The sequence below is a fragment of the Heterodontus francisci genome, chromosome 10 (assembly GCF_036365525.1).
Source record: "Heterodontus francisci isolate sHetFra1 chromosome 10, sHetFra1.hap1, whole genome shotgun sequence".
Taxonomy (NCBI): domain Eukaryota; kingdom Metazoa; phylum Chordata; class Chondrichthyes; order Heterodontiformes; family Heterodontidae; genus Heterodontus; species Heterodontus francisci.
In genome coordinates, this window is record NC_090380.1 from 102,094,214 (window position 1) to 102,216,109 (window position 121,896).

Below are 121,896 nucleotides of genomic sequence, written 5' to 3' on the forward strand. Positions count from 1 at the left end.
CATAAATCCCTGAAGGTTGCTACCCAGGTTAATAGGGCTGTTAAGAAGGCATATGGTGTGTTAGCTTTTATTAGTAGGGGGATCGAGTTTCGGAGCCACGAGGTCATGCTGCAGCTGTACAAAACTCTGGTGAGTCCGCACCTGGAGTATTGCGTGCAGTTCTGGTCACCGCATTATAGGAAGAATTTGGAAGCTATGGAAAGGGTGCAGAGGAGATTTACTAGGATGTTGCCTGGTATGGAGGGAAGGTCTTACGAGGAAAGGCTGAGGGACTTGAGGTTGTTTTCGTTGGAGAGAAGGAGGAGGAGAGGTGACTTAATAGAGACATATAAGATAATCAGAGGGTTAGATAGGGTGGATAGTGAGAGTCTTTTTTCTCGGATGGTGATGGCAAACATGAGGGGACATAGCTTTAAGTTGAGGGGTGATAGATATAGGACAGATGTCAGAGGTAGTTTCTTTACTCAGAGAGTAGTTGGGGCGTGGAACGCCCTGCCTGCAACAGTAGTAGACTCGCCAACTTTAAGGGCATTTAAGTGGTCATTGGATAGATATATGGATGAAAATGGAATAATGTAGGTCAGATGGTTTCACAGGTCGGCACAACATCGAGGGCCGAAGGGCCTGTACTGCGCTGTAATGTTCTAATAATGTTCTTCTAAAGAGGGTATTTAAGAGTTGTTGTAGGTCCATAGTAACATGTAGGCCAGTCCAGGTAACGACAGCAGATTTCCTTCCCTAAAGAGCATTAGTGAACCAGATGGGTTTTTATGATAATTGATGATAGTTTCATGGCACCGTTACTGAGATTAGCTTTCAATTAGGGCGGCACAGTGGCGCAGTGGTTAGCACTGCAGCCTCACAGCTCCAGGGACCCGGGTTCGATTCCGGGTACTGCCTGTGTGGAGTTTGCAAGTTCTCCCTGTGTCTGCGTGGGTTTTCTCCGGGTGCTCCGGTTTCCTCCCACAAGTCAAAAGACTTGCAGGTTGATAGGTAAATTGGCCATTATAAATTGTCACTAGTATAGGTAGGTGGTAGGGAAATATAGGGACAGGTGGGGATGTTTGGTAGGAATATGGGATTAGTGTAGGATTAGTATAAATGGGTGGTTGATGTTCCGCACAGACTCGGTGGGCCGAAGGGCCTGTTTCAGTGCTGTATCTCTAATTCAAGATTTTTAATTGAATTTTTATTAATTGCCTTTAAATTCCACCAGCTGCCATGGTAGGATTTGAACCCACGTCCTCAGGGCATGAGCCTCGACCTCTGGTTACTAGCTTAGTGACATTATCACTACACCGCCACTTCCCCCTGTCGCCACAGTGGCAACACAAGAAGGCACTAAGTTCATATAATACATTGTGGGGGTGTGGATGATGCTTCCAAGGCTGACATTTGTTGCCCGCTCCTAGTTGCCCTTGAAAAGGTGGTAGTGAGCCTTCTTCTTGAAACGTTGCAGTGCATGTGGTGAAGGTACTCTCACAATGCTTTTACATAGTGAATTCCAGGATTTTGACACAGCGACAATGATGGAACAGTGATATTTGTCCAAGGCAGGATGCTGTGTGACTTGAAGGGGAAATTGGAAGTTATAATGTCCCCTTGCATCTGCTACCTTGCGCCTTCTGGATGGTGGAGGCACTGGTGATGGCCAGATACTTTTCCAAGGGGAAAATTGGTCCAAAAGTTAGTTTTAGTTGATCTCACACAGATACTGGTGAATGGTTTCAATGGCTGGTCTCCCTCTCAGAGCAGCCTCAATGATAGTCACCTTTTTGGCATTGTCAAGAGGCCTGAAACAAAGGGGAATGAGCAGCCATTCCTTCCAGTCATATTAACAGACAGACAAAACACAGGTGCTTTGAAACTGCACTGACATCCAGAACCTTGTCTCTTCATAAGGAACAGTGTACCTTATTTTCTCTTTATTTGTGCTATTGAGCTGACCGTCTAATGCCTATTATTACCCTGCGGGAAGCCATGGGACAGAGTTAAACTGACCTCCATTTAAAATATTCTGAGGAGTTCCATGCTGCTTAAAATTATACTTCAGAATGATTTTTACAGTGCAGAATCTTAGCATTAGTGATTTTGCAGGGGTAATTGTTAATACAGGGCTCATAGCAATGGAGATGTTGTGACTGGCCTCAGCATCTCTGGGCTTGGAAAAGGAAGAAGTCCAGGACTCCTATTTCCAGTAACCTCTACTGGAAAGTAAGCATGACTGGATGTTAAATGAGCACAGAATGCAGCTAGACGCTGATACCCTCTATAGTTGCACAGCACACCACCCCACCCCCCCTTACCGCCCACTCACTTTCTGGCCTCACACATGACGACCAGCTTACCTGGAGAGTGTATTTCACCTGAAAAATAAATGTTTTAAGTTAGATATATGAACGCTAAGCACCGCTCCTATTTCCTTTCCATCGCCTTCCCAGAGACTGCAATGAATACTAAGTTGCCTCTGTTCAGATCTAATATTAAATAACAGCTTCTGTAGCTAGATCATGCCTCTTGCTTTAATTTTTATTAATGGCTTGACAGATGGACCAGCTACTTGCCTAAAGGGCTGTTTGAGTGACAGAAGATGAAGAGTAAACACATTAATTTCTGCAAAGGTGCAGTAATTATACAATGTCCAAAATGCTACTTGATATATTTCTGCACTATATTTGGTGGTCCTGCAAAGCCCCTGTACATGGGCTGACTGCAGCTGCTGATGTTTAATCACGCGGTTGGTGGCAAACATGGAATGAAGCTTTAAATTCTTCTTGTCAACAGCAGGGGCTTCACAGCACCTGGAGAGCAAATGCAAAAGTTATCCAATGAGTAAGTAGATTTACAGAGCTGAGGCCATTCAGTCCCAAAAGGCTGCTACAAGCAATTGTACCCAGACAAACTGGATATAGATAGAAGCAAAGACAATCATTCTCATATCTATCTGAACCTGGAAGGCTTGATCTTAGTATTCATTTGCGGTAAGGTTATTCTGAGGTTACTGCCAAGGAATATTTTTATTTTATTAAAAATTCTACCTATTAGATTGAATAGGCAGGGGTTGTCTTCTTCAAAACAGAGAACACTGAGGGGAGATTTAATTGAGGTATATAAAATTATGATGGGGTCTAGATAGACTGGATAGGAAGGACCTATTTCCCTTAGCAGAGAGGTCAATAACCAAGGGCATAGACTTGAAGTAATCAGTAGGAGGATTAGAGGGAAGTTGAGGAGTAATTTTTTTTACCGAGAGAGTGATGGGGATCTGGAACTCACTGCCTGAAAGGGAGGTAGAGGCAGAAACCCTCATCCCATTTATAAACACTTGAGGTGCTATTACCTATAGGCTACAGACCAAGAGCTGGAAGGTGGGATTAGGCCAGATAGCTCCTTGTCATCCAGCATGGATATGATGGGCAGAATGGCCTCCTTTCTATACTCTATGTTTCTAAATAAACGTGCTAACATCTATTCTTTTCCACCAATTTTCTTCTCTGCTGTCCCGAAGGCATCAAGTCACAGGGGGTTTTTTTAGGGTCAGGACCCCGACGCTAACATTAAATGTGGGTCCCAACCACGCACCGCGCCAGAAATAGTCACCTGACATGATTTTCCAAGGAATGGCCAATGAATGCCAGAGGGTGTGCTCGCCGTCTAGTTAAAGATGCCAAGCAGGCTCCTGACACTAGAGGACTAATAGGAGGCCCTCCAGCAATGAAAGCGCGGTAGGGAGAGAGAGGGTGCCTCCATCTTCAGCTGCTCCACTGGGTGGCCTGTGGCTTCCTCTAAAGCCATCCTTTTGCACCAGCAGCAGGTGGTTGGGGGGGGTGGTGGGGGGGTTGAATGGGGGGGCTTTAAATTATTTTGGACCGCTGGCAACCCTGGTTTGCCACTGGGAGGTTGCCTCCTATCACTGGCGGTGTTTATGCCACCGCGGGGGCCCGCCTGCTGACTGTAAAGTTCCAGTCAGCACAGGAGATGATTTGCTTCAATTGGTTACCCACTGCTTGCGGACAGGTAGCCATTGTGCCTCCGTTAGCCCGGAGATGGAATATGTGGCAATCCAGCACATCTTCCACAATGATTTTTCTGCCCGGCCACAAGATCCGTGGCCATTGGAAAATCCTTCCCCAGATACAGTACATAGGCAGTGGACAACTATCAGTTATTTCACCCAAGTGGTCATTCTTCAGCGATGAGCTTACATGGTGAATGCCAGGAGGCTACTCTACCATGATGGACATCACATCCAGGCTCGATCCGTCCTCACCTGATGATTGATATGGGAACTGGAAAGAAATGTTACAATGGTTGCAGTACCAAAGATGTTATGAGGTTGTTGCTGAGGCAGGCACATTGTTAGGACTGAATTTCCACACTACTCATTTTGTGGTCTCTTTAACTTTCCGGGTGAAAATGTCAGTTCCGTACTTGCCAGCGCCCACTTCAAACTGAACTGAGATAGACCAGGGATGATCTAATTCAATGCTGGGGCTGGCTTGAGGGACTGAATGACCTACTCCTGTCCTTATGTGCCTAGACTAACTAAAGCCAACTTAAGTAGGATCCATCCAGGCATCAAATAGAGAAGACTTCCTTCCATCATACAGACTGAATTTGAACCAAGGTTCTTGAAGTGAAAAGCCCAATCTTACTGATCTCCCAACTAATACCTAAATTGCTCACCTTATCTGTGTCACCCATGGCTTAATTGGTAGCGCTCTCACCTTTAAATCCCACTCCTGGACTTGAGCACAAAATTCGAGATTGACACTGCAATGTAGGACTAAGGGAGTGCTGCTCTTTTGCAGGTGCTATCATTTGGATGAGCTGTTAAACTGAGGCCCTGTCTGCTCTCACAGGAGGATGTAAAAGATCCTACGGCAATACTTTGAAGAGGAGCAGGGGAGTTATCCCTGATTTTCTGGCCAATATTCACCCCTCAATTGACATCACACAAACATAGTGCCTAGTCATTATCACATTGCTGTTTGTGGGAGCTTGCTGTGCACAAATTAGCATTTCATACATTACTACAGTGACTACACTCAAAAGTAATTCATTGGCTGTAAAGCGCTTCGGGATGTTCTGTGATCATGAAAGGCACTACATAAATTCCAGTCTTTCTAAGCTGTTACTCATGTTCTACTCAGCCAAATCCATCTGCTTGATAAATATTGTTTCCTGTGGAATCATACTATGTATCAGTGTATAGAATACTGAAAATTGACAATGATATGAATCAAGGTCATTCAATGTGTAGAATATGGATCCAGCGCCTTCAGGGTGACAATAATTACCGCACTAATTTGCCAAGGAATTACACAAGAGTCAATTACGCTCATTTCAACTAAAATGAATGACTTGTCTACATATCCATCTATATTAACCTGCATTCTTCAGCCCCAAAGACAGCTCTACCACCCACCCATGACTGCATTAAGACTGTTTTGAAGGCAAGCAAAAGCAGTCCAGCCCCAACAGAAACATCTCCTCAAAAGCCAGAATTAAATTGTAGAAGTCAAAAACATCGACCAAAGAAAACGGCCAGAAGTTGACCAGCAGCCTAACAGGACAAACCAGCAACGAACCTGTATGTAGTGGATGAACTCTTTTAAATAGCACTGCTGAAGGATCCTTGAGATCATCAGCTGGCCAATCAGCTGCTGGGGCAAACTTAATTTCACGAAAGGGAACCACAGCCAGCGTAAGCTGCTTATTTCAATATCAGAATGAGTTTCCTGAATTGTTCTGGCATGCGTTTTGGGCGCCTATGGAGGAGCCTGCACCAATAGGGCAATTGCATTGTCGGCTTCCCCAGGGTGCAATCTTCTGTAGGTTTCACCTACATTGCTTGTGTGCTCCCTAACCATTCCTGGCATCTTGCTGAATACAAATGGTCTCCAATCCCTCAACATCCAGCTTGTTTGTGAGTATAGGCAGTACATAATTCAAGTCTGTGCCCAGTTTCCTGTCAATGGTTATGATTAATTCATCCCGCACCAGTTCTTTGTACTGCCTTTATTCCTACCAGGCCATCAGGTCACAAGCTACATATGGGCAACCAGAGGTAACCCCTCCAGACATGGCTCATAACACTGCTCCGTAACCTGGGCACAGATGCAGAGCTAGCCTACAGTGGGAGCCATACTGGCACCCGAGATATTGGCTGGAATTTTACATTGTGGCGGTGACCCCACTCACTGGCTAAAAAGTTGGGGCTGAGCCCGCCTCCACCTGACCCAGAAGCCATGCTGCAATTTTTCATGGCCCAGGCCCTTAATTGGCATCGGTCAAGATCTCCGCCCCTCTGACGCAGGAAGTTTTACCTCCAAGAGCTGCTGACCAATCAGAGGGCTGGCAGTTCTTCAGTCCCAGTGGTGGCCACTGCTGGGGCTGTACCCAGCAAGAAGAGGTACGATGGACTTTGCCCTTCAAGAAGGTAAGTGGGCTTTGGGCCTCGCTGGGGTCAATTGGCTGGGCCACGGCAAGGGGGTAGGAGTCAGACAACGGGGCAGGGGGGTAGTTTTAGCAGGGCTGGCCTGTGTTGCTGGGGGATGCCCTATGTGGGACACAGGGTGCCTGATCAGGAGGGCCCCTTAGCCCGCAAGGAGGTGGCCAAGTTTTACTGAATGACCTCCTCAGGTCCAGTGGAGGGAGGAGGCTTTTAAATGACAATTAGTTGGCTACATAAGGGCCTCAATTGGCCTGGGACTGGCAGGCATTTGCCACCTCCCCCGCCGCTGGTAAAATAGCAGTGGAGATGGATAGGCGACGGGTATGGCACCCCCCTGCCTCCCACGGTTTTACGCCCCCTCCCTCCCTGCCCACTCCTGGGGTGGGGTGAGAGGGTGTAAAATTCCAGCCATTGTTGATCAGTACAGTTGGTATAGCTCCAGCAAAGCTTCCACTCCCCAGACTAATCGGGAGAGTTGGACATCTTGGGAAGTTGAAGGTTACCAACAAAACCTCCTTGTATCTTGAAGCAAGAGGGTTTCCAAGATCAACAGGATGACTTTGAAGCATCATGAGAAGAAAGCACGGCGAGACTTCTGCTTTTTGTGTATGAATGTTATATACAAGAAATGCTTGTGCAAGGAAATAAGTGACAGTAATGAAGTCAACCATGAGCAATTATTGTGTGACAATGGAACTAGGGTAATAAAGATAGGTAGAGGGGTCTATTAACCATAGTGTAGAAGGATACAGTTAAAAAAGCCTACTCTTCAAAGGATTCGAGAACAGTTCAGTCAGAAAGACCTGTTTGAGAGAAGTAGCTTTTGACTATTCCTATTGGTGGAAGGATCGAAAACCAGAAGACACCATTTTGAAGTGAATGGCAAAAGAACCAAAGGCACCATAAGAAAAACTTTTTTTGCAGCAAGTGGTTAGGATCTGGACTGCATGTGGGAATAGAGTACAAAAGCAAGGAAGTTGTGTTCAACTTGGATAGAACACTGGTTCGGTCTCAACTGGAGTATTGTGTCTAGTTCTGGGTGCCACACTTTAGGAAAAATGTGAAGGACATTAGAGAGAGTGCAGAAAACATTCACGAGAATGGTTCCAGGGATGAGGAACTTCAGTTATGTGAATAGATTGGAGAGGTTGGGACTGTTTCCTTGGAGAAGAGAAGGTTGAGAGGAGATTTGATAGAGGTGTTCAAAATTATGAGGGAACCGGACAGAGTAGATAGGGAAATACTGTTCCCATTGGTGGAAGGATCGAGAACAAGCCGGCACAGATTTAAGGTAATTGGCAAAAGAAACAATGGCACCATGAGGATAAACATTTCACGCAGTGAGTGGTTAGGATCTGGAATGCACTGCCTGAAAGTGTGGTGGGTGGCACATTTAATCTAGACATTCAAGAGGAAATTGGATTGCTATCTGAAAAGGAAGAATGTGCAGGGCTATGGGGAGAAGGTGGGGGAGTTGCACTAGGTAAACTGCTCTTTTGGAGAGCCGATGCAGACACGATGGGTCTTCTGTGCTGTAACAATTCTGTAATTCTGTGACATTGTGTTCAGGACATCTTATTCACACCACATAGTTGTAATATTCTATTTTATTGCACAGATGATATTTTACTTCCATAACTTTTACATTACAATGTGTATGTGTGAGGGAATTTATTGAACCTTTTCTTAAAATAGCCGAAGATGGATCCTACAAAACCAGATTTGCTCCTAATTAATGAGGGACCAGCAAGCCTGTTTGATGTAAAGATGTAAAGAAACATTTGAGTGATCATAATGTTCTTAATTTTAAAGGTTAAAATGAGGACGAAATAGAACTATTATGAAATTGGATTTTAGGAGAGTAGACTTTGAGGTGATTCAAGCACAGGAAGACTAAAAACCAATAAGGGACACAAACAGAGAATATAACTGGACTGTAGCAAAAAATATAATGGACATTTAGCAAGTGTTCTTCAGATATATCAGGAGCAAGAGAAGGAAACCGAAGGGAATTGACCCAGTGGTGACTTGGTATCTGAGGATAGAAAATGGCAGATTTATGAAATCATTATTTTGTGATTGTTGTGAATATTTTAGGGATTGGAGTGGGCAAAGATATCTGAAGTGAGAGTGAAGTATGAGGCAGTGAGCAGACTAGGAACTATTAGTATCACAAGGAAAAGTATAGAACATAGAACAGTACAGCACAGCACAGGCCCTTCGGCCCACGATGTTGTGCCGACCCTTTAACCTACTCTAAGATCAAACTACCTACATACCCTACATTCTACTATCATCCATGTACCTATCCAAGTGTCGCTTAAATGTCCCTAATGTATCTGCTTCTACTACCACCGCTGGCAGTGCATTCCACGCACCCACCACTCTCTGTGTAAAGAACCTACCTCTGACATCTCCCCTAAACCTTCCTCCAATCACCTTAAAATTATGCCCCCTGGTGATAGCCCTTTCCGCCCTGGGAAAAAGTCTCTGGCTATCCACTCTATCTATGCCTCTCATCATCTTGTACACCTCTATCAAGTCACCTCTCATCCTTCTTCACTCCAATGAGAAAAGCCCTAGCTCCCTCAACCTTTCTTCATAAGACATGCCCTCCAGTGCAGGCAACATCCTGGTAAATCTCCTCTGCACCCTCTCTAAAGCTTCCACATCCTTCCTATAATGAGGCGACCAGAACTGAACATAATATTCCAAGTGTGGTCTAACCAGGGCTTTATAGAGCTGCAGCATAACCTCGCGGCTCTTAAACTCAATCCCCCTGTTAATGAAAGCCAACACCCCATACGCCTTCTTAACAACCCTATCAACTTAGGTGGCAACTTTGAGCGATCTATGGACGTGGACCCCAAGATCCCTCTGTTCCTCCACACTGCCAAGAATCCTGTCTTTAAGCCTGTATTCTGCATTCAAATTCGACCTTCCAAAATGAATCACTTCACACTTTTCCAGGTTGAACTCCATCTGCCACTTCTCAGCCCAGCTCTGCATCCTGTCAATGTCCCGTTGCAACCTACAACAGCCCTCCACACTATCCACAACTCCAGCAACCTTTGTGTCATTGGCAAACTTACTAACCCAGCCTTCCACTTCCTCATCCAAGTCATTTATAAAAATCACAAAGAGCAGAGGTCCCAGAACAGATCCCTGCGGAACACCACTGGTCACTGAGCTCCAGGCTGAATACTTTCCATCTACTACCACCCTCTGTCTTCTATGGGCCAGCCAATTCTGTATCCAGACAGCCAACTTTCCCTGTATCCCATGCCTCCTTACTTTCTGAATGAGCCTACCATGGGGAACCTTATCAAACGCCTTGCTAAAATCCATATACACCACATCCACTGCTCTTCCTTCATCAATGTGTTTTGTCACATCCTCAAAGAATTCAATAAGGCTTGTGAGGCATGACCTGCCCCTCACAAAGCCATGCTGACTATCTCTTTTCAAACTATGCTTTTCCAAATAATCATAAATCCTGTATCTCAGAATCCTCTCCAATAATTTGCCCACCACCGACGTAAGACTGACTGGTCTGTAATTCCCAGGGTTATCCCTATTCCCTTTCTTGAACAAGGGAATAACATTTGCCACCCTCCAATCATCTGGTACTACTCCAGTGGACAGTGAGGACGCAAAGATCATCGCCAAAGGCGCGGCAATCTCTTCCCTCGCTTCCCGTATACCCAGTCTGGCCTCGGGGACTTATCTATCCTCATGTCTTTCAAAATTTCCAGCACATCCTCCTTCTCAACATCAATTTGTTCGAGCATATCAGCCTGTTTCACGCTGTCCTCACAAACGTCCAGGTCCCTCTCACTAGTGAATACTGAAGCAAAGTATTCATTAAGGACCTCCCCTACCTCCTCCGACTCCAGGCACAAGTTCCCTCCACTACCCCTGATCGGCCCTACCCTCACTCTGGCCATCCTCTTGTTCCTCACATAAGTGTAGAATGCCTTGGGATTTTCCTTAATCCTACCCGCCAAGACTTTTTCATGTCCCCTTCTAGCTCTCCTAAGTCCATTCTTCAGTTCCTTCCTGGCTACCTTGTAACCCTCTAGAGCCCTGTCTGATCCTTGCTTCTTCAACCTTAAGTAAGCTTCCTTCTTCCTCTTGACTAGCTGTTCCACATCTCTTGTCATCCAAGGTTCCTTCACCCTACCATCCCTTCCTTGCCTCATCGGGACAAACCTATCCAGCAGTCGCAGCAAGTGCTCCCTAAACAACCTCCACATTTCTGTTGTGCATTTCCCTGAGAACATCTGTTCCCAATTTAAGCTCCCCAGTTCCTGCCTAATAGCATTGTAATTCCCCCTCCCCCAATTAAATATTTTCCCATCCCGTCTGCTCCTATCCCTCTCCATGACTATAGTAAAGGTCAGGGAATTGTGATCACTATCACCGAAATGCTCTCCCACCGAGAGATCTGCCACCTGGCCTGGTTCGTTGCCAAGCACCAAATCCAATATAGCCTCTCTTCTAGTCGGCCTATCTACATATTGAGTCAGGAAACCTTCCTGGACACACCTGATAAAATCTGCTCCATCCAAACTATTTGCACTAAGGAGGTTCCAATCAATATCAGGGAAGTTGAAGTCACCCATGACAACAACCCTGTTACTTCTGCACCTTTCCAAAATCTGCCTCCCAATCTGTTCCTCCGTGTCTCTGTTACTATTGGGGGGTCTATAGAAAACTCCCAATAAAGTGACTGCTCCTTTCCTGTTTCTGACTTCCACCCATACTGACTCAGTGGACAAACCCTCCTCGACGACTTCCCTTTCTGCAGCTGTGATACTATCCCTGATTAGCAATGCCACTCCCCCACCTCTTTTACCTCCCTCCCTATTCCTTTTGAAACATCTAAACCCCGGAACATCCAACATCCATTCCTGCCCCTGTGATATCCAAGTCTCCGTAATGGCCACATGCTCTAAGTTCATCACCCTTATTCCTGACACTTCTTGCGTTAAAATAGACACACTTCAACCCATCATACTGGCTGCAACTTTGCCCTGTCAACTGTCTAACCTTCCTCGCAGACTCTCTGCACTCTGTATCTGCCTGTTCAACAGCTACCCCATCCACTGATCCGTAGCTCCGGTTCCCATCCCCCTGCCAAACTAGTTTAAACCCTCCCGAAGAGCTCTTGCAAACCTCCCGTCCAGGATATTGGTGCCCCTCCAGTTCAGATGTAACCCGTCCTTTTTGTACAGATCCCACCTTCCCCAGAAGGTATCCCAATGATCCACATATCTGAAGCCCTCCCTCCTACACCAGCTCTGTAGCCACGTGTTCAGCTGCACTCGCTCTCTGTTTCTAGCCTCACTAGCAAGTGGCATCGGTATCAATCCTGAGATTACTACTCTGCTCGTCCTGCCTTTTAGCTTCCAACCTAACTCCCTATATTCGCTTTTCAGGTCCTCATCCCTTTTCCTAGCTATGTCATTGGTACCGATGTGTACCATGACTTCTGGCTGCCCCCCCCCTCCCCCTTAAGAATCCCGTAGACTCGATCCGAGACATCCCTGACCCTGGCACCCGGGACGCAACATACCATCTGGGAGTCTCGTTCGCGACCACAGAATCTCCTGTCTGTTCCTCTAACCATTGAATCTCCTATTACTATCGCTCTCCTATTCTCCCCCCTTCCCTTCTGAGCCACAGAGCCAGGCTCAGTGCCAGAGACCTGGCCACTGTGGCTTTCCCCTGGTAGATCATCCCCCCCAACAGTATCCAAAACGGTATACTTATTATTGAGGGGAACGGCCACAGGGGATCCCTGCACTGTGCGCCTATTCCCTTTCACTCCCCTGACGGTCACCCAGCTACCTTTATCCTGTAACTAAGGTGTCACTACTTCCCTATAACTGCTCTCTATCACCCCCTCAGCCTCTTGAATGATCCGAAGTTCATCCAGCTCCAGCTCCAGCTCCCTAACGCGGTCTGTGAGGAGCTGGAGTTGGGTGCACTTAGAACATAGAACATAACAGCGCAGTACAGGCCCTTAAGCCCTCGATGTTGCGCCGACCTGTGAAACCATCTGACCTACACTATTCCATTTTCATCCATATGTCACCACTTAAATGCCCTTAAAGTTGGCGAGTCTACTACTGTTGCAGGCAGGGCGTTCCACGCCCCTACTACTCTCTGTGTAAAGAAACTACCTCTGACATCTGTCCTATATCTATCACCCCTCAACTTAAAGCTATGTCCCCTCGTGTTTGCCATCACCATCCGAGGAAAAAGGCTCTCACTGTCCACCCTGTCCAGCCCTCTGATTATCTTATATGTCTCTATTAAGTCACCTCTTCTCCTCCTTCTCTCTAACGAAAACAACCTCAAGTCCCTCAGCCTTTCCTCGTAAGACCTTCCCTCCATACCAGGCAACATCCTAGTAAATCTCCTCTGCACCTTTTCCAAAGCTTCCACATCCTTCCTATAATGCGGTGACCAGAACTGCACGCAATACTCCAGGTGCGGCCGCACCAGAGTTCTGTACAGCTGCAGCATGACCTCGTGGCTCCGAAACTCGATCCCCCTACTAATAAAAGCTAACACACCATATGCCTTCTTAACAGCTCTATTAACCTGGGTGGCAACTTTCAGGGATTTATGTACCTGGACACCAAGATCTCTCTGCTCATCTACACTACCAAGAATCTTCCCATTAGCCCAGTATTCTGCAATCCTGTTACTCCTTCCGAAGTGAATCACCTCACACTTTTCCGCATTAAACTCCATTTGCCATCTCTCAGCCCAGCTCTGGAGCCTATCAATGTCCCTCTGTAACCTACAACATCCTTCGGCACTATCCACAACTCCACCGACCTTCGTGTCATCCGCAAATTTACTAACCCACCCTTCTACACCCTCATCCAGGTCAATTATAAAAATGACAAACAGCAGTGGCCCCAAAACAGATCCTTGCGGTACACCACTAGAAACTATACTCCAGGATGAACATTTACCATCAACCACCACCCTCTGTCTTCTTTCAGCTAGCCAATTTCTGATCCAAAGCACTAATTCACCTTCAATCCCATACTTCTGTATTTTCTGCAATAGCCTACCGTGGGGAACTTTATCAAACGCCTTACTGAAATCCATATAGACCACATCCACGGCTCAGCAGGGACACAAGTGGTGACCCTTACCTCCCACATCCTGCAAGAGGAGCATGCAACTGCCCTAGCTTCCATCCCCTCTGCTCTAAATTGACAACAGAGAAAGAATTCGGAAATTGAAGGTTAACAAGATCCGAGATGCTGACAGTTTCCATCCAAGGGTGTTGGTAAAGTTCGCTGAGGAGATTCCAAATCCCATCCCCTCAAAGATCCTTGAAATTGCATAATATTCCCAAGGTTGGAATGTAGCAAATACGATCCCCATTTTTTTTTTAAAAAGGGCAAAGGATGATGAATCATCAAATTGCAGGCCTGAGAACTGTAACTTGATTGTGGGGAAAATGTTTGACATTTTTTTAAAGAATCATCTAGAATTTGCTGGAATTCTTTGAGGGATGTCTGGTGTATAGGAATGAGGCAATCTATGCTATTGACCTTGATTTCAGAATGATATTTGACACCGTCCTGCATAATCAATGGAAAAGGTAGCAAAGCATTGGGCTAGATAGATGCCTGGTTGAAAGGTAGATAATAAAAGATAGTGGTTTGTAGGAAGGTGTCAATGGTTCAAGGCATCTTTGTTGGGGATGATACCAGTGAGGGCAGTGGTCAGTGGTGCTAATGAATGTATGATAATCCAAAGGAATCTGGTCAGACTGGGTGAATGAGTGGAGAAGTGAGGTAGAGTGCAACATCACAAGATTACCTAGAAGTGAGAATATAGATTGCATATTAAATGGGAATGTGGGAAGCAGCAAAGAAGGGAAGAAATCAGGATGTTTTGATGGTAGGTCCTTAAAACCTATTGGCTCAATGTTTCCAAAAAGTGGAAAAAACAAATAAAATGTTTGGATGTGCAGCAAAATGTATGGCTTATACTTGGTGAGAGTGCAACTAGAGTGCAGTGTTCAGTTTTCCCTTCCATAAAGGAAATATGTAGATATATTGGAGGAAGGCCAGAGGAGGGTTACACCTAATTCATGAATTTAGAGAGCTGAAGAATGTGTAAAGAATATCTAGCAACATAGGAACAGGAGTAGGTCTTCCAGCCCCTCCAGCCTGTTCCATCATTCTATTAGGTTATGGCGGATCTGTACTTCAACCCTATCTGTGTTCCATATCTCTTCATACCATTACATAATGAGAATCTACCCTGGAACATTACTTTCTGGAGAACAGAAGGAAGAAGGGAAACTTGATGGTAGTGTCAAAGATTTTCACAGGTATGGGGAATATGAATCCAAAGAAGTTCTCCTGTTTAGGCACATGATTTGAGAACTAGAGAGTGCTGTTTAAAGTTAAGGTTGGGAAAAGAAGATAGGAAATTCAGACAACATTTTTTAGTAAGAAGGCGATACAATTGTGAAACAAATTATTAGCAGGGATGGCCATGGTAGGTTCTAAAAAGACACTCAATGAATTCCAATTAGGAAAGGGGTTACGGCTCTGTTAGTTTCAGAATCATGTTAAGGAAACTGATGGGAAATAGGCTGGACTGAGAAATGGTCTTCCCTTACTCAAAACATTACTATGTAAATTAGTATACTTTCAAATCGGTAGGAGAGCCTCACAATTCTAAAAACATGTCAGAAACTTGGCAAGGGCTGCTGATACATTTATGGATTTTCGATAACTTGAGGATGCTTGGCACAACCGCCTAAAACTATAACCTTAATTGCATGAATTATATATAACTTGCAAAGAATGTATAGAATATCAAGTGGGTGAACTGATTAGTTGGAGCAAATGGAGCTAGTGAACTAGTTAATAATCTACTTAATATGTCAAATCAGTGTGGAGCAGCAGTCAACAAGGCTAAATAATGTAGCCAAAACAGTAAAGTACAAGTCAGAGAAATTTTTGTTGAAACTGTGCGCAGTAGTCCAGTCAGACCATACTCTGATGGGATCTGATTCAAGGGCCATGCCTCAAATTATGTGTTCCTATATTATTGTCGGATCAAACAGCACAGAAGGAGGCTATTCAGCTCATTGTGCCAGCTCTTTGAAAGAGCTATTCAAATAGTCCGACTCTTTCCCAACTGGCCCTGCTATTTTTTCCTAATAGGGTTCATTTTTAGAGGTTGTAATCCCAACATGATGTGGGGCCTTGCGACAACAACAAAAACTTGTATTTCTATAGCACCTTTAACGTAATAAAATGTCCCAAGGTGCTTCACAGGAGCATTACAAAACAAAATTTGACTCTGAGCCTAAGGCTCAGCCTGAGGGCTTGGTAAAAGAGGTAGGTTTTAAGGAGCGTCTTGAAGGACGAAAGGGAGGAAGAGAGGTGAAGAAGGAGGGAATTCCAGACCTCAGGGTCTTGACAGCTGAAGGCACGGTCACCAATGGTGGAGGGATTAAAATTGTGGATGCTTAAGAAGCCAGAATTAGAAGAGAGGATAGCTTAGAGGTTTGTAGGGCTGGAGGAGATTACAGAGATAGGGAGGAGTGAGGCCATAGAGGGATTTGAAAACAGGAATGAGAATTTTAAGATCAAGGCATAGCTTAACTGAGAGCCAGTGTAGTTCGCGAGCACCAGGGTGGCAGGGGAACAGGACTTGGTGCGAGTGAGGACACGGGCAGCAGAGTTTTGGATGATCTCAATTTACAGAGGGTAGAATGTGGGAGGCCAACCAGGAGTGCATTGGAATAGTCAAGGCAAGAGGTAACAAAGGGATATATGAGAGTTTCAGTGTGATTTGGTAATGAGCTACACTGCCACTGTAACAGTCTGGGCAGAGGAAGTGGTGGAAGGTATAACCAGGCATTGAAGCTTCACATAGGGGGAAGGTTTCAGCGCCCCTCAGCCAGGTTTCCTTCGAAGCCATGGTGTTGATGCAGTCATACACAATGAGCTCATGGATAGCAAGAAAGGACATTATGGAGGAAGATGCAGAGTAATAACTGATCCACTGGCAGAGTCCACATGGTCAGAATTGGTCGGGGAGGAGATTGGCAGGATTAGCCTCCTATGGGCATGCTGGTCAAGAAGATCAGTGAGAGAGTAGGCTGGGGCAGTTGGGTTTGCTGTTCCTACATATGCAGTGATGAGTGCTTTGATGGGCCTTTCAGAGGTTGTCAAGAGAGGCACTGAAATGTAGTCACTGTTGGTTTATCTAAGACGTAGTCAAACCTGGGACAGCAGCAGGAGAGCAGAAAGATCAAGGAATACTGAAAGGTTAGGGTAAGGATTTGAGTACATGATAGGTGTGAAATGAAAAGAGGCATGATGACTGGAGAGAAGGATCTAGGAGGGATAAAGAGAAAAGGAGTAAAAAAGGGTAGAAGAAAAAGTGGAAATAGAAGTAATGAGCTTGGATCTGGAGTGAAAACTAAAATGCACATACAAATGATCAGAGGGAAAACTCAAGTTACAGAGGCTTAGTTACGCAGCACCTAATATGTCACATATATCCTGGCAGTTAACAGGGAATAGAGAGGAGACAATAGGAGGGAATCCAGGATGCGATGTGTTATGAGAGGCTTCTATTTAAAAAAATATGTTTTAAAGACTCATATTTAAATTGTGGAAATGGATTCATTTGGAAGTCTGAAGAAAAGCTGGACTTTATTTTTTCACTGGGGTCATTGAAAGAACACTTGACTGTGTAAACAATTACTGGAAGAATCAAGGAGTGCTAAAAACAACCTTTACTGGAGATCACCTGCCTTAAGATAAATAAACAACAGGAAACTTGGACTAAAGGGAGATGTTTATAGAGAAGACTAATGTCAAGATTTATGGAGGTCACAAGGTTGACTTTCTGTTTTGGGGTTGAGATTGTTTTCAGTTCAGCTGAGGTGTGAACTGTTTTGAAGACTGTTGGTAGTTTGGCCTGCCAAGAAAAAAAGAAACCCCCAGCTCATTTTGCCTGCACCTGTCAAAGAGACCCAGAGAAGTCGGGTGTGTCAGTTCCTCTTTCCTCCTGTCTTCAGAAAAACCCTGGGATTCAAGTGTGTGCTGACTGAAACCCCTTTTCAGAATTAGAATTAGAACATTACAGCGCAGTACAGGCCCTTCGGCCCTCGATGTTGCGCCGACCTGTGAAACCATCTGACCTACACTATTCCATTTTCATCCATATGTCTATCCAATGACCACTTAAATGCCCTTAAAGTTGGCGAGTCTACTACTGCTGCAGGCAGGGCGTTCCACGCCCCTACTACTCTCTGAGTAAAGAAACTACCTCTGACATCTGTCCTATATCTATCACCCCTCAACTTAAAGCTATGTCCCCTCGTGTTTGCCATCACCATCCGAGGAAAAAGACTCTCACTATCCACCCTATCTAACCCTCTGATTAACTTATATGTCTCTATTAAGTCACCTCTCCTCCTCCTTCTCTCCAACGAAAACAACCTCAAGTCCCTCAGCCTTTCCTCGTAAGACCTTCCCTCCATACCAGGCAACATCCTAGTAAATCTCCGCTGCACCCTTTCCATAGCTTCCACATCCTTCCTATAATGTGGTGACCAGAACTGCACGCAATACTCCAGGTGCAGTCTCACCAGAGTTTTGTACAGCTGCAGCATGACCTCGTGGCTCCGAAACTCGATCCCCCTACTAATAAAAGCTAACACATCATATGCCTTCTTAACAGCCCTATTAACCTGGGTAGCAACCTTCAGGGATTTATGTACCTGGACACCAAGATCTCTCTGCTCATCTACACTACCAAGAATCTTCCTATTAGCCCAGTACTCTGCATTCCTGTTACTCCTTCCAAAGTGAATCACCTCACACTTTTCCGCATTAAACTCCATTTGCCATCTCTCAGCCCAGCTCTGCAGCCTATCTATGTCCCTCTGTACCCTACAACATCCTTCGGCACTATCCACAACTCCACCGACCTTAGTGTCATCCACAAATTTACTAACCCACCCTTCTACATCCTCTTCCAGATCATTTATAAAAATGACAAACAGCAGTGGCTCCAAAACAGATCCTTGCGGTACACCACTAGTAACTAAACTCCAGGATGAACATTTGCCATCAACCACCACCCTCTGTCTTCTTTCAGCTAGCCAATTTCTGATCCAAAGCTCTAAATCACCTTCAACCCCATACTTCCGTATTTTCTGCAATAGCCTACCGTGGGGAACCTTATCAAACGCCTTACTGAAATCCATATACACCACAACCACTGCTTTACCCTCATCCACCTGTTTGCTCACCTTCTCGAAAAACTCAATAAGGTTTGTGAGGCACGACCTACCCTTCACAAAACCGTGCTGACTATCGCTAATGAACTTATTCTTTTCAAGATGATTATAAATCCTGTCTCTTATAACCTTTTCCAACATTTTACCCACAACCGAAGTAAGGCTCACAGGTCTATAATTACCAGGGCTGTCTCTACTCCCCTTCTTGAACAAGGGGACAACATTTGCTATCCTCCAGTCTTCCGGCACTATTCCTGTCGACAATGACGACATAAAGATCAAGGACAAAGGCTCTGCAATCTCCTCCCTAGCTTCCCAGAGAATCCTAGGATAAATCCCGTCTGGCCCAGGGGACTTATCTATTTTCACGCTTTCCAAAATTGATAACACCTCCTCCTTGTGAACCTCAATCCCATCTAGCCTTGTAGCCTGAATCTCAGTATTCTCCTCGACAACATTTTCTTTCTCTACTGTAAATACTGACACAAAATATTCATTTAACGCTTCCCCTATCTCCTCTGATTCCACACACAACTTCCCACTACTATCCTTGATTGGCCCTAATCTAACTCTAGTCATTCTTTTATTCCTGATATACCTATAGAAAGCCTTAGGGTTTTCCCTGATCCTATCCGCCAATGACTTCTCGTGTCCTCTCCTTGCTCTTCTTAGCTCTCCCTTGAGATCCTTCCTGGCTAGCTTGTAACTCTCAAGCGCCCTAACTGAGCCTTCACGTCTCATCCTAACATAAGCCTTCTTCTTCCTCTTGACAAGCGCTTCAACTTCTTTAGTAAACCACGGCTCCCTCGCTCAACAACTTCCTCCCTGCCTCACAGGTACATACCTATCAAGGACACGCAGTAGCTGCTCCTTGAATAAGCTTCACATTTCGATTGTTCCCATCCCCTGAAGTTTCCTTCCCCATCCTACGCATCCTAAATCTTGCCTAATCGCATCATAATTTCCTTTCCTCCAGCTGTAATTTTTGCCCTGCAGTATATACCTGTCCCTGCCCATCGCTAAGGTAAACCTAACCAAATTGTGATCACTATCACCAAAGTGCTCACCTACATCTAAATCTAACACCTGGCCGGGTTCATTACCCAGTACCAAATCCAATGTGGCATCGCCCCTGGTTGGCCTGTCTACATACTGTGTCAGAAAACCCTCCTGCACACACTGGACAAAAACTGACCCATCTAAAGTACTCGAACTATAGTATTTCCAGTCGATATTTAGAAAGTTAAAGTCCCCCATAACAACTACCCTGTTACTCTCGCCCCTGTCGAGAATCATCTTTGCTATCCTTTCCTCTACATCTCTGGAACTATTCGGAGGTCTATAAAAGACTCCCAACAGGGTGACCTCACCTCTCCTGTTTCTAACCTCGGCCCATACTACCTCAGTAGACGAGTCCTCAAACGTCCTTTCTGTCACTGTAATACTCTCCTTGATTAACAATGCCACACCCCCCCCCTCTTTTACCATCTTCTCTGTTCTTACTGAAACATCTAAATCCCGGAACCTGCAACATCCATTCCTGCCCCTGCTCTACCCATGTCTCCGAAATGGCCACTACATCGAGATCCCAGATACCAACCCATGCTGCAAGCTCACCCACCTTATTCCGGATGCTCCTGGCGTTGAAGTTGACACACTTTAAACCAGGTTCTTGCTTGCCAGTGCCCTCTTGCATCCTTGTAACTTTATCCCTGCCCTCACTACTCTCAACATCCTGTACACTGGCACTACAATTTAGGTTCCCATTCCCCTGCTGAATTAGTTTAAACCCCCCCGAAGAGCACTAGCAAATCTCCCCCCCAGGATATTGGTACCCCTCTGGTTCAGGTGAAGACCATCCTGTTTGTAGAGGTCCCACCTACCCCAGAAAGAGCCCCAATTATCCAGGAAACCAAAACCCTCCCTCCTGCACCATCCCTGCAGCCACGTGTTCAACTCCTCTCTCTCCCTATTCCTCGCTTCGCTATCACGTGGCACGGGCAACAACCCAGAGATAACAACTCTGTTTGTTCTCGCTCTAAGCTTCCACCCTAGCTCCCTGAATTTCTGTCTTAAATCCCCATCTCTCGTCCTACATATGTCGTTGGTGCCTATGTGGACCGCGACTTGGGGCTGCTCCCCCTCCCCCTTAAGGATCCCAAAAACACGATCCGAGACATCACGAACCCTGGCACCTGGGAGGCAACACACCAACCGTGAGTCTCTCTCGTTCCCACAGAACCTCCTATCTGTTCCCCTAACTATGGAGTCCCCAATGACTAATGCTCTGCTCCTCTTCCCCCTTCCCTTCTGAGCAACAGGGACAGACTCTGTGCCAGATACCTGTACCCCATTGCTTACCCCTGGTAAGTCGTCCCCCGCAACAGTATCCAAAACGGTATACCTGTTGTTGAGGGAAACGGCCACAGGGGATCCCTGCACTGCCTGCTGGTTCCCTCTCCTTCCCCTGACGGTAACCCATCTACCTACTTCTTTTACCTGAGGTGTGACCACCTCCCCATAACTCCTCTCAATAACCCCCTCCGCCTCCCGAATGATCCGAAGTTCATCCAGCTCCAGCTCCAGTTCCCTAACGCGGTTCTCGAGGAGCTGGAGTTGGGTGCACTTCCCGCAGATGCAGTCAGCAGGGACACTCTTGGCAACCCTTACCTCCCACATTCTGCAGGAGGGACATACAACTGCCTTAACTTCCATTCCCTCTATTCTAAATTCCCAACAAATCTACTGAAAAACCAAAAAAAAATGTCAAAACTTGTTAGGTTAGCAATCCAACGGACAGAACTTCTTAAATAAAAAGCTTACCTTATCAACACAACAGAGTCCTTTTTTTTGTTAGAGGAGGAGGGTGGGTGGGATACACTACATGTGTAGTGTCTCGGGTACAGCCACCACCCAAATATATAGTTTTTACTTACCCAGCAGTCCCCTGGTCCTCCGAAAACAAAAGGGAATTAACTTTTAAACTTACACTGAAATTGACTTCCCAGCTGCAAGTTCGCTTCCGCACCTCCGCTACTGTCAAAGCTGCAGTCACCAAAACTAAAAGAAAGAGATTTTAAACCACCCAAATATATAGTTTTTACTTACCCAGCAGTCCCCTGGTCCTCCGAAAACAAAAGGGAATTAACTTTTAAACTTACACTGAAATTGACTTCCCAGCTGCAAGTTCGCTCCCGCACCTCCGCTACTGTCAAAGCTGCAGTCACCAAAACTAATGCCACATTTCTCCTGGAAAGCCTACCGGATGATTTCTCAACACCTCCAGAACGAACTGAAAATATCTCAGTGAACCGTTACCATATACCCAGACACCAGACCAAAAAGGACAACTGACATCTTTCCATATCTTTTTTCTTCTAGAATTAGCAAGTATTTTGCCAAAGTATTTTTTTTTTTGGTCTTTTTCTTGTAACAGACCTCTGCAGAGAGAATTTCTGTGTTTTTTCCATGTGTGTGTGAGTTTGTGTATGGGGATTTTAAAAGGGAACTTTCATATTTCAATCTGTGTGTTAAAGCTTTGCTTCATTACTGGATAAGTCTTGTTTTATAATAAACTAATAATTTTGTTGTTTATTGAAGAAACCTGGTTGGCATAGTTTATTCTGGGATAAAGAGTAAAGCATATGATTGACCGCATTGGTAACTGGGTAAACATTTAAATATATGTTGTGACCTGTGGAGAAGTGGAACGAGAAAAGACAGTGCACTCCTTCCACCTCATTTGTAACAGATGCAAGTCCAGAGTCAGCCCTACAGTATTAAGGTGCTATCTCAGACTCACACCCACTTCCAATGAGGCTTCATGCAAAATTTATCTTTGTATTTTTTCATTTGAACTGCAGCTGTTTCAATGTTTAAAATGCAAGGAATAGCTAGTTGTTTCTGATAAGATTTTCTCCACCTTTCCTCAATTTGAAGATCTGGGCATGAGTGAATATGTATGCTAACCTTCCTTTCACTTTTGTTTTGTCTTTGTTAGCAGCTCCTCATCAGTTTGTAGTGGATTGACCAGACACTTCAGGCTTGTGAAATGCTAATTTATGCAATTTTTACATTGTGGGAGCAAACTCATAATGGTGAAAGTACTTTAATGCCCATGAAGTGTTAAAATATTCAAAACTCAGCCACATACCAAAAGCTGGCAGCTGGGAGTTCACATCCTGTCTGGGAGAGATCCTGCTACTGTTAGAGTAAGCAGGAGATTCAGTGGAAGAGCTGCCACACTGTGTGGGGAATTGGCAGGTTGCCTTTCAACCTGCTTATAATCTAAAGAATACATAGCTGGTAAGAAAGACAGTGAGCTACAGAACTCAGAGCTAGTGATGAGCTCAAAGTTATAGAGGGAGGAGGAAGGAAGATCGTCCAGGAGAGCTTTGCAATAGTCAATTCTGGAAGTAGCAAAAGCATGGAGGAAGATATCAGCAGAAATGGGCTGAGGCAGCGGTGGAGCTGGCTGATATTATGGAGGTGGAAGTAGGAGGTAGCTAGAGACGATATGGGATTGGAAGCCCAGCTCAGAGTCAAATTGGATGAAGAGGATATGTCCTAGTCATCAGTTATAACGATTTGCATTTATATAGCACCTATCACAACTGCTTTACAGCCAAAGAAGTACTTTTGAAGTGTAGTCACTGTTGTAATGTAGGAAACACGGCAACCAGCACAGTAAGCTCCCACAAACAGCAGTGTGGTAATGACCAAATTAGCTCTTTTTTTGATATCAATCGAGGAATAAATATTGGCCAGGAATAATAAAATCATGGATTGTTTTCAGCAGAGAAGGTGGCCATTTGGCCTGACATGTTGTTCCAGCTCTCTGCAAGAGCAACTCACCTAGTCCCACTCCCCAACCTTTTCCCTGTAGCCCTGCAAATTTTTTCTCTTCAGATAGTTGTCCAGTTCTCTTTTGAAGGTCTCAATTGAATCTGTCTCCACCACACTCTCAGGCAGAGCATTCCAGATCCTAATCACTCGCTGCATCATGTCTCCTCTGGTTCTTTTACCTTAAATAGGTGTCCTCTCGTTCTGGATACTTTGGCCAATGGGAACAGTTTCCCCCTATCTACTCTTCCCAGACCCCTCATGATTTTGAACATCTCTATCAAATCCCCTCTTATTCTCTTCTTCGCCAAGGAGGAGGGGTCCTGCTTCTCCAATCTATCATTGTAACTGAAGTTCCTTATCCCTGGAACCATTCTCATAAATCTTTTCTGCACTCTCTTTAATGCCTTAACATCCTTCCTAAGATATCCAGAACTGGACACAATACTGCAGTTGAAGCCGAACCAATATTTTATACAGGTTTATCATAACTTTTTTTTATTCGTTCATGGGATATGGGCATCACTAGCTAGGCCATCATTTATTGCCCATCCTAATTGCCCTTGAGAAGGTGGTAGTGAGCTACCTTCTTGGACGGCTGCAGTTCTTGGGGTGTAGGTACACCATCAGGGCTGTTAGGAACTGTCCAGCGACAGTAAAGGACCAGCGATCTAGCTCAAAGGGGGCGACGGTGGCGTAGTGGTAATGTCACTGAACTAGTAATTCAGAGGCCCAGGCTAATGTCCTGGGGACTCAGGTACAAATTTGCTGCCCTTGTCCTGCTAGGTAGTAGAGGTCACAGGTTTGGAAGGTGCAGTCGAAGGAGTGTTGGTGAGTTGCTGCAGTGCATCGTGTAGATGGTACACACTGCTGCCACTGTGCGTCGGTGGTCGAGGGAGTAATGCTGAAGGTTGGGAATGGAGTGTTAATCAAGCAGCCTGCTTTGTCCTGGATGGAGTCGAGCTTCTTGAGTGTTATTGGAGCTGCACTCATCCAGGCAAGTGGAAAGTATTCCATCACATTCCTCACTTGTGCCTTGTAGATGGCGGACAGGCATTGGGGAGATAGGAGGTGAGTTACTCGCTGCAGAATTCTCAGCCTTTGACCTATTCTTGTAGCCACAGTATTTATGTGGCTGGTCCAGTTCAGTTTCTGGTCAATGGTAGCCCCTAGGATGTTGACAGTGGAGGATTCAGCAATGGTAATGCCATTGAACATTAGGGAAGATGATTGGATTCTCTCTTGTTTGAGATGATCATTGCCTGGCACTTGTGTAGTGTGAACTTCCTTGTTTCTGTACTCTATGCCCCTATTTATAAGGCCCAGGATCCTGTCGGCTTTTTTAACCGCCCTCCCTACCAGCCCTTCAATGATTTGTGTACATATACCCCCTGGTCCCTCTGTTCCTGCACCTCCTTTAGAACTCTACCCATTATTTTATATTGCCTCTCTTCATTCTTCCTACCAAACTGAATCACTTCACACTTTTCTGCATTAAATTTCATCAGCCACTTGTCTGCCCATTCCAACAGCCTGTCACTATCCTCTTGAAGTGTATTGCTATCCTCCTCCAGTTCACAATACTTCCATGTTTTGGATCATCCACTAATTTTGAAATTGTGCCTTGCACACCCAAGTCTAGGTCATTAATATATATCTAGAAAAGCAGGGATCCTAGCACTGACCCCTGGGGAACCCCACTATATGCCTTCCTCCAGTCTGAAAAACACCCATTTCCTGTCACTCAACCAATTTTGTATCCCATACACCAGGGATAATGCCCCTGCTCTTCTTCAAAGTATTGTCTTGGGTTCTTTTCCGTCCACCTGAGAGGGCAGGCAAGACCTCAGTTTCACATCTCATCCAAAAGACAGCACCTCTAACATTTCAAAACTCCCTCAGTACTACCTTATATTGTCTGTCTTGATTTTTTGAGCTCAAGTCCTGGAGTTGGTCTCAAACACACAACCTTCTGACAGGTGAGAGTGCTACCAACTGAGCCACAGTAAAGGACTGCACATTTAGCCAATATTCTGCAGAATACACACCAAACCAATATTTTACAGGGTGTAAATTTAGCAAATAATGTATAGAATGCAGGGATATTGAGGTAGATCTCAATTGAGTTGTCCAACCTCTTCGAGCTGACAGCTAAATTCGTTTGCTCCAACTTATAAGTGGATCATGCATAACTAAAATGTATCAGTCAGAATGATGATTAACCATGGTCACTCCTTTGAAAATACTGCCACATTTATGGAAGAAGCATTTTCACACAATTCTACTGTTCTTGCAACTCATACTAGTTTCTTGATAATTGGATTTTTTATTAACACCAATCCAATGTGAGTGAGCAACATGACAAAGAACAGATAGAGTTTCCAGATTGCACATACACTTATTGGATCACTGTGAAACCAGTGAGAGAGAAATAGCTATACAAAACTGTTTGGTTGTAACAAGAGCCCCATTGTGACCTTGTTGCTTTTAAGCTGTGCATTTAGGTCATTGAGGAATATTCATTGTGTTCCAGGATGGTTTTACCACACGTGCTCTTGTATTACACTCTGCCCCCTCTCCCTCTCTTTATATATAAACACACCACTCACTTCATCTGGATAGCACTCTCAGAAAGTAGTACTGTTCAATATACTGTGTTAGATTTTCTTAAACATTTTTACTGTGCTTTGAAGACATGATGCACTGATGAAAACAAAGTATGATCTGAGTAGATTTCCTATTGACATAATGGAAAAATCCTCCACTACTTCTCCACTGAGGCCATCTATCACCTGTTCTTGCTCAAATGGCCATTTCTCTCTCATATATGAGCCTCATGGAAGACTGTTGCAAGGCTGTTGACCCATACAAGACATCACACCAAGCTTGATCCTGTTCTTATCTGATGTCCACACATGAGCCCTTTCCACCAGAAGTCACCGAATGGGCAATGAGGACTAGGAACCATGGCAGATAGCTCCTGTCATTGGCCTACAGGTACTAAATCCAATTGTAGCAATTCTATTTCCAATCCTTTTGGTAAACCAGCTTAAAGCAGGCTTGAATCTGGGACTTTTCTGATGAAGTGTCACTGACCTGAAACATTAACTCTGCTTCTCTCTCCACAGATGCTGCCAGACCTGCTGAGTATTTCCAGCATTTGTTGTTTTTATTTTTGAATCTGGGACTTTCCCAGTCTGACTGGCTATGTTCCAGAATCAGATGGTACATTTAATTGGAAAAACCTAAGACACCACTGCTTATAAGGGATGAGTGGGGAACAGCACACAGAGAATACATAATGTGTGCACAGCCTGTGATTTGCTTCCCATTAAAATGAATGGAACAAATAGTAATTAAGTATAAACATTCAGTTAACCATCCTATACAGTAAAAGTGATGTCAGCACAGGAGAAGCAGCTGATCACTGACTAGTTGGTGAGTCATTTTTTTATTTAAGTAGTAAGTTTAATAGTCTAATAAACAGAGGAATGGCAGAGCAGCTCAGACCCATGCAGTGTGCATTCTGTTCCATGTGGGAACTCCAGGACACTTCTTGTGTCCTGAATAACCACAAGTGCAGGAAGTGTCATCAGCTACAGCAGCTGGCATCACTGCAGCAAATCTGTGAGGTTGAGTTTTGTGGACAGCATGATAGTAAATGTGGTCACCCCACAGCTAAGGGTAGGCAGGCAGAGAGGGAATGGGTGGCCTTGAGGCAGTCAAGAAGGACCAGGCAGGTCATGCATCTCACTCTCCAACCAATATTCTGTTCTGAAATCTGGGGAGAGTGATGGTTCATCTGGGGTGTGCAGCCAGAACCTAAGTCCACAGTACCATGGGTGGGCTCAGTTGTACAGGGGGGTTAGAGGAAGATTGGAAAAGTAATAGTAATAGGGGATTTGACAGATAGGAGAACAGATGCGTATTTCTGTGGCTGCAGACATGAATCCAGGATGTTATGTTGCCTCCCTGGTGCCAGGGTCAAGGATGTAACAGAGTGGCTGCAGAGCACTCTGATAGGGGAGGGTGAACAGCCAGTGGCCGTGGTCCATATTGGTACCAATGACCTAGGTAGAGAGAGGGATGTGGCCCTGCACCCAGCATTTATGAAGCTAGGAAAGAAACTAGCAAGCAGTACATCAAAGGTAATGAACTCCAGATTACTCCCAGTACCATGCGCAGAGCAGATGAATGCATGGCTAGAGAAATGGTGCAGGAGGGAGGGCGCTTTGGATACTGGGACTAGTTCTGGGGGAGATGGGACCTGTACAGGCTGGTCGGGTTACACCTTAACAGAGCCGGGACTAATGTCATTGCAGAGTGATTTGCTAGTACTATGAGGAAGGATTTAAACTAACTTGGCAGTGGTTTGGGAACCAGGAGGTAATATTAAAGAGGAAAACCAAGGTGCACAGAGAACTGGGAGAGACACTATAGTAGGAAATAGAAAGTTATTAGGTGGAGTCAGAGCAAGAGAGTATGTAATAAGGTCTAAATTGCTGTGCAGATTTGTGACTGCGTGGAGTGTGGTAAATAAGGTTGATGAGCAGTAAGTGCTATGGCAATGACGGAGACCGAGCTCAAAAAAGGGCAGGACTGGGTACTAAATATTCCTGGATACAAGGTGTTCCTGAAAGATAGGGAGTTCTAGGATTTGGACCCAGCAACAATAAAGGAATGGACGATATATGTCCCATGTCTGGAAGGTGCGCAATTTGGAGAGGAACTTGGTGATGTTCAGAAGATGCTGTTCAGATTGTGGATGTGAAAATAAACTTCAAAGATTAAAATGTTATGCTACACACTGTTCCTCTATGAGAAATAAGAAAGAGGCTTAGGAAATTTGCATACTCAAAAGTATTGTCATACTTAAAAATTGATGGTAAAGTTTAAAAGACAACATCGCTAATAAGCTCTGGAATTATGTTAATTGACATCCTTAATGTCTTTGTGGAGAAAGAAAGTAGGAAATGGAAAGTGTAGTAAATTTAATGGTTATTCTTCTCTAATCTCTTCATGACAATAAATTGTCACCTCTCAATCTCAGTCCCACTTCTGCTGCCTTGCATCGTGTTCATTCTTCTTGGGTTTTCCTTCCTACTTGCAGTTCTCTTTTAACTTTGATTTTTCTTTTTGGCTGCCCTGGTGTGAACTGAATATTAAATATAAATGCACCTATAGCCATCATACTAGATACATCAGAATAAGCACTACTTTACATCCATCCTATATAAATCACTCATTGACAATGTCAATGTTCTTGAGAGCCCATGGCATGTGGAAAATTGCAGTTGTGTGTAGGAAATTATAAAGGAAGTTTATATTTCACTCCTGGACTCAGTATACACACACTAGTAGACTTGATGAGGCAAGGCTGCTGCATGCCAAGGTCCAGTCTGTTTAACACTAGCGGGATGTGGCAGGCAATCAGTCTTTCCAAGATGGGAAGCCACCTTTTCAGGAATATTTCTGCACTCTGAAGGCAGTACAGTCACTTTATTTAACTTAGTTGCAATTTGCTGCTAAATTCAGGAGTGCTACAAATAGCGATGCTGTAAGGTCATGTCTTTGGTAACCAGCACAGTTACATACACAGCTGCCCTTGCCACAGTTGCCTTCAGCTGCAGTGTTTTGACATGCTACCAAACAGAATCCCCAAAAAAAGCCACAAGAATGGGATACAGGAACATAAAATAAAGGAAAACATTACAAAAACTCAACATCTAATGACAGTAATGAGCTGGTATATGGGTCTTAGCACACTACGATCTATATTTATCACTCGTCACTGTCTTGAGCTCCCAGCAGTAGGTGAAACCCCGAAGGAATGCACACTACCTCCATCATCTTTGGCTTCAATTGACCATAGCTACTCAGCTAACCAGCTGGCAGGCAGTCATTTATTGCTTGAAGAGCCTGTCAAAGGGGAAATGTATAACTGATCGGGTGACACAACAAAACTTGTCCAGGAACAGCAGTGTCACAGAGCATAGACTGTCTGAAAGGCAATTACAAACAAATGCAGCTAGACCAGCCCAGAAAATTACAAGCTGAGAGCAGAGAATCACATTTAGTGAGGATAATAGTGACAACATTGTTTTGTTCTCACATTAGGTTCATTTGTAGCACTGAGGCTTCCATTACCATCCTCTGCTGACAATAACCACCTCGGGGCTTGTAATTGACCAAAACATCCCTTCTAATAGGGTAATGACTGTAATATTAAGAGACAGAACAGTTTGTCTGAGGTTGTTACAGATTTTTGTGGGATGATTTGTGCATGATAGGAAGGAAATATTCAATTTTGTGCTTTCAGTGAGATGTTAAGATGTGGTTTAATAATGAAATCAAGTGGGGAACTCCCTCTGCAGCTCAGCTGGTAAGTGAGCCATGCATAAGATCTAAACTTTGATTTTCCCAGGTTCTGACGAAAGGTCACAGACTTGAAACTTTAACTCTATTTCTTTTTCCACAGATGCTGCCAGACCTGCTGAGTGTTTCCAGCATTTTCTGTTCATATTTTAGATTTTCAGCATCCACAGTATTTTGCTTTCAATTTTCCCAGCCTGTGCTAGATTAGGAACATAAGAACATAGGAACAGAAGAAGGCCTCTTAGCCCCTCGAGCCTGTTCTGCATTCAGTGGGATCATGGCTGATCTGTGGCCTTACTCCATATACCCACCTTTGCCCCATATCCCTTTATACCTTTAGTTAAGAAAAATCTATCAATCTCAGGTTTAAAATTACCAATTGACTTAGCATCAATTGCCATTCTTGTAAGAGAGTTCCAAACTTCAACAACCCTTTGCGTGTGGAAGTGTTTAGTAATTTCACTCCTGAAAGGTCTGGATCTTATGTTTAGACTGTGCCTGCTAGTCCTGGATGCCCCACCCAGTAGAAATAGTTTCTCTCTATCTACCCTATCTGTTCCCCTTAATATCTTGAAAGCTTCGATCAAACCATACCTCGACCTTCTAAATTCCACGGAATACAACCCTAGTTTATCTCCCCTCATAACTTAATCCTTGGAGTCCAGGGTAAATCTAGGCCGTACTCTCTCCAAGGGTAATATGTCCTGCCAAAGATATGGGGCAGATTTTTGCCGCCTTAGTTTTTCGTCAACTGTCGGGCCCATTTCCGGATCTTGATCTGATCGTTTCTCAGGTCCACCCGCCTGTGCAATCTTTCCAGAGTCGGCCAATTCAGAGGCCGCCTCTGGTAGCTTCATCCAATTAAGGAATGGGAGCACCTGAGGCTCTGGGCGCCCTCTGAGGACTTTTAAAAAAGCTCAAAATAAATTGTGGCCACAACTGCCAGGACATCAGTGTGGAGGAGGAGCCCCTCTACAGGATGGCCTACAGCCACAGCTCTGGCCCCCTGGCACCCGTGGCTCCCAGGGTGGGTAATAAAAGGAGGCCTCACTGGTCCCGCAGCCTGCCGCCGGGAGAACGCCTCCAGTCACCTTCCGGTCTTTGGCCTCAGCGGGGAACCTGTCCACTGCTGGGAAGATCCTGGCGGCATCATCAATTTTTCCCTAAGTGGGTACCTAATTGCTCCTAATTAGCTGCCCACTGCTGCCAGGCAAGTAGCTGATGCTGGTCTCACACCCCTCTGGCAAGATCGTTCGGAGGCGAGCATGTGTCAGGGAGCCACCCCGACACGAGATTTTCTAAAATTTCCACCCACCCACTTCCAAAGCTGCCGCCAGTTGGCTGGTAAGATTCTTCCCATGGTGTCCAGAACTGCTCATTGTACTGCAGGTGTGATCTAACCCAGGCTTTGTATAAACTGAAGGAGGACTTCTATCCCCTTGCATTCTAGTCCTCTAAATATAAAGTCCAGCATTCCATTAGCCTTTTTGATTATTTTCTGTACCAGTTTATGACATTTTAATGATCTAAGTACCTGACCCGCCCCCCACCCCTCAAGTCACTTTGAACCTCCACTGCTTCTAGCTTTTCACCATTTGGAAAGTATCCTGTTCTATCCTTTTTAGCGCCAAAGTGGATGGCCTCACATTTGCCTACATTGAAATCCATTTACTACATTTTTTCCCATTCACTTAATCTAGCCATGTCTCATTGTGATTTTATGCTTCCATCTATATTGCTTACAATGATACCTATCATTTTATCATCAGTAAATTTGGATATGTGGCTTTCTATCCCATCATCTAACTCATTAATAAATACAGTGGATTGTTGAGGCCCCAACATTGCGGGATATCACTAGTCACATTCTGCCAATTAAAGCCCATTATCCCTACTCTCTGTCTCCTTCCACTCAGTCAATTTCCTAACCAGGTCAATAATTTGCTTTCAATTTCATGAGTTTCAACTTTAGTTAATAGACTCTTATGAAGGACTTTATCAAATGCCTCCTGGAAGTCCATATAAATAACATCCATAAATATTCCCCTGTTCACTACTTTAGTCACCTCTCAAAATTCAGTCAGGTTCGTCAGACATGACCTACACTTTACAACTCCATGCTGGCTCTCATAGATCAATTGAAAATTTTCAAGTTGCTCAGCCACCCTCTCCTTAATTATGGACTCTAGCAATTTCCCAACAACAGACGTTAGACTAACTGGTATATAATTTCCTGGGTTCCCTCCGTCACCACTCTTTGGCTGACTGAGTTATCACAGAGGTCAGGATGCTATAGTTGGCCTAAGAATCCTGGGCTAGGGAGGATAAAATAATCCATATGTCCTAAATCTCAGCTCACCTTTCATGAGCCTCAACCCCTGACCCCACTCCACTATCAACATGTTTCATTTCAACCCCAGCCTGTGGAATTGCCTCTCTCAATATCTTTGTTTTGCTATTCCCTCATAACTTTAAAACCTCAAAGTCCATTTGTTTCATCCAATTCTCTTAAATCCTCAACAGTTTGGTCTATCTTTTTCCTACGTGGAGCACCTAGGAACATCCCAAGACTTCCAAAGTGCAATTCAAATACATGTCATTTGATGTGTGACATGTGAAGTGTTACAGACTCAAATATGTTTTTATACCTTGATTGAGGCAGCGATCAATCAATCTGAAGCAGGCTTTTAGAGTGAGTTCTTCATCCAGTCATTTGCAATCCATCAGAAGAGAGAAGAATAATATATTAAGTGAAGCTTGAGCTGAGCAAATTGTTCAAAGCTATCCCAAGTTAACACACACAATTAGAATGACAAGATCACCCAAGTAGTCAGGGTTAAAGGGGCTCCACCTTTACTGCATTTGACAATCCTTTATTTGATAACAAAGTTCCTATGTCATCTGTTGCCCTGCTGGATGGGGGAGGCAGTGGCCTAGTGGTAATATCACTGAGCTAGTAATCCAGAGGCCTCCCCTACTTCCCAGAGGACACAGGTTCAAATCCCACCATAACAGCTAATTAATTAATTAATTAAAATGTGGAATTGAAAGCTAATCTCAGTATTGGTGCCATGAAACTATCATCAATTGTCATAAAAAAACAATCTGGTTTACTCATACCCTTTCGCAAAGGAAATCTGCTGTCCTTACCTGGTCTGGCCTACATGTGACTCCAGACCCAGAACAATATGGTTGACTCTTAACTGCCCTCTGAAATAGCCTAGCAAGCCGCTCAGTTGTCAAGAGCAATTAAGGATGGGCAACAAATGCTGGCCTTGCCAGTGATACCCACATCCCATGAAAGAATAGAAAAAAAAAGTCAATGTCAATATATCTTCTATTGTGCCCAAGCTTTTGACGCAATTTCAAAATGACACATTAGCTTTGGAAACATCCAGAGCTGTTTCAGGTTCTATTCTGATGATAGCTCAAACAGCCTGGGATGTTGGGCATGTAAAAGAAAAAAAAAATAACAAATATATATTTAAGATAAAAGAGAGACCTTAGATTTCAATAGCACCTTTCATGACCCGAGGTTGTCCCAAAGTGCTTTACAGCCAATGAAGTGCTTTTTTTAAGTGTAATCACTGTCGTGATGTAAGAAGTATGGCAGCTAATTTGCACACAGCAAGGTCTCACAAACAGCAATAAGATAATGAACAGATAATCTGATTTAGCTATTGGTTAAGGGATAAATATTGCCAGGACATGAGGGAGAATTCCCTTCCTCTTTGAAACAGTGCCGTGGGGTCTTTTACTTCCACCTGTGAGAGCAGATGGGGTATCGATTTAACATCTCATTCAAATGATGGCACTTCTGACTGTGCAGCACTCCATCTGCACCTCCAAGATACTGTGACAATGCATGGTTAACCCAGTAGGATCTACAATCCCAAGAAACACAGCAGCGACATGCCAGAATTCACATAAAGCTGCAAATACCTGCACTGACAGCTGATTAACATAACACAGATTAAAGGTAGCTTGGAGGTTGCCCTGGTGACACTGAATTACTGATGTTATTTCATCACTAATGTAAATCTATACCTTACTAGAGTCCTTAAATAATAACTGGCGCCTTTTTACTTTACACTCCTCTGAATTTCTTACTCAGCAATGGTGCAATGAGACACATTACTCGCACAGCAAAAGGAAATTGATTTCCATGCTTACAGTAAATATTTACCAACCCTAAAAATTAATGTCATCTTCAGCTTTTGCTATGTAGAGACTAAGTTTGTATCAGCTTAACCTAAATTTGCATTTATGAATATGAGGTTTTGTAATGTTTAAATCGAAAGAGTTTAGCTTTACTGAACTTAATTCATGGCTCTGGGTTTTTACACCACCAATCGCTTTCATCTTCTAGTTATTTTTCCCTCTCCAGTTCTCTCTCCACAGGCACAGGGTTGGATAGTACGCATCCCAATGTACTGAAGGAGTCTTAGGAGGTGATTTGTGAGCCGTGATGTTCCCCAAACATCCTTCTTTTCAGGCCAGTGTTGATGAGTTTGTGTCCCATTAAAGTCATTGGCAACCTTCTCCTTAACTGGAAAGGTGACAATTCCTCAACTACTCCCCCAATCTGTGAATTACCCTGTGCTAATATAAAAGCAAAATACTGCAGATGATGGAAATCTGAAATAAAAACAAGAAATGCTGGAAATACTCAGCAGGTCTGGCAGCATCTGTGAAGAGAGAAGCAGAGTTATCCTTTCAGGTCAGTGACCCTTCTTCAGAACTGACAAATATTAGAAATGTAAAAGGTTTTAAGCAAGTAAAGCGGGGGTGGGGCAAGAGATAACAAAAGAGGTGTTGATAGGACAAGATCACAGAGAATAACTGACCAGATGGTCATGGAGCAAAGGCAAACGGTATATTAATGGTGTGATGAAGGACAAAGCGTTAGTGCAGAGAGGGTCTTAATTGACCGAAAAATTAACAGCCGGGCCCCAAGAACAAACATGTAAAGAAGTGGGTAGGCACAGTAGAAACAAACTAAAATAAAGTAAACAAATAAAAAAGAAAAAAGTAAAAATAACTAAAAATAAAAATAAAAAGGGGCGGCCCATCATGCTCTGAAATTATTGAACTCAATGTTCAGTTGGGCAGGCTGTAGCGTGCCTAATTGGTAAATGAGGTGCTGTTCCTCGAGCTTGCGTTGATGTTCGCTGAAAAACTGCAGGAAGCCCAGGATAGATGTGTGGGCATGAGAGCAGGGAGGAGTGTTGAAATGGCTAGCAGCCCGAAGCTCGGGGTCATGCTTTTGGACTGAGCGGAGGTGTTCTGCAAAGCGGTTACCCAGTCTGCATTTGGTCTCCCCAATTTGTGAACAGCAAATACAGTATAATAAATTGAAATAAGTACAAGTAAATCGCTGCTTCACCTGAAAGGAGTGTTTGGAGCCTTGGATAGTGAGGAGAGAGGAGGTAAATGGACAGATATTACACCTCCTTTGAATGCAGGGGAAGATGCCATGGGAAGGGGAAGAGGTGGTGGGGGTAATGGAGGAGTGGACCAGGGTGTCGTGGAGGGAATGACCCCTTCAAAATGCTGATAGGGGAAGGGAGGGGAAGATGTGTTTGGTAGTGGCATCACGCTGGATGTGGCGGAAATGGCGGAGGATGATCCTTTGGATGTGGAGGCTGGTGGGGTGGAAAGTGAGGACAAGGGGAACCCTGTCACAGTTCTGGGTGGGAGGGGAAGGGGTGAGGGTAGAGGTGTGGGAAATGGACCGGACACGGTTGAGGGCCCTGTCAACCACAGTGGGGAGGACCCCTCGGTTGAGGAAAAAGGAAGACATATCAGAAGCGCTGTCATGGAATTACCCTGTGCTGCCTACTCTGCTACTATCTAATTGCCCCTGGATAAAAATACTTGAGCTGGTGCCTGGGAGTGAGGAAGTAAGTGCTGCAGGTGGTGAGTTTGATATTTCCAGTCTCTGCAGGTTTCTTTTGGCTGCCAATAAAAAAAAACATCCTTTGAAATGAATGCTGCAACCCCTTTTAAGAACTGCAGAAGCATCAGATATTTTATACTCCAATGAGAAAGTTCTCAGTGGGGGACCCACACCTGTTGGGGAGGTCGCCATGAATATACATTTGGAGGTGAGCTCAGAAGACAGACAATGTCTGCCATTCGCAGGATATACAGGCGCAAACATATTGTGCAGTGTTACAACTTTAACAAAAAGCCAGTAACAGACCATCTACCCTTAGGTTTTAAAGACACTTATCAAAAACCATGGCATTACTGTGAAGCCTAGTGCCTTTACCTAAACATATCTGTCTTCACATTGTGGTGATGTATATAGGTTCTAACTTGATGGGGGGAATTTTAATGGCAAGGGGAGGCAGGTTGAGGTGCGTGCAGGGAGCTAAATCTACTAAAATTGACGTCAGGTCGACATCATCCTGCCCACTTCCAGGTTTAACCCAGGAGTGTTTGCACGTGAGTCGGGAAGCCTTGGAACTGCCAGGTAACAACATCAACAACTTATATTTATATAACGCATTTAACATAATAAAATGTCCCAAGGCGCTTCACAGGAGTGTTATAAAACAAAATATGGCACTGAGCCACATAAGGAGACATTAGATCAGATGACCCAAAGCTTGGTCGAAGCAATAGGTTTTAAGGAGCGTCATAAAGAAGGAAAGTGAGGCAGAGAGATGGAGAGGTGTAGGGAGGGTATTCCAGAGCTTGGTGACTAGGCAACTGAAGCTGCGGCCACCAATGACAGAGTGACTAAAATCTGGGATGCACGTGAGGCTAGAATTAGAGGAGCGCAGATATCTCGGAGGGTTATGGGGCTGGAGGAGATTACAGAGATAGGAAGAGGTGAGGCCATTGAGGGATTTGAAAACAAGGATGAGAATTCTAAAATCAAGACATTGCTTGACGGGGAGCCAATGTGGGTCGGCAAGCATAGGGTGTTAGGTGAACAGGACTTGGTGCAAGTTAAGATACGGGCAGCAGAGATGTGGATAAATTCAAGTTTACGGAGGGTAGAATGTGGGAGACCAGCCAGGAGTGGGTGGGAATAGTCAAGTCTAGAAGAAACATAAGAAATAGGAGCAGGAGTATGCCATTCGGTCTGTCGAGCCTGTTCTGCAATTCAAACAGATCATGATTGATCATCTACCTCTACACCATTTTTCCCCACTATCCCCATATCCCGAGATGTCATTAATATCCAGAAATCTATCAATTTCTGTCTTGAACATGCTCAATGATTGAGCTGCCACAGTCCTCTGGGGTAGAGAATTCCAAAAATTCACCACCCTCTGAGTAAATAAATTCCACCTCATCTCAGTCTTAAATGGCCCTTATTCTGAGACTGTGTCCCTTGGTTCTAGACTCACCAGTCAGAGGAAACATTCTATCCACATCTACCCTGTCACACCCTGTAAGAATTTTGTAAGTTTCAATGAGATCACCTCTCATTCTTCAAAACTCTAGTACTGGATGGCAGATAAGCAGTCAGAGGGGATAGACACAGAGATACAGCTCCAAAGAGGCGAGCCTCCAACACAAGATCTACAAGCAGAGGATCAGCTCTCTCAACATGTCTGAACATCAGTGCCTCAGGAGGCTCAGGCTCTCACAGCAGGTCCTTGCTGACATCTGCAGCCTCCTGGAACAAGACCTCCTTCCTAATAGAGTAGATAGGCACGTATTGCCAGTGGCCATCAAGGTGGCTGTCACCAGAGGGATATTTCCCCTAAACCACCCCACTACCTCATCCCCACGAGGTAGTGTGCTCTCCTGCAATGAGAAAGCAGAAACCTATGAGTGATGGAAATTGAGTGAAGGAAGGACAATATTAGTGGAGGGTGACTGTGAGGAATGGGAGTGAGAGAGCAATCGGATGAGGGTGAGGGTGAGTGTTAGCTATTCAGATGGGGATGTTGTCTTGAGAGAGAGGAATGAGTCGAGCTGCAAAGTGTGTTGGTCTGAGAAGTGTTGTGCAGGAGAATTCTGGGAAAGTCAGAGTGTGAGGCTAGGCACCTGAAATTGCTCTGCCAGTCAGATTTCCCATTCTCCTGAGATCCTGGATCCTTAGCGCAGTCTCCAGGTTGGAGGGAGAACACTTCTGCTGCTGACTTCACTGACCTCTCCCAGCACACCTGCTTGATTGGAGAGGCTGTCCTCTTCCTCCTGACCTTGGGAAAGATCACCTCCCTATAGCACCTCAGATCCTGCAGCAGGACCTCCAGGCAAGATTGAGAGACCCGGGGGGTGGGGGGCAGCCTTCCCAAGTCTCCTTTCCATTCCTCTGCTTGCTGCAGCCTCAGGAATCCATATCCAGTCTAGCCATTCTGACACCGGCCGATCCCATAAATTAGAAATCCTTCCTTTGACAGATCCACTGCGTCATCCCGCCCGCTTTCTCTGATTGTTCAGGAAACCTGGAAGTGGGATGCTGATACAGAGGCTCAGTTGAAGCCCGTTCCAGATTACCAGGGGAAACCCACCTGCTAGAGGTCCTGTCATTCCGGTAGGGACCATCACTTGAAAATCTGCCAATGTCTCCCACAGTATTTTGCTGCTGCAGAAAAATCCACCAATCCTGCCACTTAAATTCACATTCATATCAGTGGCAATTTGATTGATCATCATCCCCATCCCATTTCATCAATTTGTTGGTATTTAAGGATTCAATCTGCATTAATTACACTGCACTGCTGCACCAATGATGTGAGTTTTTTATCTACTTAGATATTTTCCCATAAAACTGGATCCACACCTAACAGAAAAAAAATGACTTACATTTATTTTCAAAGACAAGAATAAATGATCCTTCAAATTTCATTCCCATTTCAATCTTGCTGAACATTTTTCCTCATTGTAGATGTCCATTGGCTGAGTACCTTTTTTATATATCACCTTACTTAAATGATAGCAAATTATAAGTCCTGGTCAACATGGCTTTCACACTAATGACTCTTTCATGAGATAAGTGTGATGTATACATACTGTTCTGGATTTTGGAAGAGTGAGAGACATTTTTTCAGACTTTAATCTGCTTTCTGACAGTCTGAGACGTTAACTATTCGATTTGGTAAGCGTGAGAGAATACCAGTTTTAAAATACATAACTAAACCAATTCAGAATCCTCCATTCTTAGACCTACATTCAGGGTTTAAGCTCTTGAATATTTCCCCTGCAGTTTCCACAGGGATACTCTGTTGTATGTGTCGGAAGATTGGACAGAATATCTGGAGAAAAGGTGAAAACAACCCATCCCCCGGGGATTCTGATGAAGTTATGGTGGGAGATTGGGAGCGTCCTTATGGAAGTTCCAGCTCTTTGTGTTTCTTGGGTGTGGGATGGAATGGGGCACTAATGGCCCCCATGACTATGGCCAACACGCCGCACCCACCAAAATCCCTGAGGCTGCTTCTGCCGCCCGTATCCTTCATCTATTTATTTTTCAGAAGCCTGGGTAAAGGGCCACAGCCTCTACTGGAGGGGAGGTGGTGGCATAGTGGTTTTGTCACTGTACTAGTAATCCAGAGACCCAGGGTATTGCTCCGGGGACATGGGTTCGAATCCCACCACGGCAGAAGGTGGAATTTGAATTCAATTAATAATAAATTTGGAATTAAAAGCTAGTCTAATGATGGTCATTGTCAATTGACATAAAAACCCATGTGGTTCACTAATGGCCTTTAGGGAAGGAAATCTGCTGTCCTTACTTGGTCTGATCTACATGTGACTCCAGACCCACAGCAATGTGGTTGACTCTTAAATGGCTTTGCAAGCCACTCAGTTGTATCAAACTGTTACGAAGGTGATAAAGAATGAAACTCGCTTCCTAACAGCGCTGTGGGTGTACCTACCCCACATGGACTGCAGCAACAACTTCACAAGGGCAATTAGGGATGGGTAATAAATGCTAGCCTAGCCAGCGATGCCCGCAATCCCCGAATGAATAAAAAAAAACATGATCCACCCGAACAGAGAAGATAAAACAAGAATTGGTTGCCCTGTAAACTTGGGTTTTAAAAGGCTGTAGACAGTGGGAAGGTGAGGATTCCATTGCTAGGCGATCCTGGGGAACAATGAGTTTGAATAGAAATTATAACTGGTTAGGAGCCTTTTTTTGAGGTAATTTATGTGCCTGAATGTAAGTGTGAAGCTGAGGCCTGCAATGGGGATGTTGAGAATTGGCTGGTAAGGATATAGGAGCTGAAGTAGTGAGGAAGCAGGTCATGATGCCTGAAGCTGATACAGGAGAGAGCGAAGTGGGAACTATAGCCCAAAAATATAGTAAGCAAAGAACATAATGAGACTCAAAGCGATGATTTCCTGAATCACCGTTTCTCTGCTTTCATTTTTGAAAACAGCAGAAGCAACACTAAACATGTTAGCTCTTTTACTGGTTCTAGAGCTGGGTTAACTTGTGAACAAACCTAAAACTTATATCTCTTACATACTCAGAAGAAATATCACACTACACCCTCTAAATTGAGGAAGGTGAGAGAATGAGCTGCCTGGAAAAGTACTGCAAGGCAGCACGTATTAATGGAGCACCGGAGGCAAGCTTGAGTCAAACAGAAGGAATGGAGGTGGAATAGCATCATTCATGGTGGATCTGGAGAGGGGGCATAGGCTGAAGATAGTGGATAAGTGGAAGATTAATGGATAAAAGAACAGGGAATTATCAAATCATGGCAATGGCAATGGACTGTTATCCTTTTCTTTCCCAACAATCATATTGTTTTGTGATGCTGTACTGCTATGATGGATAACTCAGTGTTTCTGAGTTTGAAGAGCAGCTGAAGTCACTGCAGAGCACCAGGGAGGATGAGCAATTCCTGTATTGTACATTCTAGGAGGTGGTCAGTCCATAGGCAGTAAGAGTTCAGGATAGTAGATGGGTGAACATCTGGAAAAGTAAAAGAGACAGAAAGTGCAGGAGTCTTTGGGGTGTGTGTCACTCTCAAACCAGTACTCAGCTTTGGAGACTGCTCAGAGTGATGACACCTTAAAGGAGTGCAGTACAGACCAGGGCACCAATGGGCAAAACATTGCACAGGAAGGAACAGCAAAGTGTAGAAATGCAGTCCTCATAGGAGATTCCATAGTCAGGGGGACAGACAGGCATTTCTGTAACTGTCATCATGAGTCCTGCATGGTGTGCTGCGTCCCTGGTGCCAGGGTAAGGGACATCACGGAGAAGGTGCAGAATATTCTGCAGGGGGAAGGGAATGAGCCAGAAGTTGTGGTGCAAATTGATACCAATGACACAGCAAGGGCAAGTCCTACAAGTAGATTTTCAGGGGTTAGGGAGGAAGTTGAAGAGTAGGACATCAAAGGTAGTAATCTCTGGATGACTCCCAGTGGCACGGACTAGCGAGAGTAGAAATAGGATGGTCGGGAGAGTCAATGCAAGGCTTGAGGCGTGGTGCAGGAGGGAGGGGCATTGGAACCAGTTCTGGGGCACGAAACACCTATTCAAAATTAATTGGCTGCCTCTATCCACCGTCCAATTAAGGAGGGTGGCCTGGTCTCTGAGGCTACAGGCCCAATCAGAGGGCCTGCAGCCTTGGAAGGAAGGTAGCCCCATCACTATAGGTGGGCACTGCCACTATTGGAGGGGGAGCACAAAGGCGCCTCCATCTTGAGGCGCCCACTGAAGACATTTAAATGTGTTTTAAAAAACTCTGGCCACAGCTGCGAGGCCACCTCTGTTGGGGGGTGGGGTGGGGGGGGCGGTGGTGGTGGAGGTGGGGGGAGGGGTGCTCCTCCACAAGATGGTTGGTGGCAGCAGTTGTGGCCCAGTGATAGCTAGGGCTCCGGTGGGGTGGTTTAAAACAGAAGGCCGAGCATGCCTCCCCAAGGCCAGCCATTGGCAAACCACCTCCAGTGCCTATCTGCCGCCGGGACGATCCTAACAGCCCACAAATGGGCATTTAATTATGCAGATTGGCTATCCACTGCTAAATGGAGCCATCAGGAGAGCTGCTTCTATATTTTAGCAAGTACAAAATCTACAAAGATTGTAGAATAATGTTCAAGTGGCTTCCTTCAGGGCGCTAATTTTTCTAAACTTTCTAAACTTGCTCAACCTTTAAAATGGATGGGGGCAACCAGAAAGAAGTAGGAGGAAGATTAGTTAAAGGTTTAAAATTCATTCTTCTTCTCTTCTTCTTCTTTGGCCTCCATGTCTTGAGAGACAATGGGTAAGCGCCTAGAGGTGGTCAGTGGTTTGTGAAGCAGCGCCTGGAGTGGCTATAAAGGCCAATTCTAGAGTGACAGACTCTTCCACAGGTGCTGCAGATAAAATTGGTGGTCGGGGCTGTTACACAATTGGCTCTCCCCTTGTGCTTCTGTCTTTTTTCCTGCCAAATGCTAAGTCTCTTCGACTCGCCACACTTTAGCCCCGCCTTTATGGCTGTTCGCCAGCTCTGGTGATCACTGGCAACTGTCTCCCACGACTTGTGATCAATGTCACAGGACTTCATGTCGCGTTTGCAGATGTCTTTAAAGCGGAGACATGGACGGCCGGTGGGTCGGATACCAGTGACAAGCTCACTGTACAATGTGTCCTTGGGGATCCTGCCATCTTCCATGCGGCTCACATGGCCAAGCCATCTCAAGTACCGCTGGCTCAGTAGGGTGTATATGCTGGGGATGTTGGCCGCCTCGAGGACTTCTGTGTTGGAGATACAGTCCTGCCACCTGATGCCAAGGGTTCTCCGGAGGCAGCGAAGATGGAATGAATTGAGATGTCGCTCTTGGCTGACATATGTTGTCCAGGCCTCGCTGCCGTAGAGCAAGGTATTGAGGACACAGGCTTGATACACGTGGACTTTTGTGTTCCGTGTCAGTGCGCCATTTTCCCACACTCTCTTGGCCAGTCTGGACATAGCAGTGGAAGCCTTTCCCATACACTTGTTGATTTCTGCATCGAGAGACAGGTTTTTGGTGATAGTTGAGCCTAGGTAGGTGAACTCTTGAACCACATCCAGAGCGTGGTCACCGATATTGACAGATGGAGCATTTCTGATGCCCTGTCCCATGATGTTCGTTTTCTTGAGGCTGATGGTTAGGCCAAATTCGTTGCAGGCAGCCGCAATCCTGTCGATGAGTCTCTGCAGACACTCTTCAGTGTGAGATGTTACGGCAGCATCGTCAGGAAAGAGAAGTTCCCTGATGAAGACTTTCCGTACTTTGGTCTTCGCTCTTAGACGGGCAAGGTTGAACAACCTGCCACCTGATCTTGTGTGGAGGAAAATTCCTTCTTCTGAAGACTTGAATGCATGTGAGAGCAGCAGGGAGAACAAGATCCCAAACAGTGTAGGTGCGAGAACACAGTCCTGTTTCACGCCACTCAGGATAGGAAAGGGGTCTGATGAGGCGTCGCTATGCTGAATTGTGCCTTTCATATCGTCATGGAATGAGGTGATGATACTTAGTAGGTTTGGTGGACATCCAATCTTTTCTAGTAGTCTGAAGAGACCATATCTGCTGACGAGGTCAAAGGCTTTGGTGAGATCAGTGAAAGCAACGTAGAGGGGCATCTGTGGTTCGCGGCATTTCTCCTGTAGCTGGCGAAGGGAGAACAGCATGTCAATGGTCGATCTCTCTGCTCGAAAGCCACACTGTGCCTCAGGGTAGACACGCTCAGCCAGCTTCTGGAGCCTGTTTAAAGCGACTCGAGCGAAGACTTTGCCACTATTCTGAGCAGGGAGATTCCATGGTATTTGTTGCAGTCACCGCGGTCACCCTTGTTCTTATAGAGGGTAATGATATTGGCATCGCGCATGTCCTGTGGTACTGCTCCCTCGTCCCAACACAGGCAAAGCAGTTCATAGAGTGCTGAAAGTATAGCAGGCTTGGCACTCTTGATTATTTCAAGGGTAATGCCGTCCTTCCCAGAGGCTTTTCCGCTGGCTAGAGAATCAATGGCATCACTGAGTTCTGATTTTGTTGGCTGTACGTCCAGCTCATCCATGTCTGGCAGAGACTGGACTGCATTGAGGGTGGTCTCAGTGACATCATTTTCGCTGGAGTACAGTTCTACGTAGTGCTCCACCCAGCAGTCTATTTGTTTGCGTTGGTCAGTGATTGTGTCCCCTGATTTAGATTTGAGGGGAGCGATCTTCTTGATGGTTGGCCCAAAAGCTCTCCTAATGCCATTATACATTCCTCTGATGTTTCCAGTGTCGGAGGCCAGCTGAATATGACTGCATAGGTGTTGCCAGTAGTCATTTGCGCAGCGCCTGGCTGTTCTTTGTGCAGCGCTTCTGGCTGCTTTAAATGCTACAGATGTTAACTCGCTGGAGGCTTTCTTGTAGTTCAACAGTACAATGCGCTTAGCGGCTATGACAGGTTCCAGCTCTTCAAAGTGAGATTGAAACCAATCTGCATTCTGCTTCACACATTTGCCAAAGGTGGTCATTGCTGAGTCATAGATGGCGTCTCTGATGTGGGCCCACTTGGTCTCTGCATCTGTGAGTGATACAGCTTCTTTGGTTTGAGTCTAACCTTGCTGCACACCAGGGAGTGGTCGGTGTCGCAGTCCACACTGTGGAAGCTGCGTGTGATTTGAACGCTGTTTAAAGAGGCTCGCCTTGTGATGATGAGGTCCAGCTGGTGCCAATGACGTGATCTTGGGTGCCTCCAAGAAACCTAGTGACAGGGTATTGTATGAAAGAACGAGTTGGTGATGCAGAGATTGTGATAGGTACACAACTCAAACAGTCCCTGTCCATTCTCATTCATCCTTCAAATGCCATAGTGTCCAAGGCATGAGGGCCATGAGTCACGGCCCCAACCCTGGCATTAAAGTCCCCCAGCAGGAACAGGTGTTCGGTATTGGGGATGCTCCTAATGATATTATGGAGTTCCTCGTAGAACTGGTCTTTAGCTTCAGGTGGGGAGCAGAGTGTTGGAGCATAGATGCTGAGTAGGTGTACTGGACCAGAGGCGGTGAGCAGTCGGATGGACAGTATGTGTTCCGAGCCATTTTAAGGTGGCTCTATCATGCTGAGCAAAGAGTTTCTGATGGCGAAGACCACTCCATGCTGTCTTGGTTCTTCAGGATCCCTACCCTGCCAGAAGAAGGTGTAGTCTTGCTCTCTTAGAGATCCGCTCGCAGGGAGGCGTGTCTCCTGAAGTGCTGCAATGTCCACATTAAGTCTACTGAGCTCATTGTTAATGATGGCGGTCTTCCGAGAATCGTTGATTTGTGTAAGGTCTTCTGACAGGCCAGGACACATAGTTCTGACATTTAAAATTCATTACTTAGGATAAAAGTAAAGATTTTGGACATGAAAGGAATAAAGGGGTATTGGGATAGGGTGAGAAAGCAGAGCTGAAGTAAAGGATCAGCCTTGAAATTGCTGAATTAAAAAGCAGGCTTGAGGGTCTATATGATCTACTCTTGCTATTTCTGATGTTCTTATAGGATAGATTGGATTAGGTGGAAAAAAAGTCAAATTACAGTTAGGAAAAGAACTGACAGGGAGGGAGTTTAAGAGAGCAAAGGGGGCAAAGCAAGCAAAATTAATATTATACACAAAGTATTTGTTCTAATTCACAGGGTTAATATTACATTAGTGAAATTATTCCTAACATCCAAGTACCTTAATTGTTGTAATATTAGTGTTTATTTCAGCATCACGGTGTACAATGACAAACTGTCTGGTCTAAAGAGATAGGAGTTTCCGGGAGTCTAAGGATTAAAGTAGTCTGAGGATTAAGGTGCTCTATAACACATAACTCAGTCCTACAAGTTACAACTCCTTTCAAAAGCTAGTGCTGAGTTAATGGTTGCTTGTATTCTTATTTAAAGGGGCAAAGTATCTGAATTACATTTTCCAAAATCCCTAAAAGAGAGGCCAACAATAAGGCTTTAAAATTGTGCTGGCAATAATAGCATTTGTTGAACACTAGTCAATTTCCTAAGGCATTGCATTCAGGGAGTCTAGATAAAGTTTATTTTTCAGGTGAAGAAGGGTTAGACGATTGCAGCTTTAACATTTACACCACAAAAATGCCAGGAAATGACCATCTCCAACAAGAGAAAATATAACTACCTCCCCTTGACATTCAACAGCATTACCATCACCGAATCCCCCATCATCAACATCCTATGGAACTTAACTGGACCAGCTACATAAAGACTGTGGCTTCAAGAACAAGTCCAAGTCTGGGTATTCTGCTGCGAGTAATTTACCTCCTGACTCCCCAACGCCTGCCCACCAACTACAAGACACAAGCCAGAACTGTGATGGAATGCTCTCCACTTGCCTGGATGAGTGCAACTCCAACAACACTCAAGAAATTTGACACTATCCAGGACAAAGCAGCCCACTTGATTGGCACCCCATCCACAAACATTCACTCCCTCCACCACCGACTCACAGTGGCAACAGTGTGTACCATCTACAAGATGCACTGCAGCAACTCACCAAGGCTCCTTCAAAAGCACCTTCCAAACTCACGAACTCTACCACCGATAAGGACAAGGGCAGCAGATGCACGGGAACACCACCACCTGAAAGTTCCCCTCCAAGCCACACACCATCCTGACTTGGAACTATATCACCATTCCTTCATTGTTGCTGGGTCAAAATCCTGGACCTCCCTCCCTAACAGCACTGTGGGTGTACCTACACAACGTGGACTGCAGCAGTTCAGTATAGTGGCTCACCACCACCTTCTCAAGGGCAATTAGGGTTGGACAGTAAATGCTGGCCTTGCCAGCGATGCTCACATCCCATGAACGAATCAAAAAAACATTGGACTAAGGCATATAGGTATAGATAGGCACATATAAAATATTCAGTATAGTCTTTATTTTATATATAATACTTTGGCTTATCTTATTTTTGTATAGTTAAATAAACAAAGCTTAGAGCAAGTTGGGAAACAGGGTTTTTAGAATGGAGCTTCTCGGCAGTATGCAGACTGAGGAGCTGGGAGATGGAAAACTAAGTACTACAGCACCACCACTGACAGGTTGGTGTAATTACATGGTCAATTTGCACCAGCAGTTTCCATTATTAAGGAAAAGTTGATACAAAGGCTTGGCGACAGGTTTTGTAAAAAGGAAGTGTATGGAGATGTAAGGTGTTTAATATCTAGATTTTCATTTGAAATTCCTGTGCCACTTTAAAAGTGTTTAAAAGTACAGCTCAACACCTACATTAAAATACTGTGCAAAGATCATTTCACATGAATGCACTAATTCATATACAAATCTCATAGTTTCATTTCAAAGCTCATATTCTTGCCACCTACTCAGCCTCAAATATCCATTGCCTTATTGTTATTTTCTAGCTTACTGTCTCGATACAAATAAAACAGTGACGCAGCTTTCCAAATGAGTTGACTGCTGCAGGAAATGAGAGATAGTCCTTGCCACTTTCTTTCTAAATAGCCACAAAGTGATTGTCTCATATGTTTTCCAGTGCCAGAGAGACTGTCTCATGTGGAAAGAATCAGCATGCTCATTAATATAATTTCTCTCCGCAATTTCTGAGGTCGTCCTTTCTTCTGGTCACATGTCAGCACCTACCAATTATATTGCTGGACAAGTGACCTGCACCCTCAGTCTCTGCTGGGTGTCTTGGGAGGTGCCATTCTTTCATTTTTCTCATCTCTCTATCTGAGAAAGTTTATATTTAGTACAACACCAAGCAGCCCAGCTGAGGGTGCTCACTAATTCAGCAAGGGGCTCTACTGCTTTGTGACATTATGGGGTAGATTATGGTCTTTACTGCCTGAGCATTAAACATCACCCTGGCAGAGTGCAGGCAGGAAAATCTGGCAGTGAGGGTCAGTTGGACTTTCCTTTGAATGAAAGGAAGATCCAGTAGGGTTTTCTACTGGCAAACAAGCTTCTCTGCTGGAGTTCTGTCTCTGTATTTCATCAGGAGATGCTTAATGCCACATGGTAAAGGCAGATATCTATCCCATAATGAAAGAAAGTACTTGCCTTTATATAGTGTCTTCCATGACCTCAGGATGTCCCACAGCCAACGAAATACTTTTTTGAAGTATAATCACTATTGCAATATAGGGAAATGCTGCAGCCAAATTGTCTTTAATCTGTTTTTTTAGTGATTGTTGATTGAGGGATAAATATTGGTCAGGACACTGAGGAGAGCTCCCCTGCTCTTCTTCAAAATAATGTCATGAGATCGTTTACATCCACCCGAGAACAGAAGGAGCCTTGGTTTAATGTCTCATCGGAAAGGCTGCACCTCCGATAATGCAGCACTCCTAGTAGTGCACTGGAGTGTCAGCCTAGATTTTGTTCTTAAGTCTCATGTCTCAGACTTCCAACATACAGTACCATCAGGCTGCCCCAATAGCTTATTTTAATTGGATTGGTGCTATTGAAGGACTAATCCTGGTTTGTCATTTTTGAGAATTACTAGTATAGTAATAGTATAGCAGCTGATATCAACATCTAACAACAAATGAATTGGTACCTCAATGCATCAATGGACTGAGCTGGCAAAATGACTTTGGAGACTATTTTCAAATCTTCCTCAATACTTGTTCCATACAGCTTTAGAGTTAATTCTTAAACTGCCAGCAAATAAGTAATGTCATGGATTTCTCAATTTCCTAAGTTTTCAGGAAGAGCCATTCAAATGTCAGGAGCGCCTTTTGCTACAGGTTTCACAACACCTACACTCTGCAGGTTCTCCCCGTCGCCCCATAGCAGACAAATATCCTCCATAAAGCCCAACATGTTTCATTGGCTGCCTTCCAGCCCAAGCCTGATTACTCAATTCTCCTTTCACAGAGCTAAGATCATCAATAGTGTCAACCTCTATCATCACCTCAGTAAAAATTTCATCTTCAGCCCCTATATCCTTGCAAACTAGCTTTAACCTGACCTTTCTCTTAAGCCCATTGAACCCAATAATGTATTCACCTCTCTCACTAGTGTCCACCAACCAATCTAGATTCACACCAGCCAACAGCATGAAAGCGCTTGGTCAAAGTCACCATTGTCCTTTTCATCTTGTCAAGCTTTCTACTGCTTTTGACCCCTCCACAGTCTTCCAAAGTCCACCTCTGTAGCACCAGTTTGTTGTGGTCTGACTTCTTACTGTTCCTAAACAGTCATACCACACCTGGAGTATTGTGTGCAGTTTTGGTCTCCTTTTCTGAGGAAGGATGTTCTTGCTATGGAGGGAGTGCAGCCAAGGCTCACCAGACTGATTCCTGGGATGGCAGGACTGACATATGAAGAGAGATTGGGTCAATTAGGCTTGTATTCGCTAGAGTTTTGAAGAATGAGAGGGGATCTCATAGAAACCTACAAAATTCTAACAGGACTGGACAGACTAGATGCAGGAAGGATGTTCCCGATGGCGAGCGAGTCCAGGACCGGGGGTCACAGTCTAAGGATAAAAGGTAGGCCATTTAGGACTGAGATGAGGAGAGATTTCTTCACCCAGAGAGTGGTGGACCTGTGGAATTCTCTACCACGGAAAACAGTTGAGACCAAATCATTAAATATATTCAAGAAAGAGTTATATATAGTTCTTAGGGTTAATGGGATCAAGGGATATGAGGAGAAAGCGGGAACAGGGTACTGAGTTTGGATGATCAGCTATGATTGTATTGAATGGCGGAGCAGGCTTGAAGGGCTGAATGGCCTACTTCTGCTCCTATTTTTCTATGTTTCTTTGCTTCTATTACATCTCTGCAATTGGTTTCTCATTTTTGGCCATGCAGTTACCTCTGGTGGGTCCAGGGATAGGCACCAACATGTTGCGCCACGGACATTTGACAAAATTATTGACTCAGCCATGGACACGGGAGCAATTAATCTGTACATAAAGTATATAGCCAATCTAATGCCATCAAAACACAGTCCGATTTAAAACACATTTCTCCTTTTAAATAAAGTAGCTAAGCGTACAAACATCAATGGAGAACAGCACAAGTGTATTAACTAGCCATCAAGCAAAATAGTATGCAATGCCAATGTGAATTACTTTTGTTGACAGAATAGAGCTAGCTACATCTCACGGGGTGGTAGATGAACCTTAATGAATGATCTCTGTGAATTCACACTGCGTCAGGTTAGATTAGATTAGATTAGATTAGAGATACAGCACTGAAACAGGCCCTTCGGCCCACCGAGCCTGTGCCGAACATCAACCACCCATTTATACTAACCCTACACTAATCCCATATTCCTACCAAACATCCCACCTGTCCCTATATTTCCCTACCACCTACCTATACTAGTGACAATCTATAATGGCCAATTTACCTATCAACCTGCAAGTCTTTTGGCTTGTGAGAGGAAACCGGAGCACCCGGAGAAAACCCACGCAGACACAGGGAGAACTTGCAAACTCCACACAGGCAGTACCCGGAATCGAACCCGGGTCCCTGGAGCTGTGAGGCTGCGGTGCTAACCACTGTGCCACCCAGTGTGCAAATTCATCCAACAAACCATGAAAATCAAAGAGAGGATTGTTAATGTGTTTGTTGAGGTGAGGCAGTAGAAAATCAGCAACAGGAAGACGGACCATTTCTCACACTGCTGTTGTCACAAGACAATTTAACCTGTAATGGTCAATGTTTGTGCAACTTCTCCACCTGCTTGTAATATGTATCTGAAGACAGGGCAGCCAACAATAGGGCAGTGATCTCCAATCCAGGAGAATTTTATAGGATGGAGCAGATAGTATTTCAGAAGAGTCATGTAAAACAAAAAAAAGCAGAGTGGTACAGGAAGGGACCGAGAGATTAACAGTAGGTAGCCACGATTAGTTTATTAATCTTGACAGGCTGTTAAACTAAGTCCTGGATTCTAAAATACAAAACAACAGAATCTCTCATCATCAAAATGTCATTTGCTCACCAAAGCTAGTGACAAAATTAGATCAGCACAATTACAAATAAAGAGCACCATTCAGTTCCTCCAATAAAGCAATTCTCTTAAATTCACCTATGTCTATATCTCAGTCTATCACTGTCGATTCCAATTCAACTCTGACAAAATAATTATTAACAAAAAGCTTTTCTGCAAAAAGTTGAGTGGTTGTTGCTGCACGTATCATTCAGTTACAAAATGCTTAGTCACTATCTGTAAGATTGTATTCCATTCTAACCAATTTATGTTCAAGCCAAATCTATTACCTGTTAGCAAAGGTGCACTTTTAACATAATGTAATTATATGATACAGTGATACAGACAACTTTCAAATGACATTGGCCACTCAGGTTATCTGCCCTCAAACTGGATAGTAAATGATGCACATTGCAGTTACTGATCTTTGACATACTTGTAAAACTTGTCCTTAAATCCAATTCCCAGCAAAAAAAAATCAGTTAATGGTCCAACATGGTTCCAACATGGTCATTGAAACATAATAAATTTTTACTATGACTTCCCTGACAGTTTTTAAAACTGCCAATGCATCATAGATTTTGTTAAGGAATCGTAGACAGTTCATCTATTGATAAGGCTTATTAAAGCTATCCATTACATTGTATTTACTAACTATTGTATATGGGGCACCAGCATCTTGTTTTTGCCAATATCACTCAGCTCCATTACACCATACTGTTGTATTCATGAAGAACTCACAATGCTGACTTCTGGAGATTCTTTGGATTTTCTTGCCTGTTTTCCCCTCAAAACAAGTTCTGGAACAATGCAGCGAAATTGTAACATTTATATGGATGTAAAAGTCCGGCAACTTTCAACATATCACTGAGCTTGTGTCCCAGGTGTAAGTAATGTGTTCCAGAGCACAGAAATCGAAACATTCCCTAAGTGACTTTTGCCATTTTAAAATGAGCTTACATAGTACAACCCTTTAAACCCTAGCTGCTAGGTTATTTTAAAACACAAGGTGAAAGGCTTGAAGCAGGGGTGTCCAACCTCTTCACGTAGGGGGTCCACATTACAGTTTTTGTCTTACATATGGGGCCAGTGAGACAATTTTGGAAAAGTAAAGGCATTCAAAGTTTATCTTACTATTAATCCAAATAACAACAAATGTGCATTTTTGTCAAGAAGCTTTAAATGAGAAGACTAAGCTATTGACTTACTTTCAGATCATTATGTTGGACACTGATTTTGTGAGATACTTTGCTTGCACAAGTAATCAGTGTTTGCCACACACTTGTAGCAATGTGGAGTATTCCAGATAGATGTTCATCTGTCAGGAGTGATCTTAATCCTGTTCTCTCCCTCGTCCCTCGTCTCTCTCTCTCTCTCTCTCTGTCACCCGTCTCTCTCTGTATCACCCTTTCTGTGTTCCCCCCTGTGTTTTCCCCCCACCCCAACCCCAACCCCAACCCCAAACCTCTGTGTCGTACCCCTTTTTTGGCGTTCCCACACGGTGTCATCCCCCCTCTTTCACTCTCTCCATCTCTGCCCCTTCTCTCTCTCAATCTGCCCCCTCTCTGCCCCCCTCTCTCCCCATCACCCCATCTCCCTGTCTCTCTCCGTCCCCCTCTCTCTCTCTCCCTGTGTCCCCCCCTCCCTCTCCCTGTCCCCCCTCCCTCTCCCTCTCTCCCAGTCCCATTCTCTCACTCTCCCGCTTTCCCAGGCCCCTCCTCTGATTCTCTTTCTCTCTTCCTCTGTCCCCCCCTCTCCTTCCCTCTCCCAGTCAACCCCTCTCTCTCTATCTCCCCCTCTCTCTCTCTCCCTGTCCCCCCTCTCCCTCTCTCTGTCACTCCCTCTTCCTCTCTTCCTTCCCCCGCCCCACCCCGTTGCCCCTTTCTCTCCCTAACAATTGCAGAGAGCGGGGACTCTCTACTGGGCAGTATCGAGTTCGTCCGTTTTTTTTAAAATCACAGCCGTCAGTTTCACAGCTGGCAGGTGCTTAGAGCAGAATCCGCGCTCCTGAACCTCAGACAAGTTTGTGGTTTTCGGTGGGCTTTTAAAAAAACTGTCAGCTGTGAAACTGATGACTGTGAATTATTTTAAAGCCAATCTGAAGAAGCCAATGAGAAATTTCTTATCCCTAAAATTACCAGTCATGGACCTCAAAATATTTTGCCACAGTCAGAGGTGTCTGTAAATGGACAGGTTGTTGACCCCTGGGTATGTCCCAGAGTTCAGTCCTTGATTTATCTTATGTTCCTTCCATGGACAACCACTTGGCAACTTAATCCACACAGATTCAATTTCCATATGTATACCAATCATAACCAACTATATATCATTCCATCATTACTATTGGCTTTAGATATGTTACTGTACCACCCCACTGTCTATCCAGCATTACGTTTCAATGAGGTGCAATTCCTAAAGTTCAATATTAGTAGAATTGAAACAGTGAAATATTTTATATTTCAATTTTGCGTAATCACTTTTAGTCCATTGATATGATATTGTTGAATGTCAATGTTAATGCATCAGAAACTTTAACATGTTGCGATTATCCCAAAATATGTCAAATGACTTGTTGCGATTTATCAATATTTGGTAGCTGTAAACTAATTCTTCAATGTCAGGTAGGGTTATCTTATAGCTCAGTTCGAACTATTTCTTATATCATTGCACCTGTTGAAGTATCAGTGGAATAGCACTAATACTGCAACAAACTGACCTCTTGTGCATCCCTCACTTTCATCGCTCCAACATGAGTGGCTGTGCTTTCAGATGCCTGGGCCATAAACTCTTTAATTCCTTCCCTACAGTCTGATGAGACAGCTAAATACCTTCAAAATGAGTTAAAGTCTGTAGGTGAGCAGGGCAGTGGTCGATGAAATTAAATGCAAATAAGTGCAGATTTTTTTAATTTATTCATTCAAAGAACAAAGAACAGTTCAGCACAGGAACAGGCCATTCGGCCCTCCAAGCCTGCGCCGATCTTGATGCCTGTCTAAACTAAAACCTTCTGCACTTCCAAGGTCCGTATCCCTCTATTCCCATCCTATTCATGTATTTGTCAAGATGCCTCTTAAACGTCACTATCGTACCTGCTTCCACCACCTCCCCTGGCAGCGAGTTCCAGGCACTCACCACCCTCTGTGCAAAAAGCTTGCCTCGCACATCCCCTCTAAACTTTTCCCCTCATGCCTTAAACCTATGTCCCCTAGTAACTGGCTCTTCCACCCTGGGAAAAAGCTTGTGACTATCCACTCTGTCCATGCCGCTCATAACTTTGTAAACCTCTATCATGTCGCCCCTCCACCTCCGTCGTTCCAGGGAAAACAATCCGAGTCTATCCAACCTCTTCTCATAGCTAATGCCCTCCAGACCAGGCAACATCCTGGTAAACCTCTTCTGTACCCTCTCCAAAGCCTCCACATCCTTCTGGTAATGTGGCGACCAGAATTGTACGCAATATTCCAAGTGTGGCCTAACTTAAGTTCTGTACAGCTGCAGCATGACTTGCCAATTTTTATACTCTATGCCCAAACCGATGAAGGCAAGCATGCCGTATGCCTTCTTGACTACCTTATCCACCTGCGTTGCCACTTTCAGTGATCTGTGGACCTGTACGCCCAGATCTCTCTGCCTGTCAATACTCCCAAGGGTTCTGCCATTTACTGTATACTTCCCACCTGCATTAGACCTTCCAAAATGCATTACCTCACATTTGTCCGGATTAAACTCCATCTGCCATTTCTTCGACCAAGTCTCCAACCAATCTATATCCTACTGTATCCTCTGACAATCCTCAACACTATCCGCAACTCCACCAACCTTTGTGTCGTCCGCAAACTTACTAATCAGACCAGCTTCATTTTCCTCCAAATCATTTATCTATATTACAAACAGCAAAGGTCCCAGCACTGATCCCTGCGGAACACCGCTAGTCGCAGCCCTCCATTCAGAAAAGCACCCTTCCACTGCTACCCTCTGTTTTCTATGACCGAGCCAGTTCTGTATCCATCTTGCCAGCTCACCTCTGATCCTGTGTGACTTCACCTTTTGTACCAGTCTGCCATGAGGGACCTTGTCAAAGGCTTTACTGAAGTCCATGTAGACAACATCCACTGCCCTTCCTTCATCAATCATCTTCGTCACTTCCTCAAAAAACTTGATCAAGTTAGTGAGACACAACCTCCCCTTCACAAAACCATGCTGCCTCTTGCTAATCAGTTAATTTGTTTCCAAATGGGAATAAATCCTGTCCCGAAGAATCCTCTCCAATAATTTCCCGACCACTGACGTAAGGCCTGTAATTTCCTGGATTATCTTTGCTACCCTTCTCAAACAAAGGAACAACATTGACTATTCTCCAGTCCTCTGGGACCTCACCTGTAGCCAATGAGGATACAAAGATTTCTGTCAAGGCCCCAGCAATTTCCTCCCTTGCCTCCCTCAGTATTCTGGGGTAGATCCCATCAGGCCCTGGGGACTTATCTACCTTAATGTTTTTCAAGATGCCCAACACCTCTTTTTTGATATCGACATGACCCAGACTATCTACACTCCCTTCCCTAGACTCATCATCCACCAAGTCCTTCTCTTTGGTGAATACTGATGCAAAGTACTCATTTAGTACCTCTCCCATTTCCTCTGGCTCCGCGCATATATTCCCTCCTCAGTCCTTGAGTGGGCCAACCCTTTCCCTGGCTACCCTCTTGCTCTTTATATACGTATAAAAAGCCTTGGGATTCTCCTTAATCCTGTTTGCCAATGACTTTTCATGACCCCTTTTCGCCCTCCTGACTCCTTGCTTAAGCTCCTTCCTACTTTCTTTATATTCTTCAAGGGCTTTGTCTGTTCCCAGCCTTCTAGCCCTTATAAATGCTTCCTTTTTCTTTTTGACTTGGCTCACAATATCCCTCGTTATCCAAGGTTCCCGAAACTTGCCAAACTTATCCTTCATCCTCACAGGAACATGCCAGTCCTGGATTCTAATCAACTGACATTTGAAAGACTCCCACATGTCAGATGTTGATTTACCCTCAAACAGCTGCCCCCAATCTAAATTCTTCAGTTCCTGCCTAATTTTTTTTAAAATTCATTCATGGGATGTGGGCGTCACTGGCCAGGCCAGCATTTATTGCCCATCCCTAATTGCCCTTGAGAAAGTAGTGGTGAGCTGCCTTCTTGAACTGCTACAGTCCTTGGGGTGTAGGTACGCCAACAGTGCTGTTAGGGAGGGAGTTCCAGGATTTTGACCCAGCGACAGTGAAGGAACGGCAATATAGTTCCAAGTCAGGATGGTGTGTGGCTTGGAGGGGAACTCGCAGGTGGTGGTGTTCCAATGCATTTGCTGCCCTTGTCCTTCTAGTTTGTAGAGGTCGCGGGTTTGGAAGGTGCTGTCGAAGGAGCCTTGGTGCATTGCTGCAGTGCATCTTGTAGATGGTATACACTGCTGCCACTGTGTGTCGGTGGTGGAGGGAGTGAATGTTGAAGGTGGTGGATGGGGTGTCAATCAAGTGGGCTGCTTTTTCCTGGATGCTATCGACCTTCTTGATTGTTGTTGGAGCTGCTCCAATCCAGGCAAGTGGAAAGTATTCCATCACACTCCTGACTTGTGCCTTGTAGATGGTTGACAGGCACTGGGGAGACAGGGGGTGAGTTACTAGCCACAGAATTCCCAGCCTCTAACCTGCTCTTGTAGCCACAGCATTTATATGGCTGGTCCAGCTCAGTTTCTGGTCAATGGTGATCCCCAGGATGTAGGTAGTGGGTGATTCAGCGATGGTAAGGCCATTGAACGTCAAGGGAAGATGGTTAGATTCTCTCATATTTGAGATGGTCATTGTCTGGCACTTATCAGCCCAAGCCTGGATGTTGTCCAGGTCTTGCTGCATATGAACATGGGCTGCTTCATTATCTGAGGAGTCGCGAATGGTGCTGAACATTGTGCAATCATCAGCAAACATCCCCACTTCTGACTTTATGATGGAGGGAAGGTAATTGAAAAAGCTGCTGAAGATGGTTGGGCCTAGGACACTACCCTGAGGAACTCCTGCGGTGATGTCCTGGGACTGAAATGATTGACCTCCAACAACCACAACCATCTTCCTTTTTGCTAGGTATGACTCCAACTAGCGGAGAGCTTTCCCCTGATTCCCATTGACTCTTCTGTCAATTAACACCCTCTCTGTACTAATGCTTTTTCTTTCACCACACCAGTAACATACTGTTTGCCTTTGCTCCATGACCTTCTGGTCAGTTATTCTCTGTGACATTTTCCTATCAACACCTCTTTTGTTATCTCTTGCCCCACCCCCACTAAGGGTCACTGACCTGAAACGTTAATTCTGTTTCTCTCTCCACAGATGCTGTCAGACCTGCTGAGTATTTCCAATATTTCTTGATTTAATTTCAGAGTTCCAGCATCTGCAGTATTTTGCTTTTGTTATCCCATTGACTCCAGTTTTGCTAGGGCTCCTTGATGCCATACTCGGTCAAATGCTGCCTTGATGTCAAGGGCAGTCACTCTCACCTCACCTCTTGAGTTCAGCTCTTTTGTCCATGTTTGGACCAAGGCTGTAATAAGATCAGGAGCTGAGTGCCCCTGGTGGAACCCAAACTGAGCATCAGTGAGCAGGTGGTTGCTGAACAAATGCCGCTTGATAGCACTGTCGACAACACCTTCCTTTACTGATGATCAGGAGTAGACTGATAGGGCAGTAATTGGCCAGGTTGGATTTGTCCTCCTTTTTCTGCACAGGACATACCTGGGCAATTTTCCACATTGCCGAGTAGATGCCAGTATTGTAGCTATACTGGAACAGCTTGGGGCGCGGCTAGTTCTGGAGCACAAAGTCTTCAATCCTATTGCTGGAGTGTTGTCAGGGCCCATAGCCTTTGCAGTATTCAGTTCCTTCAGCCATTTCTTGATATCACGTGGAGTGAATCAGATTGGCTGAAGACTGGCATCTGTGATGCTGGGGACCTCAGGAGGAAGCCGAGATGGATCATCAACTCGGTACTTCTGGCTAAAGATGTATACAAATGATTCAGCCTTGTCTTTTGCACTGATGTGATGGGCTCCGGATCATTGACGATGGGGATGTTTGTTGAGCCTCTTCCTTCTTTCAGTTGTTTAATTTTCCACCACCATTCACGACGATGTGCCAGGACTGCAAAGCTTAGATCTGATCCGTTGTTTGTGGGATCGCTTCGCCCTGTCTATTGCATGCTGCTTCTGCGGTTTGGCATGCAAGTAGTCCTGTGTTGTAGCTTCACCAGGCTGACACCTCATTTTGAGGTATACCTGGTGCTGCTCCTGGCATGCCCTCCTGCACTCTTCATTGAACCAGGGTTGGTCCCTCGACTTAATGGTAATGGTAGGGTGGGGGATGTGCCGGGCCATGTGGTTACAGATTGTGGTTGAATACAATTCTGCTGCTGATGATGGCCCACAGTACCTCATGGATGCCCAGTTTTGAGTTGCTAGATCTGTTCAAAATCTATCCTATTTAGGCTTGAAGAATGTAATTGTTATTAAATGTACTGTACTTAAGAGCGAAATCCAAAGTGATCCGGGGATGTAAGTTAACCTGGCATTTTATGTGTTTTTGTGGATGGAGGGATGCCAACACATATGTGCCTATTCACTGTGGAAGAGTAACCAACAGAGCAAATAGAGTTATGAGTAAAGACCGGAGAAACTTACACTTTTCAGCCATGAAAAAATTAGAGAGGAGACCTCATTGAGATGATGTATAAGATGGTAAGATAGTATGGAGAAAGCATATTAGGAGCAGGGGGATGTTAAGGATCTCATTGCCCTATTCAAGGAAGAATCGGGGGGGGGGGGGTGCTTCTGATGGCCTGGCTGACATTTACCCCACAATCAACACTTAGAAAAGATGATCTGGTCATTTATTTCATTGCTGTTTATGGAAGCTTGCTGTGTGAGTTTCATACATTACAACAGTAACTAAACTTCAGTTAAAATACATCACTGGCTGTAAAGCATTTTGGGACGCCCCAAGGAAGCAATAAGTCACTGGGAGCAGTGCATAGAATAGCCATGAGGCTCATCACTAGTGCTAAAAGATTGAGTTAAGATAAAAGACTGTAGGAACTTAGGCTTTTCACCCATGAAAGCAAGCATTTTGAGGAATGACCTTATAAACCCAAATAAAATAAGGGAGTGGAAAGGATAAATCTAGAATAATACTTTATATTAACAGTGGGTTGGTTAAGGTGACGTGTGTTCAGACGAGTAAAAGGCAAATTTGAAACTAATATCACAAATTTCCTCTTCACACAAAGAGTGATCAATTCATGGAATGGATTTCCAGATAGAGCAGTGGAGGCAAAAACCTTAGAATCTTTCAAATAATAGTCGGATGCTGTAATAGGGAGACTGTGGGATCTTTCTGGACACATAAGCTAAGATGATCCAAATAGACTTCTTGATCCATATGCTTCTGAGAAACATCAATGTCAAATGAACAGGTGCTGGGGCATTGTGTTAGATTACTCTAATATTTAACAGTATTTTTTCTTATGTTGAACATCAAATAACTTTCATTAAATCTGTCTCTTTCTGACTAGACTGATTATCAATTTCCATGGAGCAGGACGTTGAGAGCTCTATGGCTGCTCGGCAGCCAAAGCTACCGAAACAAGTGCGAGAGGATATCCCAAAACAACTAGCCACAGGCAATCATCCTGTCAAAAGGAGTATCCAGAGGTATGTACGAAAGGACGGAAAGTGTAATGTCCACCATGGGAATGTCAGGGAGCGGTATCGTTACCTAACTGATATCTTCACTACATTAGTGGACTTAAAATGGAGGCTCAATCTACTCATTTTTGTCATGGTCTATACTACCACTTGGCTTTTCTTTGGAATGATCTGGTGGCTTATTGCCTACATAAGAGGAGACCTGAACCACATAGGTGACTCTTCGTGGGTGCCCTGTGTTAACAATCTCAATGGCTTTGTCTCAGCATTTCTCTTCTCCATAGAGACTGAAACCACAATTGGATATGGGTACAGATTCATCACAGACAAGTGTCCTGAAGGCATCATTTTACTCCTAGTCCAGTCTGTCCTGGGATCAATAGTCAATGCCTTCATGGTTGGTTGCATGTTTGTGAAAATATCGCAGCCCAATAAGAGGGCTGAAACACTGGTCTTCTCCACACATGCAGTGATCTCTGTACGCGACGGGAAGTTGTGCCTAATGTTCCGAGTTGGGGATCTGAGGAATTCCCACATTGTAGAGGCTTCAATTCGTGCCAAACTAATCAAATCGAGGCAAACCAAGGAAGGAGAGTTCATCCCGCTCAATCAAACAGATATAAATGTTGGCTACGACACAGGGGATGACCGCCTCTTTTTAGTTTCACCACTAATAATCTGCCATGAGATCAATCAGCAAAGTCCATTCTGGGAAATCTCCAAAGCCCAGATGGCGAAGGAAGAAGTGGAGATTGTAGTAATCCTTGAAGGAATGGTGGAGGCAACAGGTAAGAACTTTATTTCCAGTATTGGTGTTTTAATCTATTATTCTGCCCTCTTCATTTCTCCTTTGGCAGGAATCAACAGGGATTGTGCCAGTGATCTAATTCTGAAAATGACAATAGGCAGTGAAAGAAGGTCCATGGGAGGTAGGTAGGGCTTATGACATATGCACATTTAAAATCTTAAGGCACCTTTGGATCACTCTGGTTAGCAGTTCACTATTTCTAACTCACCTAATTTTTTAAAAATTCATTCACAGGGTGTGGGCATTGCTGGCAAGGCCAGTATTTATTGCCCATCCCTAATTTCCCTCCCGACGGTGTTGGTGAGTCACCCTCTTGAATACAACTGATTGGCTCGCTAGACCATTGCATAGGGCAGCTAACAGTTAGCCACATTGCTCTGGGTCTGGAGTTGCATATAGGCTAGACTGGGTAAGGACAGCAGATTTTCTTCCTTAAAGGACATTAGTGCACCAGATGTGTTTTTTACGATAATCTAGTAGTTTCATGGTCACCATTACTGATACTACCTTTTTATTCCAGATTTATTTAACTAAATTTAAACTCCCCAGCTGCCGTGCAATTTGAACTTACGTCTCCGGATCATTAGCCTAGGATCACTCTGAATTACTAGTCCAGTAACATAATCACTGTACTATCGTGCCCCATGTATTTTCAGTTTCACCCCATTCATTTCCCTCCAGCTTTCAGTCTGGCCGAGCTGATAGAACTCTTGCCTCTAGTTCAAAAGGTTGTAGGTTCAATTTTTACCCCAGGGCTTCAGTGTATGTTATCCTGAACATCAGTGTAGCGTGGGAATGCTCATGGTTACTCAACTTGTTGCTGCTTGTGGGATCTTGCTGTGTGCAAAGACTGCTGTGTTGCCTGCATAATAATAAGTCTTTCTTGTCCTTCCCTGCTTTAGTGGCAGCCATTGCTTTGGCTGTGCTTTATACCATTGGATTTATGTTCCCCCAATCAATTCGTGTTTTGTTTTACTATCTTTCTACTCTCAGGTAGAGTCTATGGGGGTAAAACTGGTTATTGGTGAAAGCACGAAAGGGGTCAATGGAAAAGAAATCAGGCACAGTGTAAAACAGGCTGCTGGTTCTCTATCGTACATTTCATACTTTTGCCAAAGACCAGCTTCAACACCTATGATATTATAAATTGCACTGCAACACGAGTGGTTATCAGGAGTGCATTTCATGAATCAAATGACTGATTCTCAGTCTGTACCCTGAGCCTGTTCCCTTCCAATCCATTGCAGCTTTGCCACAACACAGGCAAAATTAACCCATTAAAAAAATCTAGACATGTGTTGTGATTGGGAGAAAAAAGGTAAAATAGATCACTAGGCAAAGCATAGAAAAATATTTCGCAAGAACATCAAAGTTTACAACACAGAATAAGGCCATTCGACCCATTGTGCCAGTGCTGACCCTTTGCTGGAGAAATCCAAGTCTAATCTCACTGTTTGCTACCCAATAGCACAGTAATATCCTTTTCTTCATGTGGTTAGGTAGAAATAAGAGAAATACACAGAAGGAACAGTTGCAGAGTACAAGTAGAGAACAGAGAAATTGATGCTCACAGCAGATTAGAGTGCAGCATCTTTGCCTAGGAAACTTTCTGCTGTCTGACTTGAGACAAACATGGTGAGCAAGGAGGAAACCAGGGGAATAGCGAAGAAGTAGTTTGCAAAAACACATAGGGTGACAGACAGACAGAGTAAGAATAGGGTGGAGAACAAGATTGTTGTACATGAATAATTCTGCTTATGGGTGAAATGCACCCCTCTCTAGTCCAAGTAAACCAATCGTCCACAAGAAATCACTGGCATTTTGGAAAAGGTGAGTTCTTGGGGACCATTCCAATCTATTGCAATATATTTGTAGTCAATCAGTTCAGTTGGAAATGCTGTAACTTACATCTATTATTTCAGAACCCCCCTTTTGTCTTTTGATTCTGATTTCAATGGCATAATAACAGTCAGGAAAACAGGCATAGGAAGAGTATATAAGGCAGCGTGATGAGGGAATGCTGTAGAAAAGGTAAAGAAATGAACCACAGGCAGCAGCAACATGGAGAATCAACAGTGTTAAGGAGGCAATGTTTCAGAAAGCCTGGGTCAATGGTTGTCATGGACAGAAGCAAGACAGGACAGGATACAAAAAAACCATAGAGTGCAGCTGAGAAATCTTTCAGCCTACAGAGAAACAAATTACTTTTGATTCAATTCAGTAGTGATCTCATTAACCTGAAGCTTTGGAAACTATTGTAGTGCATTTTCTGATTGAGAAAATTGGTGAAAGGCCAATTGGAGTTTGGGATGCTCTCTGTATAATACTCAATATCTTCAACAGCAAGAACACCATCAGTAGCAGCTCTGAGATACAAGTGACCTCAGTACTGGATTCATTCTAAGAAGTGTTTCTCCCTTTGACCACATCCATTCCCTTTATTAGTCTTAGGATGGTTAAATCATCCAATATTATCACCCTGTTGTTCGTACATGTCTCTCTGAAACCCCCGAAGATCTCCCCTCTATTTCATCTCTACTGTTCAGTGTTACCTAATACACAGCAAGAATTGTACCATTTCTGTTCCTATTTTCTTAACTATTTCCAGATGGATTCTTTCTTAAGACAATCGGCAGGACATCATTACATTCTAGTGCTGTGATGGGATCTTGTACTAGCACTGCCTTTTCCCTCTCCATCCCCTGAAAATGTTACAACCAGGCAAGTTAAGTTCCCAATCCTACCCAAACATAAGGCAAGTCTTTGTTATAGTCATCAAATCATATCCTATCATTGTTAATAATGCTTCCAACATGCATTTTGTTTTACATATTTTGTGCATTCACTTCAATCCTGACTCCATTTTATATGCTTGCCTCACTTAATGTCTAGAATGCACTGCCTGAAAGGGTGGTGGAAGCAGATACAATACTTTCAGACACTATGGGCCAAATGGCCTCCTTCTGTGCTGTGTGTATGATTCTATGATTATTTGATATCCCATGTCCATTCTACAACAGTGTTCTTACCTCTCACTAGCTCATGGTTTCCTTCTTTGTTTTTCTCTTTAGATAATATCTTCTCATTATCTATTTATTCAGTCTTCTGCTTCTATTCCAGCAACATTATTAATTCTGCTCTCCCTCTCCAGACTCAAACCCAAACTTGCCCCACGTCTGCTGAAACCAAGAAAACTCTCTTGTGCCGGGGGAGGGAATAGCGGGATGGAATCCATATTCAAGAATGAGTTAAGATTGGGATTTTTAATACAGGAAAAATGGTTCAAAAGCTATTCCATCTGATGAACAAGATTTTATTTCCATTTAAAGGGGTGCTATTGCAATTTTTATTAAGTACAGAAGAGTCACACCAGTTGATAGAGAACCAAATGCAACAAAAACAGTGAAATAAAATATATCAATAATTAAAAACGAGGGATACAACCAGCAATGTTACTTGGAAGCTGGTGAGTTGCTTTGGTTTTCAGCCTTGCTAAAGCTGAACAGTAATTCACCCCCCTGGCTAGTTAGGCAGCAGATTACGGATTGGCGGTCCAAGGTTAGAAGTATGTATTTATTTGAAACTTTTTTTTTATCCACTTCCCCTTAATTTTTTTTCTTTGGTGAATTGGGTTCATCCATATAGAGATATCATTGCTGGGTAATGCAACACCTTTCCATCTGGACACCTGGCAGTAGCAACAAGCACTCGCAAGTCATATTTAACATGCTGAAAATGAAAAATCAAAACACTACATTCTGGAAATCAGTTAACATTTCTAGGAGATAATTGTCGAATTAATGTTGCTTTGGTTGACATTTTTCAGAGCTCCCAGAAATTCTGGAGCAGGCCCTGGGGGCTGGAGAATTGCAAATGTATGATTAAACTCACCCACTCTGACAGCAGGAAGCAGCACTCAAAGTGATAAAACATCCCAAGGCATTTCACAGGTCCGTAATTAGGACAGGAGATATTAGGACAGAAGACCAAAAGCTTGGTCAAAGAGGTAGGTTTTAGGGAGTGTCTTGAACATGAGGATTAGAATTTTAAAATTGAGTTGTTGCTGGACTGAGTCCCAATGTAGGTCAGCAAGTACAGGGGTGAAGGATGGATGGGACTTGGTGCGAGTTAGGACACGGGCAGCACAGTTTTGGATGAGCTGATATTTATCGAGGGTGGAAGATGGGAGGCCAGCCAGGAGAGCACTGTAGCCTCATTGCTCTAACTAATGCTTTCTTCAAGTGCAGCTTCTTTCTGGAAGCTCAAAATCACTGAATTTGCCCCCGGGTTCTAAAATTCAATAAAGGAAACAAACCTGGTATAATTATAGGCTGGTGAGGCTAACATCCATACTGGGAAAATGTTTGGAACATTCCTTGGGATGCTACAAATGAAATTCTGAAAAGTACAGACATGGTAGGGAGCGGTTAGAATTCCTTTAGAAGTTATATGTAATGTCGGCTGGTTTTGGGTCTTGTCCCTACACTTCATAGTAAAAAGAGTTTTCCAAAAGTAGGTTGGGTTTCCTATAAACTGAAACTTGTGCCCTCACATATGCCATGTCATAGAATCATAGAATGTTTAAGGCTTAGAAAGAGGGCACTTGGCCCATCGTGTCTGTGCTGGCCGAAAAACGATCCACCTATTCTAATCTCCCCTTCCAGCATTTGACCCATAGCCCTGCAGCGTACGGCACTTGAGATGCATATCCAGACTCCTTTTGAATGAGTTGAGGGTCACTGCCTCAACTACCCTTTCAGGCAGTGAGTTCCAAACCTCAACCACCCTCTGGGTGAAAAAGTTTTTCCTCATCTCCCCTCTAGTTTTTCTACCAATCACTTTAAATCTATGCCTCCTCGTCACTGACCTCTCTGCTAAGATGAATAGACCTTTCACCTCCACTCTATCCAGGCCCCTCAAAATTTTGTACATTTCAATCAGATCTCCCCTCAGCCTTCTCTGTTCCAAGGAGAACAACCCCAGCCTATCCAATCTTTCCTCATAGCTGCATTTTCCAGTCCGAGCAACATCCTCGTAAATCTCCTCTGTACCCTCTCTCGTGCAATTACATCCTTTCTGTAATGAGGTGACCAGAACTGCACACAGTACTCAAGTTGTGGCCTAACCAATGAGTTATATAGTTTCAGCATAACCTCCCTACTCTTATATTCTATACCTCGGCTGATAAAGGAAAGGATTCCATATGCCTTCTTAACCACCTTATCGACCTGTCCTGCTACCTTCAGGGATCTGTGGATATTCAGTCCAAGGTCCCTTACTTCCTCTACACTTCTCAGTATTTTCCCATTAATCGTGTATTCCTTTGCCTTGTTTGACCTCCCCAAATGCATCAACTCACACTTCTCCAGGTTGAATTCCATTTGCCATTTTTCTGCCCATCTGACCAGACCATCAATATCTTCCTGCAGCTTACAGTTATCCTCCTCGCTATCTACCACACGGCTGATCTTTGTGTCATCCGCAAACTTCTTGATCACGTCCCCTATATTTACATCCAAATCGTTAATAGACACCACAAAAAGCAGGGGACCCAGTACTGAGCCCTGTGGATCGCCACTGGAAACAGCCCTCCAGTCGCTAAAACAGCCCTCAACAATTACCCTTTGTTTCCTGCTATTGAGCCAATTTTGTATCCACATTGCTGCATTTCCCTGGATCCCATGGGATTATATTTTTTAACCAGTCTGCCATATGGGACCTTGTCAAAAGCCTTGCTAAAATCCATGTAGACCACATCAACTGCACTACCCTCATCTATCTTCCTTGTTACTTCTTCAAAAAATTCGATCAAGTTGGTCAAACACAATCTTCCCTTAACAAATCCATGCTGGCTATCCTTGATTAACCTATGCCTTTCTAAGTGACAGTTTATCCTGTCTCTCAGAATAGATTCCAATAATTTGCCCACTACTGAGGTTAGACTGACTGGCCTGTAATTATTCGGTCTAATCCTTCGCTCCCTTTTTAAACAGAGGTTAGCAATTCTCCAGTCCTCCAGCACCACATCTGTATCCAGTGAGCACTGGAAAATGATGGTCAGACCCTCTACTATTTCCTCACTTGCTTCTTTTATCACCCGAGGATACATTTCATCTGGTCCTGGTGATCTATCAACTTTCAAGTATGCTTATCCCATTGATACTTCCTTGTTCCCTATGTTTATCACATCCAATACTTCACACTCTTACTCCTTAACTTCAATATCTGCATCGTCCCCCTCTTTTGTGAAGACAGACGCTAAATATTCATTAAGAACCATACCAATATCTTTCGCTCCTACACATAGGTTACCTTTTTGGTCTTTTATGGGCCCTACTCTCTCCTTAGTTATCCTCTTACTCTTAAAGTATTGATAAAACATCTTTGGGTTCACCTTGATTTTGCTTGCCAATATTCTTTCATGCTCTCTCTTTACTTTCCTAATTTCCTTTTTGATTTCACCCCTCCACTTTCTATACTCCTCTCAGCTTTCTGTAGTATTGAGTTCTCTGTGTCGGACATAAGCTTTCCTTTTCTGCCTTATCTTACCCTGTAGGCTCCTTGACATCCATGGGGAGCTAGATTTGGCCGCCTCACCCTTTTTCAATGTGGGAACATGTTTACCCTGAACCCCTTGAATCTCCCTTTTGAATGCCTCCCACTGCTCTGACACTGATTTACCTTCAAGTAGCTGTTTCCAGTCCACTTTCGCTAAATCACTCCTCAGTTTAGTAAAATTGGCTTTGCCCCAATTAAAAACTCTAACTCCTGTTCCATCTCTGTCCTTTTCCATAATTATGTTAAAACTGACTGAGTTATGATCACTACCACCAAAATGCTCTCCCACTGCCACTCCTTCCACCTGCCCATCTTCACTTTCTAAAACTAAGTCTAAAACTGCACCCTCTCTTGTTGGACTTGCTGCATACTGGGCAAAAATGTTCTCCTGAATGCACCTCAAGAATTCTGCTCCCTCAATTCCTTTCACACTAAAACTATCCCAGTTAATATTGGGGTAATTAAAATCCCCTACTATTACTGCCCTATTGTTCTTGCACTTCTCAGAGATTTGCCTACATATCTGCTCTTCTATCTCCCTCTGACTGGTTGGGGGTCTAAAGTACACTCCCAGCAGTGTGATTGCCCCTTTTTCGTTCGTTAACTCAATCCATATGGCCTCATTTGATTAACCTTTTAACAAATCATCCCTCCTCACAGCTGTAATAGTTTCCTTGACCAAAATTGCTAGTCCCCCTCCTTTCTTATCCCCTCCCCATCACATCTGAAAACCCTGTAACCAGGAACATTGAGCTGCCATTCTGTCCCTCCTCAAGCCATTTTTCTGTAATAGCTATGATATCATACTGCCAAATGTCTATCTGTGCCCTCAGCTCATCTGCTTTATTTGCTATACTCCCTTGCATTGAAATAGATATCCTTGAGCACTGCCAAACTCTTTTTTATTTTCTAACCCTCGTTTCCTCTATCTTCCAGACTCATCCACTAATTTTCCGCCTTCCATTTCCATTTCTGATTTTGTCCCAGCTGAGTCTACCTTCAGGTCCCCATCCCCCTGCCAAACTAGTTGAAGCCCTCCCCAACAGCACGAGCAAAACAAGGAACTCATTCCCAGCTCTGTTCAGATGCAACCCGTCCGGCCTGTACAGTTCCCATCTCCCCCAGAGCTGGTCCCAATGTCCCAGGAATCTGAAGCCCTCCCTCCTGCACCATCTTTCCAGCCACACATTCCTCTGTCTTATCCTTCTGCTTCTATACTCACTTGCGCGTGGCACTGGGAGTAATCCGGAGATTACTACTTTTGAGGTCCTTCCTGCCAAGTTCTTACCTAGCTCCCTAAATTCTGACTGCAAGACCACATCCCTCTTTCTGCCTATGTTGTTGGTTCTGATGTGGACCACGACTGCTGGCTGTTCACCCTCCCTGTTCAGGATGCTCTGCAACCGCTCAGTGACATCCTTGACCCTGGCACCAGGGAGGCAACACACCATCCTGGATTCATGTCTGTGGCCACAGAAACACCTGTCTGTTCCCCTGACTATTGAATCACCTATCCCTATGGCTCTTCCAGTCTTTCCTGTACCCCCCCCCCCTCCCGTGCAGCTGACCCACCCAACGTACCATGGACTTGGCTCTGGCTGCACTCCCCAGGTGAAGCATCACTTTCCTCCGTATTCAGAACTGAATATCTGTTGGAGAGTGAGTTGCACTCAGGGGTCTCCTGCACTACCTGTCTGATTCTTTTTGACTGTCTAGTGGTCACCCATTCCCTCTCTCCCTGCATACTCTTAAGCTGTGGGGTAACCACATCTATAAACATGCTATCCACGTAGTTCTCATCCTCATGAATGCACCGCAGTGTCACCAGCTGCCACTCAAGTTCCAAAACCCGGAGCTCATGCTGCTTTAATTGACGACACTTCCTGCACAAATGGTTCTCCAGGATATGGGAAGCATCCTGGAGCTCCCACATAACACAGGAGGTGCATTCTAAAGGTTGCTGCAACCCTGCCATTCATTTGTTTATTAGTTGACCCTTTGCTACTGCTAAAAAAACCTTACCAATACTACAACAGCTTATAATTATTAATAAAACCTTACTAGTACTGATAAATCCTACTAAAAATCAATATAGTTCACTAGTTAAAATAAACATTACTCAAAAAAAACCTTCTACTCACTTGTTCCTTATTATTAAACTATTTATACACACACCCTAAAAGTAATGTACTTCTTTTGGGCCTCCTTATCTCGAGAGACAATGGATACGCGCCTGGAGGTGGTCAGTGGTTTGTGAAGCAGCGCCTGGAGTGGCTATAAAGGCCAATTCTGGAGTGACAGGCTCTTCCACAGGTGCTGCAGAGAAATTTGTTTGTTGGGGCTGTTGCACAGTTGGCTCTCCCCTTGCGCCTCTGTCTTTTTTCCTGCCAACTACTAAGTCTCTTCGACTCGCCACAATTTAGCCCTGTCTTTATGGCTGCCCGCCAGCTCTGGCGAATGCTGGCAACTGACTCCCACGACTTGTGATCAATGTCACACGATTTCATGTCGCGTTTGCAGACGTCTTTATAACGGAGACATGGACGGCCGGTGGGTCTGATACCAGTGGCGAGCTCGCTGTACAATGTGTCTTTGGGGATCCTGCCATCTTCCATGCGGCTCACATGGCCAAGCCATCTCAAGCGCCGCTGACTCAGTAGTGTGTATAAGCTGGGGATGTTGGCCGCTTCAAGGACTTCTGTGTTGGAGATATAGTCCTGCCACCTGATGCCAAGTATTCTCCGAAGGCAGCGAAGATGGAATGAATTGAGACGTCGCTCTTGGCTGGCATACGTTGTCCAGGCCTCGCTGCCGTAGAGCAAGGTACTGAGGACACAGGCCTGATACACTCGGACTTTTGTGTTCCGTGTCAGTGCGCCATTTTCCCACACTCTCTTGGCCAGTCTGAACATAGCAGTGGAAGCCTTACCCATGCGCTTGTTGATTTCTGCATCTAGAGACAGGTTACTGGTGATAGTTGAGCCTAGGTAGGTGAACTCTTGAACCACTTCCAGAGCGTGGTCGCCAATATTGATGGATGGAGCATTTCTGACATCCTGCCCCATGATGTTCGTTTTCTTGAGGCTGATGGTTAGGCCAAATTCATTGCAGGCAGACGCAAACCTGTCGATGAGACTCTGCAGGCATTCTTCAGTGTGAGATGTTAAAGCAGCATCGTCAGCAAAGAGGAGTTCTCTGATGAGGACTTTCCGTACTTTGGACTTCGCTCTTAGACGGGCAAGGTTGAACAACCTGCCCCCTGATCTTGTGTGGAGGAAAATTCCTTCTTCAGAGGATTTGAACGCATGTGAAAGCAGCAGGGAGAAGAAAATCCCAAAAAGTGTGGGTGCGAGAACACAGCCCTGTTTCACACCACTCAGGATAGGAAAGGGCTCTGATGAGGAGCCACCATGTTGAATTGTGCCTTTCATATTGTCATGGAATGAGGTGATGATACTTAGTAGCTTTGGTGGACATCCGATCTTTTCTAGTAGTCTGAAGAGACCACGTCTGCTGACGAGGTCAAAGGCTTTGGTGAGATCAATGAAAGCAATGTAGAGGGGCATCTGTTGTTCACGGCATTTCTCCTGTATCTGACGAAGGGAGAACAGCATGTCAATAGTCGATCTCTCTGCACGAAAGCCACACTGTGCCTCAGGGTAGATGCGCTCGGCCAGCTTCTGGAGCCTGTTCAGAGCGACTCGAGCAAAGACTTTCCCCACTATGCTGAGCAGGGAGATTCCACGGTAGTTGTTGCAATCACCGCGGTCACCTTTGTTTTTATAGAGGGTGATGATGTTGGCAGATGATGTTGTACTAACCCAGCTATTTAGACTTATTCCCTAACAGCAGTTAGTCACCAACCAATCACCTTGCAGCTTTCCTGTGACAGCACTGTTCACTTTTTTTAGAATATTACAGCGCAGTACAGGCCCTTCGGCCCTCGATGTTGCGCCGATCATCTGACCTACACTATTCCATTTACATCCATATGTCTATCCAATGACCACTTAAATGCCCTTAAAGTTGGCGAGTCTACTACTGTTGCAGGCAGGGCGTTCCACGCCCCTACTACTCTCTGCGTAAAGAAACTACCTCTGACATCTGTCCTATATCTTTCACCCCTCAACTTAAAGCTATGTCCCCTCGTGTTTGCCATCCTCATCCGAGGAAAAAGACTCTCACTATCCACCCTATCTAACCCTCTGATTATCTTGTATGTCTCTATTAAGTCACCTCTCCTCCTCCTTCTCTCTAACGAAAACAACCCCAAGTCCCTCAGCCTTTCCTCGTAAGACCTTCCTTCCATACCAGGCAACATCCTAGTAAATCTCCTCTGCACCCTTTCCAAAGCTTCGACATCCTTCCTATAATGCAGTGACCAGAACTGCACGCAATACTCCAGGTGCGGCCTCACCAGAGTTTTGTACAGCTGCATCATGACCTCGTGGCTCCGAAACTCGATCCCCCTACTAATAAAGGCTAACACACCATATGCCTTCTTAACAGCCCTATTAACCTGGGTAGCAACTTTCAGGGATTTATGTACCTGGATACCAAGATCTCTCTGCTCATCTACACTACCAAGAATCTTCCCATTAGCCCAGTACTCTGCATTGCTGTTACTCCTTCCAAAGTGAATCACCTCACACTTCTCCGCATTAAACTCCATTTGCCATCTCTCAGCCCAGCTCTGCAGCCTATCTATGTCCCTCTGTACCCTACAACACCCTTCGACACTATCCACAACTCCACCGACCTTCGTGTCATCCGCAAATTTACTAACCCACCCTTCTACACCCTCATCCAGGTCGTTTATAAAAATGACAAACAGCAGTGGCCCCAAAACAGAACCTTGCGGTACACCACTAGTAACTAAACTCCAGGATGAACATTTGCCATCAACCACCACCCTCTGTCTTCTTTCAGCTAGCCAATTTCTGATCCAAAGCTCTAAATCACCTTCAACCCCATACTTCCGTATTTTCTGCAATAGCCTACCGTGGGGAACCTTATCAAACGCCTTACTGAAATCCATATACACCACATCCACGGCTTTACCCTCATCCACCTGTTTGGTCACCTTCTCGAAAAACTCAATAAGGTTTGTGAGGCACGACCTACCTTTCACAAAACCGTGCTGACTATCGCAAATGAACTTATTCTTTTCAAGATGATTATAAATCCTGTCTCTTATAACCTTTTCCAACATTTTACCCACAACCGAAGTAAGGCTCACAGGTCTATAATTACCAGGGCTGTCTCTACTCCCCTTCTTGAACAAGGGGACAACATTTGCTATCCTCCAGTCCTCCGGCACTACTCCTGTCGACAATGACGACTTAAAGATCAACAACAACGGCTCTGCAATCTCCTCCCTGGCTTCCCAGAGAATCCTAGGATAAATCCCATCTGGCCCAGGGGACTTATCTATTTTCACTCTTTCCAAAATTGCTAACACCTCCTCCTTGTGAATCTCAATCCCATCTAGCCTAGTAGGCTGTATCTCAGTAATCTCCTCGGCAACATTTTCTTTTTCTACTGTAAATACTGACGAAAAATATTCATTTAACGCTTCCCCTATCTCCTCTGATTCCGCACACAACTTCCCACTACTATCCTTGATTGGCCCTGTTCTAACTCTTATCATTCTTTTATTCCTGATATACCTATAGAAAGCCTTAGGGTTTTCTTTGATCCTATCCGCCAATGACTTCTCGTGTCCTCTCCTTGCTCTTCTTAGCCCTCCCTTTAGATCCTTCCTGGCTAGCTTGTAACTCTCAAGCGCCCTAACTGAGCCTTCACGTCTCATCCTAACATAAGCCGCCCTCTTCCTCTTGACAAGCGCTTCAACTTCTTGAGTAAACCACGGCTCCCTCGCTCGACAACTTCCTCCCTGCCTGACAGGTACATACTTATCAAGGACACGCATTAGCTGCTCCTTGAATAAGCTCCACATTTCGTTTGTGCCCATCCCCTGCAGTTTCCTTCCCCATCCTACACATCCTAAATCTTGCCTAATCACGTCATAATTTCCTTTCCCCCAGCTATAATTCTTGCCCTGCGGTATATACCTGTCCCTGCCCATCGCTAAGGTAAACCTAACCGAATTGTGATCACTATCGCCAAAGTGCTCACCTACATCTAAATCGAACACCTGGCCGGGTTCATTACCCAGTACCAAATCCAATGTGGCATCGCCCCTGGTTGGCCTGTCCACATACTGTGTCAGAAAACCCTCCTGCACACACTGGACAAAAACAAACCCATCTAAAGTACTCGAACTATAGTATTTCCAGTCAATATTTGGAAAGTTAAAGTCCCCCATAACCACTACCCTGTTACTCTCGCTCCTGTCGAGAATCATCTTCGCTATCCTTTCCTCTACATCTCTGGAACTATTTGGAGGTCTATAGAAAACTCCCAACAGGGTGACCTCTCCTCTCCTGTTTCTAACCTCGGCCCATACTACCTCAGTAGACGAGTCCTCAAACGTCCTTTCTGCCGCTGTAATACTTTCCTTGATTAACAATACCACACCCCCCCCTCTTTTACCCTCTTCTCTGTTCTTACTGAAACATCTAAATCCCGGAACCTGCAACATCCATTCCTGCCCCTGCTCTACCCATGTCTCTGAAATGGCCACAACATCAGGATCCCAGGTACCAACCCATGCTGCAAGCTCACCCACCTTATTCCGGATGCTCCTGGCATTGAAGTAGACACACTTTAAACCAAGTTCTTGCTTGCCAGTGCCCTCTTGCGTCCCTGTAACCTTATCCCCTACCTCACTACTCTCAACAGCCTGTACACTGGAACTACAAGTTTTCAAACTTCGGCGCACCTGGACACCCCTCTGCTGCTCTCCCAAAAGGTAAGTGCTCTAGGCCACGATCCTCGGGCTCTAATTATCGGCTCCTCGCTTCGTGTTCTTCCCACAGGTGTGCTCCTCTCTGCTGCTCTCCTGTAAGGTAAGTGCTCTAGGCCGCGATCCTCGGGCTCTATTTATCAGCTCCTCGCTCAGTGTTCTTCCCGCAGGTTCGCTCCTCTCCGCTGCTCTCCCGGAAGGTAAGTCAGAGGTAGTGTGCCTTTAATGATTAACCTTTCATTGTGATATCTTGATAAACTTACATAGAGCCTTGCTTACTCCACACAGAGTTCTGTGCACAGTTCTGGCCTGCATATTATATCATGGATATTAGAGTATAATGAGTATTAGAGAAGGTGCCATAAAGAATTCACAAGAATTATAACGGAATTGAGAGGTTATACTATCAGGAAAGACTGAACAGGCTGAGGCTCTTTTTCTGGAAAAGGGAAGGCCAAGGGGTGACCTGATAGAGGTCTTTAAAATAATGAAAAGGTTTGAAGAACAAAGAACAGAACAGCACAGGAACAGGCCATTCGGCCCTCCAAGCCTGCGCCGATCTTGATGCCTGTCTAAACTAAAACCTTCTGCACTTTCGGGGACCGTATCCCTCTTTTCCCATCCTATTCATGTATTTGTCAAGATGTTTGATAGGTTAGATGTGGAGAAAATGTTTCCACTTATCAGGGAGACCAAAACTAGGGGCCATAAATATAAATCTAATAAATACAGTAGGGAATTCAGGAAAAAACATGTGGAATGTGGAACACGCAACCACAAGGAGGAGTTGAGGCAAATAGTATAAATACATTTAAAGAGAATCTAGATAAGCATATAGGAGAGAAAGTAATAGAAAGGTGTGCTGAACTGGTTAGATGAAGAGTAGTGGGAGGAGGCTCATGTAGGATATAAACAGCGGCATAGATCAGTTGAGCTGAATGTCCTATTTCTGTGCTGCAGCTTGGTGTAACTTATGAAATGGGTATTAATGTCTATGTGTTCCTCTAAACATCTTACTTTAATGGTCCAACAATCAGAGTCATTGTGCCCGATTTTAACTCTGTACAAGAGTTTCAAGTGAGTTAAAATTTCTCTCAGTATTGAATTTGTCAGTGCTATCTTCTGTTATATGCATAAATCAACATTTCAAAAATAATCTGGAGCTAAGATTCACAAGCACTGAAACTGATACAAAGCTAATGGAGGTGGTAAACTATAAAGCTGAATAGGGTAAGACACAGGAGGATTTGATTATATGTGAAAATTGGGTAGACTTGTGACAGATGTAATTCAAAGAAGGAGAATGTAAAGTGCTTCACATGAGGACAAAAAATCCAGGAACTATTACTTAAATGAAAAGAAAATAATGTGTAGAGAAAAAGAAAGAAATCCATTGCGGGGGACCTGACTGACTATAAATTGAAGCTTGGTGACAGTGAGTAAAGCAAGTCAGATGTTGGGATGTATTAATAGGTGAATATTAATCCCAAGTAGTGACGCAGTCCTTCCACTTTATAAATCACGAGTGCGACTACATTTTAAATACTGTGTGTTAATGAGTTCTTTATGTTGTCTGATGCAACATAAGAACGTAACATAAGAACATAAGAAATAGGAGGAGGAGTAGGCCATTCAGCCCCCTCAAGCCTGCCCCACCATTCAATAAGATCATGGCTGATCTGTCCCAGGCCTCAACTCCTCTTTCGGGCCTGCTCTGCATAACCCTCGACTCCCCGAGATTTCAAAAATCTATCTACCTCCTCCTTAAATGCATTTAGTGACCTGGCCTCCATAACTCTCTGAGGTAGAAAATTCCAGAGATTCACCATCCTCAGAGAGAAGAAATTCCTTTGCATCTCAGTTTTAAATGTGTGCCCCCTTATTCTGTAACTATGTCCCCTAGTTCGAGATCCCCCCACCAGTGGAAATATATTCTCAACATCTACCCTGTCGAGCCCCCTTAAAATCTTATATGTTTCAATAAGATCACCTCTCATTCTTCTAAATTCCAATGAATAAAGGCCTAACCTGTTTAGCCATTCTTGATAAGACAAACCGTTTATCCCAGGATCCAGCCTAGTGAACCTTTTCTGAACTGCCTCCAATGCTAGTATATCCTTCCTTAAATACAGGGATCAAAACTGTACGCAGTATTCCAGGTGTGGCCTCACCAACACCCTGTACAGTTGTAACAAGACTTCCCTATTTTTAAACTCTAACCCCCTATCAATAAAGGCCAAAATTCCATTTGCCTTCCTAATTACTTGCTGCATAAATGAGATGTGTGGAGTCCAGTTTGCTGAAGATCTCTAACAGGTTTATTACAGCTAAACTATTATATACAGTACAGAGAAAATTATCTACTGCACCTTCATCTGGGTGTTACAGTTGCAGAGTGACTCTGGCTTGTAGTCACATGACGACATCCCAGTACTTAGCTCATTAGCACTGAGATCTTAAAGGGGCATCACTCTTAACATTCCCTTTCTTTCCAAAGATAAGTCTCAAATGCTACAAGTAAAACACATATTAGATAACATCAAATTACTTATACGGGATATAGATTATAAAATTTACAAGTACAGAAGCTTAAGAGTCCATATATCATTTTGGTGTTTTGACAACTCTTCCAGATCTGGTTATGGTATAACCTTCTGGGGGTGTGGATTTCACCCTTAGCTGTTTTTGGTTTGCAGGCATGTTGTCAATATGTTGGTTGTTGTCCTGTTGTTCCGTCACACCCTCATCATCGGAGTGTGGTCTTTCAAGTCCACTGTGCACAATTGGAGTATTGCACACTTCTCTTAGTCATCTTCGGTTCCTCCTCAACACCGCTCCAGTAGATGTTGTAATCTCGTAGGACCTAGGCTCACTGCATACTTTGAATACCTCTGTGGGTAACCATGTTCTCATTGTGAGGTGTATGACCCTGACCTTTTGCCCTACGTGTAGCTGAGGTAGTTCTGCCCCTGCATGTCGGTCATGCGCCATCTTCATTCTCCCTTGTTTTTCGAGCAGTGTCTCCTGCATCTCCGAGAATTTGGACAGATGATGGCTTGGCAGAGGGTTATGACCAGGTGACAATGAGGTCTAGGGCTCCCCTCTCAGTCTATTCCTGGTTTGGCCGTAACAGGGTTTAATTTTTAAAACACCGTGTTTTAAGCTTCCCCTTAGTGAATCCTTGCGAATCCATGCAAGCATGCATACGCAATAAGCACACACACAAATAGAGACAGAGGAGGAGAAAGAATTAAAGAGGAGAGGTTTGAAGTAATATGGAGTTCAGTTACTCATTTTGGCATTTGATGTAAAGCCTTTGATTGCAGTTAAGTCTTGCAGTTCTTGCTGGGGCCCAGTATTTAGCTGGCACCAGAAGGCTGCAGGAATCTTCTCTTTCATTTATTTATTTTAGAGATACAGCACTGAAACAGGCCCTTCGGCCCACCGAGTCTATGCCAACCATTAACCACCCATTTATACTAACCCTACACTAATCCCATATTTTGAGGCTGGAGTTACTTCCATGGGTCCCTGGAACTTTGCGTGAGCAAGTGGGGGACAGAGAGAGAGAGAGAGAGAGAGAGAGATGCTCTCTTCTTCAAGTTCAGTTGCAGTCTCAAATTCAAAAAACTCCAAGTTGGCTAGCAGGTTAGTCATATGACTAGATCCTTATTTGGAACAACCTGCCCGGCAAGGTTTGTGGATTTTCCCCCAAGCTTGGTAGACATGCTCAGTGGATGAGGGGGTGGGGGCATGGAGTGCTGGCCTTTTACACATTCAAAGTCTCTTGATCAAAATCCATCTGGTTAATTGAATCAAGGAGCAGTTCCATTGTCTCTCTTATTCAGTTGTCTTTTAGAATGCAAATGTGCAGCCATGTTTTCAGCCACTGCTGTGGTCTTTTTAAACAAGTTATTTCAAATCCAGTAACAGTTCAAAATTTTTCATATGACGAAATTAATATGTCCCATTTTTGGTAGGTGTGGTTTTTGTCACACAGAGTCATTCGCACTTGTCTGTCAAACATGATCTCAGCTGGTGATGGTAATCCCATATCCATAGGTGTAGCTCTGAGGTGGAGCATGACAACACAAAAATCTTGTTTTGTTGTCCTACATTTCAAGATAAGTGATTTGACTGTGTAAACCATTCACTCGGCAAGACCATTAGATCTAGGGTAATGTGGTGAGAACATCACATGGTTTACACCCCATTTGGCACACATATCTCTGAAAGGTTTGCCCATAGCTTTGGAAAGGGTGCAGAGGAGATTTACTAGGATGTTGCCTGGTATGGAGGGAAGGTCTTACGAGGAAAGGCTGAGGGACATGGGGTTGTTTTCGTTAGAGAGAAGGAGGAGGAGAGGTGACTTAATAGAGACATACAAGATAATCAGAGGGTTAGATAGGGTGGATAGTGAGAGTCTTTTTCCTCGGATGATGATGGCAAACACGAGGGGACATAGCTTTAAGTTGAGGGGTGAAAGATATAGGACAGATGTCAGAGGTAGTTTCTTTACGCAGAGAGTAGTAGGGGCGTGGAACGCCCTGCCTGCAACAGTAGTAGACTCGCCAACTTTAAGGGCATTTAAGTGGTCATTGGATAGACATATGGATGAAAATGGAATAGTGTAGGTCAGATGGTCGGCGCAACATCGAGGGCCGAAGGGCCTGTACTGCGCTGTAATGTTCTAATTCTAATTCTAATATACTGTGGCCCATTGTCAAAAATTATTTCTTCAGGTGCACCGAATAGACTGAATATGGAACTCAATGTGTCTGCGATGACCGCACTTGAAGTGTCTTTTACATGTCTGACATATGGAAATTTGGAAAAATAATCAGTGACTAAGATAAAGTCATCTTCATTAATGGAAAATAGGTCAGTGGCGATTTTGGGCCAAGGGACTGACAAATTTCGTGAGGGTGTAGAGGTTCTTTGCGTTGTTGTGGCGGGTGGCTCTGGCATGCTTCCCACATCCTCACTAACCTTTCAATGTCACTGTTGATCCCTGGTCAATAAACAGTGTCTCATGTCAGTTGTCTTGTTCACTCTCGGCCCATATGGCCTTGGTGAAGTTGTGAAGATGTACTGTCGGAGAGCTTTGGGCACAATCACTTGTTTTCCATGGAAGGTTACGCCTCTCAACATACTGAGCTCATCTCTATAAGGTCAAAAGCACCTGTGGGTTTCTGGCACATCTTTTACCATATCCGGCCAACCTCCTATGATGACCTTTCACAGGGCCTTCAGTTGTGGATCATTGGCTGTTTCTGATTGTAGTTGGTTACATTTATGCTGACCAAAATGCAATAAATCGATTTTGAGCACATCTTCCACCTCAATGTCCACACTGTCTACTTGTAGATCCAATGGAAATTCTTCATTCTTGCTCAGGTTGGCAGTCTGCTTAGCGTATCCAAGGTGACAACTTTGGTACCTGGTTTGTAGCAGACATCGAAGTCGTACCCCTGAACCTTTACTAAGAGTCACTGTGGTTGGGGTGGTGCGCTTGTCAATGGTTTGCACCAGATCATCTCCAGTGGTTTGTGGTCAGTTTCCACAGTGAACTGCTTACTGAGCAGGTAGGTGTGGAATTTTGTGATCCCAAGCATTAGAGAAAGTGTTTCACGTTCTATGTTTGAGTAATTGGATTGTGCTGAGGATAAACATTTGGACCCAAATGCAATTGGTTTGTCATCCTGCAGGATACACGCTCCTAGCCCTTTCTGTTAGGCATGACTTCCAGGATTGTCTTCTTCCTTGGATTATAGTACTGCAGGATACAGGTTTCTACTGACAATGCTTGTTTGAGAGACTCAAACATATACTGATGGTCCTCCTGCCATACAAATGGTCTGTCTTTCTTTAAGAGCTCTCTCAGCGATGATGCTTTGTCAGAAAAATTTGGAATGTATGGTGCCAAAATGTTGAAAAATCCAAGACATCTCTGGAGGTCTTCCTTGACTTGTGGGGTAGGCAAATGCCTTACATCTTTGACTTTGCCTGGGTCAGGACGGATTCTGCAACCTGAGTAGATGAAGCCAAAGAAATTGATTTGACTTACATTCACCTGGCACTTCTTGTTGTTAAAAACGAGTCCTTCGCGACAAGCTACTGCCATCAGTGAATGGAGATTTAGATCATGCTCTTCTTTGGTTTTGCCCATTAGCACAATATCATCAGCAATGCATATTCATCCAGGCACGTTTTCTATAATTCTGTTCATATGCTGCTGATACAGAGCTTGATTGACAGATAAGCCGAAGGGTAGTCTCTGGAAGCAATGTCTTCCAAATGGTGTCTTGAAGGTGGTGACTTCCTGAGATTCGTTAGCTAGGTGTACCAACCAATATCCATGTTTAGCACACAACGTGGAAAAGAATTTGGCTCCTGTGAACCTGGGATTCAATTCCCCTCATGTCAGAATCTTGTGAGGGCATCTCTTTATGGAGAGGTTTAGACGCCTCGGATCTAGACATACCCTGATTGCTCCATCCTTCTTCAGTACACACGTAATTGAGCTGCACCAGTTTCTGTGATGATGCACACGACGGATGATGCCATTGCGTTCCATGTCATCTAACTCGTACTTAAGCTTTTCTTGTATGTCCAAACTACACTTTCTGGGAGGTTCGATTGATGGAATAGCATCCTAAGGTGCAGTATGGCATCGCCTTTGAAATCTCCTCTGGCGCCAAACCTGTCCAGATACATTGTTATAGGTTGTGGACTGACTCAATGCGGGTATCCTTAGTCTCTTCTGCTGTAATAGGTACCTTGGTGACCTTGTGGATAGTCACAATATTGAGATCCATACACGCTGGTAGTCCTGCCACTCTTGGTTCTCTCGGTGTCGACCAGAGAAAATATTTTAAAATATTTTTTGTTTCCATGTTGACTTGCCACAGCTGCATTGCATTGTTAGTGTGCCATCGCAAGAGATGAGTGGCCCATTGTATCAGTTGTCGGTTGTATCATTGATTTCCAATGACTCCTGTATATATCCTCAGGATTCGGACTGGTAGGATATTTGCACTAGTTCCAGTGTCAATCTTACCCCTGAGTGTGTATTTGCCAACTTTCTGTGGGCATGTGCTATTAATGGTAGCAAAAGCTTCCAGTTGTTTGACTTCATCAACACAATGTGTCAGGTTCACAATATGAAATGCTTGCTCATCTTCTGGTTGAGAATTACCCCTCTCTGAGTCTTGTATCAGGTCTCTTTCACTGTGGACTTCGTGTATCAGCTTGCGTTTACGCAGGTCTCTGGCACTCTCCTTGCTGCTGTTGCCCTGTTGCTGCATCTGTCGTCTGTTTGTTTATGTCCTACTGTAACTTCTGGCTGCATCTTTGGAGCCAAACTTCTTGTATAGGTGGCCCTGTATCCTTTTGCACCACATGCCTTGTGCAGATCTTGTAATACAGGACAATTCCGCGGTGAGTGGGACCAACCACACTTACTACACAGCTTGCTTGCTCTTTTCCACCTGGTTATCTTGCCAATACTGTTGGCTGCACCTAGTGCTTGCAGATGCTGTTGTCCAGCTACAATGGCTTCATATTTCCTGCCATCTTCTAGCAGTGCATCAATGCTGTGACCTTTCCTTTCCCCAAGAGGTCCTTTTGAAATGCCTCAATAGATGTGGAAACAATCACCAGCTCCATTAGTCAATCTGAAAAATTGCATTCATCGCCCTAACTACAACATCTACTGACAAACTGATCTATTGATTCCCGTGGCTGTTGCCTTTAGGACATCAATTCTAGGCAGTGAATTCTGCAATTCACTCTTAATTGGAGGTGAGCACTTTCCAGATCTTTGCAGGATCTTTCTGGTCCTCTTCAGGTAAGCCAGAGTTATTGATTCTGTATAATCCCTCACTTTCAACTCCTTCAGCATTTTTAGAGCTTGCTTCTCTAGTTCTAAAATCACATGGTCAATGAAGCAGAATGGCATGCTTTGTTTAAAAGTTTGAACTTGGATAGAATATCAATGGCTTTCCAGTTCATGCAGGGAAATTTGGTATCCATCTTCCTGCTGTTCTTTTGCGTAAAACTTGCTTTGAGACTTATTCTATGACTCTGCACTGTTTTCCCTTTAAGAACCTCTCTGTTATTTAGACTGGCTGCTTTGATGGAGAGGATCAGGAGTTTTAGAGTGCTCTCTGTTTGTTTTGCTTGCAGCACTTAAACGTTTCTGTATACACAGCTGCTCAATAGGCAGTTCAGTTGCTTTTTTTGCTAGGGTTTGTTTTTGTTCTTCATACTCAAGTGGTTTGATGATTTTTTTAGCTATGGTTGCGTGATTGGAAACTCTTCTTCAGGCTTGAGTGGTTTAATTTTTTAAACTTTGGCTGTGTGGATGGAGACTCTGCAGTTCGAGGTTTACCTGTGCTTTTACATCGGCCGCCTCCTGTAATGCCGCTGACCCTGATCAGCCTGGGTAAGGAATCAGGTCTTCCTCATTTTTTTTTCATGGAGTGGTTGGAAAAAAAATTATCTTTTCAGCACTTCAAAGCTTATTTTTTTAAAACCATTATCCCTCGACCATTGACACAATGACTCACCAAATTGCAGGAATTTATTTGCAGCCTCTTATTCTAAGCTCTGTCTTCAACAGCTGGAAGTAAGTTCTTTCTTCTTTCCACTTTTAGGGCCAATATGTCTTTTGAACTTTCTCTTTTGGTTGTAGGAAGGGTAATTTTCAAAGCTATTTTACCTGCGGTCTTCAATCTCAGATCTTGGGTTTTCACCACAGCTACCACCATGTAATGAGTTCTTTATGTTGTCTGATGCAACATAAATGAGATGCATGGAATCCAGTTTGCTAAAGATCTCTGACAGGTTTATTACAGCGAAACTATTATCTAAGTACAGAGCAAACTATCCACAGAAACTTCATCTGGGTGTTACAGTTGCAGAGTGACACTGGCTTGTAGTCACATGACTACATCCTGGTACTTAGCTCATTAGAATACTGAGATCTTAAAGGGACAGCACTCTTAAGGCGATCACACGATGTGTATAGCTCTAGTCGCCAGAGTACAAAATGGATATTGCAGCTATTGAAAGGATACAGAAGAGGGCAACCAGAATGATTGAGGGAATGGAGGGATTGGATCATGATGAGCTATTATGTAAAATTGGGCATAATCACATTGGAAAAGAAAGGTACAAGAGGTAATATCATTGTTGTTTTTGGGATTCTAAAGAGACGAGGTATTGCAGACCTCGCCGAGCTGTTTCACCTTGCCCAGGACAGTAGAACTTGAGGGCATGGCTTATGCTCGAAGTGGGATCAATTCAAACCAATCCACTGAAACACCATTTCAGTGAGAAGTGGTAAATCTATACAATATTCTCTCAAGGGAGATGGTGGAAGCAGTAATAGGCTTTGAGCAAGTGAGTATTACATTTCTAACCTTTACCAGTTCTGATGATAGGTCCCAGACCTGAAACGTTAATTATGTTTCTCTGTCCACAGATGCTGCCAGACCTACTGAGTATTTCCAGCACTTTCTGTTTTTATTTCAGATTTCCAGCATCCGCAGTATTTTGCTTTTATTAAATCACATTTCCCTGATTCCTAAAATCATTGAAGATGTACTTGTCTCTCAGACCTACTGGAATTATTTAAGAAAGTACCTAAGTTAGTGGACAAAGTATCCATAGTGGTATTATTAAATTTTTTGATGACATGACGTTTTATGGATAGGTAATAAGTAGAAAGGAGAAGTATAACCTTCAGATAATCTTTGAGCATTTATTTATCTGTACTGTGATATAGATGCATTTTAAAATGGATAACTGTAGGGGAAATACACATAGATTGGATAAATTGGAGAAGCTGGACTTGTTTTCCTTAGAGAAGAGAAGGTTGAGAGGAGATTTAATAGAAATGTTCAAAATCATGAGGGGTCTAGACAGAGTGGATGGAGAGAAAAAGTTCCCACTAGCAGGAGGGTTGAGAACCAGAGGGCACAGATTTATAGTGATTGGTCAAAGAAGCAAGGGTGACACAAGAAAAAGCTTTCTTTCCCAGCAAGTGGTTATGATCTGGAATGCACTGCCTGAAAGTGTGGTGGAGGCAGATTCAATTGTAGCATTCAAATAAGGATTGGATAAGTACCTGAAGTAGAAAGATTTGCAGGGCTACAGGGAAAAGTTGGGGGAGTGGGACGAGATGGGTTTCTATTGTAGGCACAGGCTCAACGGGCCAAATGGCATCTTTCTGTGCTGTAACCAGTTCAAAAATAAATTTAAGGAACAGGGAATAGCAAAGTGTATCATGCTGGTGGAGACTGAAAATGAAAAGCATTTGAGAGTGATAATTGATCATACCCAAAAGCATTTGGTCAGTGTGAAGCAGTTATTGATAACAATACAATCTTTACTGCATATGTTGGGTGCATTGATGCTAATGTGCTTTACCCACTATCCACATTGGACACTTTAAAGGGATAGTGCTATTACTGTTGAATAAGACTGTAGTAAATCACTATTGATTTGTAACCTCACACCACCTACAGCAGATTAAGTGCAGAAGATAATTGTGACCTAAATGAGGTACCATTTACTGGGTGCAGTGCAAACTGTAACCTGACACCAGCTAGAGGGGATTTTAACAAGGTGCGAACTACTGAGTAACTAGCCGTTTTTGCTCAAAATTCATGGAACGTTTAACGCGCTGCAGGCAACAACTTTACAATTGACTATAATGGAAATGAAGAAATGGTTAGTGCTTTTTTTTGGCCAATTGAGACAATTGCCTGATTTAAATGTGGGTGCTTTGAATTTTAGGGACTGTATAGGGATAGTTCTGGAGGGCATTGAACTACAAATCAGAGCAGGTTTCACTGACAAGTTACAGATTAATTGTGAGTACACATCTGGCATATGGTGTGAAACTTTGGTCACCATATGTCAAAAGTATACAGATGCATTAAAAAGGGTTCAGACGAAGAGTGACCAGGGTGATTCCAGGTCTAGGGGCACGGGAGCAGTGATGTTTTCGAGGAGGAACAGATGGAAGCAGCAGAGGATAACCCAATCTTTGCTGCCTACAAGACCCCCCCCCCCCCCGATGTCACCCCAGTGGAACAACCCCTGCATGAAAAACCAGGAGGGGTTTCTGAGCCCAACTATTGTGAAACAGCTTGCGCACACGATGGGTATGCAGGAACATCCCGAAGGACTGGGACTAGCAAGGACAAATGGTATGGGAAGCAACAACTAACTTTAAAAAAATGGGTGTAAAGATTGCTTCCATTAATGTGCGTAGCATTAAATCTACCACGTGATGTGTTTCAACCTTGGATTACCTCGCCAAGGTCAAAGCCGACCTACTGTTTCTGCAGGAGTGTGGAATACCACACCTCAGCACCTACAGGCAGTGGTCGCGATGGTGGTCCCACGGGCCATCGATCTGGTTGGGGGGTAATGATTGCTGTTCCTCCGGCCTCGGTATTCTGCTGCGGGGAGGTAACTTCACCATCTCCGAAGTTAAGGAGGTGGTGGGCGGTCACCTCCTCGTAGCAGACGTAATGTACAACAACGCTCCGCTCCGGTTGATCAACGTGTACGCCCCGGTACAACGCAGCGAGCGGCTGACCGTCTTCCAGCAGCTCCCACTGCTGCTGGCGACGTCCAGGCCGGTCATTCTAGGTGGTGGCTTCAACTGCATCATTGATGCGGCTGGACGATCCGGCAGAGATGACAGCAAACTGGACGCTACATCCAGATTCCTAATAGAAACAGTTAAAGATGCCAAACTGCACGACGTCTTCAGCAAACCTGCAGACAGAGCGCAGCGCAGATACACATGGTCAAGATCGGATGGGTCTGCCCGTTCCAGGATTGACTTCCTGTTTGTGTCCCGTGCCGTCACGGTCGGATCCACCGACGTCAAGCCGGTGTTCTTCTCCGACCACTGCCTCTTACTGGCCGACTGTCACTTACAGGACGACCAGCGGGTTGGCAGAGGGACGTGGAAGCTCAATGCTACACTGCTGACCCCAGAGAACGTTGAGGAACTCAAAAGGGATTACAAAGGTTGGAGGACCGTGAAACCCCTCTTTGAGTCTCCAGTTCACTGGTGGGAAGCGATTAAGGAGAACATCAAGAGGTTCTTCATCCACAAAGGTGTTCAGAGGGCGAGAGAGAGACAGAGGGAAATGTCCCGACTCCAGAAAAGTATGCAAAATCTGCTCCAGTTGCAGTCAATGGGGTTCGAGGTCAAGGAGGACCTCCAAGAGGTGAAGAGCCAGCAGGCCTCGCTCTTTGCCAAGGAGGCCTCCAAGATCATCTTCCGGTCCAGAGTCCACTCCATCGAGCAGGATGAGACGTGCTCGCGTTACTTCTTCCAAAAGGTACACAGAGAGAGCTCTGTTATCAGCAGCCTGAAGGAAGAAGATGGCTCGGTAACGTCTTCGCAGTCCGACATACTAAGGATCAGCAAATCCTTTTATGTTGGGCTGTATGACACGAAGCCCACAGACAGCAGAGCCTCCCAGTCCTTCCTGTCATCTATCACAGAGGTCTTAGATGACAGCAGGAGGGAGAGACTGGACAAGCCGCCTACTCTGGACGAGCTGACAAAGGCCGTCGAGTCCTTCGAGACGAGTAAAACTCCCGGAAGCGACGGCTTACCGGTCGAGTTGTACTCGGCCCTGTGGGACTGGGTCGGCCCGGACCTGCTGGAAGTATACGAGAGTATGTTCCTGGCCGGCAGCATGTCAGAATCCATGAGGAAAGGCATCATCACCCTCATTTACAAGCGGAAGGGGGAGAGGGCAGAAATCAGAAATTGGCGGCCCATCTCACTGCTTAATGTTGACTACAAGATTCTGTCCAAAGTCATAGCCAGTCGAGTCAAATCTGCTCTGGAATTGGTGATTCACCCCGATCAGACCTGTACTGTACCCGGCAGGAAAATCTCTGATAGTCTCACGCTACTCAGGAATACGATCGCCTACGTACGGGACAGGAGGGTGGACACCTGCCTCATCAGCCTGGACCAGGAGAAGGCTTTTGACAGGATATCGCACACCTACATGATGGACGTGCTTTCCAAAATGGGGTTTGTGGAGGGAATCTGCAATTGGATCCAACTGCTCTACACAAACATCAGTAGCGCAGTCTCAATCAACGGGTGGGAATCGGAAAGTTTCCCGATCAAATCTGGAGTCAGACAGGGCTGTCCTCTCTCCCCGGTCTTGTTTGTTTGCTGTATTGAACCCTTTGCTGAGTCTATTAGGAAGGATGCGAGCATAAGAGGGGTGACAATCCCAGGCAGCGGAGGCACTCAGGTTAAAACCTCCCTGTACATGGATGACGTCGCCGTCTTCTGCTCAGATCCGCTGTCCGTGCACAGACTGATGAGCATCTGCGACCAGTTCGAACTGGCCTCGGGAGCCAAAGTTAACCACGGCAAGAGCGAGGCCATGTTCTTTGGGAACTGGGCTGACCAATCCTTTGTCCCCTTCACCGTCAGGTCAGATTACCTGAAGGTGCTGGGGATATGGTTCGGAAGGGCCGGGGCGTGCACCAAAACCTGGGAGGAGCAAGTAGCCAAGGTATAACAAAAGTTGAGCATGTGGGGGCAGCGATCTCTCTCCATTGTGGGTAAGAGCCTGGTCATCGGGTGCGAAGCGCTCACGTTGTTGCTGTACGTGGCGCAGGTCTGGCCCATACTCCACTCTTGCGTTGTGGCGGTCACCCAAGCCATTTTCCGCTTCATCTGGGGATCTAAAATGGACCGGGTCCGGAGGGACATGATGTTCAAATCTCTGGATGAGGGCGGGAAAAATGTACTCAACGTGGCCCTCATCCTGATGACCACCTTCGCGTGCGGCTGCATCAAGCTGTGTGTAGACCTCCAGTACGCAAACTCCAAGTGTCACTACGTGCTGAGGTTCTATCTGTCCCCGGTGTTGCGAAGGATGGGCCTGGTCACATTGCCGCGGAACGCTCCATCCAGTTGGACTGTGCCGTACCACCTATCCTTCGTGGAGCAGTTTCTGCGGGAAAACACCTTCGACCACCGATCCATCAGGCAGTGGTCTGCACGGAACGTCCTCAAGGCCCTACGGGAAAAGGAGTCGGAGGATCCTGTCGGATGGTTCCCCGAACAGACCGCCAAAGTCATTTGGCGGAATGCCTCATCACCAGAACTTTCAAACAAGCACCAAGATGTAGTTTGGCTGGTGGTGAGAAGGGCCCTCCCCGTCAGATCCTTCATGCACGCCCGAAGTCTCGCCTCCTCCGCGCAATGCCCCCGCGGTGGCTGTGGTGGGGAAGAGACGGTCGCCCACCTCCTCCTGGAATGTGTCTTTGCAAAGCAGGTGTGGAAAGAGATGCAGTGGTTTTTGTCGAGGTTCATCCCAAGCAGCTCTGTAACACAGGTGTCTGTGCTGTACGGGCTGTTCCCAGGGACGCACACCGAGACAAACATCAACTGCTGCTGGAGGACTATCAATTCGGTGAAAGACGCCCTTTGGTCTGCCCGAAACCTGCTGGTCTTCCAGCGTAAAGAGTTGTCCACCACCAAATGTTGCAGACTGGCACATTCCAAGGTCCAGGACTACGTGCTGAGGGACGCACTAAAGCTTGGGGCAGCCGCAGCAAAGGCTCAATGGGGAAAGACCACAGTGTAAGGTCCCCCCACCAAGCTGAACTGAGGGGCTGGATCCATGGGAAACCCCTCGAACTATATCGGAGAAATTTTGTGTGCTGTAAATGTAAAAATGTAATTGGCATGACAATGAAATGGAAGGGTTGTGAGGCAACTCATGATTGTATAGAAGGAAACTGATCACCTTTTCAGTTTGTATTTTTTGACTTGATGCTGTTTTAAACTGTTTGGGAATGTATTTTTCACAGATTTTTATGAATAAAGTATATTTTGGAAATTAAAAAAAAAGAAAGATAAATTTGATTGTTGCTGTCGAAATGAAAACTGAATGGCAACATGATGCAGAGTTTGGAAATAGTCAAAGATATAGATAAGGTTGAAATAAGTAAACTAACTTGGACTTTATACATAAGAATGTATTGGATACAAGTATAGGATACACAAGCCTTGTTCCAGGTTAAAGGTTAAAAGTATACTTTTCTCAAAGGATAGTGGACATGTGGAACAGATTCCCAGTGGAAGCGGCTGATTCAGCATTATTGGCATCTTTAAAGGGGACCTAGATTGATAGCTATTGAGAAGAGGGATTGAATGTTTAGAGATATTAATAGCATTGCATGATTCTTCTTTCAAACGAGGTGGAGGAAGGACCCTAGTGCTCCTTAAAGTAGGAGATTAAATATGTGGTGAGGGAAGGGGTGAGGCCCATATTTAAATAATGATATATGGCGTCTCAATGGAATAGACTCGATGATCTGCACACTTCCTTACTTTCTTTTTGTTTTGGGGACAGAACCCTTCATCACAGCTCCTTTATAGAACCAATTAAAACTTAAAAAAGAGAGGGCACACACTGGAAAAGAAAGGGAATGCACAGGTGGAAAACAGAACGCAATGCAAGTTTACCCTGCACCATCGTTCCTTTTGCCATTTAATGCATACTTCCTTCCCTCTGCCCTATCACAGACCTTCCCTTTTGTTTTTTCCTTCCCCAGCCTTTCCATGGCTTTTTCATAAAAACTGTTAAATCTCTAATATCATCCAGTTCTGATGATAGGTCATCAACTTAAAATGGTAACCCTGTTGCTGTCTCCACAAAGGCTGCCTCACTTGCTGAGTGTTTTCAGCATTTTCTGTTTCTATTTCAGATTTCCAGCATCTGCAGTCTGCTTTTATCAATTTACTGCCAATTTGTGCTGAGGTATAGGCGGTTTTGTGACGTGACCCATGCCCATTGGGAACTGTGTTGAGACTAACCAATCTTCTTTCACATAAGGCCCTCAAGAGCAGACAATGAAAGGAGACTTTCATTTCATCTCCATGAACTAAGCTTGAACACAGGATCCAGGGATGAAAAGGGCAATCGGGGACAGCCTACTGTATCATCCAGTCACTTTTACTTAGAACCTCAAAGATATTTGCATGTACAATATCAGAATGAGTATAATTCACAATTGTTCAAATGCAAGTAGCAGTCGCAGTGAAAAATATTATTAATACCACATAGTAAATAGTCTGTAGCTTGTCATAGGTGCCAATAAATCATTCAGTGATAACAGGCTTGTTTCAGTATAAGTGAGCGGATATAAACTACTTAAACTCTGATAAGGTCAAGAGCAGTATGATGAGTTGCCAATTGGCAGCAATAAGCCACAGAAAACCAACGGCAATTTTTATGCTTCATCATCCTGCCTCTGGAACTGTAGCATGATTTTGGATCTGACCACTCATTAACACCCATAGCCAAAAATCAGACAGAAAAGTCTGGTTTTCCAATGTCTGGTTTAAGAAGTGCTTTGCGCGTGCAGTAGCAGTTCTTGAATGGTCGGCAGTACTTTGAAACACACAAAATTGTTGGGAGAACATCAAAACCATAGTTCAACTGTTTGTTTCCTAGTCATCTATTCTTGTACATACTAGTCTCCACGACATATAGCGGGTGCATTAATGCTAATTTGCCAGCTATACGTAGTGACTGGTAAATCCATCTGAATAAGCCAAGACATTGCAGCAGAGGTTACATAGAATTACATAGAATTTCCAGCACAGAAACAGGCTATTCAGCCCAATTGGTTTATGCAGTGTCTATGCTCAGCACAGGCTTCCTCTCACCCTACTTCATCTAACCCTATCTGCATATCCTTCTATTCCTTTCTCCCTGATGTGCTTATCTAACTTCCGCTTAAATGCATTTATGGTATTTGCCTCAACTGCTCCTTGTGATAGCCAGTTCCACATTCTCACCATTCTTTGGATAAAGAAAAAGAAAGACTTGCATTTATATAACGCCTTTCATGACCATCGGATGTCTCAAAGCGCTTTACAGTCAATGAAGTACTTTTTGAAGTGTAGTCACTGTTATTATGCAGGAAACTTGACACACAATATGTGCACAGCCATTTCCCACAAACAGCAATGTGACAATGACCAGATAATCTGTTTTTGTGATGTTGATTGAGGGATAAATATTGTCCAGGACACTGGGGAGAGCTCCCCTGCTCTTCTTCAAAATAGTGCCATGGGATCTTGTACAGCCACCTGAGCCATCCAAAAGACAGCACCTCCGACAGTGCAGCGTTCCCTCAGTACTGCACTGGAGTATCAGCCTTGAATTTTGTGCTGAAGGCCTGGAGTGGGACTTGAATCCAGAACCTTGTGACTCAGAGGGAAGAGGGAAGACTGCTACCAACACAGCTGACATAACAGCCTGATTCAGGTTCTCCTGCATTCCCTATTGAATCTATCTGTGACTATTTTATATTTGTGGCCCTTAGTTTTGGTCTCCCCAAACAGTGAAAATATTTTCTTCACATCTCTCCTGTTAAACCCTTTTATTATTTTTAAAACCTCTATCAGGACATCCCGCAGACTTCTCTTTCCTAGAGAAGAGATTCCCAGCCTATTCAATCTTTCCTGATAGTTATAACTTCTCAGTTCGAGTTTCCTGATTGACCTGATCTCATGTTAAATGTATCAACTGATTGAAATTGCCCAAAGTCTCCCCTGCCTCACATACTTGATAACAGTTAACATTGCAAACAGCAGATGGGAATTTCAATCAGCTTTTTGCACTGTTAACTGTTAAAAACTATGGGGAGGGTGGGGGGTTAAAAGAGGAGATTTCGAGCAGCTTCAGTCAGCTGATATGTTTAAAATAGGATCAGGTTAAGTTGTGCTGCAGTGTCTTGGTTCTATTTATAGAGTCATAGAGTCATACAGCATAGAAACAGGCCCTTCGGCCTACCGCGTCCATGCCGACTATAATGCCTATCTATACTAATCCCACCTGCCTGCATTAATTCCATATCCCTCTATGCCTTGCTCATTCAAATACCTGTCCAGATGCCTCTTAAATGTTGCTACTGTTCCTGCCTCCACCACCTCCTCTGGCAGCTCATTCCAGATACCCACTATTCTTTGTGTGAAAAATTTACCTCTTTGATCCCCTTTAAACCTCCTCCCTCTTGCCTTAAATCTATGCCCTCTAGTTTTAGTCACTCTTACGATGGGAAACAGACTCTGGCTATCTACCCTATCTATGCCTCTCATAATTTTATATACCTCTATCATGTCCCCTCTCAGCCTCCTTCGCTCCAGGGAAAACAGACCCAGCCCATCCAATCTCTCTTTACAACTCAAGCCCTCCAAACCAGGCAACATCCTTGTGAATCTTTTCTGCACCCTCTCTAGCTTAGTCACATCTTTCCTGTAGAGCGGCGACCAGAACTGCACACAGTACTCCAAATGCGGCCTAACCAACGTTATGTACAACTGTAACATGACTTCCCAACTCTTGTACTCAATGTCTCGGCCGATGAAGGCAAGCATGCCATATGCCTTCTTCACCACCCTGTCTACCTGTGTTGCCACTTTCAGGGAACTATGTACTTGCACCCCAAGGTCTCTCTGCTCAACAACATTCCCCAGGGCCCTGCCATTCACTATATATGACCTGCCCTGGTTTAACTTCCCAAAATGCATTACGGTCATCATTATGGTCCTTTTCATATTGCAAAATGAGGTGTTAATTGGATGCAGCCATAAAAAATACACAAAATAACCAGCACACTTAATGCAGTATAAGCAGCACCAATGTAATTGATGCCAAGGATGAGGGCAAATAACTAGCACCATTTGCCTGATATAGGTGGCTGTCCCAACCAAGCGAGGGCAATGTTAGTGGTGGAGATTGTATAAACTTTGCTTCCCCAGCTTGTGATGTAAATTGTAATCTGGTTTCTCCCTACTGGTATAGTATTTTTGAGAAACTAAAGGTATATGGCATTTGATGGAAGAAAACAAGATTAGTAATTGGTTAACAAGGAGAAAACAGAGAGTAGGCATTAAGGACAGATTTTCCGAGAGACTGGAATTAGGTGATAGTGCACCACAAGATTTAGTTTGGGACCACTGTAAGAACTTGCATTGCTAGCCTGTGAAGGATAGAGCACTGGAGCCTGGTTTTTATACACTCTGGGATGGTAACTAAAGGAGTTGTCCATAGTTTGCCGGTTGAGTGAATCAACCTACTCCTAGGGAATGATTTGGCCGGAGCAAAAGTATCAGTTTCTCCTGCAGTCACAGAGAAGTTAAAGAAACAGAACAATTACAGGAACAAGTTAGTGGCTTAGTGGCAGGAGGCAGCCGTTTGATTTTGGTCGAGGGTTGATTTTGCGAGTGGAAGCCTGTGACCGGTGGTGTACCACAGGGATCGGTGCTGTTTGTAGTGTACATTAATGATTGAGACCTGAATACAGGAGGTGTGATCAGTAAGTTTGCAGATGACACTAAAATTGGTGGTGTCGTAAATAGTGAAGAGGAAAGCCTTAGATTACAGGACGATATAGATAGGCTGGTAGGTTGGGCGGAGCAGTGGCAAATGGAAGTGTGAGGTGATGCATTTTGGAAGAACGAACAAGGCAAGGGAATATACAATGGATGGTAGAACCCTAGGAAGTACAGAGGGTGAGAGGGATCTTGGTGTACTTGCCCATAGATCACTGAAGGCAGCAGCACAGGTAGATAAGGTGGTTAGGAAGGCATATAGGATACTTGCCTTTATTAGCCGAGGCATAGAATATAAGAGCAGGGAGGTTATGATGGAGCTGTATAAAATGCTAGTTAGGCCACAGCTGGAGTACTGTGTACAGTTCTGGTCACCACACTATTGGAAAGATGTGATTGCACTGGAGAGGGTACAGAGGAGATTCACCAGGATGTTGCCTGGGCTGGAGCATTTCAGCTATGAAGAGAGACTGAAAAGGCTAGGGTTGTTTTCCTTAGAGCAGAGAAGGCTGAGGGGGACATGATTGAGGTATACAAAATTATGAGGGGCATTGATGGGTTAGATAGGAAGAAACGTTTTCCCTTAGCAGAGGGGTCAATAACCAAAGGGCATAGATTTAAGGTAAGGTGCAGGAGGTTTAGAGGGGATTTGAGGAAAAAATTTTCACCCAGAGGGTGGTTGGAATCTGGAATGCACTGCCTGAAGAGGTGGTAGAGGCAGGAACCCTCACAACGTTTAAGTAGTATTTGGATGAGCACTTGAAACGCCATACCATACAAGGCTACGGGCCAAGTGCTGGAAAATGGGATTAAAATGGTTCGGTGCTTGATGGCCAGCACAGACATGATGGGCCAAAGGGCCTATTTCTGTGCTGTATAGCTCTATGACTCTATGACTCTTAAGTTCCAAGAATATTTCCTGCATGTGTAGTAACCCGAGCAATGGGGTAAAATTGGCACCACAAATAGATAGCCGAGTATCTGAAATTTTCCTTGAGGATTTAGATAATCCAAATGAGATGTTTCACAAATCTTCTTTAATCGCAGCACAACAAGCTGATCCAGAGTTCCACAAAATAGCACAGTCAGCTCTAACAGAAGCTGAGGCAAAAGGAGTTCCAGAAGGCTATTATGTTGAAGACAGGGTTCTGATGAGGAAATGGAGACCGCCTCATAGACCTGCAGACGAAAACTGGATGGTTGTTCGGCAGGTAGCGGTACCACCTAAATATCACTGGGAATTATTAAAGTTAGCACATGACATTCCTCTAGCAGGGCACATGGAGATCCGGAAGACCAAATCACGGATAAGTCAACATTATTACTGGCTAGGTCTTACAAAGGATGTGGTGCAGTTTTGTAGGACATGCCATATGTGCCAAATGGTAGGAAAATTGCAACCTACCATGAAACTGGCACCCCTAATTCCCATACCAGTTATTGAGGAACCATTAAGTGGGGTATTTGTAGACTGTGTAGGACCCTTGCCACAAACAAAAGCAGGACATCAACATATACTATCATGAATATGGCTACCTAATTTCCAGAGACTATTCCCCTGAGGAGAATTACTGCTGAAGTAGTATTAGAGAAGTTAACCCAATTCTTTACGAAAAATGGATTACCACTTGAAGTTCAAACGGATCAAGATTCCAATTTTATGTCTAAGATATTTCAAGAAATCATGGGCAATTTGGGTATCAAACAGTTAAAATCTTCAGCATTATCACCCACAGACACAGGAAGCTTTAGAAAGGTCCCATCAAACTCTCAAAACAATGATTATAGCATAATGTCATGAATATCCCCATGATTGGGATAAAGGGCTAAACTTTCTTTTATTTGCCACTAGAGATTCACCGAATGAGTTTATAGATTTTAGTGCTTTCGAATTGGTTTACAGACATGAGATAGGAGGTCCTCTAAAATTAATCAAAGACAGGTTCTTAGAGCAAAGGGATGAATCTTCGGTACTGGACTATGTATCCGTGTTCCGGGAAAGGCTCACGAAAGCTTGCAATGTGACTCAGGAACACCTTAAAGCAACCCAAAGCACTATGAAAAAATGGGCAGACAAAAACACAAAGACCTGAACTTTTCAACCAGGGGATGAAGTATTACTATTATTATCTTTACAGGGTGAACCATTAAAAGTGCTGTTCAGTGGTCTGTATAAAGTGGTCAAAAGAGTTGGTAAGGTAAGTTATTTAATTGACACCCCAGATCGCCATAAAAAGGATCGGCTGTGTCATATCAATATATTAAAACAATATTATCACAGAGAGGAGGATAAACCAGTACAGGTATATCAGGTAATAGAGACAGATAAGAATGAAAGGGATAGTGAGGATGAGGCAGTATGAGGCCCAGACAATTCGCAAATTGAACTTCCTACTATCCGGTTAGCTAATACAGAATGGCTAAGAAAATTGGACAACATACTTTTGTACATAGATGCAGAATAATGAGAAGACTTAACAAGCTTACTCATAGCATTTAAACTAGTCTGTAGGGATATCAAAGATGTACAATCTTCGCCACATATGACGTGGATGTAGAGGAATCTGTTCCTTTAAAACAGCATCCTTACCACAGAAGTCCAGACAAACAGGCCCAAGTAAAAGCAGAAATCCAATACATGCTGGAAGATACACTTAATTGAACCTAGTCAAAGCAGCTGGAGTTCACCAATACTCTTAGTGCCCAAACCTGATGGGTCAACCCGACTTTGCATAGACTACAGAAAGGTCAATACAGTAACGAAGGCAGACTCTTACCCAATTCCTCGCTTAGAAGACTGTATTGACAGAGTGGGCAGTGCCAGATTTCTTAGAAAGATAGGTTTATCAAAGGGATACTGGCAAGTTCCTTTAACACCCCGCGCTAAAGAAATATCGGCTTTTGTCACACCAGACAGTCTTTACCAGTGCCGAGTGATGCCATTCAGGCTAAAGAATGCCTCAGCAATTTTTCAGGGACTAATGAATCAAGCGGTAGCCAGTGTTCCCAACTGTGTAGTGTATCTTGATGATGTGCTAACATACAATAACACTTGGAAGGAACACTTAAAACAGCTAGAAACTGTGTTAAAAAAATTACAAGCAGCTGGTAAATCTGGCAAAAAGCAAATTCACAAAAGCAACAGTGACCTACCTCAGGCATATAGTAGGGCAAGGACAAATGTTGCCAATAATGGCAAAAGTACAAGCCTTAGTAGAGTTCCCTATCCCTAAGACTAAGTGTGGCATCATGAGGTTTTGGGGGATGTGTGGTTTCTACAGAAAGTTTGTACCAAATTTTAGTACTGTAGCTGCTCCACTAACCGATTTGCAACAGAAAAAGAAAAGTAAGGTAGTGTGGTTAGGTGAATGCCAGGCATCTTTTGAAAAGCAAAAGGCAGTTTTGACTAATGAATCAGTGTTGGCTGCTCCAAATTTTACTAAGCCCTTCAAGGTAGCGATTGATGCTCGTGACCTGGGAGTCAGTGCAGACCTATTACGAGATTGCAAATCGGGCATAGAAAAACAGGAGGGTACTTTTCAAAAAATTAAATCGCCACCAAAAAAAGTATTCCACCATGGAAAAAGAAACGTTAGGACTACTGCTAGCTCTTGAACATTTTGAAGTATATGTCCACCATGACTACAAAGATACACAGACCATAATCCATTCGCCTTTCTGGAAAAATTTAAAACCCAAAATGCTAGAATATTCCGATGGAGTTTATTGTTGCAGCCTTATCACTTGAAGATTGTACACATTTCAGGAAAAAAAAATGTTATTGCAGATGCTTTGTCACGAATTTAGCTTTATTGTGTCACATGAGTAGCAATGGTACTTAGCAAAAATGGTGTTAACGACCAGTAGAGTCAATGAGGGGCGTGAGTGCGAAAATATGTTTAAAATGTTTTCAACTTCTGTTTTTACATTGTAATGAAATGAATTCAAGAATGGCAGAGGTGTTACAAGGTTTTGTTTTTGTATTAAAATCTTAGATTTCTGTGTGTTTTAAAAAACTGATAAAAGGATGTTCAGTGGGCATTTAAGACACCTGAAAATAGTTGGAATTTTTGCAATGTTTTGAAAGGAAGTTCATAACAAAAGCTGAACGTTATGGGTGCTTTGAAAGGAAGTTGAACTTGTACAAGGACAGGAAAACAAGCAATTTCAAGGAAACCACTGGTGTTTGAACTTCCTCGGAGCAACTTTTGTGAATGAGAAGGGAGAGTCTATGTCTGGACATCTGACCATGTCCAGGAAGGTTTTTTTTTTCACTTTGGACCTTTTAAAAAGCCAGTGAATTGGACAAAGAGCAGGCATTTGAAATCTTTGCTTTGACCTGCCTGGAGCAAGTGAGGAAAACCCTTCACTCCGTAAAGGAATCCTACATCTCTTGAGAAGAAACCCTGTATTTGAAAGGTGCCTCCTGTCTCTGAAGAATCCCTGCATCTAGTGTGGTTCCTGATACCTCCTGTCTTCTAAGAAATCCTGAAATCTGAAGAATTTTTCTACTGCTAGACTGCTGCTGACCTAAGCAGCTCTGTTGCTACACCGCTGATGGAAGACCTATGTGACGCCTGCTACAGTTAAATTGCTGTGAACTCCTACCCATTGCAGGCTGTTCATCAACCTCACCTGGAGAATCTTCGAGTGGCATCTGACTATTCGACTCTGGGACATCTTACTGTACTGAAAACAACCTACCAGAACGTGATAAACTCAATCATTTTTTTTCCTTTTTATTCCAAGAAACAGCTGCAAAACCAACAAATCCTTTTCCCCGTTAACGGTTTCTATTTTAATGTATGTGTGTGTGTGTGCAATGAGGGCTAAGGAAATAAGACTTTTTTCATATATATCGATTTATCTCATGAATAGTTAAGACCTATTATTTCTTTTCTAATAAATAGTTAATGTCGTTGTTGTTTAAAGAAACCTAGTTTGGTGTGCTTTATTCTGCGGGACAACTAAAGTGTTTAATTTGGCTATTCTTCGATAGGTGGGAAAATTTATTTGATATGCTATGACCTGTGGAGTAGTGGGACTGAATTAACAGTGCATTACTCCCGCCTTGGTCGTAGCATGGTGCTCAGGCATTGGGAGTCAGGAAGTGAGTTACTCGCCGCAGGATTCCCAGCCTCTAACCTGCTCTAGTAGCCACAGCATTTCTGTGGCTGCTTCAGTTCAGTTTCGGGTCAATACTGTCCCTCCCCCCCCCCCCCCCCCCCACTCCCCAGGATGTTGATAGTGGGGGATTCAGCGATGGTAATGCCATTGAACATCAAGGGGAGATGGTTAGATTCTCTCCTGTTTGAGATGTTCATTGCCTGGCACTTGTGTGGCACAAAAGTTAATTACCACCTATCAGCACAAGCCTGGATGTTGTCCAGGTCTTGCTGCATATGGACATGGGCTGCTTCAGTATTTGAGGAGTCATGAATGGTGCTGAACATTGTGCAATCATCAGCGAACATCCCCACTTCTGACTTCATGATGGAGGGAAGCAGCTGAAGATGGTTGGGCATAGAACACTACCTTGAGGAGCTCCTGCAGTAATGTCCTGGGACTGAGATGATTGACCTCCAACAACCACAACTGACTTCCTTTGTGCTAGGTATGACTCCAACCAGCAGAATGTTTTCCCCCTGATTCCCATTGACTTCAATTTAGCTAGGGCTCCTTGATGCCATACACAGTCAAATGTTGTCTTGATGTCAAGGGCTGTCACTCTCACCTCACCTCTGGAATTCAGCTCTTTTGTCCATGTTTGGACCAAGGCTGTAATGAGGTCAGGAGCTGAGTAGCCCTGGTGAAACCCAAAGTGAGCATCTGGTGAGCAGGTTATTGCTGAGCAAGTGCCGCTTGATAGCACTGTCGACGATCCGTTCCATCACTTTGCTGATGATCGGGAGGAGACTGATGGGGCAGTAATTGGCTGGGTCAGATTTGTCCTGCATTTTGTGGACAGGACATACCTGGACAATTTTCCACATTGCCAGGTAGATGCCAGTGTTGTAGCTGTACTGGAACAGATTGGCTAGGGGTGTGGCTAGTTCTGAAGCACAAGCCTTCAGTATTAATGCCAGAATGTTGTCAGGGCCCATAGCCTTTGCAGTACCCAGTGCCTTCAGCCATTTCTTGATATCACGTGTAGTGAATCGGATTGGCTGAAGACTGACATCTGTGATGCTGGGGACCTCAGGAGGAGGCCAAGTTTGATCATCCACCCGGCACTTCTGGCTGAAGATGGATGCAAATGCTTCAGCCTTTTCTTTTGCACTGATGTGCTGGGCTCCGCATCATTGAGGATGGGGACATTTGTGGAGTCTCCTCCTCCCGGTAGTTGCTTAATTGTCCTTTTAACATTCACAACTGGATGTGGCAGGACTGCTGAGCTTAGATCTGATCCGTTGGTTGTGGGGTATCGTCTATCATCTATCACATGCTGCTTCTGCTGTTTGGCATGCAAGTAGCCCGGTGTTGTAGCTTCACCAGGCTGACACCTCATTTTTACATATGTCTTCTGGCATGCCCTCCTTCACTCTTCATTGATCCAGGGTTGATTCCCCCGGCTTGATGGTAATGGTAGAGTGGGGAATATGCCAGGTCACAAGGTTACAGATTTGTGGTTGAATACAATTCTGCTGCTGCTGATGGCCCACAGTGCCTCATGGATGCTCAATTTTGAGTTGTTAGATCTGTTGGAAATCTATCCCATTTCGCACAGTGGTAGTACCACACAACACAATGGAGGGTACCCTCAATGTGAAGATGGGGCTTTGTCTCCAGAAGGACTGTACGCTGGTCACTCCTACCAATACTGTTATGGACTGATGTATCTGCAACAGGTAGATTGGTGAGGACGAGGTCAAGTATGTGTGTCCCTCTTGTTGGTTCCCTCACCACCTGCAGCAGATTCAGTCTAGCAGTTATGTCCTTTGGGACTTGGCCAGCTCGGTCAGTAGTGGTGCTATGAGCCACTCTAGGTTGCTTCATCCTCTTCTTTCACTAGAAACATAGTACAGGAGGATGCCATTTAGCCCCTCGAGCCTGTTCTGCCATTCAATGAGATCATGGCTGATCTGTGACCTAACTCCATATACAGTGGTGTAGTGGTGATGTCACTGAATTGGTAATCCAGCGTCCCAGGATAATGCCCAGCGATGCCCACATTCCATGAATGAATAAAAAAAAATGGGTTCAAATTCCACTGTGGCAACTGGAGGAATTTAAATTCAATTAATAAAAATCTGGAATTATAGCTACTCTCAGTAATGATGCCATGAAACAATCATTGATTGTCGTAAAAACCCATTTGGTTACTAATGTCCTTTAGGGAAGGAAATCTGCTGTCCTTACCTGGTCTGGCCTGGTGACTCCAGACCCACAGCAACGTGGTTGACTCTTAACTTAGCAAGCCACTCAGTTGTTAACGCCAAGTAGGGATGGGTGACAAATGCTGACCTTGCCAGCAACGCCCACATTCCAGGAAAGAATAAAACAAACCTGCCTTTTCCCCATATTCCTTACTACCTTTGGATAACAAAAATCTATTAATTTCAGATTTAAAGTTAACAATTGTCCCGGCATCAATTGCCATTCGCGCTAGAGAGTTCCAAACTTCTACCACTCTTTGCGTCTAGAAGTATTTCCTAACTTCACTCCTGAAAGGTCAGGCTCCAATTTTTAGACTATGTCCCCTAGTCCTAGGCTCTCAACCCTATCTGTTCCCTTAATATCTTGAAAATCTTGATCAAATCAACCCTTAACCTTCTAAATTCCAGCGAATACAACCCTAGTTTGTGTAATCTCCCCTCATAATTTAACCCTTGGAGTCCAGGTATCATTCTGATAAATCAATGTTGCACTCCCTCCAATGCACTCCTTCCTAATGTGTCATGCCCAGAAATGCTCATAGTACTCCAGGTGTGGTCTAGCCAGGCCTTTACATAGCTGAAGCATGACTTCTTCTCCCTTGCATTCTATTCCTCCAGGCCAGTGTTCCATTAGCCTTTTTGATTACTTTCTGTACCTGTTCATGACATTTTAATGATCTCTAACATTGGATCCCAAAGTCTATTTGGACCTCCACTGTTTCTAGCTTTTCACCATTATGACCTCAGTGAGACCATTAATGTTAAAATACGAGATGTGAGCCCACAGACCAATTTAAAGAATTGCATGGCAAGATTTCATGTTTTAAATCTTTTATTCTAATAACTAAAATAAAAGAAATCCCCATTAACTAGTACTTTGTAAGTAGTTGATGCACCAAATTACAAAGAAAGATATTTTCTTTACTTATTAAAATACATGAAAACCTCAGAGCACACTTGTATGTTACACAGTACTCTTTGATGGCGAAATCTTTGTGGTTAAAAGTCCCAAACTCCTCCCAGTTGCAATAGGTTGGAACTCCCAGACCTTTCTCATAGTCAATGTCCTCTTCGCTCGCTTCTCCGAGCACTTTCAACCTGGACGTCATGAATAAGGCAATTCCTGGTGATGTTGTTGGGCATTTTTACTTTTCCACAAACCTCAATTTTCAAAATAGGTTCAAGTCTTTGCAGTCTTTCGCTGTATCAGTATTATCTGAGAGCAGGTGTTCCATTTTTTTCCTTTGAGGCTGTCACCGCTGGATTCCTTTCTTACTGCCTGCTCTGAGGCTGCAACAGTTGCGTTCCTTTCTTACAGCTGTTAAATCTATCTGGAACCAAACGTCAATAGTTCATTGCCCTTTTCCAATATGCAAAGTCCAGAAGTCTGGTTTCAGCCGAGCCACCTGGGCCTTCCATTGTTCCCAGGTGTTAACAGGTGCTTGGTACATTTGTACCCTCAGAATCACTAACTCCTTGTTTACGATCTGAAACGCTGGGAGGGTGAAACCCATTTTTCTTCAGGTGTCATACCCCTGCAGTCCATGGTTTTTTTTCAAAAAAATGCCTTTGATCTGTGTTCTCTGTTATCCTGATAACCAAAATTTCTGTCTCGTCTTTACGAAGAGTTGATGTGAGGTCACCTGACTTCTCTGACTCCATCTTAAACTTTTGAAAATCATGGTTTTTAAAACATAATCATGTTACAAAGTCCAGCTATCTTAGTGTCATCGTCAAATTTGGATATGTGGCTTTCTATCCCGGCATCTAACTCATTAATAAATATGTTGAATAGTTGACGCCCCAACACAGATTCTTGCAGGACACCACTAGTCACATCCTGCTAATTAAAGTACCTGCCCATTATCCAGACTCAACCAATCTCCTAACCAGGTCCATGAGCTACAACTTTAACTAACACTCTCTTATGAAGGACTTCATCAACATCCATAGACATTCCCCCAGCCACTACTTTAGTCACCTCTTCAAAAAATTCATCAGCTTCATCAGGCATGATCTACGCTTTATAAATCCATGCTGGCTCTCTCTTCTTAGCTGAAAACTTTCGAGGTGCTCAGTCACTCTATCCTGTATTATAGACTCTAGTAATTCCACGACCATGGGATGTTGGACAAACTATTCCTTGTTTCACCTCTGTCCCCTTTCTTAAATAGCAGAGTGACACACACATTTTGCGGATATAAGAAGAAAGGTTCCTGAATCAAGAGGACTTCGGAAGATTCTAGTTAGGGCATCTGAAATGTTCTTAATTACTTCCTTTAAAACACTGGGATGAAAACCATCTCATCCTGAGAACTGTCACTTTTTAGTCCTATCATTTTCTTCATTATTGTTACTTTGCTTACATTAATTTTGGGACTCCCTATCCCCAATTCAATATTAGTTTCTTTAGGATGTCTGGCATGCTATCCTTTTCCTCTACTGTAAATACTGACACAAAGTAATTATTCAACATGTCTGCCATTCCTTTTATCATTGACAATATTTATTTTATTTATTGATACAGCACTGAAACAGGCCCTTCGGCCCACCGAGTCTGTGCCGAGCAACAACCACCCATTTATACTAACCCTACAGTAATCCCCATATTCCCTACCACCTACCTACACTAGGGGCAATTTACAACGGCCAATTTACCTATCACCTGCAAGTCTTTGGCTGTGGGAGGAAACCGGAGCACCCTACGAAAACCCACGTGGTCACAAGGAGAACTTGCAAACTCCACACAGGCAGTACCCAGAATCGAACCCGGGTCTCTGGAGCTGTGAGGCTGCGGTGCTAACCACTGCGTCATTGTGCCACCCCTAATAAAACTAATATCGCTCTTAGTTTTCAAGGGCCCCACTTTGCTCCTGACCACTCTCTTTTTCCTAATGTAATTGTGAAGCCTCTTTGGTGTTGATTTTAATATCGCTTGCCACTTTCATTTCATACTCCCTTTTTTGTAGCTCCTAATATCTGTTTTGTTACCCTTTACTGCTCTTTGTATCTTTCCCATTCACCAGGATCAGTGCCAGTTTTTGCATTTTTGAACACTTTTCTCATTAGTTTTATGTTGTCGTCCCTCTCCTCCTCTCATTACTCCTCCCCTCCTCCCTACTCTCCTCTTTCCCCTCCTCCTCTTTCCCCCACCCCTCCCAAAACAACCTTCCATTTCCAGGCCCAAAGGTCAGCAGTGCCACAAAGCTGCCTGGATGACCTGGTGCCCTTGTTTTCTGCAAGCAGTAGGGTTGGATATGTTCCTGTAGCTTCCATCATATAGCCTCCCATCTCCAATCACTGCACACGATCAAACAGCTTTATTTCCCATCTCCAATATTTTTAGAACTGATAAATTAAAGTGCTCAAGGGAAATGAAAATAAACATTTCTTTTGAAGCCCCTCTTATGTCTCCTGGGCTGCTCTCAGCAGGATCTGGGAGCTTAATCTTTCATTCCTGGAGACACCAGGGCAATCCTGGAGGGTTGGCAACACCAGTCAGTAGCTCATCACCCTTTGTTAATGAAGCCAGGCTCTCAAAATGGCTTCCTGTTAATGGTGTCAGTGCTCTACCAGATCACTGCCTGAAAATTGCATAGAAAAAAGGTATCCACACACCTCTGACTGCATATCTGATGCAATTGTGAAAAACTAGGGTGAATTCTGCCAGATAAAAACACAGATAAAAGTTCTGTGATTGTGAACAACTTTACATTCACACAAACTAGAACTTTACTGGTGAGATACCGCACAAACCACAGACTGCATGTATGGTTTAGCTAAATATAGATCCTGAGGCTTCACTTTACTGGGTACGACTCAAGTTGCACCTGTTGCAACCTTTAACATTTGAGCACCAATTTTCAGAATAATGGAAAAAAAAGTAAGGGTGAATTGAATTAAAAAGATTTGCATTTATAGAGCGAATTTCATGACCTACAGCCAATGATGTACCTTTGAAGTGTAGTCACTGTTAAAATGTTGGTTATGCAGCAGCCAATTTATGCATCGCAAGCTCCCCAAACTGCAATGTGTAATGGCCAGGTAATCTCTTTGAGTGATATTGGTTGAGGGATTAATATTGACCAGGACGCCAGGGATAACTTACCTGTTCTTCTTTAAATTATTTTTTATTCTTTCATGGGATGCAGGGCCAGCATTTGTTGCCCATCCCTAATTGCCCTCGACAAGTGGCTTGCTAGGCTATTTCAGCAGGCAGTTAAGAGTCAACCACATTACTGTGGGTCTGGAGTCACATGTTGGTCAGACAAGGTAAGGATGGCAGATTTCCTTCCCTAAGGTGAACCAGATGCATTTTTATGATTATTGATGATAGTTTGATAGCACCATTACTAAGACTAGCTTTCAATTCCAGATTTTTATTAATTAATTGAATTTAAATTCCACCAGCTGCCATGATGGGATTTGAGCCCATGTCCTAGGGCACTAGCCTGGGCCTCTGGATTACTAGTTCAATGACATTACCATTACACTACCAATCTCTCCAGTTCATTAGTGTCATGCAATCTGTTATGTCCACCTGAGGGGGCAGACAGGGCCTCGGTTTAACATCTCATCCGAAAGGCAGTACCTCCGACATTGTAGTCCTGAGGAAGTGCTGCATATAGTATTAGCTTTGAACTTGTGCTACTTGTGATCTTGTCTCTGGAGTGGGACTTGAACTCACGGCTTCTGATTCAGAGACGAGAGTGCTACAAACTGGCCCAAAGCAAATGCAATGTTCGCTCAAACAGTGCTACAAACTGTAACAAACTTCGCTGTCAGGCATAATCTACTGGTGAGGCTGGAGCTCTTAGAGGGGAAGTTCTGCCGGTAGCAGCAAAATGGATTTGTTGCGTACAGTGGCAATGCAGAGACATGTGGGCACCACGTAGTGGAGGTGGAGGTACTGCCACAGGATAGGTACCGAATGAGTGTGACCCTATTTTGGGGTTGAATTCCACCCTCCAGTAAATGTGCAGATTCAAGCTGTCTGGAGTTAGATCACAAATCTCATAAAAGCAGTTACATAATCCCTCATACATGCTGCATGTGAATGTCAAGAAAACACGCTATACCAAATGAGGATTTTTAATCCATCGGTTGGAAACGTACATTAAACTTTTAAACAGGAAAGCTGGGATCCTACTTTCAACATTTAAAAATCTGTCAACCAAGATGGCACCACAACTGACATTGAAATGCCAATGTTCCAGAATATCAAATTGGAGATAAACATCTGATAAGGCTCCCATCCAGGACAATGGCTTGAATAACTGAGTAGGTATCCAGTATCACCCTTGTTAGTGGGACATTCAAAGCCATCTTGGAGCATTCACTAGTGGAGACATACCTCCAGGGGTAAACATTGAAACAACGCAGAGCATGTACAGAGCGATCACGGATGTCTTCAGTGCGTGCAAACATTTGCCAGCTTGCCAGTATGAATGTGCACATGCGCGTGCTGACGTCATGATGCAATGTTGTTCTCACTGATCAATAGCCGCGATCGTCGCCTCCAGTCCCTCAAACAGTACCCCGCTCCCCTTCAATCGCAGCTCCCCACACCCGCCCCCCCCCACCACCGGCCGCTTATTCCCCACTTTGCCTTTGCCTTCCTTCAGCCACTCGCTCCTGCCCTCATCGCTTCCCCCCCCAAGCTGCCACTTCACCGCCCCCCCCCAACCACTCACTCCAGGCCTTGCCACTCCCTCCTCCCCTCGGCCAATTGCTCCTCGCTGCGCCGCCTGAAGAAGTGGCGTGTGTAACGATTCGCCAAAGAGCAAGGCGGGGAGCGAGTGGCCGAAGGGTGACGGGGCGACGTAGGAGCAAGTAGCCAAGAGGGGGAAGCGGTGAGACCTGCAGCGAGCAGCCAGGGGTTGGACGGGGGGGAAGTGGGGAGCTGGGAGTGAGTGGCTGACAGAAGGCAATGGGGAGATGGGGATCGAGCGGCATGAAGACAGGTGCAGGAGGGAGCAGCAAAGAGAAATGCGACGGCAGGAGGGAGCAGGGTACTGCTGGGGGTGGGATGGAGGCGGCGATCATAGCCATTGAGGGGATTTGGGTTTAAATTGAGCAGCACCATCTTTATTACTGGCAGCTCCCTGAGACATCGCAGACAATGACATTTCAGTGGATGAGGCTGCATTTGTGCATGTACTAGTACTGTGCCACCTAGTGGTTGTGTTGTCAGCAAACGCAGCCTTGAAACAATGAGACTCAAGAGAGACTGAGAATTCCTAGACTTGAATCTAATTAAATTGCAAACGAGGATACGGAACAATTATGTGACCACCTCCTCATCTGTGAAAAAAGCTAGCAGTCTTTTTGCTACTGGGGGACAAGCTCCTGAGACTATGAAGGTGTAGAACGCATTGTGGGGGGGGGGGGGGGATGTCTTTCTCTCTCTCTCTCTTTCTCGCTCTCTCTCCAGGAGACCTCAGGGCATTCGAATATTGCCTGCTAGCTGAAAAGATCCAAGACAAAGAGTCCTGGGAAGAAGACTACCTGCTCCACTGTCTCCAAGAACATCTACCAACCATGGACTTAGGACTCTAGATTCAGCCAGAAGCCAACTGAATTACCAGACCCCCACAGACTGTGTATTATTTTTATTTGTTCTGGACACTAATCCAACCCAAACTATTCCTCATCACTCTGTAATCTATTTGTGTGTGTGATTCTCATGTGTGTGTGTGAATGAAAGTGTAGCGTAATTTATTATTTTATTTAGATCGGGTTTTTGGGTAAGTACGATAAAACTCACCTCTTTTTCGTTTAAACTCAAGAAAACCTGTCTAATTAGTTCTTTTATGATCACAACAAAGGTAAAAGGTTAAACACTCACTGAAGTGGTAAGCACATCCAATGTTTAAAAAGGAATAAACCCTGTTGCAGTCAAATAAGGGGAAGAACAAGAGGGGAGCCTTGCGACCTCTCCTCACCTGATCATAACTTGAAGAAAAGGTTGGTTGATTTCAGGAGAAAAAGATGATAAATGTGATCCTCACTTTTGCATATATTTCATGTGGAACCCATTAAACATGGTGTAAACCTCAGATGGAAACTCACCATCCTCTGGATGGTGCATTGTACTCAACTGTCACCCTTTTGCACGCACTATTTCATTTTTAGATGGTACACCTTTCTTGGAGCTAAGAAACAGTACATAATTGTATAGGTTTCCAGCCAGAGGCACGGAACTGCTCTCCAAGTAGGGTCAGTGGGCCTCTGTCCAGCGATGCAAATAATAGCTTTGCCTCCCAAAAGTCATCATTCTGCTCCCCACCACCCCCCCCCACCTCCAGTCTAGGCCTGATCCAGTCCCTGGAAAATGTGGCAAGAATAGAGATAGCCATTAGCTGTAGAACTATCGTTACTGTAGCATGGTTCTTGTTGATACTCCAGTATCATTCCTCCCAGTCTTTTCCTGCCCCCAGCTACCGAGAGTGTTATCATCCTATGAATTTGTCTTGTTATAGTTGCTTTCAGCTGCATCCTATTGGTTCACCACATAAAAATCCAGTAAAACCCAGACTATCAGGGACACCTGTGTATAAACTGCACCCTCTGTTTTCATGGTTGCTAAATTGATAAACCAAAAGAAGTCACAAGTGTATAAGTATCTTCCTTCTGTTTAGGGATGGTATGATTGGAGGTGCTTCTTGAGTTTGAATAGATTAACGTCAAGTGCACATATGAAGCTCGGAATAAGCAAGGTCATTGAGGAGGTTGACAGGTTGAGGGTGAGAGCACAAGCCTGCCTCTACTGTAATACAAATCATCTGATTAAAATAAACCACAATGCTGACTTGTGGCAGAAATGGAAATGTCACCTTGGGCACCCCTTTTGAGGCTAAGGTTAAGACACATGGTTGGGCCAGAGTACAGAGAACTTTACTTTGCATCTGGCATGTGACATACCTAACATGGCAACATTCAATCCTGGCCCTAGATGCAAAAACAGTGAAAATATCTGAATCCCCAGAACTGATCGCCATCACCTAGATGGGCACACAAAGTCTCCAAAAATATATAATTAAAAAAAAATCCAGCTCAACACATCACTGATATTCACATCGAAATCCTTTCCCTGCAGTATTGGTTCCAAGCCCATATCCTTCTTCTCCCTGTTGAATAAAGGTCCATTTGGTCTGTTCTATAAGTTAACAGTTCCTATTCTGAAGCTGGTGCTCCTTAAATAGTATTAGGGTTCCTCATCTTACACTCATATGCTGTAGTTCTCATCTCCTTTTCCCCCCCCACATTCACTCCACTGGTTATTCGTAAAGGTATGGTCACGACACTCTACTGCCATCTTCATTTTGCTTCTGGGAAATGTACTTAATTAACTTAGCCTCACCTGATAGCCTCTCAGTCACTTTCTTTGAAACCTTTCCAATATCTCTCTATATAATTTTTTGTACTATCAAAACCAAGGTTCTAAGTCTGATATTGTTAGTGCTTTACAGAGTGTGAGTATTAAATGCTTGAACTTATTCTATAGATCTATACTCTGGTATCCTATACATCTTGCGTATTCTGCCAGTAAACAATACTTTCAATATTTTGTTAACTAGAACACACACATTGTTGTATTGGTTAATTTTAATTAATAGATTCTTCATTACAAATCAGATTTATAGTTTTACTTTTTCTAAGTCAATATTAAATGTCATTTACCCATATAGTTGCTAATGTCTGTTTAGAACAATCCTGCACTCCCTGGATCACGCAATTTTACTACATAATTCAATGTCATCGGCAATGAGATCATGAAGGGGGAATGATACTGTATGGGAAAGTTTTATGAGTGTAAAGTGCTTCCACAGTTTAGTGGTATATTTTATTTAAACCGCTTTTGCTCCCTGCATGACACAGTGGGTAGATTTTCCTACTGCTACAGTGAGGTATGATATTATTTTTGTGCACCAATTAGCCGAGGCATGGAATCTAAGAGCAGGGAGGTTATGATGGAGCTGTATAAAATGCTAGTTGGGCCACAGCTGGAGTACTGTGTACAGTTCTGGGCACCACACTATAGGAAGGATGTGATTGCACTGGAGAGGGTGCAGAGGAGATTCACCAGGATGTTGCCTGGGCTGGAGCATTTCAGCTATGTCGAGAGACTGAAAAGGCTAGGGTTGTTTTCCTTAGAGCAGAGAAGGCTGAGGGGGGACATGATTGAGGTATACAAAATTGTAAGGGTCATGGATAGGGTAGGTAGGAAGAAACTTTTTCCCTTAGCAGAGGTGTCAATAACCAAGGGGTATATATTTAAGGTAAGGGGCAGGAGGTTTAGAAGAGATTTGAGGAAAAAGTTTTATTCGGAACACACTGCCTGAAGTGGTGGTAAGAGGCAGGAATCCTCACAACATTTAAGAAGTATTTAGATGAGCACTTGAAATGCCATAGCATACAAGGCTATGGGCCACGTGCTGGAAAATGGGATTAGAATAGATAGGCTTGATGGCCGGCGTGGACACGGTGGGCCGAAGGGCCTGTTTCTGTGCTGTATAACTCTATGACTCTATGACTGTAATTCTCCAATGCAATGAGTCCCTGATTTTGTATAGTCAGTCAGGGTGAAATGCTTCCCAGCGTGGAAGGATGGAGTCATAATCAGAGGAGGAGGCAACTGATGCAATCATCAAATAGTTCCCATCCACATGGCACGTAAGTATTGACCAAAAAAAGTGAGACCCCAGATCAACAGCTCATCCCACAAGGCAGAGAATGAAATAAAGGTACCACATTGTGGTTAGACAGCTTGCTTGACTCACCCTATAGCCTCAAACATGAAGAGCTACAACTTCAGTGCTGCTATAGAACCACACTCTAGTACAAACCAGCTTTTAAGATAGAGGTGGTGTGAACTGGAGAAAAAGAAAATGTCTTACTGAACCCACTCCCTTCCCTCTCTGCCACAGACTAAGTCCATCAAGCTAACAATTGAGCATTATTGAAAATGACTGTTGTAGATTCCATTTTACAGACATAGGAACATAGGAACAGGAGTAGGCCATTCAGCCCATCGAGCCTGCACCGCCTTTCAATACGATCATGGCTGATCATACACTTCAATGCCCTTTTCCCCTTATGTCATTTGTATTTAGAAATCTATCAATCTCTACTTTAAACATATTCAATGAATGAGCTTCCACAGCCCTCTGGGGTAGCGAATTCCAAAGATTCACAACCCTCTGAGTAAAGAGATTTCTCCTCATCTCTGTGGCTTCCCCCTTATTTTGAAATTGTGTCCCCTGGTTCGAGACTCCGCAACCAGGAGAAGCATCTTAGCTGCATCTACCTGTGTATCCCTTTAAGTATTTTGTAGGTTTCAATGAGATCACCCCTCATTCTTCGAAACTCTAGAGAATACAGGCCCAGTTTCCCAAATCTCTCTTCATAGGACAGTCCCGCCATCCCAGGAACAAGTCTGGTGAACCTTCATTGCACTCCCTCTGTGGCAACAATATCCTTCCTAAAGTAAAGGGACCAAAACTTTAGATTTAGATTATGAGCGGCACAGTGGTGCAGTGGTTAGCACCGCAGCCTCACAGCTCCAGCGACCCGGGTTCAATTCTGGGTACTGCCTGTGTGGAGTTTGCAAGTTCTCCCTGTGTCTGCGTGGGTTTTCTCCAGGTGCTCCGGTTTCCTCCCACAGCCAAAAGACTTGCAGGTTGATAGGTAAATTGGCCATTATAAATTGCTCCTAGTATAGGTAGGTGGTAGGGGAATATAGGGACAGGTGAGGATGTGGTAGGAATGTAGGATTAGTATAAATGGGTGGTTAATGGTCGGCACAGACTCGGTGGGCCGAAGGGCCTGTTTCAGTGCTGCATATCTAAATCTAAAACTTCATACAGTACACCAGGTGCAGTCTAATCAAGGTTCTATACAATTGAAGTAAGACTTCACTACTCCTGGACTCAAATCCTCTTGCAATAAAGGCTAACATACCATTACACTTCTTAATTGCTTGCTGCACCTGCATGTTAGCTTTCAGTGACTTATTGACAAGGACACCCAGGTCCCTTTGTACATATACCCTTTCTAATCTCTTACCATTTAAGAAATACTCTGCACATCTATTCCTCCTACCTCACATTTTTCCACATTATATTCCATCTGCCACATTCTTGCCCACTCACTAAGTCTTTCCAAATCCCCTTGAAGCTGCTTTTCATCTTCCTCACAACACACATTTCCACCTAATTTTGTGTCATCCGCGAACTAGGAAATACCACATTTGGTCCCCGCATCCAAATCATTGATATATATTGTGAACAGCTGAGGCCCAAGCACAGATCCTTGTGGTACCCCACTAGTCACGGCCTGCCAACATGAGAATGACAGGCTTTCTGCCTGTTAACCAATCTTTAATCCATGCCAGTGTATTACCTCCTATCCCATCTGCTTTAATTTTGCTAACCAACCTCCTGTGGGGGACTTTATCAAAGGCCTTTTGAAAATCCAAGTATACCATGTCCACCGAGTTCCCTTTATCAATTCTGTTAGTAACATCCTCAAAAAACTCCAACAGGTTCGTCAAACATGATTTCCCATTCATAAGTCCATGTTGACCATGCTCAATCAGATCATTGTTATCTAAGTGTCCATTTATCACATCATTTAGAATAGATTCTAGCATTTTCCCAATGACTGCTGCAAGGCTAACAGGTCTGTAGTTCCCTGTTTTCTCTCTCCCTCCCTTCTTAAATAGTGGGGTGACATTTGTGACCTTCCAATCTGCAGGAACCGTTTCAGAATCTATAGAATTTTGGAAGATGATCACCAATGCATCCACTATCTCCATAGCTACCTCTTTCAACACTCTGGGATACAGAATATCAGGTCCTGGAAACTTATCAACCTTCAGCCCCATTAATTTCTCCAATACAACCTTCTTGCTAATACTAATTTCCTTCAATTCCTCATTCCCCCAAATCCCTTGGATTTCTAATTCTGGGCAATTTCTTGTATCTTCCTCAGTGAAGACAGACATAAAGTAACCATTTAGCTTCTCTGCCATTTCTCTATTCCCCATTATAAATTCTCCTGACTCTGCCTTTAATGGACCCACATTTGCCTTAGCCAAACGTTTCCTTTTTACATATCTATAGAAGCTTTTACAATCCGTTTTTATATTTTTTGCTAGCTTACATTCATATTCTATTCTCCCTTTCTTTATCAGTTTCTTCATCCTCCTTTGCTGTATTCTAAAATCCTCCCAATCTTCAGGTTTACTACTATTTCTGGCAACTTTATAGGCCTTTTCTTTTAATCTTATATGATCCTTAACTTTATTTGTTATCCACGGTTGACTGCCTTTACTTTTGGGGTTTTTGTGCCTTGAAGGAATGTATAGTTGCTGTAAACTATGTAATATTTCTTTAAAGGCTATCCATTGCCTATGTACTGTCATACCTTTTAATGTATTTTCCCAATCCACCTCAGCTGATTTGCCCCTCATACCTCCATAATTTCCTTTGTTCAAATTTAACACCCTGGCTTCAGATTGAACTACCTCACTTTCAAACATAATATAAAATTCTATCATATTATGGTCACTCATCCCTAAAGAATCTCTTACAAGATTATTAATTACCCTTTCCCATTACAAAATATTAGATAGAAAATAGCCTATTCACTAGTCGGTTATTCAACATACTGCTCTAGAAAACCATCCCTACCACACTCCAGAAACGGGTCCTCCACAGCATTAGTGCTCATTAGGTTTAGTCATCAGTGATAGTTTTATTAAAGAAAGCATGTCATAGTATAGCAGTGATGCAGTATTATGACACATTGATATGTCAGTCATTGCAGTGAAAGGCGCAGGTTGCTGAGTTTCTGATCTGCAGGGAAACACTGAGGCAAAAACCAGCCCCACCCCCAGTAGAGCAAATATCAGAAGTGCAAATACCCTCCAGCCAGAGTCTCTTAGCTGCCAGCTCAGAGTGGCATTGACAGAAGCTTGGGAGCAAATCAGGCCTCTTCACTGCATAACATGTCAGGGAAGAAAAGAACATACTTAAAAATGCAACACACATCAAAGGAAATGTTGCTGTGCTTTTAGAAGTACTTTCACTGACAGGAATGATCACGCTTGCATCACTTATGTAACACACTGAATACAAAGTTGTCTTTGCAGCTGTTCAATACACCATCTCCGTGATGTAACATCTGCCACGCGAATTCCTGTGCAGTTTGATGCTGAATATTATAATGATACAACAAATCTCTGAACATTTCTAAAATTATATTGTCCTCTTAGTGAAGCTAAGTTATAACATTAATGCCCCATTAAATAATTGTGTGTTCTGTGAGGCATTCATGGGATTGGTTGGAGAGAGGAGAGAAGCAAAGACCAAGAAGAGTGTTATATCTATTTTGTTATACAATAGGGCGATTCTGATCTGATCTGATATCCTAAGTGGGTAGTGGTACTTGTGTTGAGCATGCATTCCAATGGGCGAAGAATCATGGGCTGTGTGCCTGCAGTTTCCTGTTATCTTACCATCAGCAATTTACAGGCTACAAGGCGAGATCAGATAAGTTTGGGGAAACATATTAGTGACAATCCATGATTTGACACTCGGAGTGCGATTGTCAAGTCATAGCATCTCCACAATACATTTCTCAGACTTATCCAATACCACCTCATAGCCTAGAAATTGCTGTTGCCAATATTAACACTCAAATGCTTAAAGCATTTGGATGACATTTCTGTGTCCATTATTATAATGCAGGCCTTAAGTACGTTACTGAGAGATGACTATTCCCCCTCCCTCATTGTAGCGAAGTAGTTGACCTGCCCACATCCACCAGCTAAGATTAGGAACTCAACACATGGCGAAAGCACCAGGTGTGAGCCCAGATGGTCATATTGCTGAAAATGGAGACATTTTGTCGAAGCTTTTCGTCTTGCATTCATCAGGACAACTCGCAAGAATACCAATGTAAGGGAAAGCAACAAATTTATACTGTATGAGAAGAGAGTACTGATTGGTTGGCAAGTGGACTCTGATTGATAGGGGTATTGCCATGTAGAATGCACCAGTTTATGGTGACTGACAGTTAACTGCCAAGCTTTGTTGAGAAATCTGCCAAGAGGTTCTCTACCACGGTCTACCGCAAGCCTACCTTCACTGGTCAATACACACGTTGGGATTCCTACAGTTCTAAGCGGTATAAGATTGGCCTTATCGACAACTTCGTAAATAGAGCCTGAGCTGTTTGATCTCCATGCAAGTTTGATGCTGAAATAGGGTGAATGAAAGGCATCCTGCTTGATAATGGCTATCCTGATCAGATCATTTCTCCTGTATGTTGTGCAAACTTATGAATGGGCCTAAGGCCATCATTTTTGGCCTTGAAAAGTACCCAGTCTACCTCAGATTACCTTGGAAGGGTCATATATCCCAAAAAATTTGAGCAACAGCTGAAGCTAGCTGTTTCACGCTGCTACTATGCACTAGCAACACATATGGTGTTTGTCACGAGCAGGATGCTGCCATCAAGGCAAAATAACGTTCTGCCTATCACACAAATGAATAATGTGATATATGAATTTCAATGCCAGTGTGATGCTAGGTATATAGGCCATATGTCCCAAAGACTTGCAGATCATATCAAACAACATCTCCCTTCCACTGTTTGCAATGGGCAAGGTACAGGCCATACCCAACCAGCCCGTCCTTGCAAAACTCAAAACACAGTGTCCAACATTAAATGTGATTCCGTGATTGGACAACATTTGCTAAATAATCCTCAGTGTGCTAAGAATTATGCTGACAGCCAATTTAAGATTGTCAGTCGGGCTTGCAGTGTGACACATTTGCGCATACTGGAAGCTACATATAGTAATACGCAGGGTCCTGTTCTTTGCAGACAGAAAGAACATGTACACATATTGCACCTGTTTCAGCTAAATAAAATAAGTGACAGCCATTAGCTGGTTCATTCCTCAGGGCAATGCCTTGACCAATCAGAGTCAAGCTGCCTGGTTTAAATTTCAAACAAAGCTTGGCAGTTAACTCTGTTGCTTTCCCTTACATTGGTATTCTTGCGAATTGTCCTGATGAGTGCATGACGAAAAGCTTCGACAAAATGTCTCTATTTTCAGCAATACCCAAGTTCTGTACTAACAAAGGACTAGAATGTTTATATATTTAGACAAGCATGCCAGCGATAATAGATCTCATTTGATATGCTTGGTGTGGTGAAAAGGTTTGAGAATGATAAATTGGTAAGGACAACTTGTTGTCTAAAGCAATCTTTCTAAAAATGATTACCATAAGGCATTGCAGGAATCTTTGCATTTATGCTCTACCATACTGAATTGCAATTATTTGCTTGGGCAATTCCCCACTGAACATATTCCTAATCTCAACTGCATAAAGCTTTCACTGGGGGTTTTAAGAGCATAATTTCTATTTAGTTTCTGCAAGATAATCTCCTATTCACTTCAGTGTTGAATATAATAAAGAAAGACTAGGTGTCAAATTATAGAACATTTCCACATTGATGTTATCTCTATTTTTTTTTTAAATAACTATTTCTGTAATGTATGCTTATATCTTAAAGCTAATGCAGACCAGGGATAGAATATTCACAGGGATTATTCTGATCTTCCACTGTAAATTTGGCAGATGATTAGCTGAAACCACAGGAACAGCATGGAAACAACAGCTCACACTTTCTTTTTTTTATTAATTCATGGGATGTGGGCGACGCAGGCCAGGCCAGCATTTATTGCCCATCCCTAATTGCCCTTGAGTAGGTGGTGGTGAGCTGCCTTCTTGAACCGCTGCAGTCCATTTGGGGTAGGTATACCCACAGTGCTGTTAGAAAGGGAGTTCCAGGATTTTGACCCAGCGACAGTGAAGGAACAGCGATACAGTTCCAAGTCAGGATGGTGTGACTTGGAGGGGAACTTGCAGGTCGTGGTGTTCCCATGTATTTGCTGCCCTTGTCCTTCTAGTTGGTCGAGGTTGCAGGTGTGGAAGGTGCTGTCTAAGGAGCCTTGGTGCATTGCTGCAGTGCTTCTTGTAGATGGTACACACTGCTGCCACTGTGCGTCGGTGGTGGAGGGAGTGAATGTTTGTGGATGGGGTGCCAATCAAGCGGGCTGCTTTGTCCTGGATGGTGTCGAGCTTCTTGAGTGTTGTTGGAGCTGCGCCCATCCAAGTAAGTGGAGATTATTCCATCACACTCCTGACTTGTGCCTTGTAGATGGTGGACAGGAGGTGAGTTACTTGCCTCAGGATTCCTAGCCTCTGACCTGCTTTTGTTGCCACGGTATTTATATGGCTATTCCAGTTCTGTTTCTGGTCAATGGTAGCCTCTAGGATGTTGATTGTGGGGGATTCAGCGATGGTAATGCTGTTGAATGTCAACGGGTGATGGTTAGATTCTCTCTTGTTGGAGATGGTCATTGCCTGGCACTTGTGTGGCGCGAATGTTACTTGCCACTTATCAGCCCAAGCCTGGATATTGTCCAGGTCTTGCTACATTTCTACACGGACTGCTTCAGTATCTGAGGAGACGCGAATGGTGCTGAACATTGTACAATCATCAGTGAACTTCCCCACTTCTGACCTTATGATTGAAGGAAGATCATTGATGAAGCAGCTGAAGATGGTTGGGCCTAGGACACTACCCTTAGGAACTCCTGCAGTGATGTCCTGGAGCTGAGATAATTGACCTTCTGGTTCCTCTGAAGTTAGAATGGGAGATCAGAGAATTCCATGAAAATGTTACCCCCAGAGTTTTCCTCATGAAGACAAAGGGTGTGGAGGGTGCTGTGGTAGCGAGGTGGTGGGGTGGTGAGGTGGGTAGCCATCAATTCAAAATCTGTGTTGATAAAGGTTTGAACCTTTCTTGGTTGGCTATATTCCATGCCACATTGAGAAGGGCATTTAAGACATGGGGCAAAAAAACTGCTTAAACTTGACTGCTTCCTATGCTGACAAAATATTGGACCAGATTTTGCGTATTAACTGCATTCTTTGTCATTACAACTGAAAAACTGGTAGAATCTTCTGGCGTCCGCACATGCACAGTTAAACACAGAAATCCAGAGGTTGCTGTCAACAGGGTGTGCTGTTGAAAAACCCAAATTGAACTCTTTAGAAACCACTCAATATGAACTTCCCCTGCAAGCTGTAATATTACTGTAAAAAAAAAAATCCTTGAAAAAGTTACACCCTGTTGAATTAGATGTAACTGGGTTATTAACTAAGTCATAATCACTGCTGAATGATCTCTCTGCCAACTTTCTACATTATGATAAAAAAATAATTAAAATTTAATATAATAAAAATTGTTTTAAAAGTGTATTTGTTATATTTCAGCTTCTACCTTATTCCCATGTATATGTCCCAATCTTTATTTTGCTCTCTGTAAAATCTATAAAAACTGCATGATAATCAGTGCATTTTACTTCCTGGTTTGCGATCTCTGAGACTTCTTCAATGTGATTGGCTACTTAGCCTGTTGATGACATCACTGTCACTGGACACCTGGAGATCCCCTATAGTTGGTGCCAGAATCAAATTAACATCAGGAAAGAGGAAATCCACGCCACACAGATCACTGGATCGTTGTGGGCAGCTTTCTTCGAGGTCAGCGCTGTCACTTTTCCACTGACCGCAAAATCAGGGCCAATGTGTTTTTAAAACTGTTCATATGTTAGTGTATACACGCTTAACACAAATGTATGAAGTTTGCTTGCGTTTATTTTCACTGACAGCTTTAAACCATTGAATTAGGTTTGTGTTTTCAACAAAAACAACTTGTATTTACATATCACTTTTAATATAGCAAAACATAACAACGTGCTTCAGGGGGATGTAGTAAGACAAAAAGGGTTGAATTTTCGTTTCTGGGTCCCAATCTCATGGCCGGAATGAGATGTGGGTCGGGAACCCATAAATGCTGGGATCCAGAGGGCGATTTTGAAGGAGGTGGCAAATTAAGTGGCCGCGCCCAGGAGCCCCATCCAATTCAGGATGATGGGCGGGCTCCTGAGTTTGGAGGCTGTCCAGCGCTAACAGATCGGCAGTCCCATCGTCAGAGGTGGGATCTGAACAAGGAGGGAGGCGCAAGGGCGCCTTCATTCCCAATAACCTGGAAATTAGGTACTTGTTTAAAATTCGTTCATGGGATGTGAACGTTGCTGGCAAAGCCAGCATTTATTTCCCACTCCTAATTGTCCTTGAGAAGGTGGTGGTGAGCTGCCTTCGTCAACTGCTGCAGTCCATCTGCTTTATGTGCACCCACAATGCTGTTCGGGAGGGAGTTCCAGGATTTTGACCCAATCACAGTGAAGGAATGGCGATATAGTTCCAAGTCAGGATGGTGTGGGGCTTGGAGGGGAACTTGCAGGTGGTGGTGTTCCCATGCATAAGCTGCCCTTGTCCTTCTAGGTGATAGAGGTTGAAGGTTTGCAAGGTGCTGTCAAAGGAGCCTTGGTGAGTTTCTGCAATGCACCCTGTAGCTGGTACACACTGCTGCTACTGTGCATTAGTGGTGGAGGGAGTGAAAATTTTAAGATGGTGGATGGGGGTGAGAGCGCCTGAAAAATTAGGGCCTTCAAACATCAGGGTGAAAGCCCCCCCCCCCAGTAATGAGCACTGCCAGGGTTGCAGCTGATTTTCAGAGTAGCGCCTTCCAAATAGATTGGAGCTGCCGGCTCCGACACCTACCCAACCTGATTCTGGAAGGCGGCCACGGTTTCATGGACAGTCTCCTGCCGCAACAGGTACCCTGTGCGCCACCTTGAAAATCCTATTAGGGTAGGCTTAATTGGTTACCTGCCACATTCAGGCAGGTGGCTGGTATACAGGACCCAGCACCTCTTCCAAAAGCGCTGGGATGCAAAGCCTGCTCAGGGATGCAAAATTGTGGCTTTTCCCACCTCCGGTCCTGCCTCCTCAGCCAAATGAAAATTTAGCCCTTTAAGTGTCAGCAAGTCACAGAAAAAAACATTAGGGCAGGTGACCAAAAGCTTGGAAAATGAGGTAACAGAAGGAAAAGTTGAGCTTTTAGTTTCACACTCGTAAAGGTTAAAGTAGATAAATCTATAGAAACAATATGAGGTATGTACATAGTATGTGCACACAAAAGATAAAAAGTACTTATTCATCACAGGTGCTTTTCTTTTTATATAGGTATGACATGCCAAGCGCGGAGTTCATACGTTACCAATGAGATTCTGTGGGGTTACCGCTTCATGCCTGTCCTGACATTGGAGGAGGGATTTTATGAGGTCGATTACAACAACTTTCATGAAACATATGAGATAAAGACCCCCTCCTGTAGCGCCAAAGAAATGGCAGAAATGATCAGCAAGGTGGAGCTACCCCTTACCTGGTCAGTCTCCACCAAACTTAACGAGGAGGAGGAGGAGGAAGAGGAAGAGGAAGAGGAAGAGGTGCAAGCTGAGGACAAGAGTCACGAGGAGCAAACAGAGCAGAATGGAGAGGTTACAAATTTGGAGAATGAATCGAAAGTGTGAGCTGGAAGGAATGCCTACTTGCCTCAAGAGTAACAGGGATATCACATTTTTGTGTGTGTATAATGAAGGGAATCAGGGTGTGAAGCGTCCAACTGCCCAACATACTGAAGAATTAGATGTTTGAACAAAAAAAAAAATTAAGAAATGGGGGGAGGGAGGGTTGGAAACGGCCTGAATTAACATGACAGGGTTTAGTTTACAAAGTGATTTTTACTTTCTTGATATAGACTCAAAATCTGTATGCAGTATAGAGGGTGGTAAAAAGTCTATTAACAACATTATAAAGCAGAAGCTATTTAGAATTTGAAGTGCTGGAACAGCAAATTGTCAGCTTTTAGAAGCATCCAGCCTTTCCAGTAGTTAGAATTATAAAACACATATTTCTAATGCTCTGCTGTAGGGTGAATGCAGCTAAATGATCCCTTTCTAGGTTTTAAATATATATTAGTATATAAACAGACTGTTCAGGCAGTTACATTATTAAATTCAAACAAGATCTCAGGAAGGATGCTGGGCAGGTGGAAAATTTTGCACATTTAAAGAGGCTTTGCTATATTTTCATTGGAGCTACCGCAAGAATTATTTTTGGATGTTGTTTACAAGTGGCTTTCTTTTCTAAACCTGTCACCCTTTGTAATTCCAATGTTACTTTCTTCGAAAAGAAGAGCCCAGCATTCGTTCAAAGAAAACAACATTAATCAGCAGTTTTTTACTTTTACACCCGCCCTCCCAAATCACACACTGTTTGCCCAGGAAACTCTTATTATGGAACAAAACACCAAGTCCTGCAGTCCATGTTGCAATGTTTAGATAGGTCAGCCAAGTAGATGCCGCCAAACAGCGAGGAATGTGACAAAATATAAAATGAACACTGCAAATTGGAGGAGACCAGAATAAGCCAGCTCATGCCTCACCACCAGGAGACCTGTTATTAGAACTGCCTAATTGATCAAGGGGTTTCCATCCAAAACTTTAACTTGTCTTTCCATTTTTCAGATGGAGAAGGACCTGCTGTGTATTTCCAGCATTTTATTTGTGGTTTTTTAAAATTTATGAAAAGATGTCATGACAAAACTAGTACATAACATTATATACATATACATGTTGCTGTATATATACACACACAACATATACACCAACTATGGAATTTTTGAACATTTATGAAAATGTAGATAATTTGTACAGAAACTGAGTACTTTAAACGGGAGCATCAGTTTATTTGATAGGCTGTGACTTAAAACAATCAGTTTAAAGAAGGGAAAGGTGGTGGAGTGGCGAAGAGGAGCATCCTGTAATGTGTTCTATTCCTTTTACATTGGAAAATAGCATTATTGCCTTTTTTGCCCTATACATAGCCTTGAATAGTTCAATGAATTCAGGGCTGCCATGTTAGTTTTAGGTGTTGGATCAGTCCCGTTTTAGAGTGAACTCTCAAGAGATTTTGTAAAACACACATTTGACCAAAAACATGTTTTCTGAAAGTAGAAATTCACATTTACCTGCTTACTTTTCTGTTGATGTGATGGTGCCAAATTATTAAGGTTCCTCGAAGTTTTCAACAACTTGTCAGTGGTAGCAAAGTGAATCTCAAGCCGTGATTTCAGTTCTGTCATGTCTTAATCCTGAAATCCTGTCCCACAACCCCACCACCTCCCCCGCTACCCCACCACCTGCCCTGCACCTACCCAGTTGTAAGCTTGGCAAAAGGTGGATAGCTGTAATTAAGAGAATCAAGGGATATGCGGATAGGGCGGGAAAGTGGAGTGGAGGTAAAAGATCAGCCATGA

General features: G+C 44.0%; 1 protein-coding gene across 2 annotated transcripts; it reads left to right on the forward strand.

Annotated features, from left to right (window-relative positions):
- Positions 1 to 59,438: 59,438 nt before the first annotated feature.
- On the forward strand, positions 59,439 to 120,109 carry kcnj6 (potassium inwardly rectifying channel subfamily J member 6). Of its 2 annotated transcripts, XM_068040049.1 has the most exons (3): positions 59,439 to 60,342; positions 119,763 to 120,025; positions 120,065 to 120,109. In XM_068040049.1, the coding sequence occupies exons 1-3, from the start codon at positions 59,439 to 59,441 to the stop codon at positions 120,107 to 120,109; spliced, it is 1,212 nt and encodes a 403-aa protein (XP_067896150.1). The 2 variants fall into 2 exon arrangements, with proteins under 2 accessions (XP_067896150.1, XP_067896149.1); XM_068040048.1 differs by having other exon boundaries at positions 119,763 to 120,109.
- Positions 120,110 to 121,896: the final 1,787 nt, after the last annotated feature.

What these genes read in the sequence shown, in the direction of transcription:
- kcnj6 (XM_068040048.1), top strand. Translation starts at nt 59,439, where the DNA reads ATGGAGCAGGACGTTGAGAGCTCTATGGCTGCTCGGCAGCCAAAGCTA. An exon ending in AGGAATGGTGGAGGCAACAG is followed by an intron (nt 60,343 to 119,762) that starts GTAAGAACTTTA and finishes CTTTTTATATAG; the next exon opens with GTATGACATGCCAAGCGCGG.